Below are 144,179 nucleotides of genomic sequence, written 5' to 3'. Positions count from 1 at the left end.
AAAACTGTAGCAGAATTAACAAGGAAAAAGACCACCATAGACACATGCACACCTGCAATATGTAGTGGCAATGACTTCATGATTTCTTTCAATGACAAAATTGAAAATATCCAACAAAAAATTAAAACTACTACTTTAAGGCCAGACAATTTAACTAACCCTGTAGTAAACAATATAGCTGTATCAGGTCAGCAATTAGAATGTTTTACTCCCCTTAGAGAAATTGAACTAATTTAATTTATCTCCACATCAAAATCTTCAACTTGTGTACTTGATCCCTTACCTACATGACTCTTCAAACAGATAATACCAGAAGCAATTGAACCGCTTCTAAAAATAATAAATTCTTCCCTTAGAATTGGCTATGCACCCAAATCCTTTAAACTAGCAGTTATCTAACCCCTGATTAAAAAACCTGACCTTGATCCCTGTCAACTGTCCAATTATCGGCCAATATCAAACCTCCCCTTTATCGCCAAGATCCTAGAAAAAGCTGCGGCACAGCAGTTATGCTCATATCTACATAGGAATAATATCCATAAAATGTATCAGTCAGGATTTAGACCTCATCATAGCACAGAGACAGCACTGGTTAAAGTAGTAAATGACCTCCTGTTGGCATCTGATCAGGGCTGTGTCTCGCTGCTTGTGTTGCTTGACCTTAGTGTAGCTTTTGACATCACTGATCATTCCATTCTCCTGGATGGACTTGAAAATGTTGTGGGAGTTAAGGGAACAGCCCTCTCCTGGCTCAGGTGTTATTTAACTGAACATTATCAGTGTGTTGATGTAAATGGTGATTTTTCGAGATATACTGAGGTAAAGTTTGGTGTTCCACAAGGTTCTGTCTTAGGCCCACTGCTTTTTTTCTTTATATATGTTACCTCTGGGTGATAGTATTTGTAAGCATGGTATTAGCTTCCACTGTTATGTTAATGACACACCGTTGCATGTTTCTGCAAAGCCAGATGAGAGACACCAGCTTAATAGAATTGAGGAATGTGTAAAGGACATTTGACACTGGATGCTTATTAACTTCCTTCTGCTTAACTCTGACAAGACAGAAGTATTTGTACTCAGACCATATGCAGCTATAAGTAGGTTTTCTGATAACACAGTAACCCTGGATGGCCTTTGTTTCTTCGTGTGCAGCAGTAAAAGACCTCAGTGTGATCATTGACCCCAGTCTTTCGTTTGAAACTCATATCAATAACATTACCCGGATAGCTTTCTTTCATCTCAGAAATATTGCTAAGTTAAGAAATATAATCTGTCACTTCATGATGCAGAAAAACCAGGTCATGCTTTTGTTACCTCTTGGTTGGATTATTGTAATGCCTTCTTCTCTGGATGTTCCAATAAGTGCATAAACAAGCTCCAGTTAGTTCAAAATGCAGCAGCAAGAGTCCTTACTAGAACTAGAAAATATGACCACATCACCCCTGTCTTATCCACACTGCATTGGCTCCCAACCAAATTTTGTATTGATTATAAAATACTACTATTGACCTTTAAAGCACTGAATGGTCTTGTGCCACAGTACCTGAGTGAACTTCTGGTCCTTTATGACCCACCACACCTACTTAAATCAAAAGGTGCAAGCTATCTGCTGGTACTTCATATAATGAAGGCTACATCAGGGGGCAGAACCTTTTCTTACAAAGCACCACATTTATGGAACAGCCTTCCAAGTTGTGTTTGGGACTCCGACACAGTCTCAGCATTTAAGTCTAGGCTGAAAACATATATGTTTAGTCAAGCATTTTGTTAATAATTTTCTGAGTTAAAGGAGTAGATCTGGAGGGTTTTCAGGCATAGAGTGTTTTGGTAAACTGGGAGGTACAGTATTGATGATGTTGGCCCCCCACTCACTTGCTCACTCGAGTTTGTTGATGGAGTAGTGACTAGTTGTTTTATGTCCTAAGGTGCCCTCATGTCCGTATTACGTTCTGGCTCTCCCCTTTTAGTTATGCTGTCATAGTTAATTTTGCTGGAGTCCCTGCTTGCACTCAGTGCAAAAATGTATCTTTTTCTTACTCATTAGGTGACATTGGACATACCAAACAACCTATGTTTTCTCTCTCTCCCCCCTGCCTTCACTCTATCTGTCCCTCTGAGTTACATGTTCATCCTGAGACCTAGATGCTGACCTCTTCTGATCCTCAGACCTGTCTGATCCATGCTGATGCCCTACTGGAGTCTCATCACATTGCTCCTGTCGAGGACGGCCCCATACGGACAGTCAAAAGTTGCACTCGGAAGATGGCTCTGGACACTTACAGTAATTCATTTATGTCTGAAGACTACAGTCAACTTGCTAACTTTAGGACTGCAGTTGTCATGAACAGTTTTGCACTCAATTTTCCATCAATAAACAGTTTATAACGTCAACAAAACAGACTTTATTTTAAAACTATAACGAATTTCCTGGTTTCACAGTGATACTTTGTGACTATATAGGACACAGTCACAGAAGCAAGTTATTTATAATCACACTATCTGTTATCACCCAAATGAAGATGGGTTCCCTTTTGAGTCTGGTTCCTCTTGAGGTTTCTTCCTCATGTTGTCTGAGGGAGTTTTTCCTTGCCACCATCACCACAGGCTTGCTCATTGGAGATATCTCATCTCATTATCTGTAGCCACTTGATCCTGTTCTACAGGGTTGCAGGCAAGCTGGAGCCTATCCCAGCTGATTATGGGCGAAAGGCAGGGTACACCCTGGACAAGTCGCCAGGTCATCACAGGGCTGACACATAGACACAGACAACCATTCACACTCACATTCATACCTACGCTCAATTTAGAGTCACCAGTTAACCTAACCTGCATGTCTTTGGACTGTGGGGGAAACCGGAGCACCTGGAGGAAACCCATGCGGACACGGGGAGAACATGCAAACTCCGCACAGAAAGGCCCTCACCAGCCACGTGGCTTGAACCCAGACCTTCTTGCTGTGAGGCGATAGCACTAACCACTACACCACTGTGCGACCCTCATTGGAGATATATTAGGGATAAAATTAGCTCATGTTTTAAAGTCTTTAATTTTCTGTAAAGCTGCTTTGCGACAATGTCTATTGTTAAAAGCGCAATACAAATAAACTTGACTTGATTTTAGATACACGTTGTGAGTGAATGGTTAGTTATGGCCATGAATGAATGCACATGGTCAACAACAATACTTAAACTGGCTGGGGCATTCAAGTGATGATTGATTGGTATTAATGGGCCCAGAGTGTGACATGAAAACATTCACTACACTATTAAACCACCTTCACCAACATGTCCTTTTGACACAAAGCAGGTACGGTCCAAGGATTCATGCTGTCAGTGCCAAATTCTCACCATACCAATCATGTGTCTTGGCATAAATCGATTTTCTGGGCATGCCCCCCTGGAAAATTTTTTGAAAATAGATGCGCTCAGGTGCATTTTCAGGGTCTCTGAGAGCTTTTAGATACATGATTATAGGATAGATTTTACCAGTGTTTCAATGATTTCTGACCTAAATAGTATTAAATGTATACACATTTGAAATTTCACCTTAAAAGTTCAAGATGCAAGTTAAACTGTTTTGTTATAGATTACTTAGGTATATGATAGACTGAAAATCTACGCCAATACCTTAATTATCTATGATCAAGTAGTGTTGTAACAAAAATGTGCATGAAAATATGAACAGTGGTTTGCTCCATCTTATGCAATCCAATGAAGAGAATTGATCATCATGACCTCCTGTTGATCACAAAGGGATCTGAACCTAAGAACTGCCACCTTAAAATAAGTTGCTGTATTACTATAACTGTAATGATTTAGAATGTTTCTGATGCAGTTACCGTAATATATGTAGAACTAAGATACACTGAAAAGAAAAGTAAGTCAACTGCATATTATAAAGTTTAAATTTTAGCACTTTATCAAATGGACTAGATTAAGATTAAAACATATTTAAAGGAAAAGAAAACTTAATTCATACATTTAAGTTTGCAGGAAGATTATGTACTTATAAACATATTCATGAAGAGAATTTGTTAATAAGTGTCAAATAATAATGATAAGCATATTTGGCAGTGTGACGTCACTGTGACCCTTTCACAAAAGAATAATCTGGAGCCTTCTTTTGTTAAATGGATCCCAGTGACATCACACTGCCAAAAATGCTTATGATTATTATTTGAAATTATGCTATATTTGACACATTTGGAGGGCGGCACGGTGGTGTAGTGGTTAGCGCTGTTGCCTCACAGCAAGAAGGTCCGGGTTCGAGCCCCATGGCCAGCGAGGGTCTTTCTGTGCGGAGTTTGCATGTTCTCCCCATGTCTGCGTGGGGGTGCTCCGGTTTCCCCCACAGTCCAAAGACATGCAGGTTAGGTTAACTGGTGACTCTAAATTGACCGTAGATGTGAGTGTGAACAGTTGTCTATGTGTCAGCCCTGTGATGGCCTGGCGCCTTGTCCAGGGTGTACGGTACCCCGCCTTTTGCCCGTAGTCAGCTGGGATAGGCTCCAGCTTGCCTGCGACCCTGTAGAACAGGATAAAGTGGCTACAGATAATGGGATGAGATGACACATTTGGACAACTTCACTTCATGAGAGTGTTTATAAGTACATAATCTTTCTGCAAACCCAAACTAATGAATTAAGTTTTCTACTCCTTTAAAGCAGATTAATTCTCCTTGGCGTTTGCTTGGCCCAATGTTGGGCAACCCTCTCATAGTCCATCTTGCGGTCATCCATGCTGATGTGGATCAAATTGTCCAGCGAGTGCTTTTTGAGCCAGTCGCTGTGATCAAAATTTACGATGTTTTCGTTGTTGTGACAGTTGTCTGGTTTTGTGCACCATCACTCATGTGGGTTTGTTGACGTTTAGTCAACCAATCTTTGATCGAAGCCATAACTTTTGTGATTAAAATCAATCAGTCATCTTTTTCCATCTGGTGGAAGACAACATCGGCAGCCAATGAGATTGCTTATAATGAATCGGAAAATTCCGGGACATCTAATGTTTTCTGTCGATATTTTTATTGGACAGTTTGAACATGTGATCTTGACATAGCCAACAGATTACAGTTTGTTTACATCATACCACGGGGACATATTACTTTGAAAGAATCAACACAAACATTGGAAAAAAGACTGCTTGTTTAACACAAATATCATTCAATATGTAAATGGATCTGTTATTTGCTCTCCTATATATCTAGTTACGGGCGGCACGGTGGTGTAGTGGTTAGCGCTGTCGCCTCACAGCAAGAAGGTCCTGGGTTCGAGCCCCGGGGCCGGCGAGGGCCTTTCTGTGTGGAGTTTGCATGTTCTCCCCGTGTCTGCGTGGGTTTCCTCTGGGTGCTCTGGTTTCCCCCACAGTCCAAAGACATGCAGGTTAGGTTAACTGGTGACTCTAAAATTGACCGTAGGTGTGAATGTGAGTGTGAATGGTTGTCTGTGTCTATGTGTCAGCCCTGTGATGACCTGGCAACTTGTCCAGGGTGTACCCCGCCTTTCGCCCGTAGTCAGCTGGGATAGGCTCCAGCTTGCCTGCGACCCTGTAGAAGGATAAAGCGGCTAGAGATAATGAGATGAGATGAATCTAGTTACTTGTGGGTAGGAAATTTAACGTATCGGTATAAATCTAAGCATATCAGATTTTAACTAAAGCTACTAAGTGTATCGGCAGGCAGAGCAAGCGTATCGGGCCAGATATGCTCAAACGCTTTGGGGAAAACCATGCTATGTATTACCAATCTTCAACTTTACTGTTTTTGTGATGCTAGGCCCATTGCAGACTCAGGTTTGTGTTGTTGAGTGTTTACAAAATTGCAAGAATTATTTGGTAGACAGGTATACCTAATAGAATGTTCAGAGAGTGTGTATTGTAGAAACATCGAAGTATGGCACCATTCCTGCAAAGCTGTGATATGCTCATTATATACAGTGGTGTTTGAAAGTTTGTGAACCCTTTAGAATTTTCTATATATTTCTGCATAAATATGACCTAAAACATCATCAGATTTTCACACAAGTCCTAAAAATAGATAAAGAGAACCCAGTTAAACAAATGAGACAAAAATATTATACCTGATCATTTATTTATTGCGGAAAATGATCCAATATTTCATATCTGTGAGCAGCAAAAGTATGTGAACCTTTAGGATTAGCAGTTAATTTGAAGGTGAAACTAGAGTCAGGTGTTTTCAATCAATGGGATGATAATCAGGTGTGAGTGGGCACCCTGTTTTATTTAAAGAACAGAGATCTATCAAAGTCTGATCTTCACAACATATGTTTGTGGAAGTGTATCATGTCACAAACAAAGGAGGTTTCTGAGGACCTCAGAAAAAGCGTTGTTGATGCTCATCAGGCTGGAAAAGGTTACAAAACCATCTCTAAAGAGTTTGGACTCCACCAATCCACAGTCAGACAGATTATGTACAAATGGAGGAAATTCGAGACCATTGTTACCCTCTCCAGGAGTGGTCGACCAACAAAGATCACTTCAAGAACAAGGCATCTAATAGTCGGCGAGGTCACAAAGGACCCCAGGGTAACTTCAAAGCAACTGAAGGCCTCTCTCACATTGGCTAATGTTAGTGTTCATGAGTCCACCATCAGGAGAACACTGAACAACAACAACGGTGTGCATGGCAGGGTTGCAGGGAGAAAGCCACTGCTCTCCAAAAAGAACATTGCTGCTCGTCTGCAGTTTGCTAAAGATCACGTGGACAAGCCAGAAGGCTATTGGAAAAATGTTTTGTGGACTGATGAGACCAAAATAGAACTTTTTGGTTTAAATGAGAAGCATTATGTTTGGAAAAAGGAAAACACTGCATTCCAGCATAAGAACCTTATCCCATCTGTGAAACATGGTGGTGATATTATCATGGCTTGGGCCTGTTTTGCTGCATCTGGGCCAGGACGGCTTGCCATTATTGATGGAACAATGAATTCTGAATTATACCAGCAAATTCTAAAGGAAAATGTCAGGACATCTGTCCATGAACTGAATCTCAAGAGAAGGTGGGTCATGCAGCAAGACAACGACCCTAAGCACACAAGTCGTTCTACCAAAGAATGGTTAAAGAAGAATAAAGTTAATGTTTTGGAATGGCCAAGTCAAAGTCCTGACCTTAATCCAATCGAAATGTTGTGGAAGGACCTGAAGTGAGCAGTTCATGTGAGGAAAGCCACCAACATCCCAGAGTTGAAGCTGTTCTGTACGCAGAAATGGGCTAAAATTCTTCCAAGCTGGTGTGCAGAACTGATCAACAGTTACTGGAAATGTTTAATTGCAGTTATTGCTGCACAAGGGGGTCACACCAGATACTGAAAGCAAAGGTTCACATACTTTTGCCACTCACAGATATGTAATATTGGATCATTTTCCTCAATAAATAAATGACCAAGTATAATATTTTTGTCTTATTTGTTTAACTGGGTTCTCTTTATCTACTTTTAGGACTTGTGAAAATCTGGTGTTTTAGGCCATATTTATGCAAAAATATAGAAAATTCTAAAGGGTTCACAAACTTTCAAACACCACTATAGTTTCAGTTTATTTCCATTGATGTGCAGTGAAAAGGTGCCAAATATCATTTGCTTTAATATTTTCTTTGGGGCATTGCTGGGCAGTTGGGCACTTTGATGCAAATCAAGAGGTTCTGGGTTAAGTCCATTTGCCCACTGTCTGGCTCATACCTGCATTAAGGTACCATGAACTGTGTCATGATTATCACTGATTTTAATTGCTTGACCATGATTAAGTCCTTGAAAAGTACACCAGACACATGAAAAAGCTAACTTGTCTTGGAGGGTGTAGCTCAGAGCACTTGACTGCAGATAAAGAGGTCCCTGGCTCAAATCCGGGCACCTCCATCTCACTTAATTCAGAGTGGCTGTTAGGGTTTTGCTGGGGATCGAACCCGGGGTTGCTGGTGTAGTGATCCAGCAAACCCCCACTAGGCCACCAGGGGAATGACTCAAGTGCAGAGGAGTGAGGCGAAAGTATTGAGGTATTTCACCCATGTGACCAAGTCACGTGATGCAGCCATTTTGGACGGCACGCTTAAGTCCTTCAGTGCAAGGCGGTATGAGATGGTGGAGACCTTTGCACATTTTAACAAGAAAGTAAGCTGTGATTCGTGTTAAATTGGATCTGTCTTTTATCACAAACACTGTACCCAGCCTTGGTATGGAGCCCCGTTTATTTATTTCTGTGTCCCGTTTCTTTCTAGCCTTTGTTATTGCGTTTTATGTCTGATGTCTGCTACATGCAACCCTAGACAAATTAACACTGCCTTGTTTCACTGCTCAGATGGGTTAACAAACACTGACCCATTTACTTTTTGCTATATATTTTATCAAAATTGCGTTAACTGATAAACTAACCTGAAATGAAATGATCACTGCAAAGTCTGGAGTACTCTGTTGGCTCCCAATCCTGTCTCTTCACAGCTGCAATCCATTTGGCCCTCTTGTCTGGGTCAGTAGGAAACTGGTAGTGATGTGTCGGTCGCGAACGATCCGGTTCAAAGAGTCTGTGAGGCACCTGAGGAGGGGAAAATCAGCTGTGTATTTTATATTGGTAATATAACACAGTTTTGCATTATGTTTGTGAGAAAATAATTTATTAATTGGTAAGTAAGTTTTATTTCTATAGCTAGAACATTGTTACACTGCTATACTTTACAAAGCTTTACAATGGCTACAAAAACTAAAAAATAAAATGGAAAACATCCTATTGATAAAATATAAACAATAATGTAATTAACTAGTTAATTGCAGCAATTAAATCAAAAATAAAATCTCAGGAGCCGTTTGGGACCTGAAAGAGCCGGCTCCTTATAGTAAGAAGAGCCAAAAGAGCTGGCTCCCGAAAAAGAGCCGAAATTCCCATCACTAGAAACTGGTAAAAGGAGCGTCCTGCACGCTGTCCCTGTCTGTTGTGGCAGCCCACAGCACAACAAGCAAACACCATAGTTATTTATAGAGTGCTTACTGACAAATTAATCTATTCTAGGTGTCTGTAACTTTTTTTTCAAGCTGGTTCTCCCTCTCTGTCTGCAGCATTAGTATGTAGCTTGACATTCAAAATGGCAGGCACCGGGGCGTCACGTGACCCTGTGACGTCAGGTGAAATACCTCAATTGTAGAAAAACAGTTTATTTACAATATACAAAATCCCAGGCAAAAACAAAAAGTATAATCCAAACACTCAGAAGATATATGAGAAAAATAAAAAATCCAAAAGTTCAAAGTCAAAACAAAAAGCCAAAGATAAGAAAAGGCAAAAATCCCAACGCTCAGAAGATCCCAAAATGGTAAACACAAAGTCCAAAATGTCCACAAGAAAACAAAGTACAAAAGACCACAAAGACAAAGGCAAGGAACTTGGAACAGAGATCTCAGGTGATAACATAACAGCACAAAGACTCCGTGACTAGGGACCAAACTGAGGAAGTATTTATACACAAACTAAAATAGAACACAGGTGGCAATAATGAGGACTAGGCGGGGCACAAGGCACATGGAAAAACAAAACACAACACACAGAAATAATAGCGGCCTCTAGCAGTCAAAACAAACATGACAACAACAGAAAATAATAGCGGCCTCTAGAGGCCAAGATAGTCCAAGTCCTAACAGGACCCCCCCCCTCAAGGAGCGTCTCCTGACGTTCCCAGGACGCTCAGGATGGGCCAAATGGAAGTCCCGGCAAAGTTCTTTATCTAAAATGTCCCGGGTGGGGACCCAACAGCGTTCCTCAGGGCCATAGCCCTCCCAGTCCACAAGATATTGAAGCCCGCCATGGACCCGGTGGGAGTCCAGCAGACGGCGCACGGTGAACACAGTCTGACCCTGGAAGATGCGGGGGGCGGGGGATTCCTAGGGACAGGGGCATACGTGGATGACAGTATGGGCCGCAACAGGGAAACGTGGAATGTGGGGTTGATCCTTAGGGTCTGGAGCAACTGGAGCCGGTAGGCGACAGGGTTCACCCTGTGCACAACCTTGAAGGGGCCAATGTAGCGAGGAGCAAGCTTGCGGTTCTCCACCCGCAGCGGAAGGTCCTTGGCGGACAGCCAAACCTGCTGCCCAGGACGGAAAATGTGGGCAGGCCTTCTATGGCGGTTGGCCTGATTCTGGTTGGCCCTGGAAGTCTGGATGAGGGTCCTCCTGACCTTGTTCCAGGTCTTGCAACACCGTCTCACGTACTGGTTGATCGAGGGCACCCCAGCGTCCTCCTCCTGTTCTGGAAACAGAGGTGGCTGGAACCCGAACTGGCACTGGAATGGCGACAACCTGGTGGCAGATGACTGCAGGGTGTTGTGGGCATACTCTGCCCATGGCAGCCAGGTGCTCCAAGATGTCGGGTTATCCATCGCCAGGCCTCACAGGGTGGTTTCCAGGTCCTGGTTGAGCCTCTCGGTCTGGCTGTTGGACTGGGGGTGGAACCCAGAAGAGAGGCTGGCAGTGGCCCCGATGAGTTTGCAGAACCCCCGCCACACTCGGGAGGAAAACTGGGGCCCCCGGTCTGAGACGATGTCCTGCGGGAGACCAAAGACTTGGAAGACATGGGTAAAAATAATTTTGGCTGTTTCAAGAGCAGAAGGAAGTTTGCACAGTGGTATGGCAAGGCAAGGCAAGGCAAGTTTATTTATATAGCACATTTCATACACAGTAGCAGTTCAATGTGCTTTACAGAAGTAAAAGCAAAACAGTAAGCAATAGAAAATAAAATAAAAAAATAAAATAAATGGGGAAGAAAAATAATAAGAATTAAACAATAGTAGAAATAAAATAAAATGAAGTAAAAGTTCAATTAAAAAAACAGCAGAATAAAATAGAATAAAAGTTAAGTAAAATTTAAAACATGCAGAGACTGTAAAAGTAAAGAGTTTAAAACATGTAGAGATGACAATATTAATAATTTAGCAGAAAGCATCTGAAAACAGCTTGGTCTTTAACCTAGATTTGAAGCTGCCAACAGCAGGAGCATTTTTGATGTCCTCTGGCAGTTGGTTCCATAGCTGTACTGCATAGTAGCTAAAAGCTGCTTCACCACACTTTGTTTTAACAACAGGTTTTAACAGTAAATTTTTCTGCTGCAATCTGGTAGATCTGATTGAGTTAGGCCGCTGCAACATATCAGAGAGGTAATTGGGCCCTGAACCATTTAGAGATTTGTACACCAGCAGCAATGCTTTAAAGTCAATTCTGTAGCTTACTGGAAGCCAGTGAAGGGACCTTAGAATTGGAGTAATGTGCTCTGTTCTTTTTGTTCGTGTGAGAACCCTAGCTGCTGCATTTTGAACCAGCTGAAGTCATTTGATGGTCTTTTTTGGCAGGCCTGTGAAAAGGCCTCATTATCAACCCTACTAGAGATGAAGGCATGTATAATATTCACACACAATATGTTTGTATATTGTGTCTCTTTGTGTTTTCGTAACAGTTTGTATCAGATGTACTGTAAATGGCTCAGAACAATTTTCCGAAAGGACAAATAAATATCCTATCTATCTATCAGTTTTTCCAGATCATTTTTTGACATAAGTCCTCTTAGTTTGGAAATGTTTTTTAGGTGATAAAATGCTGTTTTAGTGATTGCTTTCATGTGACTGTCAAAGTTTAGCTCACTGTCAATGAAAACACCAAGATTTTTAACCATTTCTTTTGTTTTAATCCCCTTTGTGTCAAGAATACATCTTTTTTTCCAAATAGAATTACTTCTGTTTTATCTGTGTTCAGGTGAAGAAAATTTTGTGACATCCAGTTGTTGATTTGATCGATACACTGGTAGAGACATTCAAGGGGGGCATAATCATTAGGTGATAGAGCAAAATAAATTTGGGTGTCATCTGCATAGCAGTGATACAAAATTGAATTGTTCTTGATAATTTGCCCAAGTGGGAGCATATAAAGGTTGAATAGTAATGGTCCAAGAATCGACCCCTGGGGCACACCACAGGTCAAGGACATTGATGTTGAGGAACAATTTCCCATGGTAACAAAGAAGCTTCTATCTTTTAAGTATGATTTTAACCAATTGATAACTTTACCAGTCAACCCAACCCAGTGTTCAAGTTGATATAGCAGTATGTTGTGATCAACAGTATCAAAAGCTGCACTGAGGTCCAGTAATACCAGGACCGATGTTTTGCCTGCATCAGTATTAAGACATATGTCATTTATAACTTTAATCAACACTGTTTCAGAAGCAGCAGGCTTTGGAGAATCTGTCGACAATGACCAAAATGACAGTGTTACCTTATGAGTCGGGAAGACCCATGATGAAGTCGACCGCCACATGGGACCAGGGATGCCAGGGAATAGGCAGAGGATGCAGGAGGCCCTGGGGACGCTGTCGTGGGTTCTTGGTTCTGGTGCACACCTCACAGGACAGGACAAATGACCTTACTTCCTTCTCCATGCTTGGCCACCAGAAGCATCTTTTCAAGAAGTTCCAGGGTCCTCTGGGCTCCCGGGTGGGTGGTGAGAGGGGATGAATGACCCCACTGAAGAACCTTGGCCCGGGCTTGACGAGGGACGTACAGGAGGCCCAGTGGCCCCGTCCCAGGGCCGGGGTCCTGGCGTTGAGCTTGTCGGACGGCCTCCTCAACACCCCAGCGGACAGGGGCCACAATCCGAGACACAGGGATAATAGGCCCAACTTCACTCTCCCTGTTGTTGGGTGAGAATAGCCTGGAGAGCGCATCCGGTTTGTTGTTCTTAGAGCCAGGGCGGTACGATAGGGTGAAATTGAATCGGCTAAAGAACAAGGCCCACCTAGCCTGTCGTGGATTCTGTCTCTTGGCTTGCTGGAGGTACTCCAGGTTCTTGTGGTCCATCCAAACCAGGAATGGATGTTGTGCTCCCTCCAACCAGTGCCTCCACTCCTCAAGGGCCAGGTTGACTGCGAGCAGTTCCCGATCCCCCACATCATACCAGGACTCCGCAGGGCTCAGGCGGTGGGAGAAGTATGCGCAGGGGTGCAGCTTTCCCTCCAAACGTTGAGAGAGGACCGCGCCGACGCCACTGTCCGAGCCATCCACCTCGACGATGAATGGTTGCAATGTGTCTGGGAGGACCAGGATGGGTGCCATGCAGAAGCAGTGCTTGAGGTCCCTAAACACCTTTTCCGCCTGAGGAGATCAGACAAAAGATCCACCTGTCTTCTTGGTGAGGTCCGATATGGGCGCTGCTACAGAACTGAAGTTCCTGACAAACTTGCGGTAGAAGTTAGCAAACCCTAGGAACTGCTGAACTTTAATGGACTTGGGAATGGGCCAGACCCGGACGGCCAGGGTCTTGGCTGGATCCATCTGGAGTTGTCTCATTCGTACAATAAATCCCAGAAAGGAGACCTCGGGAACATGGAACTCACATTTCTGGGCTTTGGCAAACAGATTGTTCTGTAGCAGCCTCTTGAGAACCTGGCAGACATGGTGGCGGTGCTCCTGCACGGTTTTGGAAAATATTAGGATGTCATCGAGGTAGACGAAAACGTACTGATTGATCATATCCCTCAAGACGTTGTTGATAAGGGCCTGAAACACTGCTGGCGCATTGGTGAGTCCGAAGGGCATAACTTGGTACTCATAGTGCCCAGACGGGGTGTTAAAGGCAGTCTTCCACTCATTTCCCTGTCGGATGCGGATGAGGTGGTATGCATTCCGTAAGTCCAACTTGGTGAAGACAGTGGCGCCTTGGAGCAGATCGAACACTGTGGACATCAGCGGAAGGGGATAGTGGTTGCACACAGTGATCTTGTTCAGGCCCCTGTAATCAATACACGGCCAGAGCCCCCCATCCTTCTTGCCGACAAAGAAGCAGCCGGCACCAGTGGGTGAGGTGGAGGATCGAATGAACCCAGAGGCCAAGGCATCCTTGATGTACTCCTCCATGGCCTTGCGTTCTGGCTGAGAGAGTGAAAACAGTCTGCCACTAGGAGGGGTAGCCCCAGGGAGCAAGTCGATGGCACAGTCGTAGGCATGGTGCAGAGGAAGAATGGCGGCCCTGCTCTTGCTAAAAACTTCTTTCAGATCCCAGTACTCTGTGGGAACTTGAGAACTCTGTGAGATCAGGAGGCTCGGCAGGAGACACAGGAGGGCTAGAGAGCAGACAAGAGGCATAGCATGCAGGACCCCATTCCACAACCTGGCTTGTTACCCAGTCTATACGAGGGTTGTGGCGGGTAAGCCAAGGAAGGTCTAGAATCACCGGGAACTCTGGTGAATGAATCAGGTGCAGGGATATTTCTTCTCGGTGACCTTGAGACTGGAGAAAGACTGGAAAAGTAACTTGGGTGACTCTTCCATCACCTAAAGCTTGGCCATCCAGGGCAGACACAGACAGTGGGACTTCAAGAGGAGCAGTAGGGACATTGATTCTGCGGGTGAAGTGGACATCCATAAAGTTTCCAGCCGCCCCGGAGTCTAACAAGGCCTGACAAGAGTGGACGGACTCACCCCAGGAGATGGAGACCGGGATGTAGACTCCTTGGCCAGGAAGTTCAGGAGAGAGGGTAGGCCCCGTCACAACCCTCCCTCGGCTGGACGGGGTGGTCCTTTTCCTGAGAGCTTGGGACATGATGCTCGGAAGTGGCCAGGCTTGCCACAGTAGATGCAGCACTTGTCCCTCCTTCTGCGCTCCCTCTCAGATGCGGAGAGGCGAGTACAGCCCAATTGCATGGGCTCTGAACATTCACTGGAGGAGATAGACAGGCTCCATTTTGAGGCAGTGAGGCCGGGGAGGCTCAGGACTTGGCGGCGTTCTCTAATCCTGTTGTCAAGACAAATGGCATGTGAAATCAGAGTTTCGAGGTTACTTGGGCATCCGATAGAGGCCAGGCCGTCTTTGATGGGGTCAGACAAACCATGGTGGAAGGCTGAAACCAGGGCAGCTTCGTTCCATCCGCTGACTGCTGCGAGCGTCCGGAACGAGATGGCATAGTCTGCAACGCTTCCTCCTTGCCGGACGGACATGAGCTTCCTGGCTGCATCCTTACTGGTGTCTACCTGATCAAAGACACAAAGCATCTCCTCCATAAACAGCTTGAAATCAGAGCACTCTGATCCCTGTCTCTGCCAGATAGCTGTTGCCCAAGCTCATGCCTTACCAGCTAACAAGGTTATCACAAAGGCAATCTTGCGGCGATCCGTAGTGTAGGTGGTAGGCTGGAGCTCAAAGGTGAGTTGGCACTGGGTAAAGAACTCCCGGCACTCACCGTGCTTGCCGTCATACCTCTGTGGTGCAGGAAGGCAGGCTTCGCGAGGTGAAGAGGGCAGCGTGGCAGGAGGCACTGGAGCGGGAGCAGATGGTGGAGCAGGATCAGGAGGAGAAGATGGGGACAGAGGGGTCAGCTGTGCCAGGGCTTTCCCAATTTGCTGAAGCAGTGCCTAGTGGCGAGCAAGGGTCTCACGTTGGCTTGCAAGAGTCCATCCCTGAGTGTCCATGGTAGATCCGAGGCATGTTAACGCGGCCGTCATTCCCTGAAGGTTAGCCGGGTAGACAGTTGAAGAAGCCTCTGCTGAGTCTGTAGGAGCCATTCCCTTAGTTTATTTACTTACTATGTTTTAATGCCTGCATTTTTGTATTTGGTGAGTCTGTGCCCCCTACAGTTCGAAAGTGACTATAAATTGGGAGGCTACCTGGAGAAGGTGTGGCTGACTGGGAGCACAGAGCTTTTGACCATACCTGTTTGCTTGCTGTGACTCACTACTTTGAACATTGTGCCTTTAATTTACCCAGCCTGTCTTTATGTTCAAAACGGCTAAAGGAGCCTTGTTTGATTTGTATTTTTGAAAGAAACAGAAACAAGAAAGTAAACGCAAAACATTCTTTTTCAACTTCAAACGTTGTTTGTTTTGAATTTGGAATTTTGGGTCATACACACAAACACGAGTCAAAAAGATCATCAGTCACCACCAATAGGGATGAAACAAATGGACATTTTAAAATAGGAAAATTCGTCATTTCATTAGTCAAAAGCTCTCCTTTGGATATTGGAACTTGTGGATTATGCAGAGTATTGGACTCTGGAGCACCGAGAAGAACAAAGGATTGGAATGCCAACGACAAGTGCACCTGAAAATGCCGGTAGGCCGCATCTAATTGATTTGTTTGAACTGGAACGCATTCATGGAAAAGGCAAGGAGTGAATGAATTAGTTGGAGGAAAACCTTTTGATTTTCTGGCCTATTTTTTGAGACAAATTGAATGGACTTTTAAGTTTGATACATCAAGTTTGAAGAAACAAAGTTAGAAAACGCGAAGTTATTACACACATTTATTTCATGACATCCGTTTTTGCAATGATTTTTTGAATGGAAAAACAACATTTTTTGAAAATATAAAGACAAGAATTGCATAAAGACATTTAAGTTGTAAGAACATGGCTGATTCAGACGCTGATGCAGCTTTGCAAACTGATGTGGATGAACTTGCGGAGATAGAGAATGCTTCTCAAACAGAGGGTACTTTACGCAACAGAAGAAAGATAAAATTGGGGCAGCTTACACGTCGGATGAATGTTATAAAGAAATTAATAAAGGATGGATCAAGTGTTGATGAAGTTAAAATTACTATGCAGAAGTACAGAGAGTTGCTGAAAGAATTTGAGATTATTCAAGGCGAATATCAATATGCGCTTAATGAAGACGAACGTGAAACAGATCACGAGACGTGGTACGCACCAAAAAGAGAAAACCATCATGCATTTGTAAATTATGTGGATAAGTGGCTCGGTAAACATGAAGTGGCTGACATAGACCCGGGGGACAGCACGTCTAAATCCCTGCAGGATCAAAGGTTTCACGCACCTCTTCAGCTTTGAGGAGCGCTGCAGCAGAGAAAGCTGCGCTTGAGGTTAAATTGGCTGCGCTTAAAGAAAAACATTACATTGAATGAGAAGAAGAATTAAAGAAAAGGCAAGAAAAATTGAGGAAACAAAAGGAAATGTTAAGTTTGTCGTGTGAATTGGATGCAGCTAATGCAAAAGTTGCTGTATTATCTGGCACTAAAAGTGAAGCTGCAGCAGACGCAATGAATGAGTATAGGAAACTCATTGAAATTACAGGAAACTAAGGAACCCATTGAAAAGGAACTTGGTGTGTTGCAACCTGCAAAAGAAACAACAAATGGTGGTGCTAAACTAAAAGCTCACGCTACTTACCTTCCTTTTCTTTCCCTTAATGCAACAGAACAACAACCTTTACCTCCATCTTTGCAGCCTGATGCACAAAGGGGTCAACCCAGCCATTTGCCCCTGGCCCCAGCAAGGCAAACTCCTTCACAGCTACAAACTGTAAGTAATCAGCCCCATCCACGTGCACAGCCCTGTGCACTATCACGCCCTGCACAGCTCTCCCAACCAAGGCCGTGCCTTCAACCTGCCGCCCCAGCAGATGGTGCGCCATTAGGGCCTCCTCAAAGTGATGCTCAGCTGTATAATATTTTTCAAAGACAAAATGACATCACCACTTCGCTGATAAAACAACAGGACCAGTCAAATCTACCACGAAAGGAGATAAAGGTATTCAATGATGATCCAATTGAGTACATGTCATTCATCAGTTCATTTGAACATGTGATAGAAAGTAAAATTGAACATGCCAAGGATAAACTGTATCTTGAACAGTACACTTCAGGTCAGTCCAAGGAGCTGGTTAGAACATGCCTATTTTTAGATCCAGACATAGGGTTTGCAAAGGCAAAAGAACTGCTCCAGGAAAATTTTGGAAACGAATATCAAATCTCATGTGCATACATTACTAAAGCATTGTCATGGAACCCCATCAAGGTGGAAGAGTCCCAAAACCTGAAATCATATGCGCTCTATCTCAGAGGATGTTTGAATGCCATGAATGACATAGCTTACATGGATGAATTGGATCGGTCCTCTAATCTCAAGATGCTGGTCAGCAAATTACCTTACAGATTAAGAGAAAGATGGAGAGTCGAAGCATGCACTCTTCAAGAATCAACCAGGCGGAGAGCCACTTTCAAGAATTTAGTTGAATTTATTGAAAAACAAGTGAAAATCATTACAGACCCTGTATTTGGTGACATACAGACCTCTCCTCTCAGCAGCAGTCCCAGTAGGAGTACAAGGCCTACAGATGCAAGATCTGTGTCAAAAGCAAAGTTCACCAATGTTTCAACCATTGATGTTAAGTCTTCCTCCACAAAACAACAAAACAGCCCCTCAGCAATCCACACTAAGCCTTTCTGTGTATTTTGCTCAGGTGACCAGCTACTAGGCACCTGCTCTCGATTCAAAAGGAAAATGCATACTGAGAAAATCTCATTTTTAAAGGACAAAGGAATTTGTTTTGCTTGCCTTGTTATAGGCCACATGAGCAAAGACTGTACCCAACGCCAGTCATGCACGGTTTGTGGGAAGCTGCACCATACAGCACTGCACATAGGAAAAACTGAACCAAACAAAGGAACTGGAAAACAGGACGCAGTGGAGGTGCCAAGTATGCAGAACACCAAGCCAGCTCCCCTCTCCGCATGTGGTCACACAAACACGAGTCAAAAAGATCAGTCACCACCAACAGGGACAAAACAAATGGACATTTTAAAATATGAAAATTCATCATTTCAGAGTCAGTCATGATGCAGTCTTTCTGTTAGGGTTTTGCTGGGGATCGAACCCAGGTCGCTGGTATAGTGATCCAGCAAACCCCCACTAGGCCACCAGGGGAATGACTCAAGTGCAGAGGAGTGAGGCGAAAGTATAGTAGAAAAACAGTTTATTTACAATATACAAAATCCCAGGCAAAAACAAAAGTATAATCCAAACGCTCAGAAGATATACGAGAAAAATAAAAAATCCAAAAGTTCAAAGTCAAAACAAAACGCCAAAGATAAGAAAAGAAAAGGCAAAAATCCCAATGCTCAAAAGATCCCAAAATGATAAACACAAAGTCCAAAATGTCCACAAGAAAACAAAGTACAAAAGACCACAAAGACAAAGGCAAGGAACTTGGACCAGAGATCTCAGGTGATAACATAACAGCACAAAGACTCCATGACTAGGAACCAAACTGAGGAAGTATTTATACACAAACTAAAATAGAACACAGGTGGCAATAATGAGGACTAGGCGGGGCACAAGGCACATGGAAAAACAAAACACAACACACAGAAACAATAGCGGCCTCTAGCAGTCAAAACAAACATGAGAACAACAGAAAATAATAGCGGCCTCTAGAGGCCAAGATAGTCCAAGTCCTAACAGTGGTTTTAAGTGCTTTACACTCTAAACCATTAATATAACAAAGATGATAAAATCTCTGTATATTCTGTCCTTGCACCCGATGCTGTCCCTGGAAAGTGCAGGCTTTTGCTCTCAAAATGACTGTAGGATCCACACAGTATTGGAAACTTTCCTTTGAGATTCGCTTCCATGTTGACATGATTTTGTCATGCAAATCCTGCAGATTTTTCAGGGGCACTTTCATGCTGTGAATACCCCATTTTACCACATCACAAAGATTTACTATAGGATTCAGATCTGGTGACTGGGAAGGCCACTGAAGAACACTGAATTCATTGTCATGTCCATGAAACCAGTTGGAGATGACTTTTGCCTTGTGACATGGTGCACTATTGTGCTGGATTTTGCAATTAGGAGATGGGTTAATTTTGGACATGAAGGGATGCACATGGTCAGCAATGATACTCAAATTGGCTGGAGCATTCAAGTGATGATTAATTAGTATTAATGGGCCCAAAGTGTGCCAAGAAAACCTTCACCACACCATTAGACCACTTCCACCCACTTGTACGGTTGACACAAAGCAGGTAGGGTCCATGGATTCATGCTTTTGGTGCCAAATTCTGACTGCACCATCCATGTGTCTCAGCATAAATTGATTTTGATCAGAACAGGCTACATTTTTACCATTATTCAATTGTCCAGTTTTTGTGACACTGGGCCCATGCAGCCTCCAGTTTGTGCTCTTGGCTGTTTACATAATTGCAAGAATTATTTGGTGGACAGGTATACCGAATAGAATGTGCAGGGAGTGTATATCATAACATTGTTGAAGTATGGCACCATGCCTACAAAGCTGTGATATGTTCATTGTATAGTTTCAGCTGATTTGCATTGATGTGCAGTGAAAAGATTCAAATATTATTTGCTTTGGGGCAAATATTATATTTTCTTTGGGGCACTGCTGTGTGGTTAGGCACTTTGATGCAAATCAAGAGGTTCTGGGTTAAGTCCATAGTGTGAACCTGAATAGTGAACCTGAATAGTGTGAGTTGCAACTCTCAGTATCCTGTGATATACTTGAAAAAAATCTATGACTGAACAAACAAGAAGCTGCTAAAAATGTCCATAGTAAAAACCAGAGGTGAACAAAGTACCCAACTTCATTACTTAAGTCAAAGTACAGATCCCACTGGTCAAATGTTACTCCAATACAAGTGAAAGTTGTACAGTCAAATTTTTACTTAAGTTAAAGTACTGAAGTACTTGCTTTTAAAAATACTTAAGTATTAAAAGTACATTTTCTATCAATGCATTGTTGTATTACTGCCACAGCACTGACAAGACCTAGAGCTGTTACCAAAGACAGAAATGTGAATTCACAAAATGAACGCATGCTGTGCCATCATGGTGGTTTAACATTAAGCTAGCTAGTCAGTGAAGCTCTACCGGACATGCTAGCAAACTCTTTTCAAACTCTAAATCATATTGGGTAGCTAATGCTACTAGAAAAGAAATATTTCTACATTCTGTTTATTTGGCAAGATTATGAGAAAACGTTTGCAGTGTTATCGCTAGCTCTAAAAGCACAGACAACTTCGTTCCAAGCTTTCTCTTGGAATAAAACTTTTATATACCTCAATAGGCTTCCGCAGGTTGGATGGCAAGTTTTTTGTAGGCCGTGATATGGTTTGTTTTCAGCAAACAAAGCAAACATTTAAAACAAAACAAATCTTTAATCCGAACAGAAAACTGAAACATGGGTTCATGGGCCATGAATGTGTGCATGCTCCAGAAGATCCGCCTCCTTCCATTCTGCAATCAACTGATCCTGTTCAAATAACGCTGCTGAGAAATAATTGAACTTGATTTTATACAGTCTATGGACATGACGTGACCCTAGTGATTGCTGACAGGCTGTCTCAGTGTCACCTGGGGAAAAATAAACAAGCATGTTTTAGAAAAGAAAAAGCATCCACTTTCAATGCTTCTTCATCGTAAAGAGTAACGAGGACCTTGATAGAAATGTAGTGGAGTGAAAAGTACGATATTTGCCTTTCAAATGTAGTGAAGTTAAAGTCATAAGTTTCTAAAAAAAAACTCCTCAAGTAAAGTACAGATACTCAAAAAGTGTACTTAAAGCAGATACACAGAGCCTTTATTTTTAAATAAATTTCTGAGTGGATAATATCTCTATCCTTGACTCTTGTATGCTGCATAAATGGGAGTTAAAAAATATATTTTTGAGAATTAAAATCAACAGCAAAGTTAGCATTTGAGCTGCTCCGCTGAGCTAGCCAGTCCCGAGTGCATGACATCACTGCAGTAACCAGTTTTAAGAGCCATTCCACCGAATCAGTGTCATTTCCGTCCCTAGAAAATTATATGTATAAATGCACATAAAAATGTACTTTAAAATACATTTCCTTATTACGCAGAATGTCCTGCACATTGATCTGATTTCAAATTTAAGATATATAATTGTAAGGATTAATAAAAACTACCTAACACACTGAAAAATAGCATGTGTTACCTGTCCCCGCACTCTAACTTTATACTTAACTATGAAATATTATGATTAAAATCCTTCAGAAACAGTATTTCTTTTGCACTGTTGTGTGACTCCATATCCTATCCATGGTTTAAATATATTTTTTTCATAAGAAATCCACAATATCTTAGTTAAAATACACATTTTAGTCGTGTCCCTGGGTTTTCACTCAGTCCTGTTACCCAAACATATTACCCCATCTGACAAATTTGGAACATTCCATAAATCTCATGCTCAACAGGAAGTTACATCAGTTGTGTCTTCTGAAGGCCATGGGAAGACCAAAAGTTAGTTCTCTCATTTACTTTTCTGTATATTTGATTATTTTTTAACTTTGACTGATAAGGTCAATGTCAACATACTGTCCTGTTACTTAAATTATTTCTTAGATGATTTGTTTATTTTAAAAATACAGATTTTTGGTAAGTCACTAGAATGTGCTAAGTGTGGTCATGCTATTAGCGATGACGCCATGTGGCTTAATTCCATGTATTAGCTAATCCTAGGCTAAAAACTCAGTCCTGTTACTCATATAAAGAGTATGCAGCCATCTTTGACTTCCAAACCTTGTAAAAAAATAAATAATGTAGCCTGAGGTTGACCAATACACATTTTGAATAGTTAAATATGTGTGTTATTATAATCAGTGTTGAAAAGATAACAAATTAAGTTTAATTTGGGAGTGGTACAACAAGCAAATGGCACCCATTTGGTGGAATGTCCCTTAAGGCCGAGGCCTTTTACAACTAGAGCCCAAAGTCATATAAATAAAAATTTGTGCTGAAAGTAAGAAATACTGTGACCGACTTGCTCAACTAAGACTGATTTGACTTCATTGATTGTGGCTTGGCTCTCATTAAAACAGGATAGGTGTTATACTGTAACTTATGCAACATACATGTACATGCATGCATTTTCACTGATAAAACGTAAAACGCTAATTAAATAATCAGATGAACTGAGACAATCACATTCTAAAGCAAATTAAATAATCTTATACTGGTAACTTAAACACACAATACAAGTTACATATATTCATCTAAATGCAGGTAAACAACATTTTTTTGTTTTTTTTATCCAAATAAGAGTCAGAGCTTACCTGTCTGTGTTCTTGCTTCTTGAAGGCCGAGCTTGTGGCTGATTGTTTTGAAACAATCTGACTTTCAGTTGTTCGCTCAGTTCTCCGTTCATTCGCTTCTTCCATGTAAGGGTGAGATGGAAGCAATATCCAGTTTAGAAATAAGACGGCTGCTCCATTCATTCATTCTCTCCATACTGTGTATTCCGCCATTACTGCTCGGCTCAGGCAATTACTAAAACCCGGGACAGAACGGGACATCACCGGTTTTAACAACAAACGCGGGGAGGTCACTGCCCGAGCGATATGTCCCATCCCGTTCCGTCTCGGGTTTTACCAACAACCCTCCATGCTCCAGGAGGACTGGTGCAACTGAACTCACTTTTAAAAAAATAAAATACTTTCCTTTTCTTGTTTTATTTTTCTTTAATTGTTGGTACTGCACCCTCTTTCAATACGGGCTTATAGCCAATGCCCCTCAACAGATCAGAGGTCCTGTACGAGTCTTCAGTAAAATGTGCAGAGCAGAAGAGAGACCACTTCATAGGGTGCCCAATGTGCCCGTGAACTTCTCACAAAACTCGTCCAAATCTTTGCAGTTTGAACATTCTTGGGCCATGAATGCAACGTAAATCCACTTTCTGTCGTGGTGCTGCACTGGCCAAAAGCACATCTACATGGCATGGAAATAAATGAGCTCAAAATGGAGGATCAAAGTTGCAGTCAGCTCTGTGTTTTAGGGTAGTATCTCACTGGGCTGCGACAGCCCGCGACTAGTTGGAGACACAACAATTGCGATAAAATATGCGAATTAGCGACAATTTTCACTTGGAATCACGCGGAATTTATATTCACATATTTTACTGCAATTGTTGTGTCACCAACTAGTCGCAGGCTGTCGCAGCCCAGCTTTCCCTTGGCAGGCAGGGAAGTAGAGGAAGCCTCACGGAAACTGACTTGAGAAGGATTCGCGACGGCTTTGCGACACCAGTGATGCATTTGCGGACATTTTGAGAGAAATTTTGTCACATGAATTTTTTGAACATGTTCAAAATTTCAGCGACGAAGGAGCAACACTTTGTGACTCATGCAAGGAAACTGAGAAGCCACGTGAATGTTTCAAGACACTTTTGAAACTCTCTCACAAATGGCGTTCACAATTTGTCGCAAGCTGTCGCAGCCCAGTGAGATACTGGCTTTACTATAGTGGAAATGGCAATGAGACCGACAGACTTCCTGTTGTGACATTACAGATATCGTCATTCACTCACCTACCTATATAAATCACTTTTTAATCATAAAAATATTATATTAGATTTATTGTTAACGCTTAAAACTATTCCTGTGCCATTCTTGAGGTCTCAAGGCATTTATAAATGAAAGTGAGGCCATGGCTCTGCATATATGCTTTAAGAACAGTACTCAAATAAATGTACTTCATTACTGTCCACCTCTGGTAAAAACTAGATGTCAGGACAAAAAGGAAACAGAGAGACCATCAAATGACAACACCCAACCAGCACTGTCCACAAAACAGGAAATCTCATCTGCAAAATATCTGGATGAGAATGGGTGAAAAACCAGAAAGGGCCAGACAACATGGAAGCCATTTATTGCAGTTCAAAAAGGCATGGTTCTGCATTTACAAAAAGACACATCTAATATGTGCGAGGCAGACAGCAAGAATGCAATTAGCCTGCATCATGCCATGGCATACATTGTAGATTACAAAAAGAGGCCCCATGTGCTGTGCCTTAAGACTATAGTTTCCAGACTTTTCTACTTTCAGGCCTAGAGTGAAGTTGAGCAGAAAACATGGATTGTGATCATTAACTTCATTGCTGCCCATTTCTCTGTTCCTCCACTCACTTCTGCTTCACACAACATGGACACACACCACGCTCAGGTCCTACCATCGTTTCCCACCAATTTATCTCAAGATCAGCAGCTTGAGTACTACAAGTTCCGATTACAGATCCTTTCATGAGGATGGGATGGTACTTTACCTTGAGATTATGTGGTGCAGGAGGTGAAACGCTCACAATATGTGTGAAAATATTACTGGAGGTTGTTTTAGAAGATGATGCTGGAGAAGGCTGCAGCACCTCAAAATTAACATCCGTCTTCTACAAAGAGGATAACAATCTGCTGAAAAATATTGAATTTTATTGGTTACAAAAATAAACAAAGATCATTTAAATGATACAGTGATGGTTCTGATATAACATTATGCGTGTCAATACAATAGATTGTCATTACTACAAGATGGTGCCAATGTGAGTGGCAGCCTTTCCAGTAGCTCTGTCCATCCATCATGTTTGTTTTATTCATTTTTGCATGTTCTTCGACTTTTTTTTAACTATTTAATTCCATGGTTTGTGTAGTGTTTTACTCTATCCTATGGATATGATTTTTTTTCTCATCAATAGAATGGCAGCAGCAAGCTTGTTTATTCAAGAGATCAGCTGCTTGCACTGCAAAGAAATGGCAGCAGCATTTACCATATACCAGAGGAACTGAGGTGGAACTACTGAGGCTGCAAAGCCAGTGCTAAGGTGATAGCTAGGCACCTGGAGAAGCAGTGGAGGTACAAGCCCTCTATTCCATCAGTTGTGATGGGAAATGTGAACTTGCTGGCTCCCAAGACCAATGAGCTGGCTGCCCTGGTAAGGAACCTGGAGATTTACAGGGAATATAGCTTGTTATGCTTTACTGAAACATAGCTAACTAGCAACATCCTGAATGTTAACATGGATCTACCAGGATTTACTACCATAAGGGCAGACAGAGACACCAAACTATGTAGCAAGCGCAAGGGTGGGGGTCTTGCACTCTTCATCAACAACAGGTGGTGCAACCTGGGGCATGTCACAGTTAAGGAGGTTATATGTTGCAGAGACATTGAGCTGCTTGCAGTGAGTCTCCGGCTGTATTACATGCCGTGGGAGTTCTTGCATGCCATTGTTGTGTGTGTTTACATCCCCCCCATGAGCTCTTGCAGAAACTGTATGTGATGTCATCCACTCCACAACTGCGATGCTTGAAACTGATCATACAGCGGCTTTTATGGCAATCTCTAGTGATTTCAATCATGTCACACTGGATTCCACCCTCTCTGACTTTCATCAATTTGTGGACGGTCCCAACAGGAAAAACAGGACAATAGACCTTATGGATGTCAAAGTGATAGATGGGTACAATGCTACCCCTGCCCTTGCTGGGAAAATCAGACCATGACCTAATCTTTCTCCAGCCAAAGTACAAGCTACATGTGCAAAGGCTAGAGAGAAAAATCATGAGGAGCAAGAGAGGCTCTTGCTTGTACCCAGTATCCAAGTACACAAGGACTTCCTTGGATGAGCTTTGGAGACCTTCAAGGATTGAATTCTACAGTTCCTCCACTTGAAGGTTGGCTTCTGAATCCAGGTCTGCAATAGGGGGAAGATTGTCAAGCTTTTTGTGGCGGTCATTGTGTAGAGCTTGTCTAGTGTCAGTATTCCCAAGTAATGTAACATTGAGTTGAGAATTGGGTGGCTGCTCTCTTGCAGGTGGTCAGAGGACTCCTCAAAGGACAATCCAGACAAGCCTGTGATTGGTCAAAAACTCAGCCCTACACATGGCCTGTGTGCTCATAACATCACGGATGTCATGACGGCAAACAATAGTGTAGTACAAGAGGTGCCAGTTCTTGGACCGTAGGTGCATCCAGGTTGTTTTGAACTTGTCCAGAAGTTGAAACATTGTGTTGGTGATGCACAGTTCATGTTCTATGCAGAAGGACAGTAGATGGACACCATTTGCATTCATATTCCCAGTACCATGTTGACCTATGACTCCATCCCATACAGATTAATTTCTCTCAACTCGGGCATTGAAGTTTCCGAGCAGGGAGATCTTATTGGTCACAGGGATCTTGTGAACTGTGTCATCAAGGGAAGTATAGAAGTCATCCTTCTTCTCTTCCTCAGAGTTCAGGGTGGATGCATATGCACCGATTTTGCATATGCATATGCAAATGCACATCATGTATGAATCCTTAGCCAGTGGAATGCGTAGGGTCATCAGACATCAGCTAAACCCAATGGGAGATTCTGGAATTTTGGGTAGCAGTTCATTCTGGACTGCAAGTCCAACACCATGGATCTGCCATTCAGCTTGAGATAAACCCTTCCAAAAGAAGGTGTATCCAGCTGCGGCATTGGTGATGGATCCTTTGTCGGCAAGATGAGTTTCACCAAGGGCGCAGATGTCCACTGTGTAGTGCTGGAGCTCTGAGGATAAAAGAGCTGTTCTATGAGGGGGTCTGTCGGTGCCTGTTTTGTCCATTAGAGTTTGAACATTCCAGGAAACAAGAATGAGGGATTTGGGTTTGGGTTTTTGTTTTGAAGTTGAGACTGTTTTGGAAGTAGTAGGTTTTTGACTGTGGAAGTGGGAAGGGCTCTCCAGTTGCAGTATCCTGGACAAGCTAAAATGGGACAAGCTTTCTTTAGAACTCCTTTTATCACCCCTTCCCCGGATTGGGGTGGACAGTGGTATCCTTGAATAAGGCTGCCCAGACATGCTGGCAGGACAAGGACCAGGCACTTGTCCCAGGATGTGCTATGGAATAGCGGCCACAATACCAGCACCACCTCCATGCAGATTCTGAGCTGAAGGCTTCCACCACCATCCAGCAGCTGCCCCATCACACATTGTCCATCACCACAGGGTTTTCAAAGGGAAGAAGACAGAGACAGATGAAGGGGAGGGAAGACATAGCCTGCACAAGGATTTGTTGTTGATGGTGATGATGAGGGTGTGCAGTCCTTGTCCACACTGCTTTGCTCCCCACCAGGGATCCAGGTGGCAAGCAAGGGACCAGGCCAACCAGGGCCAACGTGGAGCTGCACCTCAATGATGGTTCCCAGGAGGATGGGGGTATGTGCCTGCATTGGCCACAGGAATCACCAGAGCATTTGGACCCCCTGGCTTTCAACCTGTGGTCACCCTTCCATCAGTGGTTCCAGGAATCACCCCCTTGCAGGTGTTGAGGTCACAGGACTCCAAATTCAGAAGGGCAACAGAAATGATACAATGAGCATATCACAGCTTTGCAGGCATGGTGCCATACTTCAACAATGCTACAATACGCACTCCCTGAACATCCTTTTAGGTATACCTGTTTCATTTTCCTGACTTTGTGACTGTGATTGAGATCAGCATTCAGTATGATCATGGCCCAGCTCACATAGTACGCTGCAGTCAGTAAGCTAAGAGGCTTTCCAGTACTTGTAATATACCGATGAGAGAAGTGAATTAGAAGTAGATGCTGAATCACAGGTTCATCCACTGTCCAAAATACTCTGAAGAAAGCTTGGATAGCCTGATCCATTGTGGCAGCAGGGGCGTGGCCAAGCATCAGTTTGTGAATGGAAGGCAGGGTCAGGGAATGTGAGTGGCAAAGTCAGTACACCTGTTGTCAATTAATGTTGTGTTTGTGTGTTTTGCGGTGAAAACAGAAGGTAGAAGAGGAGGGAGAGAGCGATGAGAGAGGAGCACTCCCAATGAGAACGTGTGTGTATATGTGCCAAGTAAAGCTGAAAAGCAAAGTAAAGAAAATAAAGTTGTGTGTGAACAGCATCTCTCATCTGCCGCGCTTCAGTATTCCACCCACGTCAGGGAAATACTACAGTGGTAGCAAAACCCAGGATACTGAAGAGAACCACCGATGGAGTCATTCCCATTTAAGGACTTGATCCATGCCCTCAATACCATCCAGCAGAACCAGCACCAAGTGCTGATCGCCCTCTGGAAAGAGCAGGAACAATGGTTTGAAGCCTTAATGCTGGCTCAGTAGGAAGATTGCCAGGCATTCCGGCACCTGCTCACATCAGCAGGGTCTTTGACCGCCACCACAACAGACCCTCCCCATGTCACCCTTATCAAGATGGGGCCGCACAATGATCCAGAAGCCTTCATCATGCTCTTTGAGCAAGCAGCCGAAGCATGGGGTGGTTGGTCGAGTAGCGCATGGTGCACCTGCTACCATTACCAACTGGGGAGGCACAGCTCACCATGCAGCAGCTCCCCGCTGACAGCCAACTCATCTACGAGAACCTGAAGTGAGCCATCCTGCAGCATGTCGGCTGCTCCCCAGAACAACATTGCCAGCGCTTCTGGACGCTGACTTTAGAGGAGGTTGGCCGGCCGTTTGCATTCTGCCAACAGCTCCAGGATGTCTGCCAGTGGTGGCTGAAGGCAGGTGGCCTTGGCACCAAGGGGATCATCAACCTGGTGACACTGGAGCAGTTCATCACATGGCTTCCAGAAGGAACAGTGGAGTGGGTCCAGTGTCACCGCCCAGTGTCACTGGATCAAGCCATCGAGCTGGTGGAGGACCATCTGGCAGTAGTTCCAGTGGCAGGTGGACATGTTGCCTCTTCTCTCTCTCTTTCTTTCCCCTTCTTGTCCCCACCCTGTTCCCCCACCGTGGAGGTGGGGGACGGCTCCTCCCCAGCTGGCCCCCACACCTGCAGTGTCTTCCTGTCTGTTCCTTCTCTGTCTGTGCCCCCCCCCCAGGTGGGTGATGCCCATAATGCCGGTGCAGAGGAGAAGCCTGGGCCAGTGTCCTGGCACTGCAGGGAACCCAGGCATCTCTAGGGTCAGTGTTCTGTAATGGAGGTGGGAGCGGTGGTCTGGAACTCCGACATGGCAGAGACTGCCCCCAATCAGGCTGGAGCATATCGTATGCCGGTGAGTGTCCAAGAGGATACGTATCATGCATTGGTGGATTCCAGCTGTAATCAGACTTCAATCCACTTAAGCCTGGCGCAAGGTGAGGCATTGGGAAGAGCACAAGTGGTGAAGGTTCTGTGTGTGCATGGGGATGTTCACAATTATCCACTAGTGTCCATCCAAATTCCATTTTGGGGAGAAAAGCATAGCATAAAGACAGCAGTTAGCTTGCATCTTACCCACCCACTGATCCTTGGGACTGATTTGCTGGGGTTTAGGGAATTAATGGAGCATATAGTAGGGTGTGGGTCCTGCGATAATATGTCACAGGGGATCCCGGTGTGGCATTGACTGGGGAAGCTGTCACAGAGCTGTCTACGTCAGCACTGCATCAGGGCAATGCGAGGAGTGAGACATAGCTCGCCCCTCCTCCCTCTCTCGGGGATTCCCTCGAGGACTTCCCATTAGAGTAGTCTAATGTACGCAGAGATTAGATTTTGATTTTGATGCAGAGATTAATGAAAGTAATTCAGTTTCTCAGGGGAGTAAAACATTCTAATTACTGATCTGATACAGTTAAATTGATAACTACAGGGTCAGTTACATTGACCTTAAATTAATAGTTTGAAATTTTTGTCGGATATTTTCAATTTTGTCATTAAAAAATTCATGAAGTCGTTACTACTACATACTGCAGGTGTGCATGTGTCTATAGTGGACTTATTCCTGGTTAATTTTGCTACAGATTAAATAGGAATCTAGGATTATTTTTGTTATTTTCCATTAGGGAGGAGAGATATGTTGATCTCGCAGCACTAAGAGCTTTTTTATGTTTCAGGAAGCTCTCCTTCCACACTACTTTGAATGCTACCAATTTTCTTTGACACCATTTACGTTCCAAATTTTGAGTGGTCTGTTTTAAAGTGCATATCCTTGACCTATTTCATTTTTTTGTAATATGAAAATATGTCCCTTTACACACTCATCCAGAAGGGTAATTTTGTGCAAGGCCATCTGTCCACAGCAGAAAAACATAAAATAACAAAATGCATCTTGAAAAATCCCAAGGGAGTCTGGAGCCAGATTCATGACATTACCTGCGGAAGCGCCAGTAGGCTGTGAGAGCTTGCACGGTTTCAGTGCACAGCCTGTGTAGACCAAGTGCTCCCATTTCTCTCTCATTGTCCAGTCTTTTGGAAAATGATGAGTACTAATCCCATCATGATTGGCATTGCTACACCCTCCTACGATACATCTGTTCACCATTTTAATAAATTACGTGATAACGTTGAAGAAATTTGCAGAAAACCACCAGGTCATTTTCTCATAAACAAACCAGAGCTGACGTAGGATTCAGAGGGAAGCATCCCGCACGTGACTTCACGAAAATCAATGTTTGTCGGGAAATCGAAATGCCAAGTTTTTTTAGAGGCGGACCAATTCACCTCCAATGGCTTGATTTCAACTGAATTTTTCTGGTATTGCGCAAGGTAAAAAAATTGCATAAAATGCAAAATGTGACAGATATTTGACCAAAGTTTAAGATAAAATAGGAGAATTACTTTGATCTTGCTCCTGAATTTACCTGTGATATGCACTTTAAAGTGCGAGTGTCATCATTATACCAGGGTGCTAATTTCTCTCTGATCATTTTCCTTTTAAGAGGAGCTACATTATCTAACATATAGCAGAACGTTGACTCTAAGCATTCAGTTGCCTGATCAAGTTCTGCAGGGGCTGACAGTGACCCAATCAAAGTTGATAACCCTGGGAGATCATGTATAAAGCTCTGTGCAGTCATTGACGTGAATGTATGTTTAATACAGTAGCGTGGTGAGGTGTGTATATTATTACTCAGACATATTTTGAATGAAATGAGATAATGATCTGAGAACTTCAGACTGTGGAAGTATGACTATATTTTCTACGTTTAACCCGAATGTTAGTATTAGATCGAGGGTGTGACCACCATTATGAGTCGGTCCTATAACATTCTGATTAACCCCTACTGAATCTAAAATGGACACAAATGCTGTTTTCAAAGGGTTTTCTGGGTTATTGAAGTGAATATTAAAATCTCCGACAACTTAAGCTTTGTCGAAGGAAATAACCAGGTCTGAGATAAAATCTGCAAATTCAGAAAGAAACTCTGAATATGGCCCCGGGGGCCTGTAAATAATAAGTAACAGAATTAACTGGGTAGACTTATTTTTCAAAGCTACATACATTATATTAGTATGAAGAACTTCAAATGTATTAAATTTATAACCAGCTTTTTGTGTTACACCTACATAATCATTATAAATAACCGCAACACCTCCTCTGCCAGTTAGACGAGGCTGGTGTATGTCACTGTATCCAGGAGGACTCGCTTCATTTAATGCTATATATTCATTTGGCTTAATCCATGTTTCAGTTAAACAAAGTACATTAAACTCCTGATCAGTAATAAGTTCATTAACTATTAGTGCTTTAGATGTAAGAGGTCTAATATTTAATTGCCCCACCTTTAGATCAAAGGTTCTGGCAGCAGCTGTACAGTTAGTATGACTTAATTTAATATTGATTAAGTTACTGGAACAAACTCTGAGTATTTCTTTAGCTCAGGGAACAGACACAGTCTCGATGTAGTGGACCCTGAGTGACGACTCTGTGCAGCTAGCAGACAATTGGTTTAGCCTGTTCATCTGCTCCCTGTCCTTGGCTCTGGATTGTTAGAAATTAACTAGACCTGTTCTGAGACTATGACCTATGCTGCAAGAAATGAGAGCAGCACCTTCCCAAGTGGGATGGATACCATCCCGCCCTAACAGGCCAGCCGTGCCCTCAAAATTAGCCCAATTATCTATAAAGCCCACACTGTTTTCAGAGCACTATCTGGACAACCAGCAGTTCTGCAACCATAACCTGCTGTAAGCTACATCACCACGCCGCATTGGGATGGGGCCAGAGCATACTACCGCATCAGACATCGCTTTCGCTAATTTAAACAACTCTACAAAGTTACTCTTAGTAACTTCAGACTGACAGTGTGTATATCATTAGCTCCTGCATGGATAACTATCTCTGAGAACCTGTGCTTGCCTAGGACCCTAAGATTACCTGCTATGTCTGGAGCTCTGGCTCCCAGTATATACCTGACTAAAGCTGCTGGTGTCCCTAAAGGCTGAGCTAATTTTACGTGCTGTATGATGGAGTCCCCTATAACCAGAGCTCTTTCAGGTTTCTCAGTGGGTGCATCACTAAGGAGAGCAAACCTGTTTGACACATGAAGTGGAGAGGAGTGGTGCTCCTGTGGGCAAGCCTCAGCAGTAGCTTTGGCTCAACGCTTATGCTGCTGAGTCATCACCCATTTGCCCTGCTGTGAGGGTTCTAATGCCGGAGGTGGGGGATTACTAACTCCACCTAGGGCGTCCAGACTTTCCCCTACAGAAACTACACTGTTCTCATTCTCACTGGCCTTCTCTACAGCTGGGATACAAGCTTCTAAAACTGCAATCTTCTTTGTCAGAGAGCTAACTAATCTGCACTTTTCACAAATAAAGCTGTCACTAGCGCCAGAGGAAGAATGACTAAACATCCTGCACTCAGCACACTGAACATACGTACGAGCAGCTTCAGAATCAGTGAAAATCAACTTGGCCCCATTGTATGTAATGCGAAGCCGGGCTGGGAAGAGAATCCCAAACCGAAATCCTGGGCGATCCTTCAGCATTCGTCTGACCTCGTTGAATGCCGCACGCGCTTTGGCCACTTGCTCAGTGAAATCCAGAAGGACAGAGATTATCTTGTCGCCAACCTGAATCTTCTGTTTGGTTCTTGCTAAGAGCAGGATATTGTTATAGCCCTTATAGTAGTGAAGGCATGCTATGACAGCCCTGGGTGGTTGCCCTTGTTGAGGAACTGGCTGTAGTGATCGATGCAATCTGTCAACCAGGGGTGCTTCATCCAAGTTGAATGCATCTTTGAGCAAATCTGAAATTGCTGATGTGGAACAACTGCCAGGGGATTCAGGTATCCCAACAATTCTAATGTTATTTCTTCGCGATCTTCCTTCTAAGTCTTCACATTTGTTTTGAAGAGATTCAGCCAGCTCTGTCAAGCACTTCACATCGCATTGTAATGTAATTACATCATCACTACATGTGGACAGGCTTTGCTCTGCGCTAGTTAGAGTGCTGCGCAACTCGGCTATGTCAGAGTTCGTCGTGTTTTTGAATTCTTCCAAACCTGATTTCAGAGCTAGAATTTCTGATTTAAAAAATCCCAGTTCACTCTCAAGTACAGATCTGACCTCCTTTTTCATAGCATCAACTAGATCCTTGCGTAATTCACATTTAAATCCATCAAAATCGAAAGGCATAGCTAAAGAGCTGTCTTCCTCCACATTTTTGGTCTGGCCCATTGTAGAAGGCTTCGATGTAGATATGGTTATTTGTCGTGTTTTGTTAGGTCTGGTCAACATCTCATTCATCTTAGCAGTTGCAAAAGGCAAAATGCCCTTGTTTAAGTTACTGTTTAAAAAGATTACCTCTGGAAATAATAATTTAACCGAGTAGTTTTCCCGCAGAGCTACAAACACACTTCTTACTCCATGCTTGCTCAGCAGTGCCCCCCCAGTACTTTAACTTAAGTAAAAATTTGACTGTACAACTTTCACTTGTATCGGAGTAACATTTGACCAGTGGGATCTGTACTTTGACTTAAGTAATGAAGTTGGGTACTTTGTCCACCTCTGATTAATGCCAACACTTGCAGAAAAAAGACTTGTCGCAAAAAACTCGGAAACCAGGAACACCTCAGGAACAGCTTTCTTAACGGTACAAAGCCTGAGATAGCAGCAGCAGTAAAATGCCAATGCATAACAAGGGACATTGGCACCATCAGCACTATTGAGAGATATGCTGTCCATGCAGAAAAATGTCTTTGAAAAGGAGAAAGAAGGAAGACAGAGAAAAGGGAGAAGGACTTACATACCGCGACTCTGACCATGTTCCACATCGATGCACAGTGCAGGGCAAGGCCAGAACAACCCTAGAGGCGGACCTGGTAGAGGAAGAGGCAGAGGAAGAGTTAAAAGATCTGATCTGGTGTGTTACAACTGTGGGAAGATAGGACACTTTGTGAGAGAGTGTATGGCAGAGCAACCATAAGCTGACTGATGGGCGGGGGAGAGGGACGGAGAGGTGGCTGAGAACAGAGGAGGTAACACACAACACAAAACCAATCAGGTAGTTTCACATTATACAGGAACATACACCCAAGCCTAATTGCACAGACAACATTAGGCAGATACATGACCTCCAAACGCAGCAAGGTGATGAAAATTAATCTTTCCTTAAATATGCAGCCTTCACATTTACTCAGCTTTTCATTTCATTTCATTTATTATACAGGAATTTTTAAAAGTAACAGACAGTTACAGTTTAAAGGGCCTGGCTCAGCTTCAGCTGGTTTTCAGCAGGTTCCTGTCCTGCAGCACATAAAACAACAGGAGTACAAGACACCAACACCAGACTGACAAGTATAAACACCACAATACAGTACAACAACAGCAACAAAAACATGGGACAAGGATAAAAGTAAACAAAAGAAAACAATATTACACAGACATAAATCAGTTAAGGTTTTGAATAATGTCAGTGTATGTAAGTATATATGATGTGTTAGTGGTTACAAGTATAACTATTCAGCAAAAGAAATATATAAGCCTTTTTAAAATGAGTAATAGATGGTATTATTCTGATGTGGTGTGGAATATCATTCCATGTTTTAGTGTAAGTGTGAAAGAATGATCGCTGGCCATAGGTGTTTCTAAAGGCTGGCACTGTAAGAAGTGCCCTAGTTACTGATCTTGTTGTCTGCCCCTGTTGCATGTTAGTTGTTGGAAGAAACACAGCAAGACTAGCTATGGGACAGTTTGATTGTAGCTGAAAGTAAAATGTCATAGCATGGGTGTTAATGTAGTTCTGAAAAGTGAGAGCATTTGAGTGGGTGAGTGCAGTACAGTGATGTGTCCAACTAGGAAGTTGATGGTGGATCTTAAATGCTCTATTGTATAATCTAGCAATTGGTTCTGTGATTTCTTTTGTAGTGAGAGACCAAATAGGAAGACAATAAGATAATGTTGAAAGAATAATTGCATGTAAATATGTGTGTGATACTGAGGGTGACAAATATGGTCTGATCTTACTATAAACATATAGCTTCTGATTAACTTTACTTGCTAACTTAATTGTGTGTTCTCTGTAAGTAAGATGTGAATCCAAGATCACACCAAGATATTTATAGGTTTTTGTGGTCACAAGGTTTTGATTTGAAAGGGTAATAGGGACAGAGATGGACAGGCTTTTTCTTTGAGAATAAAAATACATACATTCAGTCTTCTTGACGTTGATGGTTAAATGATTTGTTTCCAGCCAATCATGAAGATGCTGAAGGTCAGATAATAGTTTTAAATTAATAGTGTTAGGGTCAGAATCAGAAAGAAAAATAACAGTGTCATCGGCATACAACAAACAGTTTGAGAATTTACAAATGCAAGGAAGATCATTTATATACAACAGGAAAAGTAACGGACCAAGTATACTACCTTGGGGGACACCCATATTACACTCTAAAGAGTCAGATCTTTCATGACCAATCTTAACAACTTGTGACCTATTAGTGAGATATGAAGACAGCATTGAGATCACAGAAGAAGATAACTGAAATGAGATAAGTTTGTCCAACAGAATCTGATGGTTTACAGTATCAAAAGCTTTACGGAAATCAATAAAAATAGCACCAGTTATATGGCTGTGGCAGCGGGGGTGTGGTCAAGCGCCGGTCTGTGACGGGAGGGTGGAGCCAGGGAAGGTGAGTGGCAGAATCGCTACACCTGACGGTAATTAACCTGTGTTTTGTGTGTGTTTTCCCAGTAAACCGCTCCCTATTTAAGGAGGCTGAGAGAGAGCAAAGGGAGCGCGACCCGAGATTGGAGGCTGAGTGTGTGTCTGTGTGCGCTTACGATCGTATAACTGAAAAGTTGATTAATAAATACGCTGTCTCTACCTCCAAATGTTGTCCTGCCATCCTCTGTGCTCCACCCACACATTATCCGCGCTACAGTGGTGCTGAAACCCGGGAAAGGTGGAGCACCAGTTCTGCAGCTCCATGGAATCCTCCCCGTTCGCGGACTTGGTCCACGCCCTTGCCATGGCTCAGCAGAGCCAGCACCAGGCACTCATCATGCTCCGAAAGGAGCAGGAGCGCCGCTTCGAAGCCCTGGTGCTGGCCCAGCAGGAAGACTGAGAGGCGTTCCGGCGGCTCCTCGCGTCGGCGGGATCCACCAGCGCCCCGGCCGCGGGCCCGTCTCCCCTCACTTTGACCAAGATGGGCCCGCAGGATGACCCCGAGGCTTTCATCACCTTGTTCGAGCAGGTCGCCGAAGCCTCGGGGTGGCCGATGGAGCAGCGTGCGGCGCGCCTCCTCCCCCTCCTGACGGGAGAGGCGCAGCTGGCCGCATTACAGCTCCCTGCCGACCGCCGGCTGGCCTACGCTGACCTTCGCCGGGCCGTCCTCCAGCGCGTGGGGCGCACGCCGGAGCAGCAGCGCCAGCGCTTCCGCGCGCTGCGGATGGAGGAAGTCGGCAGCCCGTTCGCGTTCGGCCAGCAGCTCCGGGACGCCTGCTGGCGGTGGCTGAGGGCCGAAGATCGCGACACCGAGGGAATCATCGACCAGGTGGCGCTGGAACAGTTCATCGCCCGCTTACCAGCCAGAACCGCGGAGTGGGTCCAGTGCCACCGCCCGGCGTCGCTGGATCAGGCCGTAGGACTGGCGGAGGATCATCTGGTGGCTGTTCCAGCGGCAGGACAACGGATGACATCATCTTCTCTCTCCTCTTCTCTCTCTCTGTCTCCCCCCCTCCTCCCGTGTCCCGTCCTCGCCCCATTCCCCCACCATGGAGGCGGGGGCCGGCTCCACCCCAGCCGGCCTGCTGCACCTGTGGTGCCCTCCCGTTTCTCCCTTCTGTGTCTGTCTCTCCCCCCCCTCAGGTGAGTGAGCCCCAGAACACAGCTGCAGAGGGAAGGCCCGGGCCGGTTTGCTGGCGCTGCGGGGAACCGGGCCACCTGCAGCAACAATGTGCGGCGATGGAGGTGGGGGCGGTGGTGCAGATCCCCGACGCGCCAGAAGCTGCCCTCGATCGGGCCGGAGCGTATCACATACCGGTAAGTGTACAAGGGGCTACATATCAGGCGTTGGTGGATTCAGGCTGCAATCAGACCTCGATCCACCAAAGCCTGGTGCAAGACGAGGCATTGGGGGGAGCACAAGGGGTGAAGGTGTTGTGTGTGCACGGGGATATTCACAGCTACCCATTGGTGTCGGTCCACATATATTTTAGAGGGGAAAAATCGATAGTGAAGGCGGCGGTTAATCTTCGCCTTACCCACTCTTTGATCTTGGGGACTGATTGGCCGGGATTTCGGGGTTTAATGGCACGCCTAGTAAAGAGTGGGTCCTGCCGGTTGACGGGGGAAGGTCCCGGTGTCGCTTTGGCTGGAGCTGCGGTCACAGAGCCATCTACGTCATCTCCGCGACAGAGTGAGGAGCCGCCGGCCCCTCCCCTTTCTATTGGGGAATCCCTCACGGATTTCCCACTGGAACTATCGCGAGACGAGACTCTGCGACACGCATTTGACCAAGTGAGAGTAATCGATGGTCAAATGCTCCAGCCGAACGCCACCCCGTCCTTCCCCTATTTTTCCATTTTGAAGGATAGGTTATACCGAGTGACGCAGGACACTCAGACGAAAGAGCGAGTCACCCAGTTGTTAATTCCAAAGAGCCGCCGAGAATTGGTATTCCAGGCGGCTCACTTTAATCCCATGGCTGGACACCTCGGGCAGGATAAGACACTCACCCGGATAATGGCCCGATTCTATTGGCCGGGGATTCTCGGCGACGTCCGTAAGTGGTGTACGGCGTGCCACGAATGCCAGTTAGTAAATCCAGCGGCCATTCCAAAAGCGCCCTTGCGCCATCTACCATTAATCAAGACCCCGTTCAAAAGAATTGGGATGGATCTCGTCGGGCCATTAGATCGGTCAACACGAGGGTACCGCTTTATATTGGTTCTGGTGGACTATGCAACGCGATACCCGGAAGCGGTGCCTCTTCGCGATATCTCAGCACGCAGTATTGCAGAGGCCCTCTTCCACGTCATCTCCCAGGTTGGAATCCCGAAAGAGATTCTGACTGACCAAGGCACCTCGTTTATGTCACGAACACTGAGCGAACTGTATGGGCTACTGGGTATTAAGCCGATCCGCACCAGCGTTTATCACCCACAGATGGACGGTTTAGTTGAACGGTTCAATTGCACCCTCAAGAATATTATTAAAAAATTCATAAGTGAGGACGCACGTAACTGGGATAAGTGGCTCAAACCCTTGTTGTTTGCAGTGCGAGAGGTCCCCCAAGCCTCCACGGGGTTCTCCCCGTTTGAATTATTATATGGGCGTAAGCCGCGCGGCATCTTAGATGTACTGCGGGAAAATTGGGAGGAGGGACCTTCACAGAGCAAAAACGAAATTCAGTACGTTATGGATCTGCGCGCGAAACTCCACACGCTCACCCACCTAACTCAGGAGAATTTGCGGCAGGCCCAGGAATGGCAAGCCCGCCTGTACAACAAGGGTACGCGCCTTAGAGAGTTCACTCCGGGAGATAAGGTACTCGTCCTGTTGCCCACGTCGAGCTCCAAATTAATCGTCAAGTGGCAAGGACCCTTTGAGGTCACACGGTGAGTCGGGGACGTCGACTATGAGGTTAGGCGAACGTACAGGGAGGGGGCACTACAGATCTACCACCTCAATCTGCTGAAACTCTGGAACGAGGAGGTCCCCGTGGCGTTGGTGTCGGTAGTTCCGGAGAAGGCGGAGCTGGGGCCAGAGGTCCATAAAGGGTCATTGGCATCACGTACCTCTCCAGTCCCCTGTGGAGACCACCTCTCCCCGACCCAACTCACGGAGGTCGCCCAGTTGCAGGCCGAGTTTTCGGATGTGTTCTCACCCCTGCCCAGTCGCACTAACCTCATAGAACACCACATAGAGACGCCCCCGGGGGTGGTAGTGCGTAGCCGTCCTTATAGATTACCCGAACACAAAAAAAAGGTGGTTCGGGAAGAACTTCAGGCCATGCTCGAAATGGGCATCGTCGAGGAGTCCCACAGTGACTGGAGCAGCCCGGTGGTCTTGGTTCCCAAGGCCGACGGGTCGGTCCGGTTCTGTGTGGACTATAGAAAAGTCAACGCGGTGTCTAAATTCGACGCGTACCCAATGCCTCGTATTGATGAGCTGCTCGATCGACTAGGCACGGCTCACTTTTACTCGACACTGGATTTGACGAAGGGATATTGGCAGATCCCCTTGACTCCATTATCCCGAGAGAAAATGGCCTTTTCCACACCGTTTGGCTTACACCAGTTCGTCACACTTCCGTTTGGGCTGTTTGGGGTGCCCGCTACGTTTCAGCGGCTGATGGACCGGGTCCTCCGGCCGCACGCCACCTATGCGGCCGCGTACCTAGACGACATCATAATTTATAGTAATGACTGGCAGCGGCACCTGCAACACCTGAGGGCCGTCCTTAGGTCGCTGAGGCGGGCGGGACTCACTGCCAACCCGAAGAAGTGTGCGATTGGGCGGGTGGAAGTACGGTATCTGGGCTTCCACTTGGGCAACGGGCAGGTGCGTCCCCAAATTAATAAGACAGCAGCGATTGCGGCCTGCCCGAGGCCCAAGACCAAAAAGGGGGTGAGACAGTTCCTGGGGCTGGCTGGCTACTATCGTAGGTTTATACCTAATTATTCGGACGTCACCAGCCCGCTGACTGACCTCACTAAAAAGGGGGCGCCAGATCCGGTCCAGTGGACAGAGCAGTGCCAGCGGGCTTTCTCTGAGGTAAAGGCTGCACTGTGTGGGGGGCCACTCTTACACTCCCCTGACTTCTCACTCCCTTTTTTGTTACAGACGGATGCGTCGGACAGAGGGCTGGGGGCCGTTTTGTCCCAGCAGGTGGAGGGGGAGGACCGCCCGGTCCTATACATCAGCCGCAAGCTGTCAGTGCGTGAGGGGCGCTACAGCACCATTGAGAAAGAGTGCCTGGCGATCAAGTGGGCGGTCCTCGCCCTCCGTTACTACCTGCTGGGGCACTCTTTCACCCTCTGTTCGGACCACGCGCCCCTCCAGTGGCTCCACCGCATGAAGGATGCCAACGCGCGGATCATCCGTTGGTATCTGGCACTCCAACCCTTCAACTTCAAGGTGGTCCACAGGCCGGGGGCGCAGATGGTCGTGGCGGACTTCCTCTCCCGTCGGGGGGGGGGGAGTCGGCTGCGGGCCGGACGGGCGCCCGGCCTGAGTCGGGCGGTGGGGGTATGTGGCAGCGGGGGCATGGTCAAGCGCCGGTCTGTGACAGGAGGGTGGAGCCAGGGAAGGTGAGTGGCAGAATCGCTACACCTGACGGTAATTAACCTGTGTTTTGTGTGTGTTTTCCCAGTAAACCACTCCCTATTTAAGGAGGCTGAGAGAGAGCAAAGGGAGTGCGACCCGGGATTGGAGGCTGAGTGTGTGTCTGTGTGCGCTTACGATCGTATAACTGAAAAGTTGATTAATAAATACGCTGTCTCTACCTCCAAACGTTGTCCTGCCGTCCTCTGTGCTCCACCCACACATTATCCATGCTACAATGGCCTTTGTTTAAAGAGTGTCTAATGTGTTCTGTAAATAATAATAGTGCCGTCATAGTTGATCGCTTGGCACGAAAACCATGCTGGGAGTCATTGAGCCAGTTTCCATTTTCAAGGTAAAAACTTAGTTGATTACAGAGGATTTTTTCAAGTAATTTGGACATTACTGGAAGGATTGATATGGGTCTATAATTTGATATACTAGTGGGATCATCAGATTTAAAGATTGGAGTGATTTGGGCAGTTTTCCAATAAGAAGGAAAAGTAGAGAACCTAATACAGAGATTTATAAGATGATGGAACATAGGTATGAAAGTACTAACATGAGTAAACAGAAAGCTAGTATTTAAACCATATATATCACAAAAATGAGAGTTTTTCAAGGAATTCACTACTTTAAGCAGTTCATCCTGTGTGATCTCAACAAATGAGAACTGATCAGGTGTTAAAGAAGAAACACCAATATGATGAGAGGAAGTTACAAAATTAGATGCAAGTTCTTTCACAGATGTAACAAAATAATCATTAAAAGCTCTTGCAATCTTTTCTGAATCAGAGATAAGTGTACCATTAAAAGAAATCTGAAAATGTGTATTCTTATTCTTTACATTGTCTCCTGTAATAGTTTTAAGTGTCCGCCATAGTGCTTTAGGATTAGAGGCAGCTTGAGTTACTTGATCTTTAAAGTAGGCCACCTTTGCCTTACGCAATTCAGCGGAACACTTATTTCTTATCAGTATGAAATCATTTTTACTTTCAGCTGTTTTGTTTAATCTATAAGTTTTTAAAGAAGCAGCTTTTTGCTTAAGAAGCTGTACTAGTTCTAAATTAACCCATGGTAGTTTCCTCTGTCGAACATGCAATTTAACAACAGTGGTGAACTTTTCACGTACTGTCTCAATTTTAGTGTGAAATTGGGATAGAATTTGGTCAGGGTTATCCAAGGATAACTCATAATCCCAGTTGATGTTACTAATTTCATCATTAAACTGGGACATGCTTCCAAGCATGTCATTAACAATACAGGGAAAGAAGTTTAATTTCCTGGTAGATTCAGGAACTACCCATTCAATCATAAAACAGGGAGAATTGCATTTACCATTTGAACTAAGTTCTTGATCAATTTGCACAATTGGGGCAACAGGCCATTCAGTCGTAGAAAGGGTCTCAAAACCTGTGTCATGTCAGGATGAAGATGAACAGGAGGTGGAGCACTCATTGCTGATCTTCTCTTCCTGCCCAGTTAATTTACTAGAGCAAGATTGAATGTGCAAGTTTGGCTTGGTTCTTACATCGTTCCCAGAGGGCATTACAGTGACAAATACCACTTTGATGTGTGTTTTACATGAACAAATGCTCCCTGTTTATGTATATGAGTGGAAGATCTGTCCAGACACTTTAACTAATGTAACTCAATACCTCGTACAGCAAGCACATGACAGAGTTGTAGCACATGATGTTGACTATATGGAGCATATGGACCTTCACTGCACTGCCCACGGGCAAGATGGAAAGAATGCTGCATATGAGAGAGTATGGTTTAAAGGCACCTGCGAGCAAGAACATATTTGCCTTAGAGATTTATACTGGTCAAAAGAATATTGTGCATGTTCTGTTGAATTACAGCACTGCACAGACATTTGTGCCTGGATTCACTCGGAGTGCATAACCAAATTCCCTAGGTGCTGCCAAAAGGAGCTGTTTGATGTTCCATCGTCCATGCCACACATTTCTTTAGCCAAACCAGAGGCAGTCCCATGGAAGGAGGTGGGACGTTGGCTTCGAGGGCGTGTGAGTAAGAAAGCCTCTGATTGGGTTAGTACAACGGATTCTTCTGTATTTTATAATCCAGAAAAGGATGTCTTTAAACAATCTATCTATGCTAGTGCATGTACAGCACAGTGTAGAGCTCTCCATGTGCTCAGTGGGGGCTTTTGCAAGCGTTCCAAGAGACATCTCCCCAGCCCAAGTCAATCCTAGGCTGGTAGAGATGCCACCAGAGCTGTGGGCCACAGGTAAACAATGATGTGGGTTTCATGAAGCATGTTGAACTGGTTGTGATAACTCCCAAGTCAGATTTTAGACCTAGTCAGACAAAATACCCACTAAAGCCAGAGGCCATAGAAGGCATTAGGCCTGTCTTTGAGTCTCTGTTGCAGGCAGGAGTAATTGTCCCTTACCTGGACTCACCAGTGCATACTCCTATATTTCCTGTAAAGAAAGCCAGAAAAGCTCCTGAACCTGATGAATGGCATTTTGTACAAGACTTACAAGCAGTGAATGCAGCTGTCAGACAGTGTGCACCAGATGTTCCGAACCCCTACACCATTCTAAGTCAAGTGCCACCTGATAGTAGATGGTTCTTAGTCGTGGACCTAGCAAATGCATTCTTCAGCATTCCAGTACACAAAGACAGTCAATACTGGTTTGCATTTACATTTGATGGCAAGCCTTACTTACACCTTCACATGTCTGTGCCAAGAGTATTATGAGTCACCCACCATTTACAACCAAATACTCAAACAGAGCCTGGACTCATTTGTACTCACTCCAGGCTCTGCCCTCCTTCAGCCTCCATGCTTCTGCTAGAACAGAAAACTTCACACTTGTCAACACAACGGTGGCTAAGATATAACACAGTCCTGCTTGACATGCTGAACATAACAGTAAAACGTTGTACTGTCCTTAACCCCGCTACTTTGCTCCCTACAGAGGAGGATGGTGAACCACATGACTGTGTGGCACTTACTAACTAGTTATGTTCCCCCAGGTTGAACCTCAAGGATGAACCATTCATGAATCCAGACATGATTCTGTATGTGGATGGGTCAGCATCATGACACCCAGAAACAGGTAAAATCAAGTGGGCTGTGCTGTAGTTTCAGAAAAAGAATTAATCACAGTGGGAGCATTACCTGGTCATTTGTCAGCTCAAGCAACAGAGCTATATGCCTTGACAGAAGCATGTCATCATGCAACAGGTAAATTGGCCACTGTCTATACAGACAGCAGATATGCCTTTGGTGTACAATACTTTGGCACAATCTGGAAACATAAAAACTTCCTGACCAGCTCAGGCACACACATAGCCCACCACAAGCTTGTTTCTGACCTGCTGGATGCTGTCCTACTCCCATCTGCTCTTGTTATATGCAAGTGTGATGCATATAATTACTCTCAAAATTTTTGTCAAAAATGTCTTGTTTGTGTGCAACACAATGTAGGATGAGTGCTAAAATTAGAGCAGACCATGCACCCAACCTCAAATAGCCCCTTTGACCATCTACAAATTGACTTCATTGAATTCTCACCTAGTGAGGGGAAAAGGTATTGCCTGTTGATTGTTGATATGTTCTCCAAGTGGATAGAAGTTTTCCCTACAGCAAAACAGGACTCAGACACAGTGGCCAATAAGGCCCTCCTACAAGATATAATTCCCCAGTGAGGCATTCCAAGGAAGATTTCCAGTGATAATGGCATGCCATTTATAAATCAGGTGTTAAAACAATTGGGTAACTATCTGGGAATAGACTTAAGACAACATTGTGCATACCACCCTGCCAGTGGAGGAGTGGTAGAAAGGGAGAATGGGACATTTAAGAATAAACTAAACAAATGCTGTGCTGAAACAGGACTAGGGTGGACAAAGGTCCTACCCATAGTATTAATACAGATGAGAATGAGAGAAAGACCAAAGCATGGTTTGAGCCCCTTTGAGATATTGTTTCAAAGGCCCCCAAACACAGGGATAGGTCCCATTACACCAGGATGCCCTGACATGTCCTTATGTGATGATGTGATGTTGAATTACTCTGCAACCCTCTCTTCTGCTCTGGGTAATATTCACAAACAGGTGAGGGCAGCCTTTCCAGTTTCAGTGCTGGGACCACTGCATGACCTGAAACCTGGTGACTGGGTGGTGATAAAGGACTTCAGAAGGACAAAGTGGAACAATCCCAGGTGGACGGGACCATCCCAAGTGCTGCTCACCACACAGTCAGCTGTAAAGGTGGACAACAGAGCCATGTGGGTACACGCCAGCCACTGCAGAAGAGTACCTGAACCAACGGACAAGCAGCACAAGGAAGGCCTGGTACAGGAAGGAAATTAAGACAGCATTCAAGAAGCCCTCAGGGGGCCTCATTGCACTGTGACTGGACCCTTTGCTATCAAGAGGCCCTTAGAGGGACCAGCGAACACAAGCAATGACACATCCACACACACAGCCACATGACAGACTGTGCATTCCAACACATTCTTCATTCTGTACCTAATTGTGAACCTCAAACATGGTATACTGTATGTAGCATTTGGTAGCTTGTCCAGTGACAGAGATTAATACATGTATTACAAGAGCAGTGTCTGACACCACAGGTAATCCAGGTGGCAGACTTCTCAGCTGGAAAGATAATATAGAATGAGATCAAACTGTTAACTGGGTTCATGACATATTGACTGATTATACCAATCACATGGTGGTAGCTGAAAGAATACATTCTGACTACACATACACTAGCGTACGATACCTAACTGATACTCTACGCCTAAGGCACTTAGTCCTGTCACCTAAATCAGAATCAGAAAGTAATTCTGATTTAGGTGCCAAGACTAAGTGCCTTAGGCATAGAGACTTCTATCGAAAACACCCAATACCACATAGTTCGTAGACTGACTATTGCCACAGACTGGACAGTAACCAGTAGGTGAACCCTATATGACAGTATTATAGATTTAATATTGTGTTATCATTTACATGATAAAAGGATGAATTGTTGAGTAAATTTTAGTGTCATACTGTTTTGTAATTTTCCTTTTCACTGAGTGTTGCCTCTTCAAGGACTAATGACTTTGAACATTCTGTCCCAAAACATGTTCATCTTATCATGCTCATTACGTGTGTAGCAGACGTGCATAGCAGATGTGTGTGCAAGCCCGTGATTAGAGAAGAACCAATCAGGACGAGAACTGGTCACACTCCCAGAGCGTGATCAGGGCATGTAATGCAACAGATGTAATGCAATAGATGTCTCCTTTTTATCTAATAAAGAGTATGTATAGATTTGAGAACAAAGGGACAGTATGAGTGGTGTGCCGAACCCTCATCACTATGTGTCCGTTTCTGCAATAAACCTTCTTTAACTTGCAAAGGATGAGACTGGTGTTGGTGTTTGCCATTTTTCCACGACAGTGCACAGGTTTAATTCATTTTGGGTTTTCTGAAGTCAACTGCTGAACCTGATTCAGGCTTCAGCCAAGCCATGTTTGGTTGACTTGGCCAGAATTGTAGCATTTTAGTTTCTTTCTGTGCACTCATACACACCTATGGTCAATTTAGAGTAGCCAGTTAACCTAACTGTATGTCTTTGGAGGAAACCAGAGCACCCGGAGGAGACCCACCCAGACAGAACATACAAACTCCACACAGAAAGGCCCCTCCCACCAGCTAATGGGCTTGAACCCAGAACCTTCTTGCTGTGAGGCAACAGCACTAGCCACCACACCACCAAACTGCCTTACAATTACACCTACAGGATAATAAATATACCTCCAGCATACCTAATATTTGATTAAATATCACCTTGGACAGACACTTTTTATAGACATCACCAAGAGTTTGACAGAAAGCTGATCAGGCAGGGGCTCCTCAATGGTGTGACAGAAAAGCATTCACCCTGTCATTTGGAGATTGTGAGTTTAAAGTGCATATCACGGGTAAATTCAGGAACAAGATCAATGTAATTCTATTTTATATTAAACTTTGGTCAAATATCTGTAACATTTTGCATTTTGTGCAATTTTTTTACCTTGTGCAATACCAGAAAAATTCAGTTGAAATCAAGCCATTTGAGGCAAATTGGTCCGCCTCTGAAAAAACTTGGCATTTGGATTTCCTGGCAAACATTGATTTTCATGACGTCACGTGCGGGACGCCTCCTTCTGAATTCTACGTCAGTGCTGGTTTGTTTATGAGAAAACGACCTGGTGGTTTTCTGCAAATTTCTTCAATGTTATCACGTAATTATTAAAATGGTTAACAGATGTATCGTAGGAGGGTGTAGCAACACCAATCTTGATGGGATTAGTACTCATCTTTTTCCAAAAGACTGGACAATGAGAGAGAAATGGGAGTGTTTCATGTGAGGCTCCCAGAAGCCGAGGACCAAAGCAGAGCCAAGGAAAAGACCAAGAAAATCGGCGATTCACAAGTTGACTGTTGCCAGGGTAAGAAATAAGAGAGACTGTACTCTAAATTAGGTGTTCCTGTGTTTGTGTGGTACACGGATAATGTTATTTATTGACACACAAAAGTAAACAACATGAAAGCGCTGGGCGATAATACACTTACTTCACATGTATCAAGGGATATGCGTGTCAGGGCTTGTGATCTTGGAACCTGTCAAACACATTAAACGTATATACAACCCTGCTTAGCCGATTCCATGTGTGTAGCTTATGAAATCTTTCTCCTACAGTAGCCAGTACTCTTTTAAATGAAGATATATATAAATACATAATAGTCATTAGAAAAAATAGGATTTATGTAACAATAGATAGATGAGCATTGATACATGAATCCATGGGCTTAGAAGCTCAGGTGACAATTCCATATTTCAATGCAAAATCGCTAGCTGCTAAACTTGGTCTACACAGACTGTGCACTGAATCCATGCAAGCTCTCACAGCCTGCTGACAGTTCCGCACGTGACGTCACGAATCTGGCTCCAGATTTTCCAGACTTGTTTTGTTATTTTATTTTTTTCTGCTGTAGACAGATGGCCTTGTGCAAAATTACCCTTCTGGATGAGTGTGTAAAGGGACATACTTTCATATAAAAAAACACGAAATTGGTCCAGAATATGCACTATCCTGATGTTGTCAAAACCCAAAAATCAGGAAGGGAGGGGTGTCAATCACAAGTAACACTAGTCAAAAGTCTGTGAGTTCATACATATGGAAGTCAGTAGACAGCAGGTGTGTTATGCTGCATGAGCAGCAGTTCAAATATATGCAGTCAGCTGGCTTTACCGGTATGTGCCTCAGAGGAGTCATCTTGATTATTCCACCCAATTTGTGCTATGCACCAGTTCCACTGGAAGCAAACTAGCCCCAGAGAATTTTAGCCTCTAACGGCAAAAAAAAAAAAAGCACTGACATGATCAGAACAACCAAATGGGACCAGGCATGTAACATTAATCCATACATCCATTATGTGTAGCCACTTATCCTGTACAGGGTCACAGGCAAGCTGGAGCTTATCCCAGCTGACTATGGGCAAGAGGCAGGTTACACCCTGGACAAGTTGCCAGGTCATCGTAGGGCTAACATATCGGGACAAACAGCCATTCACATCTATGGTCAATTTAGAGCCATCAATTAGCCTAACCTGCATGTCTTTGGACTGTGGGGGAAACCAGAGCACCCAGAGGAAACCCACACAGATATGGGGAGAACATGCAAACTCCACACAGAAAGGCTCCCGTCAGCCACTGTGCTCAAACCCAGGCCCTTCTTGCTGTGAGGCGACATTGCTAACCATTACACCACCATGCTGTCCAGGTAATATTACACTTTTTTAAAATGACATTTTAATTACCTCACCCATGACGGAGTAAGTGGGGTGAGGTAATCAGTGCAGTTTGTTTGTTTGTGTGTCTGTCTGTTAACAATCTAGTGTCTAAACGGTTGCACCAAATGACTTCAAATTTTCAGGGTAGGTGGGCAATGGTCTGTAGATTACCTGAATAAATTTTGGGGGTAATTGGGTCAAAGTGAAAGTTAAGGTCACCGGAAAGGTCAACCTTTTGGTCAAAATAACATATTTTCCATTATAACTCAAAAACGGTTGCCGATAGACAGATGTTTTCTATTATGAGCATATAGGAACTCCCATATGGCCTTTCATTTGGCACCATGATCTCTGACCTTGAGTGACCCTGAAATGTCAAACTCAAGGTCAAGGATTTTCAGAGGGCTGTAACTTGAAAATGGTTGACGGTAGACAGATGTTTACCATTATCAACTTACAGGAAGTGCCATATGGGCTTTCATTTGGCAGCATGATATTTGACCTTGAGTGATCTTCAAAGGTCAAACTGAAGGTCATGGGTTTTCAAAGGGCTATAACTTTAAAATGGTTCATGATAGCCAGATGTTTACCATTATCAACATATAAGAAGTCCCATATGGGCTTTCAGTTGCTGCCATGACCTTTGACCTTGAATGACTTTGAAATGTCAAACTCAAAGTCATGGATTTTCATAGGACTATAACCTGACAGCTGGTGATTAAGAAATATTACCATTATCAACATATTAGTATAAAATAAGTGCTGCTGGGCAAGGTTTGTTTTGCCTGGCAACACTTCTTCTTCTTTAAGGTTTTATGGCAGTTGGCAAACCAACTTAAAGGTGTATTACTGCCACCTACTGGGCTGGAGTGTGGAACAGCTGATATTATGGAGGAAAAAACTAAAAACAAACAACCCCCCCTTATATTCTTTTAGCTAATTCTGACTCTTTCAGAAATTTGATAATGTAACAATACATCTGACTTGATGCTCTCTCTAATAAACCAGGTAAAGTGAAATTGTGATGATTAACCATTCTGAGAGATTGATAAAACTCATTTCTCTCACTTTCATATTTCTTACAGTGAAGTATTACATGCTCTACTGATTCCAGATGGCTACAGTATTCACAGTTTCTGGTTGGGTGTTTGCCTATTTTGTTAAGAGAATAGTTGAGTCCTGTATGCCCAGTTCTTAAAAAGGTGATCATGATGTCTTCTCTCTGACTCCTGCCCCTATCCTTCCAGTATTCACCTGTTTTTCAATGTAGTATAGATGTCTTCCTGTTTCACTGCCATCCCACTACTCCTGCCAGACTGACTTTGCATAGGACTTGATGTAAATCTTAGCCTGTGCCTTACTAATTGTGATTTGCAATTCTATTTCTGTATTATTTAGTGATTGCTTAGCCAGCTTGTCAACCTGTTCATTTCCCTCCATGCCAACATGCATAGGTACCCAAAGAAAACTAGCTATAAAGCCCTTGGAATCTATTTTACACAAAGTTATAAAGATTTAATTGATTATATCTGTTCTAAATGATTTACCTGATTGAATACTTTCCAATGCTGAATAACTATCTGAGATTATGACTGTTTTGTTTATTGCATTTTCATTAACCCATTCCAGGGCCAGGAATATTGCCACCAATTCTGTTATATACACCGTCACATTGTTGGTCACTCTTTCCTTAATACTTACTACTTTCTTTGGGATATACACTGCTGATCCAGCACATCCTTTTTTGGGGGGTCTTTAGAACCATTTGTAAATATACATGTATATTTAGAAAAATAAAAATCCAAATAATTTTGTACAATTTCCCCTCACTGATATATCCTTTGGTTTCTTTCTTATTACCTGATGAATATTTAAATCTACAACTGGTAATGGGAATAACCATGGTGGGACTGGTGATAATGGGACTGTTGGGCAGTACTGTAGCTGATGTAGACCAATATTCTCTGCTTTAGTATCACTTATCCATCCAAAACTTAGGAAATTAGATTCATGATGTTCCCAACAATCTTTTGTTATACTTTTGGCAGGATGGTTGTCATAATGCCCCTGAAGATTGACCCAATATGCCATCATCAATCGTAGCCTTCTGATCCTTAATGGCATTTCCCTCATTTCCACCTGCATTGAAGGCCTGGCAACACTTATTAGCCGTAGGAGTGTGTGAGGGTTAGGGTGAGGCAGGGGCGATTCTCGCATCTGATCTTTGGGGGTGCTTAGCCCACAGAGCTGACAGAGGCACCTGGCTTGAACGACAGTGTTTCCACGTTTATTCTGCATTTAGACTAGACTTAACTAGACAAGAAGACTAGACTAGACAAGACTAGACTTATGCAATGTTTTAACAGAAGCTGACCCAATAAACTATGATATCTACACATTTACAACCACAAAGTATCTCGATATGGATGATAAATGTCGTTTTTATCATTCTGTTCATAGACCAGGGAACATCAATATTGCATTATGCATATTATTGTGTTGTGTTTAACAATTGTAACTCCAGTCCGTACCTTCACATCTCGCTATGCCAGTAATACTCAGGTGCTACTTCGAGTTCCTCATCGGCGTGGAATCCAGTTAAAAAAAACACCATGTCGTAGCAAGCACTCGCGCGGACAGGCAACCCAATCAGAGGGGACGCAAGGAGGAGAGGGATTTTACTGCTCATAGAACTATCACGTAACAGGTGAATTCAAGAACACACACACGCCCGCGCACACATTCATTGAGCAGTGTGCAAGGGCACTTATTTCTGAAAATTACGCCCAAAAGCAGTGTTTTTGAGGGTGATGAGCTAGGGGGTGCTGAGCTCGTTTTTGGGGGTGCTTGAGCACCCCTAAAAATAGGCTAAACACGCCCCTGGGGTGAGGTTGGGAAAGGTGTCTTCCACCCTGAAACTCCACTCCAGTCCAGGCGGTGGCAGTAACGCGTTCAGGACCTGCTTCTCCAACCGCCAGTAAACACTGGAGAAGAAGTTGACGCTCGGCTGGGCAGCTTCAGCGCCTCGATTTCTAAAAATAAAAGCAGGTTATTGTGTCTCGCTTTGAAGAGTTAAAACCTCGAGGTAAGTTAAACTGAAGGTGTGTGGTCGAATCCCAAACACATCTCCACTTCACTGTTTAAGTGAACTCCTGTTTTCAGCTCGTTAGCAACATGGCAGGAGCCAAGCTGCATCGGCTCTCCATTGAGAGAGTTGTTTTCTTGTTTCACAGTGCTTAGTATTTGTTTTGGTCAATCAAAGGCGATTTATAACATTTATACAGGCATAACCCCTCCAACTACTGACCCAGACCGCCACTGGCGTCTCAGCCGCTCATTTGGAGGAGAAACCGAGAGCCGCAGCGACAGAGCTGAGCGCGTTTTCACCATCAGAGTCCAGATTGCAGGAGCGAGTCCGAGCCCGAACTAATGCTTTATTTATTTTATAAAGTTCAGTCTGGCGTGTTTGTGGTAAAGTGTAATCTCATCAGCGCGAGACCGGCCCAAAGAAAACAGCGCTGTTCTGATGATAAGGGTTGTGATAAACCTCCATTCGGCGCTGAGACACTCCCAGCAAATCAAAGGTGGATTTTCATGGTTTTAAAAAAACAAAACAAACTTTGTTGCTTGCTGCACTCAACCAATATGATGTACGGTCGTTTTCTGACAATTCTCCTGCTAGTTATAGTCAATCTATTGGCTTTATATACAAAAATATCAGCTGAAACGCGTTACAAGATTTATAGAGTCTAAAGAGAAGACCTGGAGAGAAGATGCTGACCGATCTGTTGCTTTATCCTGGATGAAAAAGTGGTTGGTAGGAACGCTATTTACAGCCGGAAGTGACCTTCGCCCTGGCCCTCGCTCTAACTGTAAACAAAAAGGGTGGAAACGAACTGTTAAACCTGGACACCCTGTTTGTTTAAACTCCTGATCCTCATGTCGGGAGATGTCCAGATACAATCAGGTCCACCAAAGGTAACTGATAAACCTGCTTATCGGTGTGAATTTAATGTCAGGAGTAATCAAGCTGTTCTTCAGTGCGACAGTTGTGACACCAGGTCCCATCGCAAATGTCTGAACATGTCCTTGACAGAATATCGCCGTCTTGGGAACTGTGACGACCAGTGGTTCTGCAATAGCTGTATTCTATCTCAGTTCACTGGTTCTTTTTTGTCACTACAAGACAACAGCAGCCAAGCAGCAGGTCATGTTGACCTCCCTCGAAGTGATGATGCAGTGAGGCTAAACGACATGCAGCAGTCTGGATATCTGCGATCTAAGGGAGCCAACCTCATTCACCTGAATGCACGTAGTCTTCTGAAACTAGACAAGATCCAATCCCTGGCCATCCACAGCAGGGTAGCTGTGATTGGAATAACTGAGACTTGGCTCGACTCAACTGTGTTGGACTCTGAAATGGAAACACCAGGATACCTCATAGTTCGCAAGGACCGAAATCGTGAAGATGGATGCGTTTGTCTGTACATCAGAAATGACATTGCTTTTAATCCTAGGAAAGACATTGGGGACAACCTTGAAACAGTATGGGTCGATTTTACATCTCCCTATAAACAAACCTATCTTAGTTGGGGTTTGTTACCATCCACCTAAACAGCTTGATTTTTTTTCAATACTCTAGAACAATCCCTGCATGAACTGTAACTCATTCACATAGTATGAATGTATTTTGATGGGTGACTTCAATGTAGATACTAGTAATAACAATATGAAAGCTCATGACTTACAATCTTCTCAGACATTTATCAATGTATTGACTCGCCCACTAAAATCACTTCCACCTCCTCAAGTATGCTCGAGCTCATAACTGTATCTGATCCTGTCAAAATCTCCAACTTGGGTGAATCTAACTTCTCAGTAAGTGATCATCAACTAGTATATTGTACAGGTAGTCGTCAACTTACGACCGATGCGACTTATCGACCGACTTTACGACCGTCTGGTTATGACTGGCGAGTGTTTCCTGGCTGAGCATACGGCAGTTTCCGCCCGAGCTCCCGGCAGCGCCTCTCGCCGCGTACGACAGTTTTCGCCCCAGCTCCAGGCACATGCACAATCTCTCTCTCTCTCTCTCGCGCGCACTCTGTCATACAGTTTCCGCCCCAGCTCCAGGCACATGCGCAATCTCTCTCGCGCTCCATCATACAGTTTCCTCCCCAGCTCCTGGTTTATGAAGCGAGCAAATCCTCACGCCAGCCCGAGCGCTGCAACAGCTGATGATGTAGACGACCCACAGCCAAGCACCAGTGATGCTAGCGGTCGCTAAGTTTTGTATTTTGCTATGTTTTACATTTGTATTTTGGTATGTTTCAAACTGTTTTCTATTTTTCACACCTGTATTTCGTATTTTTTGTTTTGCACATATTAAATGAATTGTACTGTACGCAGTGTAGTATGCAGTGTTTGACTTAAACCAAATAATGAGCCAAGGTAATGAAATAAGAAAATGTTGATTAAAATAAGACTTGTGTAATGATATTGTAATCATCTTAATCACAATATACTTGCGTTCATTTAACATAAGCCGACTTACGACCAGATCAGTTTACGACCGGTCAGTCGTAACCAAACGCAGTCGTAAGTCGACGACTACCTGTACTTGAAAATGTAGGAAAAAAAAATCTTGTTCACAAGCATCATGGTATAAATATAAGATCACTGAAAAATTAACAAAACTGCTTTTAAACATTTACTATCTGAGGTGGACTGGCAGGAGGTAAAAAACTGTTACGTGGTCGAACAGGCATGGTATGTGTTCCAAACCAAGTTCCTTTCAGTCATAGACCAAATAGCAAATAGCCCCACTCAAGTACATTTGTGTTAAACAACGTACAGATCCCTGGACGACAGGAGAAATTCTTCATCTCGTTCCAGATAAAATTTCGCCCTCACACAGTGAGGTAAAAGAGCTGGTAAAACAGATGCCTGTTTTTAACTTGGAGATCTGTGACGCAGTGTTTTCGGACCATATGCCGGTACTGTTTGATGTTGTTGCTAGTAACACAGTTAAACCTCGCGCTGTTGCTGCCCGGTGTTGTCGCGTCATTAACCCTTCCACTGCTGGTCAGTTCTCGGCCGTTTTTAATCAGAGCTGTGTCGTTCCTGAATCAGTGTGTAACGACACGGATGAGCTTAGTTCATGGTTTCACTCCTCCTGCCAAATTGTTTGACACTGTGGCTCCATTAAAAATTAGGCAGCCTAAAACTAAGTGTGAACCCTGGCTAAATGACACTACTCGTGCTGTCAGACGCCAGTGTCGTAGAGCTGAGTGCAAGTGGAAGAGAGACAAACTGCAAGTGTCTTTTCAACTGTTAAGAGAGCGCTGGCGTAACTATCAGACAACTGTGAAAGCTGCTAAAACTAAACATTTCTCTGATATTATTCTGTCAAACTGTCCTAAGCCTCGTGTTCTGTTTAAGACTATCGACTCTGTTCTTAACGCTCCGCAGACCGTCGGTATTGAGGCTTCGCCTGCTGTTTATGAAGACTTTCTTCACTTTTTTATTGACAAGGTTGCTGGCACTAGAGCTTTAATCTTACCTTCTGCATATGACCCTTCAGTCTTTGTCCCCTGCTCAGCTGTCCTTGATAGGTTTGAATCTGTGACTGTCAGATTTACAGGATACTGTTGGTCATTTAAAGCCCTCAGGCTCTCCTAATGATGCTGTCCCCTCTCGACTATTTAAAGAGGTTTTTCCTACTGTGGGTCCATCCGTGCTTGCAGTTATTAACAGCACTTTGTCCTCAGGTGTAGTCCCTAAAACCTTTACACATGCAGTAGTGCAACCTTTTTAATTAAAAAAACAGGTCTAGATTCTGCAGTTCTGGCTAATTATAGGCCTATTTCCAAACTGCCCTTCCTTTCAAAACTCCTCAAAAAGGCAATCTACAAGCAATTAATGTCCTTTCTGGAGGAGCATAATATTTTTGAGGTTTTCCAATCTGGTTTTAAATCACTGCACAGTGCAGAATCGGCTCTTTTAAGAGTTTTTAAGAGTGACTTTTTCTAAGAACAGCCCAAAAAGAGCATATTCAGGAAACTCACCATCTCAGAATTTAATTACAATTTGTTATTATAGAGTCTAGGGATAGGACTAGAAAATTTTACTAACCTTGACCAGATTAACCCCTTCCCGGCCGCATGGGCCACGCCCAAAATTTGGAGGTCCGACCACGGGTATGACATTCATGTTGGTTTAAATTGAATATTCTCAAAGATCCCATGATTCTGATTGCTTTTTCTGAGAGAGCATATGGGTGATCTATAAATTGCTTCCAAAAAATTTGTGGGGGTGCGAAGCGTATCCACACTAGCGCCACCTACATTTTGGCACGGATGACTATCTGGCTACCTAGAATTAAGGCTCCAAATAAAATATGCAACTATATCCCAAGGATTTTTTTTGTTGTTTTCTACTGCTGCATATGTAAGTAAGCTAAATCAAATGAGAAAACAATGGGACTAGTGAGAATAATTTAGAAAATCTAATAAAAAATGAAAATCCTTGCCGACACCCTACTTCGGGCCACGCCCACAAAAATATTCTCACTATCCCATACAACAACTAGTTCTAAAAGTTGAACCAAAAGGTAGTCTATCTATTCCAAATAGAAAATTTGTGGGTAACATTGTTGGTAGGCTAATATTAACACATTTATAAGCTTGATTTTCCATCTTCGCCCATGGCATTTTGACCCCTAAACTGTACCTAGATGTGGATAAAATGATCTATGATACTAGAAGTTTTATTGGAATTGTATTTTCTGACTTCTTTTCTGCTATTTATAAAATATTTTAGATGTTATTGTACTTCACAAAAATACATACACTTACTGAAAGTGTAATGATATTTAAATTTTCACCGACTAGGTATCTTGTAACACAGCAACATTGAGGCCTTATCAAAGTGACAATTTTCTGCTTCTCAGCTTGAAAAAGATCACTTCATGGTCACTGAAATTTTAGCCAATTTATCATTGAAAGAGGTCTTAAAATGGGTTAGAGCCATATTATAGATCTCATGCACACTGCTATATATGTTGGTATCCTAGACAAAGGAATAGCATTGTAGTGCTCCAAATGACGTTACAACATAGTCTTGCCTACGTTACGCAGTTTGCAGACTAGAAGAACACTGGTATTTTGCATTGTGTAAGCCCAAGTAGCTGTGTGGGTAAGTTTTCTCTTTACACTTCAATTTGGTTTCATAATAATTGATGGAAAATTGATTTATGCCTGTCATCAATTTGTTTTCTTCTGTCTCTCTCTTTTAAACTTTCAAAAAAAATCATTGACAAAATATCAAAAACAATACATCAAAACCTACCATTCAGATTAGTGTTCAGAAGTTGCATCCTTTTCTAGGGTTAAAATGGAAAGGTGCATCTTCCATGATGGCAAATTTGGAAAATGCAGTTTATCGTCAACAAAGCCAAAGGATGTTCCAACTGAAGTTTGTAACATGGCTTACTCTGTTGCACCTCATGGGTCTAACTTAAAAATAGACTTAGAAGGGACAACTGAAGTTGAACTGATAATGAACAGAGCCCGTCAAATAAGCTATAAAGATGATGACATAATTTGTCCAAAACACAGACTTTAGCTTGGAATTTATTGGAAACCTGGAAAAGCATGTCAACATCCAAACCATCCTTCAAATAAAAAAGTTAAGTCATCTTCACTCCGTTCTGGAACTGTGTCCATTTGTAATCAGTTAGACATTCCAATTGGCTCACCAATATGTACTTCTTGTTGCAAGGACCCTCATCAGTGCAAAAAAGTTCTGAAAACTCCTGAAAATCAACTACGACCTAAACCAAAACAGACAAGTACTCCTGTAAATGAGTCTGTGCATGATATCGATGACATTCCACTTGCTATATCCATTAGTGCAATGGGATCAAATAGCGATGTTGACTCTGACATTTCAGATTTGGATGCATCCTACCGTTTTGAGGCCAGTGACTCTTTGAATGACATTTTACCAGTTATAAACTCAAACTTAACACCAGTAAAATCTCAAGGAATAATGCCTCTAGAACAAATGGGAGATCGTTGTAGAAATGTGCACTACAATGCTATTCCTTTCTCTAGGATACCAACATGTATAGTAGTGTGCATGAGATCTATAATATGACTCTAACCCATTTTAAGACCTCTTTCAATGATAAATTGGCTAAAATTTCAGTGACCATGAAGTGATCTTTTTCAAGCTGAGAAGCAGAAAATTTTTGTCACTTTGATAAGGCCTCAATGTTGCTGTGTTACAAGATACCTAGTCGGTGAAAATTTAAATATCATTACACTTTCAGTAAGTGTATGTATTTTTGTGAAGTACAATAACATCTAAAATATTTTATAAATAGCAGAAAAGAAGTCAGAAAATACAATTCCAATAAAACTTCTAGTATCATAGATCATTTTATCCACATCTAGGTACAGTTTAGGGGCCAAAATGCCATGGGCGAAGATGGAAAATCAAGCTTATAAATGTTAATATTAGCCTACCAACAATGTTACCCACAAATTTTCTATTTGGAATAGACAGACTACCTTTTGGTTCAACTTTTAGAACTAGTTGTTTGTATGGGATAGTGAGAATATTTTTGTGGGCGTGGCCCGAAGTAGGGTGTCGGCAAGGATTTTCATTATTTTTTTTTATTAGATTTTCTAAATTATTCTCACTAGTCCCATTGTTTTCTCATTTGATTTAGCTTGCTTACATATGCAGCAGTAGAAAACAACAAAAAAATCCTTGGGATATAGTTGCATATTTTATTTGGAGCCTTAATTCTAGGTAGCCAGATAGTCGTCCGTGCCAAATGTAGGTGGCGCTAGTGTGGATACGCTTCGCACCCCCACAAATTTTTTGGAAGCAATTTATAGATCACCCATATGCTCTCTCAGAAAAAGCAATCAGAATCATGGGATCTTTGAGAATATTCAATTTAAACCAACATGAATGTCATACCCGTGGTCGGACCTCCAAATTTTGGGCGTGGCCCATCCGGCCGGGAAGGGGTTAATCTGGTCAAGGTTAGTAAAATTTTCTAGTCCTATCCCTAGACTCTATAATAACAAATTGTGATTAAATTCTGAGATGGTGAGTTTCCTGAAGTGAGCTGTTCTTAAAGTCACTCTTAATGATCTTTTAACTTGTGATTCTGGTGAATGTGCTGTTCTTGTACTTTTAGACCTAACTGCTGCATTTGACACTGTAGACCATGACATTTTAATTTCAAGTTTGGAGCAGTGGGTGGGCATCAGTGGCATAGCACTGGAGTGGTTCAGGTCGTACTTGGCAGATCGAACTTTGTGTGAGCCTTGGTGACTCTATATCTTCCTCTGCTCCTCTGTCATGTGGTGTCCCGCAGGGCTCAGTCTTGGGCCCTCTTTTCTTTGTACCTGCTCCCGCTTGGTTCCGTATTTAGGAAGCATGGTATTTCATTTCATTGTTATGCGGATGACACTCAGGTCTATATGCCTCTTAAAAAGAATCAAGCATTTTCTGTAAGACCCTTACTTGAATGTCTTGACGACATAAAGGCCTGGATGGCTCTAAATTTTTTAAATTTTAATGAAAAGAAGACAGAAGTGATTGTTTTTGGTGGCAGCTCTGAGACCCTCTGTCTAGATCTAGGTTCCTTGGCTCAATACCTAAAATCCAACATCACTAAGTTGGGAGTTAAGGTGGACTCTGACCTCAGACTTGACAATCAGATCAAGACAGTTGTGAAGTCAAGTTTTTACCAACTGAGGCAGCTAGCCAAAATAAAGCCAATTCTTTCAAAGCAGCACTTTGAGACAGTAATCCATGCCTTTGTCACCACACGGCTGGATTACTGCAATGCACTTTGTGGCGGTTAGTGGGTCCTCCATCAACCGTCTCCAGATGGTACAAAATGCTGCTGCACGTCTTTTAACCGGCACACGCAAACATGACCACGTTTCCCCCATTTTAGCCTCACTCCACTGGTTGCCCATACATTTTAGGATTCATTTTAAAATTATTTTATTTGCTTTTAAATCTCTCAATGGTCTCGCCCCTCCCTACCTCTCTGAATTGCTGCACCCATATTCACCCACCCGCTCTCTCAGGTCCGCTGATCAGCTCCTCCTGAGGGTGCCAAAAACTAAGCGCAAGCTCAGAGGGGACCGTGCTTTCGCTGTGGCAGCCCTTAAAATGTGGAACGATCTGCCTCTGCACATTAGACAGGCGTCTTCCTTGTCCGTTTTTAAATCCCTTCTTAAAACCCATCTCTTTTCCATGGCCTTTGTCACCCCGTAAGATGTTGATTTTGTTTTATCTTATTTTATTGTTTTGTCTTATTACATATGTTTTTATTGATGTTTTTGTCTTTTAATTTATTTTGTATTTATTGTATCATGTACAGCAGTGGTCACCAACCTTTTTTATGCCCGAGATCCCTAACCTCTGCCTAGATGGCAAGCAAGATCTACCCCTTGAAGCGTTGACAGAAAAAGAAATCCAGACTAGACTGTTTCAAGTTGAGGCTTTTTATTTAGCCTAATTTTAACTGAATAAGATTTAAGACCCTGGTCCAACTTTTTAATTTCTTGTGAGAGCTGACTAAATGACTTAATTTCAGTACAACATACAATGGAAATTAACTATACACAAAAATATATAGGCCTGTATCTGTAGTGAGCAGAATGAATGAACCACCAATGACTCAGATTGTTATTAATATCAACTAATAATATTGTAATGAGAAAGCTGAACTGTTAACATCAGTTGCACTGTCTTGTTTGTATTGTGACACTAAATTAATTAATTTCACAGCAACATAAAATGGAAATTGTCAACTGAAATTACAACACAACAGTGATGTATCACAAATTGTAACTTAAGTGACAAAATGACAACTTCAATTCAACATGAACTGATTTTCTTTAACCATACCTACACAATAAAGACAAATATGAACTTGCAGTGATGCTACTACCAATGACTGCTGTCATGCTACAGAGGTTACAGTTCATCACGCAACTCAAGTCAATGTGATTGCTGTGACTGAACACGGTCAGTGAGTGCCTTATAGTTAGGTTCATATCACGTATCATATTACGGCAGGAACAAGCAGTAGGAACATCCATGACCTTACGCTTAAAGCTCAACAAAGGAAAAACTTGACAGCAATTTGTTAGCATTTGTTAGCGGCTACAGTCGGTACTCGGCACGTTAAAAGTGGGTCAGCGTTGTAACGACATAACGTTACTGTACAAGCAATGCTTATTTAACAGTAACAAACTTGAGCCCTATATGTTGAAATTCCTCTCTTATTCGTTCGTTAATTTATCACACAGTCTTACCTCAGTCAACTTCTTCCCTCCTTCTGTGAAAATTCAACGTCTCAGACGCGGACACGAGTGGGCAGGGGATGCGTTTGATTAAGTCTCCTGATTGGCTGGTGATAGATTGGTGGGCGGGGGATGCATTTGATTAAGTCTCCTGATTGGCTGGTGATAGATTGGTGTCATTATAGCGCGTCGGAGCGGTTCATGTGAGGCCAGGCCTGGCGCCAGGAACAGTTTACTAAGGGGGCAATTAGAAATCGCAAGGGGGCACATATTTTTCGTATAGTGTGTAGTAGTGATGGCGGTCTGACAACGTGTTTCAAACAATTAACTGTGCCAACCACAAAACTGCGGCCCCAAAGGTTGCTTTAGTCCGGGAAAATCATGTGACATATTACCAGGGCAGTTGCGCTTTATCAACCCCCGTGCCCACCTGTTAACCCTCCCCTCCAATTTTCTCACAGACACGCATCACAACCGGAAAGATGCCAAACATAAAACAACACACACAAACCTACAGGCAAGTCCTTTACATTTAAAATACATACAAATAGCTCCGCGGCATGAAAACAAAATGTCAATGCAAGTCTAAGGTACTTGGCTCGGCTGCCAAAATCATAATTTAAAAAAAATCAACAGACCCCGCGGCTGCACCAGTAATGGCCTTCCTGACTCGCACCGAGTCAACGCTAACCACTTAATCCGCGATCCCAGTTTAGGCGTGTAGGGGACAAAACACTCTGAAGTGATGAATTTTCACCCCCGCTGCATGGGGGGGTGACGTCAACGACACATTCTTATACTATTTGCGCACAAAGCAAATTATTAATACGTCTATAATACATTATATTTTCATAAGAAAACAATTAAGTGATCTGAGTCTCCATTGAGGGGGCAGGGCTGTAGCCATGAGGGGGCGACGCCCCCTTTCACCCCCCCACGGCGCCGGGCCTGTGCGAGGCTCGAGTCCGATTCACCACTCCGCGGAAACACTTCAAGAGCTACAGTAACACTGACAGCCAGGTTATATCCTCACGGTTTTATAGTATCATGCTTCCTTTTGTAAAGGGGCGGCAGAAATTAAACGGGGGCGGGAATCACAGAAAGGGGGGCGGCCCGCACCTCTAAAACCCCTCGTGGAGAACCCTGAACTGTATTGCGAGGCTATCACCATGGTGACGACGCTCAGAGACGTAAGCAGCAGGAGTTTAAAAAAAAAAAAACCTGCGACACAGAGGGGGAAAGCTGTAGTGGGCCTATCGGAAGACGTAATATGAACGCCAATCAGATATACTGCAGTGTATTTCTGTATAATCTTACAATTTCTTTCCTCATCCCCCAAGATCGACTGGGAAAGCCTCCGAGATCGACCAGTCGATCGCGATCGACGGGTTGGTGACCCCTGATGTACAGCACTTTGGTACCTTCTGGTTGTTTTTAAAGTGCTTTATAAATAAAGCTGGATTGGATTGGATTCATGAAAGGGATCAAGCACTTGGCACATTCAAAAACTCAAAAGACCACAGTTGGTATGAGAAGTACATCTTTCTACAAAATCAAGTTCAGTACAAAAAGAAAATAGCCCCATCTAAGTGTTTGCGGAACACAGTTGATGACCTCAAGAACAAGCCTAAAAAAACTGTGGCAAACTCTCAGATGTCTCCGCACGCCATTGTAATGTTGTACAAAACCAGGAAACATGGGTCTGAATATTGAAGGAACTATAACATTTGACAACTCAAAAGTAGCTGAGCATTTCAATACATTTCACTACCATTGCCTCTAGTCTGGTGAATTAACTTCCTCCGGCTACTGGTAACTATGGGTTGAACCACATTACAGTTTTGCAGATCTTTAAATGCACCTAGTGATGGTTTTAAAGTGTATATAATGCCTTATTGTTATGCTTTAAAATGAATGTACATCATTAATGACCAAAATTAATTAATAAAGCAGGGAGAAAAAAATATATAAATTATTAATTTTATTATTGAGCACAAAACTCTTGATAAATAGCGGCTTCCGGATCCCAGAGAAAGGCAGCCTTGCCCCAGGGCTAATCTCACATGACGTCAAGCGTGGAACCCCACGCTATCTGGGTCATTTAGGTTCATCTGACTCTCTGCTTGTTTACTTGCTGAAATTGGATATTGTTGTTGGAATCTTACAAAAACAATGATGGGAAAGTGCTGCGTTGTTTTGAATGTTCAAATTCATATACAACAGGACATTCAGTTCATGAATTTCCGAGAAATTACACTAATCTAAAGCGACAGTGGGCGAAGTTTGTACAAATGAAGTGGGCAGATTTTGTGTCGTCTACTAATATAATAAATCCAATTCATCAAGTGTTCATTACCACCAGAACGATCACATGGGAATTATTGGAGCAAAAAAGAAACACGTTAATTTAATAAATGACATTTGATCTGACATTTGGACTGTTTGTCGATTCTCTTATTGCCCACTTCATATTTTCTTTCAATGATTACACAGAATAAGTGTATGTTTTAAAGATTATATTTCTGCATTTATTGAGGTATATGTAAATACCTTCCCTATATTTTGCAGTGGCCAGCTTAGAATAAAAAATCCACAAACCAATCTGTGTTTCCAATTCTCTCTCGCTGGTGGTGCGCTATATCGGCAGTGAGTTGGGACTGTTGTGAACTGAGTGAACTGGCAGTTTGTACGCTCGGGGGCTTGAAAAGATAACCATTTACTCTGAAATATCCTTGATAATATTCTGCCACTTCATCAGACATATAAGAATCCCAATCACTATCAGAATTCTCTCCAAAATGTGATTCCATATCGAGACTGGTCTAACCACTGCTGTGCATGGGAACAACATTGATACCTGGATCTTTGTTACACGTGTGACGTCACGCACCCCTTCGGGATCTTCCAGTTCAGTCTCGGCAGGTTCCTTGAAAATCGGCTGATCCTACTGGCTTTACGTTAATTTATGGCCTTTTGGATCAGCCATGGTTTGAAAACACATGGTCAATCAACATAATGATTGTTGCTTTGTACAAGGAAAAAGTGTGGTCTAGGGACATTAAACTTTCAGAGGTGTCTGAGGATGTGGTGCTTAAGATAATTTCTGACTTAAGTTCGAGCAAGGCTACTGGTTTAGACCTATTGTCACCCGATTTTATTAAAGATGGTGCCAAGCTCATAGTGTCTCCACTTACACATATTCTAAACCTTTCTAACTTCTGGCATTACTCCTGATTATTTTAAAATGGCTCGGGTGATGCCAGTTCATAAGAAAAATAAGTTAGATGAAGACAACTATTGACCAGTTTCAATTCTGAGTACATTTTCAAAATTCCTTGAGAGGATTGTTCGCGTACAATTAGACGGCTATGTCTGAGCCCTTAAGCTCCTGTCTGAATATCAATCAGGTTTCAGATCCACATATTCTGCTGAAATGTGTTTGGCCAATTTAACTGACAATATCAAACTGGAGCAAGACAAAGGCCAGTATATAGGCATGTTACTCCTCAATTTACAGAGAGCTTTTGATATGGTAGACCATAGGATCCACAGAAACTTTTTTTTTTTTTTATAATTAGTTTTTGTTTTTTCCCATTGACAGCATAACCAACATTAAAGCAATCTGGGCCAACAAAAAAAAGACACTACAAAAGTACATACAGTGGTGCTTGAAAGTTTGTGAACCCTTTAGAATTTTCTATATTTCTGCATAAATATGACCTAAAACATCATCAGATCTTCATACAAGTCCTAAAAGTAGATAAAGAGAACCCAGTTAAACAAATGAGACAAAAATATTATACCTGGTCATTTATTTATTGAGGAAAATGATCCAATATTACATATCTGTGAGTGGCAAAAGTATATGAACCTCTAGGATTAGCAGTTAATTTGAAGGTGAAATTAGAGTCAGGTATTTTCAATCAATGGGATGACAATCAGGTGTGAGTGGGCACCCTGTTTTATTTAAAGAACAGGGATCTATCAAAGTCTGATCTTCACAACACATGTTTGTGGAAGTGTATCATGGCACAAACAAAGGAGATTTCTGAGGACCTCAGAAAAAGCATTGCTGATGCTCATCAGGCTGGAAAAGGTTACAAAACCATCTCTAAAGAGTTTGGACTCCACCAATCAACAGTCAGATTGTGTACAAATGGAGGAAATTCAAGACCATTGTTGCCCTCTCCAGGAGTGGTCGACCAATAAAAATCACTCCAAGAGCAAGGTGTGCAATAGTCGGTGAGGTCACAAAGAACCCCAGGGTAACTTCTAAACAACGGAAGGCCTCTCTCACATTGGTTAATGTTCATGAGTCCACCATCAGGAGAACACTGAACAACAATGGTGTGCATGGCAGGGTTGCAAGGAGAAAGCTACTGCTCTCCAAAAAGAACATTGCTGCTCGTCTGCAGTTTGCTAAAGATCACGTGGACAAGCCAGAAGGCTATTGGAAAAATGTTTTGTGGACACATGAGACCAAAATAGAACTTTTTGGTTTAAATGAGTAGCATTATGTTTGGAGAAAGGAAAACACTGCATTCCAGCATAAGAACCTTATCCCATCTGTGAAACATGGTGGTGGTGGTGGTGGTAGTATCATAGTTTGGGCTTGTTTTGCTGCATCTGGGCCAAGACAGCTTGTCATCATTGATGGAACAATGAATTCTGAATTATACCAGCGAATTCTCAAGGAAAATGTCAGGACATCTGTCCATGAACTGAATCTCAAGAGAAGGTGGGTCATGCAGCAAGACAACGACCCTAAGCACAAGTCGTTCTACCAAAGAATGGTTAAAGAAAAATAAAGTTAATGTTTTGGAATGGCCAAGTCAAAGTCCTGACCTTAATCCAATCAAAATGTTGTGGAAGGACCTGAAATGAGCAGTTCATGTGAGGAAACCCACCAACATCCCAGAGTTGAAGGTGTTCTGTACGGAGGAACGGGCTAAAATTCCTCTAAGCCGGTGTGCAGGACTGATCAAAAGTTACCAGAAATGTTTAGTTGCAGTAACTGCTGCACAAGGGGGTCACACCAGATACTGAAAGCAAAGGTTCACATACAACCCCGATTCCAAAAAAGTTGGGACAAAGTACAAATTGTAAATAAAAACGGAATGTAATGATGTGGAAGTTTCAAAATTCCATATTTTATTCAGAATAGAACATAGATGACATATCAAATGTTTAATCTGAGAAAATGTATCATTTAAAGAGAAAAATTAGGTGATTTTAAATTTCATGACAACAACACATCTCAAAAAAGTTGGGACAAGGCCATGTTTCCCACTGTGAGACATCCCCTTTTCTCTTTACAACAGTCTGTAAACGTCTGGGGACTGAGGAGACAAGTTGCTCAAGTTTAGGGATAGGAATGTTAACCCATTCTTGTCTAACGTAGGATTCTAGTTGCTCAACTGTCTTAGGTCTTTTTTGTTGTATCTTCTGTTTTATGATGCGCCAAATGTTTTTTCTATGGGTGAAAGATCTGGACTGCAGGCTGGCCAGTTCAGTACCCGGACCCTTCTTCTACGCAGCCATGATGCTGTAATTGATGCAGTATGTGGTTTGGCATTGTCATGTTGGAAAATGCAAGGTCTTCCCTGAAAGAGACGTCATCTGGATGGGAGCATATGCTGCTCTAGAACCTGGATATACCTTTCAGCATTGATGGTGTCTTTCCAGATGTGTAAGCTGCCCATGCCACACGCACTAATGCAACCCCATACCATCAGAGATGCAGGCTTCTGAACTGAGTGCTGATAACAACTTGGGTCATCCTTCTCCTCTTTAGTCCGAATGACACGGCGTCCCTGATTTCCATAAAGAACTTCACATTTTGATTCGTCTGACCACAGAACAGTTTTCCACTTTGCCACAGTCCATTTTAAATGAGCCTTGGCCCAGAGAAGACGTCTGCGCTTCTGGATCATGTTTAGATACGGCTTCTTCTTTGAACTATAGAGTTTTAGCTGGCAACGGCGGATGGCACGGTGAATTGTGTTCACAGATAATGTTCTCTGAAAATATTCCTGAGCCCATTTTGTTATTTCCAATACAGAAGCATGCCTGTATGTGATGCAGTGCTGTCTAAGGGCCCGAAGATCATGGGCACCCAGTATGGTTTTCCAGCCTTGACCCTTACGCACAGAGATTCTTCCAGATTCTCTGAATCTTTTGATGATATTATGCACTGTAGATAATGATATGTTCAAACTCTTTGGAACTTTACACTGTCGAACTCCTTTCTGATATTGCTCCACTATTTGTCGGTGCAGAATTAGGGTGATTGGTGATCCTCTTCCCATCTTTACTTCTGAGAGCCGCTGCCACTCCAAGATGCTCTTTTTATACCCAGGCATGTTAATGACCTATTGCCAATTGACCTAATGAGTTGCAATTTGGTCCTCCAGCTGTTCCTTTTTTGTACCTTTAACTTTTCCAGCCTCTTACTGCCCCGTCCCAACTTTTTTGAGATGTGTTGCTGTCATGAAATTTCAAATGAGCCAATATTTGGCATGAAATTTCAAAATGTCTCACTTACGACATTTGATATGTTGTCTATGTTCTATTGTGAATACAATATCCGTTTTTGAGATTTGTAAATTATTGCATTCCATTTTTATTTACAATTTGAACTTTGTCCCAACTTTTTTGGAATTGGGGTTGTACTTTTGCCACTCACAGATATGTAATATTGGATCATTTTCCTCAATAAATAAATGGCCAAGTATAATATTTTTGTCTCATTTGTTTAACTGGTTTCTATTTATCGACTTTTAGGACTTGTGTGAAAATCTGATGATGTTTTAGGTCATATTGATGTAAAAATACAGAAAATTCTGAAGGGTTCACAAACTTTCAAGCACCACTGTACATACAATACTTTTAAAGAAAATGATGATAAAAAGGAAATAAAATACAAATAATAATAAAAAAGGAAAAGAGGAAATATGTTGGGTGGTATTTTATATCATCAGAAACTATTTAGTCTACCTATGAGCCATTAGACTGTTGAAACTGTATAAAGTGTAAGAAATGAGACCAAACTTTATGAACTTTACCCCGACCATTATTCAGTCTGGCAATGAGCTCCTCAAAGGAGGCTGTATCTGTCATTAACTTCAACCGGTCTGTGAAACCAGGCCTCGCTTGGCTTTTCCAGTGTCATTCATACGTTTCCAACACTGATTGTCGTTCATCAATCCCATTTTATGGAGCTTAACAGGTGTATAATAATATCTATGGATAACCTTAGTGTGTAAATTTACTAACTGCATCCCTTACAGGCCAACCTGCATTGCAGACCATCTCTTCCCATAATTTCTCATCTATATTTGAATTAAAGGCCCGGTCACACAGCGCTTTACGGCTTTATCATGGCCAAAACCCGTCCAAAAGTGCTCTCCCGTGAAGCAGACGATGTTGTTCGTGTTGATGTCGAAGTTAAGACGTGTTACAGTCGATATACAGACGTGACAGGACGCAGGGGAAAATCGGAACGGCGTCGGACGCGGCAAAAAGTTTTGGACTGCTCAAAACTTTAGACCGCGGACAACCACGGCCGGCACACGTGGTAAAGACGTGCAACACAGGTGAAAAACACGTGATAATCAGTGTCCCGGCCGTTATTAAAACTTGGGGAGACGTGGTAAGACGCGAAAGTTTGGCGGTCTATCACGGGCAGAGCACGGTCATCGGACGGGTGTTACGCGTTGGTATCACAGGATATAGCGTGTGTTTAGCGGCTTATCACTGAGAAATGGATTTTTCCGCGTACATAGCACTGTCTAAGCCCGTTAAACGACGTCTCAAACAAGTTCTAAATTCGATTGATCACTGTCTAATCACTTCTGCATCACTTCTGATTTGCGGCATGTAAATACCGTAATTTTCTGAGACCTTGGCACTTGCAGTCTAGATGTCAAGGGGTAGGGTATTAGGCAGAAAAAGAAATTTACCAGTCAAAAATAATATTTTATATAATCCTGATAAGTGCCGCAGGTGCGAAGACGAGCGCCGCAGGCGCGAAGTCCCTCTAGGGGGGTCTGGGGGCATGCCCCCCCAGAAAATTTTTGAAATTTAGACTTCATTTCCTGCATTCTAGGACATTTTCAGGGTGAAATGGCGTGTAATTTTTGATCAGAAATATTGCATATTTTTACTTTGTATTTTTTTCAGTTTCACTCCTGAATGTATCAGATGTATGTATGGTGTTTGATTTGGTAACAAAAGTGAAAAGAAAATAAACAACAATGAATTGTATATAATCTTTTGATCTAGTTACAGTATTTAATAAAAAAAAAACCCAACAGTATTCTATTTTACCATACCCCAATGAACCCCCCTTGTTAATCAATGTATCACACATACCTTTTCTGTCTTTTTGTGGAAAAACGAATCAGTTTTTGTCACATTCAATTTGGGGCGTTTGTTGGGATTCATCTTGATCCAGAAGAGTGAGTCAGCAAAAAAAAATGCGCTTCTCCCGCCAAGAAAGAGGAAACTACAACGCAGGGTGTTTGGCAATTTTCGACCAATCAGAATTCGCGATTTATTCAGTCCGCATGTTACAAGATTCAGTGCGGGCCAAAATGGCGGAAACGATGAAATATTCTGATTTTTCATTTCAAGTTTTCAGTATTTTTCGTATTAAACTGTGTTTCTTACGATTTGTAAATGATGGCGGAACCACACACGGACTGGCCATCGGGAGTAGCAGGAGTTTTCCCAGTGGGCCGGTGGTTCAGTGTGGGCCAGCGGAGAAAAAAAAAAAAAAAAAAAAACAGTTGCGCGCTGGCCTTTAATATGATAAGCAATGTTAACAGTTTCTTTAACAAACTGTTAACATTGCTTATCATATTAAAGGCCAGCGCGCAACTGTAATAAGCAATGTTAACAGTTTGTTAAAGAAACTGTTAACATTGCTTATCATATTAAAGGCCAGCGCGCAACTGTTTTTTTTTTTTTCTCCGCCGGCCCACGCTGAACCACCAGCCCACCGGGAAAACTCCCGCTACTCCCGATGGCCAGTCCGTGTGTGGGCGGAACATAACTGGATTTATCGGATGACGTGGGAGTATTCATGTGCGAAAATTTTCGGCATTATCGTCCGTTTCAGTATCCGTCTGTGTGTATACTTGCCCGTTGAAATCGGCAATCGCCCGTCAAATTTACGGGTGGACGGGTCTCTGCCTAATACCTTATCAAGGGGTGAACATGAACCCTCAACGCTGTGATGTCCTCATCTTAATGCTCCAGCACCAACAGAACCAACTGATACAGGCTCAACATATCCTACCGCTTTTATATGCGCAGCAAGCCGCTCTTCCAACGACGCTGAGCCGCGGTTACCCGTGATTTGGCAGTGCTGCAGCAGTGAAACAGCCGCCGACGGCCATACCCCGTACAAAGCACGGCAAAGCCAAAATTGACCAAAAATTACCACTTACGACCACGTCCACCAGATTTTTGTATCTTTTTGTACGTGATATAGACGCGGAGTGCTGTGTGACCGGGCCTTTAGATCCCTCTCCCAGATTTGCCTTAAGTTTTGGCAGCTACCATACATGCTGTCTGCCATGATTTTATAAAAGGCAGATGCACTATGCACAAGCCCAGGCATCATAAAATAGCAGATCAGTTTATTTGTATTATCAGGTGAAATCTTCAAGCCTGTTATGCAGCTCCTCAGTTGTAAATACTTCCAGAAGTCTGCTTTATCCACTAAATTAAATTTTTGTTTTAACTCTTCAAATGACTGAAACAAACCGTCCGCATACAGGTCACTGATTTCTATTAATGTTTTTGTTTAGCCAGGTGGTCCATACAAAAGATTCCCTCCCAACCCTAATAGAGGGGTTATTCCAAATGGAGGAGTACATTTGCTTATACTGGGATATATGCAATAACTTGTGTACTTTTGCCCAGGTCTCTCTGAAGCGCTGCAGAATTGGGTCTGCCTGATTCTTTTTCTGAAGAGTTTGTGACAGAGCTTCAATTGGCCCAAATGGAAATATCAATTCCCTCTCCATCCATCCATCCCAGACTTGAACTTCCATCACACCAGTGTTTGGAGAGTTTAAACACTTCAAAAGATATTTTGTATAACTCCACATTAGGTAAACCCAATCCCCCTTTGCTTCTAGTAGTAAACAATTTATCAAGTTTTAAACGGGGTTTCTTTCCATTCCAAAGAAAAATCTCTAATTATTTGATTATACTGTTTAAAGAAAGAATCTGGAACAGTTAATGGCACCATCATAGATAAATAATTTGCCTGTGGCGCAACCATCATTTTAACAGTAACTTTTCCCCATAGGCTAAGATTAATCAGTTTCCACTTTTCCAAGTTAGTCTTTATACGCTGAAGCAATGGGAAAAAATTTGTTTGCACCATATCTTTAACGTCTGGGGGATCCACAGAAACTTGAAGCTCTAGGATGTCATGATTCAGCCATAGATAGTTTACACTAGGGGTGGGCGATATGGCAAAAATGTCATCATGATTTTTTAACATAAAATCTCGATTTCGATTTTTTTATCACGATCTTCCATCGAAAAAAAAAAACAACAAAAACAGGCATTTTGGGGCTACAAACCTTTCTGAACAGATTTTAATGAATAGTAGCAATTTTGCATGTACAAACATTGTAAACACACTAACACTGATAAAGTGCACTATTGGTTGTGAAGACAACAACACTAAGTAAACATCACTCTGATAAAGTGAACATCCTCACTCTCTGATAAAGTAAACATCACTCTGATAAAGTGCATTCTTAGAATATAAAAGAAAGTAAAATATGAAATGTTGAATAACACGCAGTCTTTGGTTATTTTAAAATGATTTAAGTATCAAAACACCAAATAGCTTTTTGAAAATGGTCCAGAGCAAACTGAGGTAACTGTGGGCCTGTATTAGTGCAACAATTTTTAACAATGAAATATCAAACTGCTCCTTTTAAAAGGAGACATTGACAGTACCCCATCACAGATTTTTTAGCCAGAAAAACCAATTTGTCCACCTTATCTGGCTTGAGAGTAGCCCTTTGGCAAGTTACTATGTTGCCACCTGTGCTGAAGACTTGTTCTGAGGGAGCGCTTGTTGCTGGAATGCACAGATACTTCTGAGCTAGTTGGCTAACTCGTGGAAAGTTTCCCTCGTGGACTTTCCACCATTCCAGAGGATCTATCTCACTGTCTGCATGTGGGGTGGAAAGATGGGCCTTCATTTCCCCCTCTATTTGCCTCTCTTAGAGATGGGATGGAAGCTGTTGTGCCAGCTGCAGATACAGCACCTGAGATTTTCAAAAGGCTGGCTAATGTTTTCTTCTTTGCTTTCTTTGGTGGGGATTCGTATTCTGCCACAGGATCACTCTGTGAAGTGGAGGGGGGCAGTGAATGCTGTGCTGTGCTCAACAAGGACTCCAGCTCAGACACAGCTCTGGCTTGTACTTCCTCTGTCTTGTCACTGTCAATGTACTGGCTCTTGAACCTTGGATCCAAAAGCGAAGCCATGTCGAGCAGGGCATCAGTGGTGGGATCCTGGTACTTTTCAGTGAGATAGTTGAGGATTGTTGTCCTCATTGTGTTGGTGAGCTCAATATCTTCATTTATTATATATTCATATAATATTACCTCGATATCTTGCCATGATGGTGCCAACTGCCTTGTCTTCTTGTCAGCTCTCAGGACCTGTGAGATGGCATTTTCTTGCTCCAACACACTCTCAATCATGGCAAGTCTGGAACCCCATCTGGTTGGTGACTCCGTTTTTTTTTTTTTTTTGTGGGAGTTTCAGCTCTGTTTGAGCTTGAGCAAAATCCCTCCTCTTCTTCCAGCTGAAGGAGAATGCACTGACCACTTTTTTGCATACGATGTCACGCGAACAACTCGATGGTCTTTGGCACTGTTTTCTATAAAAGAGCATGGTATATTTCATTAGCTAGATGCAATGACAGAAATAAACCAACATCAACAAAATGTACATTTTAATCTGTCATTAATTGTGTAGGTGGAATTGGGATTAATTAAATTATAAATTATGTGATAATTGATAATTAAATTAATCAATTTATAAATAAAGATCAGTCTCATAAAATCTTAAATTATTAATCTTAACACTCACCGTGAATGGTTACATTCAAGATTAATGGTAGCTCTGTATTAGATGGGAAACCCAGTTGTATACAAAAGCTAAATTCTGAAGGAAAAAGGAGTTCTAAATAGTTGACCTTGTGAATAAACAACAGGAACAAGTAAAATGCAATTCAATTTTATTAGCTTTTATTTGTCTACTACTCACTAATAATAATAAACTCAAAATACATTCAATGTCAGCAAAGGTAATAACAAGACAAAACAATGGAACAATTACACCTGGACTATAAATTTGAGGGAAAGAGAGAGAGAAAGAGATAGAAGGAAAAAGAAAAGAATCCCTTGTGTGTGCGTGTGTGAGGCTAGGGCAAGCCGATGCGTGTGTGTGTGTGACCTAGCTTGTCGTTAGCTAAAACAAAGGAATGTTAGCTAAAACAAAGGAATGTTAGCTAAATAGAACAAAGGATTAGCTCTGTGGCTAATGTGTGCTTTGTGTAGGTATCTGTGGGCAGATGCTAATGACTAGCCACTCTGGCAATGCTTAAACAAAATGGCGGTCAGTGCCTAGGTGTCGTATCACAGGTAACTCAATGAGGAAGGTATCAAAATGGCGTCGGAAAAATGGCGCCTGCAGGCCTAGTCGAGAACACAAGCCTACCAGCTAGCGTATCACCCTGAGGTAGCTAGCAATAAGTTGCTAAGGAGAATCTGACCACGCTACAGCTGGATCCAAACACTGCACTTAACAACAATTTCCAACAGACTATCTAGGCAAAGAACTCAACGCGAGAGAGAGAGAGAGAGAAAGAGTGTGAGAGAGTGTGTATATGTGTTGGATGGAGAGAACTAGGCCTTGTAGCGGTCTAGCCTCGGAGCTTAAAATAACAAACTTGTCGCTGCGCTGCTAATCAGATAGGGAAGCTAGCAATGGAGTTAAGGAAAGATATCATGCAAGATACCCTGTCTAACAAGTTCAAAGAAAAAAACAGAACCAAAACAAACAATAAAAACAAACAAACAATAAAAACAAACAAACACCTTCCGTGTCTGAGCGGGTATGCTAAATAGCTCAAAGCTTAAACATGACCCTAACAACCATCTGAATAAGCTACAAATTAAAAATTTGCCCAAGTGCCTACTCAATGCGATGGAAGTTCTTTCTCCGATGTCCGCGCTGAGGGTCGCAGTCCGAGGAGAGGAGGTTAGCGGCGCGTTGCGTCCAACCGCGGCTAACGAAGCAGGGAGATGAAGGCCTAGCTGGCCCACGGTGCTTCAGGAGAAACCTCCGGTGATGCGTCGACGAGAAAAAGGCTGAGAGGAGCGAAGCTGTCCGCAAATGCCTCTTAGCGTGGAAAACTACTTAACTGTAGTTAAACTTTGCAAAGGTTTAGAATCGAAACCACTATATCGCTGAAACTTAGCGGGTCGTTCAAAAGTTCGGCCGAAACTAATTTGAACAGGCTGTTCTCAGACAATAGAGGTTAGTCTCAACACTGTAGGCGAGCGTGCCTACAGTCCGTCCGACCACTCCAGTAGTCAGAACATGAGAGAGCGAATCGAGGCGCTCTCGATACAGTTAAAGCAGTTCCACTTCACGTCACATCCGGGTGGAGCGCGCAAGGAAATTGTGGGATCGTTATAGGGGGCGCTGGCGAGTTACCAACATTCCCCCCTTGGCCATAGGCGCTGAAAGGAGTGATACCCTATGGGCACATGGTGTTTAGTCTGCGGCCCACGGTCCCTAGTAATCCACAATGAGGTAGTTCCACAATGAGGTAGTTCCAAGGGTCCTTTCTGTGAAAAGTCTTTCAGACACAGTTCAACAGTTCAATTCATTTCATACAGTCCATAAGATGCATAGGCACTTGGGCATGAAAGCATAGGCACTTGGACATGAAAACAATTACACTATGGCTACTTAACTACCTTCTACATACAATATTTCACACAGCAAACAAAAATAATCAAAACTCCATAAAGGAAAATGGAAAAGAGGGGTTAGTTAGCGTGTTAGCAAGCCTACTCTTCAAGAAAGTTAGTGGAGGCCTTAGGCCTGATGGAGAATCGGACAATGCCACGATCTAATTTCTCAGGTGCGTAGATCATTTTGTCCAGTTTGCGGTGTAGTGTCAGTATGTACCTATGTAGAGTGATGGCTATGAAGACTGTGATAACCCAACCGCTAGCTAGAAATCCCAGCGCAATTCGGCTTATTAAAGATCCTTGATCGGACGAAGGGTTTGCGCGGTTATTCAAGAAAGTGGTAGCGATGCCAGTGGGCTTAAGATCGAATTGCACGGTTTTGGTCCCTTCCAGCAGTAGTTGTGCTTGGAGGGTGGAGTTTATCTCAAGTTCGTGACCTGGGAAGGCATCGGGCATTTCTATCTCGGTCTCATACTGGTCAGCGCTAAGGTGATGGAGGGTGATGTCACCCACGTGAACAGTGGCTCCTAGTGGGACACTTAGGAGAGAGGTTTCGTTAGGGATCTTCATTCTAGTGGCAGTGTTATGTTGATCATATGATACCAGAATCTCAGTTTGGGGAGTGTTGATTAGCCACCGATTACCAGCTCTTTCTACTCTAGTTCCTATTCCTTCATCTTTAATAGACAATTTGCCTGCACACTTCTGCTCGGGGACTTTTGTCAATCCACAGAGACGGTCTGTGGTGTCTCGGATAAAGGGATTGCTGGGGCAGACCCAGTGGATATCTTTGGTAGAGATGCACATGTCTAAGTTAGGGACGAGGTAGATAGAGGGGTTGTCATCGTGATAGGCTATGGTGGGAGGTGTCTGCAAACGTACGTGTACGTCGTTGTTCCAGAAACCTACATTAAGGACAGATTTGATTCTGTATATGTTTTGCCGTTCAATAACGGGGAGATTGAGGATGAAGCCTATTTCTAGGTTTTGAGGGTTCACAAAAATGGGGATAGCACTGCCAAGACTATAAGCCAGATGAATCTGTGATGAGTAAACGTTAGTCGTGGTAGTAGATCGGAGTATGCTGTCAACCATGCTGAGGGGTATCAAATATGGTGGGATTTTACGTCCACTCAGGGTGCTGAGAGAGCTACTTACTTCTCTCATCAGGTCCTGCATTAGGTCTCGGATTACTCGGACGTACTTGACTTCGCTTCTCATGATTGCTGCTAGCCTGTCTACGGCATGTACTGTGTTCTTGATTAATGTAGAATGCATGTTAACGGTTAGTATGGTTCCCTGCAGGGTTTTGCCTAGGCCCTGCAGCTCCTCCTGTTGAGTTAGTAGTCTACCCTGGATTTCTGCAACATACAGGAGTTTGTTATTCCGATTTGAGTGGTAACAAGGGTGGTTACTTATAGATGCACGCTTATGGATTGAGAGGCATGCAACTAAGTTGGGCAGGCTATAACTTATTGTTTGTCCACCCCCCTATGGAGTGTGGACTGCTCAAAAAGCTTTATTTGGTTGCTATGGACCCATCTATACGAAGGCGCCTGGCTGGGCTTCGAAGTTTTGATGCGGTAGGCGACGGGGGACAGTTTACCGACGATTTCGAAAGGACCGGACCAACGGGGTAAGAATTTTCTGGCTACTCCTACCGGTTTGGTGAAATTGAAGTATAGGACTCTGTCGCCTACTTCGTACTCACGGTGTGTCGCCTTTCTGTCGTAGTAAGCTTTCTGTCCTTTCGCACTCTTTTCGAGGTGTTCCTGGGCCCACGCAAATGTGGCCTGCAAGTGGCGTTGCAAGTCGGTGACGTACTGGTGTGCAGTGTACGCGGTGGCAACGCTTAGGTCCTCTGGTCGGTAGAGGAGGTGTAAGGGAAGAACCATTTCACGGCCAGTCATCATTTCGAACGGGGTGACTCCGGTGGTGCGGTGAGGAGTGGACCGAATGGCCATCAGCACCAGAGGGAGTTTGATGTCCCAATCTTTGCCATGGTGACTCACATACTTGCGAAGCATGCTCATGATGGTTTGGTTGGCGCGTTCGACCTGACCAGAAGACTGAGGATGATACGCGATGTGGAATTTTGCCTCGACTCCGAGCATCTCCCACAACACTCTCATGACCTCTGCGGTGAAATGAGTACCTCGGTCGGAATCAATGGATAGGGGCAAGCCCCAACGGCTGAACACATGGTTCATAAGAAGGAGAGCGGTGGTCTCTGCGGTTTCGTTTGGGGCGGGCAAGCATTCCACCCACTTCGTGAACGCGCAAGTGACGGTCAGGAGGTACTTATTACCTCGAGCTGATTTCGGCACCGGTCCGACCCAGTCTATCTGGAGATTAGACCAGGGGAATGAGATGCCTTTGCTTTGCAGTGGGGCGCGGTTCAACGGTTGGGCTGGTCGGAATTGGCAGCAAATCAAGCACCCTTTAACATACTCGGTAACGTCCTGAATCATGAAGGGCCAATAGACAATCTGTTGGAGTGTCTGGTAGGTCGCCTGAGCGTTCCTATGGCCCCCGCACGGGCTGTCGTGAGCGTACTGCAACATGACCCCCCTATGATCTGTGGGCACGACCCACCGGGGAGGTCCCTGGTTGCGTGGTGTGTACACCAGGAGTCCTTTCTCGAGTTTTAAGCAGTTTTTGAGATTGTGAAGGTGATTTAAGTCTCGGGACTGTTGCAACTCTTGTGGGGAAATTGGGGACGCCACGGGGTCCGCAAGGAACTTACGGATTTGGTGGATCACGGGATCCCTTTCCTGCATAGACACCAGGTCGGCGTCCTGGGGCAGTCGGCCGAGTTGCACGGTTCCTGCTTGGGGTACTGCGTCAGTTTGACCTGCTCTAGCCTGTCGGCGAGTAATCGCGGTTACGTTATGGTGTGGCGTCTCGGGAAGCCAGGACGGCTGGAATTCCCAAAGGGGGCCGTCTACGGCTCCCGCTTTGGCGAGGCCATCTGCCTCATCGTTACCGACTTTGTCAGGTCCTGGGACTTGACAATGTCCCTTCACCTTCTTCCAATAGACGCACATTCCCTGTTCGGTTACGAGTCGATCGCATGCTAGGAAGAGTTCGGAGTGTTTCACTTCCTTGCCCCTTGCGTTTTTCATGTCCCGCACCTTCCACGAGGGAAAGTGTGAGACGAAGCTATGCCTGGCATAATTTGAATCAGAGCAGAGGACTAACCGCTTGATGTTCTCACGGGCAGCTTGTTGCAGGACGATGAGCACGGCTGCTACCTCCGCATATTGGCTAGTCTTAGCCCCAAGTCGGTGTTGGTATTTCCCTTGTATAGGGCCGTTCGCCCATACGATACCGACACCGGCTTGCACTTTGCATTCATGATGGAATGAGCATCCATCTATGTAAGCGGTGGGGAGGTCTTTGCAGACGTTCTCGTCATAGTAGTGGTGGTCGGAGGGGAGAGCAGGTACGGTTGTTAGTTCGGTTTGATCTGGACTATTCTCGCAGTCGCAATGCTGGCATTCCGCCAGCCCTCGGCCAAGCACCATCTTGTGGTTCTGGGCGTACTTCACCTCGACGTCGTAGCCCTGTAGTGCCATCATCCAAGCTGCGATGCGACTGTTCGAAACTCTTCCCTCTCTCAGCCTCTGGCTGTTCAAGAACGAGACCGGTTGATGATTGGTCTCTATCACCACCTTCTGGCCACCAATGTAACTGCGAAAGTGTTCAACGGCCCAGACCGTGGCCAGCAGGGCTTTTTCGCAGTCTGAAAATTTAAACTCCACAGCACTGAGGGGCCGACTGGCGTATGCTACGACACGGCGATCTTTGTCATGCTGCTGTGACAGTGCAGCGCTCAGGCAGTGGGTGGAGAAACTAGCCTCCAAGAAGAACGGTTTGTCTTTGTCGGGATACGCGAGGCAGGGAGCAGAGCAGAGCTTCTGCTTCATGCTCTTGAACGTGAGTTCTTGAGGCTCACTCCACTGGAAGGGTTTATCCTTCCGGAGGAGCTCGGTGAGCGGTCGTGCTATCTCCGCGTAGTCCTCGATGAACTGTCGGGAGTAGTTGCAGACCCCTAAGAAGCTCCTGAGTTCGGGTACGTTGGATGGGGCTTTGATATCTTGGATAGCCCGCACCCTCCCTGACTGGGGTTCAATGCCATCTGGCCCGACGCACAGTCCAACGTATTCAACTTTGGTGCGACACCACTGCCCTTTGGTGACAGAGAGCTTCGCTCCTGCTCTGGACAGCTGGGACAGAACATGGCGTATCTCTTCGAGGTGTGCATCAAAAGTCTGTGACCTAATGAGGATGTCATCGACATAGATCAAGTTGCCACGAGCTGCGGCATCGCTCATTGCCTTATGCAAGAAGATGTTGAATTCAGCGGGGGAGTTCGCGTAGCCGAACGGACATCGGTTGAAAGTTAGCTGGCGGTTCCCAAAGGAAAAGGCCAGCTTGTGCTGGTCAGCTGGATCCACGCGCATGGTCCAGAATCCACTCGCCACGTCGGCGGTGGAGAAGAACTTTGCACCCTTCACCTTGGCAAGTTCTTGATCCAGATGGATCATGGGCCATCTTGACAAGGGCACTTGCTTGTTCAGCTGCCTATAGTCAATGGTGAGACGCCACTTGCCGTTCGGTTTCAGCACCGGCCACAAGGGGGAGTTGTAAGTCGAGTTACACTCACGAATGATCTGCTTTTCCAGCAGAGTGTCCAGTGTTTCTTGTATTGAGTCGTATGCGGCTAACGGGATTTTGTATTGCCGCACGAACGTCGGTGGAGCGTTCGGATCTGTTGGGATTCGGACGGTGTGGATGTCCGTGACTCCGCAGTCATTAGAATCTCGCGCCCAGATCGCCTTGAAGTCGTAGAACAGTTCACGGAGCTGTCGTCTCTGGGTGTCCGTGGTCAGGCTGTCAGCTTTCACCAGCTGTTGTTGAACTTCTCGTTCGAAGCCTGGGTACGGTTCACCTAGAGCTGAATCGACGACCTCAGTTGCAGGGGTGTCGTTGCTCGATTGCGTGGCAAGAGCGTACACCAGCATGTGTTTCGGGGTGTCAGTTCTGGTCATGACTATGCGCTCGTCGCGAAGCATGTCGTGAGGTTCGACGTGGATCATGTGGAAAGGAAGAGTGATCCAGGGAGGTTCCACTGGATCGGAATGAGTGTCCGGCGTTGGCAGCTCACCAATGACTGGAATGGTGAGTTCAAAGTCATGGAATGCCTGGTCTATCAGAAGGCCTAAAGGCCGACGGGCGGGGATCGTGATGGCGTCCCGCGTGGAGTTTTGAACCAGGAGGTAAGCGGAACGATGACTCACTTCAAGCAGCGGAGTCCCACACACGGCTAAATCGAGCTCCATGAAGAATCTGAGAGGCTGGAAGAACGCCTGGGAGCTACGAAACTGTTGGTCTTTCATGATGACCAGCTTAAGAGGGGAACCAGCAGTCCTAGCGGGAATGACAATGTCAAATTCGCTAGTGACATGGCAGGCTTGGGGAATCGTTTGTCCTGACCGCATTTGTTCCGGGTCAGCTTGGAACGGGTGCTTAGCAGCGTCGGCTTGGGTCCAGATGACCCGGTTGACTAGGTCCAGTTGGGCTCCCAGTCTGACCAAGATGTCTGCCCCAATGACCAGTGGGTCAGGAAGTCCGGGGACGACACTCAAGAAATGAAGGAATTCTCTCTGACCGATGGCGAGCGACACGGCGCAGACGCCTGTGGCTTTGATGGGGCTCTGGGGTTGTTCGGCTGACAGTAGCCGGTGGCTCTTCTGCACAAAGACAGGGGAAGGAGTGCTCTGACGCACTATGTCGAACCACGTTTGGCTGATGGCTGACTTCTCTGACCAAAGCGCTAACCTGACGCCAGGTGCCGTGACGCCGTTGACAATAATGTTGCCAGATATCCAGGGGTAGTACCTGGTTGGGGCAGATTCGCCAAGAAAGCAAAGGAAAGACGGGTGGCCATCAAGCGCGTTGCGGTTGAGAAGAGTGTCGGTTGAGTTTGGTGCGTCTTGACTCGGCTCAGGGTGGAGCGGAGTGGTCTCGAGGTTCTCGGGGACCTGCCCTGACTCAGCTATCGGTGGAGTAGCCTCCACGCTAACTTCATCGCAACAGGCTCGATCGTGACGACGAGGATCTGGGGTCTGTGGGGACGCGACCTGGGCCCACAGTTGCCCACGACGACAGTCAATGAGGGGCGCTAGCCTATCTAGTAGGTCTTGGCCAATGAGGAACGGTTCTACCCCAACAGAGCAGATGTAAGTGGGGTGAGTGATGGACATGCCCTGGAAGGTGAGTTCTAACCATGCAATGGTTGTTACTGGGGCTTGATTCTGGGTGAAGCTAACCAAGTTGACGTCACAACGTTCGGTTCTGATGGGTCTACCTTGCGCGCGCCGCGCATCAGAAACCTCTGCGAAGACTTTGGAACACATCAGGGTGATTTCTGACCCGGTATCCAAGAGAGCTTGGAGGGAAACGTTGCCTTCTACCACCACTGGGGTATAGATACGCTTGGCGTTGCCTTTCCTAACCAAATCTCCAAGAAACTGCGTCAGGGGTGCATCCTGCGGGTCAGGCTTCACTAACGGAGGGGGTGGTTTCAACTCATCGCTGCCTATTGGGCAGGGGTCCTTTCCCCACCCCACGAGGTAGACACGCGGTGGTGGTGGGGATGGGTCCCGGCCTAGTCATGCTGACGGTTCGTCCCTGTCCTTGCTCGGCTTACCCTTCCTGTTCTTATTGCTCAGCAGTTGTTTAACCCGTGCTAATTCGGTCCTCAATTCTGCCATCCCAAGTGGCTCTTGGTTGGCTTGTTTAGCGGTAGCTAGCTTAGGGCTCCGCTCCCTTCGAGAGGAGTTGCGATGGGGCCTTGACTGTCCGCTATTCTGAGATTTAGGGCCGTGACTGCCAGGTTTGCGGTTACCTTGTCCTTTGGCGTTGGAGCCCTGTTCCCCCTTGGCTCCAGCTTGTCGAACTTTCCAGTTACCTTTGGGTTGACTCGACGTCTGGTGGCCGGGGTTTGGGTTCGCCCAAGGGGGCCCGCGGTTTGGGGCTTCACCCCCTTCTAGGCCTAAGGACTGATCTTCCTGCTCATATAGGCTGAGGACTCTGGGATCGTCCTCGTGGCGGTCTGTGGGTCGGACGAACGTCTCCCACGTTAGTTGTGCGGTGCGACGCATTTCTCTCATAGTATGGGGGCGCTGGCGACACGCGAGTGTTACTTGGTTACGGATGCACGGGTGAAGGTTATGGAGGAAGAGGGACTTGAAGTTGCGATCTTCCTCTAGCCCGGGCTCGCTTCTGCCCTGAAAGTACGCTGCACGGAGCCGACGGTAGTACTCGCGAGGGTGTTCGCTTCGTTTCTGTCTGATCAGAATGGCACCCATCGTCGCAGCAGTCTCGTCCTCGTACAACGAGTATTCCTCTTTCAAGTACTTGCGTATCTTCTTGTAGTTGTCGAGGACTGACTGCGGTAAGGTCTCAACGAATGCTCGTACGCCACTACCTAAAGTTTTCCAGACTAGTCTGGCCTTTTCATGCGACGTAGCCTCTGGCAGGTCCAGGAGGCTACGCTCGATTTCCCGGAAATAATCATTAACGCTTCGGTGTCTATGATTTTCCGGCTCAAAACGCTCTATGTCTTTCGCAAGGACGTCGATTTGGCGGATCCTAGTTTTGCGTTCTGCGACGAGGCGTTTTGATTTTGACCCGTAGGGGTCCTCGCTGTCTTCGCTATTTGAGCTGCTCTCATATCGCCTATGTCTGCGTTTCGGCTTGTAGGCGGCCTCTCCGTCAGAGGAGTCTGAGGGTACGTAGCGCGGCGTTTTCTGCGGGCTAGAGGCTGCAGCGATATTGAAGCACGAGGGGGTGTAGTGGGGAGTAAAGTAAAAACTCCCAGCGCCACGAGGTGGCGATCGTGCGACTTTCACGCGAGTTGAGCTTGAGTGCGGTGTCTGATCTACCGTTCTAAGCTCAGGTTCTTCCTCCTCCAGAGCGGAACTCTGTTCTTGGGAGGGTTTGGCCGATCCCTCATCTGAGCGACGTGCTTGCGTCACTTCTTCTCTGAGGTATTCTATTTCGCGCTTTAGTTCATCTTGTGTGGCTCTCAGGCCCACGAGGCTACTCTCCGCGCTTTCTGCTCTCCTTTGAGCTTCGGCCAGTTGTCGTTTTAGTGTTCTTTTCTCTTGTTCGAGGGTCATACACACATGTTCCATTTCCTTATAGTAGATCATGAACAATTTGGGTAGCCCTTCTGGAAGAGTCATAGTACGCTCCTTAAGTTCCCTAACGGCTATGTGTATTTCATCAAAGCGAGCCTTTTGGTCCAGATCACAGAAGTAATTTCTCCTATCCTCCAGGACTTGGCCTAAATCGCCTACAACGTCGAAGAGAGAGAGGAGGGGCACTTCTGACTCCCTTGATGGGGAACGCGACATTTTGTTCGAAATGTATTAATTAACTTAAAGGAAATTAATACTAGGTGTTGATTAGGTTAGAATTTAATTTAATCCAAGTTGCTAAATAATTGATGTGGTTTCTTAGCTACTTTGTTTTCACTAATGTTTCACTTGTATTAATTAGCTCAATTAATAATTAGTTAACAATAATGATTATTATTATTAATAATATTAATTAAGTACTTGGATTAGATATTACTCTAATGTACTAATCAATTAAACCAGTTTATCAGCTAACTGTGGTTGGCAGCTGAATTTCAGTTCTGTGATTAACACACTGTTAATGATTCACCATTAAAGTCATCTGTGTTATACCTTGGCAGTTGATTTTGGGTATACAGCAGTTTACAAGTTATTGTTGAGAAATTCACAAGGTCATTAAACTATTCCTCACACGGGGCACCACTTTAATGTAGGTGGAATTGGGATTAATTAAATTATAAATTATGTGATAATTGATAATTAAATTAATCAATTTATAAATAAAGATCAGTCTCATAAAATCTTAAATTATTAATCTTAACACTCACCGTGAATGGTTACATTCAAGATTAATGGTAGCTCTGTATTAGATGGGAAACCCAGTTGTATACAAAAGCTAAATTCTGAAGGAAAAAGGAGTTCTAAATAGTTGACCTTGTGAATAAACAACAGGAACAAGTAAAATGCAATTCAATTTTATTAGCTTTTATTTGTCTACTACTCACTAATAATAATAAACTCAAAATACATTCAATGTCAGCAAAGGTAATAACAAGACAAAACAATGGAACAATTACACCTGGACTATAAATTTGAGGGAAAGAGAGAGAGAAAGAGATAGAAGGAAAAAGAAAAGAATCCCTTGTGTGTGCGTGTGTGAGGCTAGGGCAAGCCGATGCGTGTGTGTGTGTGACCTAGCTTGTCGTTAGCTAAAACAAAGGAATGTTAGCTAAAACAAAGGAATGTTAGCTAAATAGAACAAAGGATTAGCTCTGTGGCTAATGTGTGCTTTGTGTAGGTATCTGTGGGCAGATGCTAATGACTAGCCACTCTGGCAATGCTTAAACAAAATGGCGGTCAGTGCCTAGGTGTCGTATCACAGGTAACTCAATGAGGAAGGTATCAAAATGGCGTCGGAAAAATGGCGCCTGCAGGCCTAGTCGAGAACACAAGCCTACCAGCTAGCGTATCACCCTGAGGTAGCTAGCAATAAGTTGCTAAGGAGAATCTGACCACGCTACAGCTGGATCCAAACACTGCACTTAACAACAATTTCCAACAGACTATCTAGGCAAAGAACTCAACGCGAGAGAGAGAGAGAGAGAAAGAGTGTGAGAGAGTGTGTATATGTGTTGGATGGAGAGAACTAGGCCTTGTAGCGGTCTAGCCTCGGAGCTTAAAATAACAAACTTGTCGCTGCGCTGCTAATCAGATAGGGAAGCTAGCAATGGAGTTAAGGAAAGATATCATGCAAGATACCCTGTCTAACAAGTTCAAAGAAAAAAACAGAACCAAAACAAACAATAAAAACAAACAAACAAACAATAAAAACAAACAAACACCTTCCGTGTCTGAGCGGGTATGCTAAATAGCTCAAAGCTTAAACATGACCCTAACAACCATCTGAATAAGCTACAAATTAAAAATTTGCCCAAGTGCCTACTCAATGCGATGGAAGTTCTTTCTCCGATGTCCGCGCTGAGGGTCGCAGTCCGAGGAGAGGAGGTTAGCGGCGCGTTGCGTCCAACCGCGGCTAACGAAGCAGGGAGATGAAGGCCTAGCTGGCCCACGGTGCTTCAGGAGAAACCTCCGGTGATGCGTCGACGAGAAAAAGGCTGAGAGGAGCGAAGCTGTCTGCAAATGCCTCTTAGCGTGGAAAACTACTTAACTGTAGTTAAACTTTGCAAAGGTTTAGAATCGAAACCACTATATCGCTGAAACTTAGCGGGTCGTTCAAAAGTTCGGCCGAAACTAATTTGAACAGGCTGTTCTCAGACAATAGAGGTTAGTCTCAACACTGTAGGCGAGCGTGCCTACAGTCCGTCCGACCACTCCAGTAGTCAGAACATGAGAGAGCGAATCGAGGCGCTCTCGATACAGTTAAAGCAGTTCCACTTCACGTCACATCCGGGTGGAGCGCGCAAGGAAATTGTGGGATCGTTATAGGGGGCGCTGGCGAGTTACCAACAATTGTTAACATTACAAGTGTTACAATGCTACATTTGTTCATTATTATTATTATTATTATTATTATTATTATTATGAAACATTATTTAATAATAATAGACTCCATCACTGTTTTTTTTTTTTTTTTTTTTTTAATAATCTGTTCCAGATTAGTTAAACCTCCAAACCATCTTTACAGAAATGCATTATATTAATTTATAAAGTTTACTCACCAATGGCTAGGTGCAGCCTATGCCCAAAGCAGGGCAGATGAGTCCAGTTGTTTAGTTCGAGGGCCTTCACCATGTTCGTTCCACTGTCTGTGGTCATGCAGGTCATGTTTTCCTCTTTGAGTCCCCAACTTTCAAGTGCGTCTCTCAGCCCTTGCGCTATGATCTCCCTCGTGTGATCATCTGGGAAGTATGTTGCTTGCAGAGTCGCACTGCAGAGCTTCCAGTTATCAATATAATGGATGGTCAGGCTTAAATACGGCTCTGATGTGCGACTAGACCACAGATCACTAGTAGTTGCAAAAAACTGCACTTTCTGAATTTGGCGTTCCAGCTTCTCTCTGCATTCGGTGTAGAGACGTGGCATTGCAGTGTTTGAAAATTTTCTGTTGGGTAGCTCGTACCGGGGGTCAACTACTTTCAGTAGGCGTTTTAACCCCTCGTCTTCCACTGCCTTGAAAGGAATCATGTCTTTAGCGAGATAATAAGTAACAGCATCCGTTACCTCTCTCCACCGCTTACTGGACTTCTCATATGGGGTGCCTCTTTCAAATGCCTGGGCTACCGTTGTTTGCTTCTGCTTTGCCCCCGAAGCCACTGGTGGTTGTGATGTGGCTGCCCGTATAGTTTTGCTTTCGGCATACTCCTTGGGATGCCTTCGTCTCAAGTGGTTGGACAAGTTTGTAGTATTGCCATCCGACGCTTTCACAGGTTCTGTGCACACTTTGCATATTGCTGATGTTTGGGCTTCGTCAGTAGGAGAAAAGCCAAACCAATTCCAGATAACGGAGGTGCATTTTTTTTCTTTTTTTTTTTTCTCTTCTTCGTGACCAACTCCTCGGCTTGGCTGTCAGCCATGGCTCTCCACACTGCTTTTTCCACACATAACATGGAGGCGTGTAAGAAAGTGTGTCACTACCCACATTTCGCTATGATTGGTCGGTCAGGTTAAGGACGTCTTACGTCTGCCGTGTCGGCGGGAACCAGCATAGAACGTCAAGTTATTGTACCCAAAGGGAAAAAAAGTTATTGCGCTCATTGGCCAAGGCGATCTATGCGATTTCTCCACTTTGGCAGATCATCTGCGATCTTCTACTCGTTCTTATTCTTCACGATTTTATATCGTCAGATCGCACACCCCTAGTTTACGCTCTGTCAAATAGGACCGAAACCAGTCAGTTGCGATTAGAGGCACATATATTTTATCAAGCTGTGGTGGCTGGTATTCTCTTTTATGCTACTGTGTGTTGGGGGTGTAGTCTGATGGACAAAAACACCAAGCGGCTGGACAAGCTGGTGAAAAAAGCCTGCTTGGTAGGAGGCTGGACTCACTTAGAACTGTGGTGGAGAGGGGTATGTTGAACAAACTGAAAGCTATAATGGACAACAGCAGACACCCTCTCCACAGCCTCCTTGTTGGACAGAGGAGCAGCAGTGGCAGGTGGCTCCTCTCATCTAAGATCTGCAGATCTAAGCGGTTTAGGAGGTCCTTTGTCCCCAGTGCAATAAGACTTTTTTTTAATGTCCTCTAACCCCCCCCGCACTTTCTATTTGTTAGGGCCTGAGCACCAAGGTGCAGAGCAGTATTGTTTCGGCATGTTTCTTCTTCTTTTCTCTCTGCAGAAAAACTCGTTTTGAGGCACTTGCAATGCTCGAAAGCTCACGAATTTTGGCACACTTATCAAATGTGCGTAAAATCACAGTTACACTGAGCAAGGGACTGGGCATGGTCCCGCAGCTCTAGAGAACTAAACCTGAGAACAAGCTATGGTTGAGATGAAGTTGCTCAGATCGGCACGAGATTTGGTGTGATCGATACTCGTGTGATACAGGACAAAGTTCACTTAGTTGTATTTGACTCCGCCCAACAGGAAATCAGCCATGTTGCATGGAATGTGGGATTTTGAAATTTTCCTATGCTGATTTGAGGGGCTTACGATGGCTTAAAAACTCATGAAATTTTGCACATACATTTGGGTGATGATACAATATGAGGCGATATGGTAAATTAGTCTAGGTGGGCTTCGTTAACTGCATAGTGCCACCTAGTTAAAAAAAAATACAGATGACCCCTTGTACATACTCAAACTCATGAAATTTAGTGCACACGTCAGTCATGTGCACCAAAACTCATCCATGGGGCTTGACCGCAGGTGTGTCCGGGGGACTCCATAGCGCCCCATATGTTATGGAGACTCCTGCCCGGTATATAGTTTCACCTATCCAAGTCAAATTTGGTAGGTGTGTGGAGTGCCCCAAGATGAACAAAATTGCCTATACATTGTGTCAGCTGTACTGAACAGCCTTTGAGATTTTTGGTTTTGTATGTTTTGACACGTTATGTTTTAACAAACTCCTCCTAGGCGGTTTGTTGGATCCATGCCATATTTGGTATATATCATGTCAAGATGTTGCTGGTGATAAATTGTGAAGGGATTTGTGATATGTTACAAGATGTTGAAATGGCGAACCAATAAATTTATACGTTACGCCATGCAAACAGGAAGTGAGTCGTAAATTCACCATGCATTGCCTGATACAGCTCAAAGTTCACAGGTTATAGGAGATCATGGTTTTGAAGATATCCACATGCCCAAAGACACCCTCTGGTATAACACCAACATGTGGACATGGACAGAACAAGCTATGGTTTAGATGCAGTAGCTTGTATTGGGACAAGATTTGGTTTGATCAATACAATTGTGATACAGGTCAAAGTTCACTTACAGTAGTTGTATTTGACTCTGCCCAACAGGAAATGAGCCATGTTGGATGGGATGTGGGCTTTTGAAATTTTCCCATGCTGTTTTGAGGGGCTTACAATGGCTAAAAACTCATGAAACTTTGCACATATATTTGCCCTCTGATATAATTTGAGTTTCTATGGTAAATCAGTCTAGATGGGCTTCAGTAACTCCATAGCATCACTTAGTCCAAAAATACAGATTTGACACCTTGGAAATATTCGGAAACTCATGAAATTTGGTAGACATGTCAGTTATGCGCACTGCTACTCAGTGATAGGGTCCTGACCCCAGGTGTTTCTGGGGGACTCCATAGCGCTCCCATAAGTCATTAAGACTCCTGCCTGGTATATAAATTTGACACCTATCCATGTCAAATTTGGTAGGTGTGTGGAGTGCCCCGAGATGAACAAAACTGCATTATACTTTGCATCAGTCATACTCAACAGGAAGTGAGATATTTTTGGTTTTGTGTGTTTTGACACCTGCTACGTTTTAATGAACTCCTCCTAGGTGGTTTGTTGGATCCATGCCATATTTGGTAGACATCATTTCAAGATGTTGCTGCTGTTAATGTGCAAAGGGATATGTTGCAAGATGTTGAAATGGCAGTCTTCTGGATTTCTTGAATGTCATTTCTTCGGGGAATTTTGGTGATTTTATTTATCCCATACCCTTTTTCACAAGCCCTAGGACTCCTATTACAACTGGTGAAGTCTCAGTTACCATCCCCCACATCAAATTTCTATCTATCTCCAGGTCTTTATATTTTGATAGCTTTTCAGTGACTTTTGTAGAGGTATTTTGATCTGAGTGTACTGCCATGTCAGTTATTAAACATTTCTTCTCTTGTCTTTGACGATAATATCAGGTGTATTTGCTTTTTCATGATCTGTGTGGATGGGCATATCCCAGAGGACGATGACATCTTCATTACCTGTGACAGTTTTTGGCTGATGTTCGTACCACTTATCAGGTGTTCCAATTCCATACTTCTTGCATATATTCCAATGCAAAAATGCAGCTGCCTTACTGCTACTCAGGGACAGAGGCTTGGCCTTGAGTGAGAGGGGCCTTTATCGCCGCTAGTTGATATATAAAATTAATTTTTTTTTTCTCTGTTGGAAAAACTCATTTTTGAGGCACTTGCAATGCTGAAAAATTGATGAATTTTGGCACACTGATCAAGTGTGTGTAAAAGCACAAAGTTACACTGAGCAAGGGACTGAGCGTGGTCCCAGAGTTCTATAGTGCCTCCGAGAACAAGCTATGGTTGAGATGCAGTTGCTCGGATCAGCACGATTTGGTGTGATCGATATTGTGATATAGGACAAAGTTCACTTGGTTGTATTTGACTCCGCCCAACAGGAAGTCAGCCATGCTGGATGGAATGTGGGCTTTTGAAATTTTTCCATGTTGTTTTGAGGGATTTACCATGGCTAAAAACTCATGAAATTTTGCACATACATTTGTCCTATGATCCAGTTTGAGTTGATATGGTAAATCAGTCTAGGTGGGCTTCAGTAACTCTGTAGCATCACCTAGTTCAAGAATACAGACTTGACACCTTGTACACATTTGAAAACTCATGAAATTTGGTAGACATGTCAGTTATGCGCACTGCTACTCAGTGATGGGGTCTTGACCCCAGGTGTTTCTGGGGGACTCCATACCGCTCCCATATGTCATTGAGCATGGATTAAAGTTTTCCGTCGCTACGACGGATTTTCGTCAACTGGGAGCGCTAAAGGTCAATAATGAGATTGATGCAGATCCCAGGAAAAAAAAGGGGGGTAGGCCCATAGGTCTGACACCGATGTGATTTAGGTGGTGTTTACATTAGATCGTATCCATCTCATTTTCGTCGCGGATGCACTGTCCATTCACATTAAAACGCCGGGAAACGACTCCACAGGCGGAACAACTTGAATCCGCCAGGGCCCACGTATTCAATCCATTACATATCTGATCCGGTGCTGTGTAAACATTGAGGAACGAGGATATGCTGTGCTGAGCTCTAGCTGACGTCGTCATTGGACAACGTCACTGTGACATCCACCTTCCTGATTCGCTGGCGTTGGTCATGCCACGTTGGTCATGTGACGCGACTGCTGAAAAATGGTGCGGACTTTCACTTCCTGCTATTTGTCCTGAATCACTGCTCGTGCGCTTCACTCACGCGCTCTGTGAGCTGCGCAGGGCCGGAGTGCGCACCCTCCAGAGGGCACTCGCTGTTCAGGGCGGAGCGATTTGGAGCGCAGGATGCCTGCAGAACCGAGCGTATCCGTGTATTGGCGTTGCTGTGTGCACGCGAATCATTTTAAAAACGTTAATCTGATGATCCGCTGATACGGTCTAATGTAAACACCACCTTAGAACTTCACCAAGCTGCTGTGATTGCCTGTTGTTGAACCCTTTCTTGTGCTATGTTTGAGTATATGTAAAGGAATAAGTTGTTGCGCTAGATAGGCCTAAATAAATAAATACAGCCTCCGCTACTGTCTAGTCCCGGGGAGGCTCGGCGTAGGCAGCGAGCCGCGGTGCTCGGCTTGAGTTTCGTTTCTATCGGCGGCTCCAGCCCGACTTTGCACGCTCGTAACTCGGCCAGGGGAGGTCCCAGCCTCTCCAAACTTGGCAGCCAGCAATCTCTGCCCTCTCCCCAACGAACCAGCACTGCCAGGGCGGGCCAGCCCCGCGCCTCGGGACATGATTCACCCCGAGGCGAGCCGCAGCGCTCCGCATCAGTTTCCTTTTAATGGCGGCTCCACTGATGAAACAATCTGGCTGTCCTACTACTAGGCAACTACTTGCCTACTACTAATACTAGGCCTATTGTAGTAGTAATAATATTTGCCTATTGAAAGGCAATCAGGTGAAAAATCTAAACAGCCCTGTTGAAGCCGCAGCGAGATCTATGCTATTAAGCCTTTTGTAGGTTAAACAGGCTTCGGCAGACAATGTTCTGGAAAGGCTGTGTTTTTCTTTGGTTTGATTAGCCTACGATTTAATCTTTAAACATTATGGTTTCAGCAGTTTGCTTAAACATTGGAGGCTGCAGAGTCGGGCTGCAAGATTTCCCGACACTTGTTTAAGATGCCAAACTTCATCGTAAGGAGAAAATAATTCCACAGTATTTAGTGCCTCGTCAGTCTCAAAAATTAATAGTGAAGGACCAACGCGAATTAAGTCCCAAAAAAACATCTCGTAGGCCTATATTTTATATTTTCAAAAAAGTCCAGAATTGGAAGTCGGTCAATGGAGTGTAACGAAGTGTCTCATTCACTAAGCACAAAAGGTCAGAAAACAGTGGAGAAAACGGCTATTGCTTAAATAGGCTACTAATGGTTTACATTAGTAATTTAATGTATGTGACAAATTCATTGATTGATTAAATAGATAAAGAAGCGAATACTCCAAAGCTAAAAAATCAGGAAAGTGGCTCCGGTGTCGCTAGTGCTCAAGAACAGTTATTTGAAAGTTAACCTAATGAATTTGTGCGTGCACGTGTGATTTCATGAAGAACCGGGATAATTGGCATTCGGTGAAAGATTCACACCTATTACTCATTATATTCGCGCGCGCCCTCTCGCCCACTGTTGCTTCGTTTTCCCGATTTACACGAGTGTCTGAAGATGGAGTTTTCAGAAATCTCCACTCTGCCCAGAGTTTGCCAAAGGAGCTGTTTTCATTGACTGAAACCTCCATATAGGTGTGAATGAGAGGTGCAACCGAATAAATAAATATGCGTCTTTTTTATCTGGCTACATGTAGGCTATCACTGCGCAAAGCCTCTAATGTTGAAATGGTAGTAATATTTGTTAAAATAATAGTAGGCTAATTTCCACATTTAATTGGTAAAATGGCCCAAGGGATGTGATGGGAGGATGGCCGTTTTATAAGGGGGATGATTTTGAGATTTTTATTTCAGAAGGGGGATGCCTCCCCCCACATCCCCCCTCAACTCGAGTACTGGGTATAAGGCCATATTTCACCGGACACAGGCCCTTCGATTTCCATCACTAGAGCGCGTCAAATTACTTTCGGTTTTGCTAGCATGGACGCGCTTCTTTTAAATGAAGGCACAGATGTGTCAGACATCGACAAAACGGTAAAGAATAAGTGGAGATGGGCTTGGCGAAATGAAATGGGCGATAATGGCAAGCTCCTGCTGCTGTGCCAAGGAAAAAGAAACAAAAACAGGCATCAGGTGTTGCCAAACTAGATGCCTTTGGCTTCACTGCAAAGAAGCAGAAAAAGTGAACTTTACTTTTCTTGTTTCCTGGCTTTATTTCAACAGATTTTATTTTTCTTTCTGTTCCACTCTTCTGAAAGCATGGTTCAAGTTCGACTGCACTTGCACTTTTCTCTTAATCACTGTTGTGCATTACTAAAGTATTGTTGAAATAAATTTGCACTTTGTGCTGAAAACTTGATGTTTCATCATGAATAGCCAGTAATGACAATGGTCAAGTCTTGCCTTAGCTTTAGTCATTGTTAAAATTATGTAAATGTACTATAAGTAGGGGCCGAGGAGATAATGGACAACACGGCGTTTAAAATTTGACGCATCGCTGACGTGGTAGGGGCCAACGACATGGAGCTTTTTTTTTTCAGTCAGATGAGATATATATATATATATATATATATATATATATATATATATATATAAACTCCTCACCCCCGGGGGGGGGGGGTATCCATGTCATCCTCAAGCTCGGGTCCTCTACCAGAGGCCTGGGAGTTTGAGGGTTCTGCGCAGTATCTTCGATGTTCCTAGGACTGCGCTCTTCTGGACTGAGGCTTCAGATGTTGTTCCTGGGATTTGCTGGAGCCACTCTCCCAGTTTGGGGGTTACTGCCCCAAGTGCCCCCACTACCACGGGGACCACGCAACCCTTGACCTTCCACATCCGTTCCAGCTGCTCTTTCAACCCTTGATACTTCTCAATTTTCTCATGTTCCTTCTTCCTGATGTTGGCGTCAGCTGGGATCGCCACATCTATCACCACCACCCTCTTCTGCTCTTTGTCCACCACAACTATGTCCGGTTGGTTAGCCAGGATCTGTTTGTCAGTCTGGAAGCTGAAGTCCCACAGAACCTTGGCCCTGTTGTTCTCAGCCACCTTCTGTGGTATGGCCCATTGGGACTTGGGTACTTCTATTCCATACTGGTTGCAGATGTTCCTGTATACTATCCCAGCCACTTGGTTGTGCCTCTCCATGTACGCTGATCCAGCTAGCATCTTACACCCTGCTACTATGTGCTGGACTGTTTCAGGGGCTTCTTTGCACAGTCTGCATCTTGGGTCTGATCTACTCTGGTAGATCCTGGCCTCTATGGCTCTTGTGCTTATGGCCTGTTCTTGTGCTGCCATGATTAGTGCCTCTGTGCTGTCTGTCAGTCCTGCATTATCCAGCCACTGGTAGGATTTCTTGATATCAGCCACTTCCTCTATCTGACGGTGGTACATGCCATGTAGGGGTTTGTCTCTCTAGGTTGTCTGTTCCTCCTCCTCCTCTGCACTCTCATCAGGGTTCTGCTGCCTGAGACATTCACTTAGCAGTTCATCCTTTGGGGCCATCTTTCTGATGTATTCTCGGATTTTCGATGTTTCATCCTGGACCGTGGTCTTGACGCTCACTAGCCCTCGGCCTCCCTCTTTCCGCTTAGTGTATAGTCTCAGGGTGCTGGACTTGGGGTGGAACCCTCCATGCATGGTGAGGAGCTTTCTAGTCTTGATATCTGTGGCTTCTATCTCCTCCTTTGGCCAGTTTATGATACCAGCGGGGTATCTGATGACTGGTAGTGCGTACATGTTGATGGCTCGGACCTTGTTCTTACCATTCAGCTGACTTTTCAGGACCTGCCTTACTCTCTGGAGGTATTTGGCTGTGGTTGACTTCCTTGTGGCTTCTTCATTGTTTCCATTAGCCTGTGGGATGCCAAGGTACTTGTAGCTGTCTTGGATATCACCTATGTTGCCCTCTGGTAGGTCAATCCCCTCAGTCTGGATCATCTTGCCTCTCTTTGAGACCATCCGGCCACACTTGTCCAATCCGAATGACATCCCTATGTCATCGCTGTAGATCCGGGTGGTGTGGATCAGCGAGTCTATTTCTCGCTCGTTCCTGGCATACAGCTTGATGTCATCCATGTAGAGCAGGTGGCTGATTGTTGCCCCACTACGGAATCGGTACCCGTAGCCGCTCTTCGTGATGATCTGACTGAGGGGGTTCAGGCCTATGCAGAACAGCAGTGGTGATAGCGCATCTCCTTGGTATATGCCGCACTTGATGTTGACTTGGGCAATGGGTTTTGAGTTGGCCTCTAGGGTTGTCTTCCACATTTCCATTGAGTTCTGGATGAAGGTCCTTAGGTTCCTGTTGATCTTATACAGTTCCAGACATTCCAGTATCCATGTGTGTGGCATTGAGTCGTAGGCTTTCTTGTAGTCAATCCAGGCAGTGCACAGATTGGTCTGTCTCTTCTTACAGTCTCGGGCGACTGTTCTATCAACCAGTAGCTGGTGCTTGGCTCCTCTGGTGTTACTGCCAATCCCTTTCTGTGCCTCGCTCATGTATTGAGCCACATGCTTACTCATTTTTGCCGCAATGATGCCTGACAGGGCCTTCCATGTTGTGCAGAGACAGGTAATTGGCCGGTAGTTGGATGGGATGGGTCCCTTCTGGGGGTCCTTCATGATTAGGAGTGTCCTGCCTTGGGTTAGCCATTCTGGGTGGGTTCCATCCCTCAGCAGCTGGTTCATCTGTGCTGCTAGGCGTTCATGGAGTGCAGTTAGCTTCTTCAGCCAGTACGTATGGATCATATCGGGGCCTGGTGCTGTCCAGCTCTTCATCTTTGACACTCTTTTTCTTGGATGTCTGCCATTGAGATGGTTACTGGTTCTTGTTCTGGGAGGTTGCTGTGGTCAGCTCTTAGGTCCACTAAACATTGGGCATCGGTGTTGTGTGATGCTGTTCTTTCCCATATGTCTTTCCAGTATTTTTCCACCTCAGCTCTTGGTGGGTCTGACCGGTTGTTGTTCCCCTGCCACTGAGAGTACACCTTGGCTGGTTCAGTGGAGAACAGCTTGTTTATTCTCCTGGCCTCTCCCTCCTTGGTGTATCTCTTCAACCAGATGGCCAGAGCTGTTAGTCGCTGTTTGGCAGTTTCGAGTGCCTCTGGTATGGAGAGTGAGTTGTACTTTCTGGGTGCTCCTTTATTCACCATGTTCCCTTTCTGTAGTTCAGCTAGCTGGCTAACTTCTCTCCATGCTGCCTTTATCTTGGCCTCTAATCGTCTCTTCCATGGTGGATACTGTTTATGTCCCAAGCCCACCTTGAGTCCAAGCATCTCCATGATTACTGTTGCTGTACTGTGTATCAGCTTGTTGGTCTCAGTGATGGTTCTTGTGGAGATTGTCTTCAGAGCAGCATTCACATCTACTAGTAGATCTTCTGAAGGTACTTGGCAACTCAGCTTCAGTATTCGTCGGGGGCTCCAGGTTTCCAGTTGGGTCACGATCTTCCTTCTCAGGTCAGCAGCTCTTGTGTTGAGGCTGTTAGGTGTTGGGGCTTGGTACCCAATCTCTGGTTGTGGGGATGATGACATCTCCCCGCTGACCTGTCTTCCTGGCTCCCCCTTGCCGTAGCATCGTTGTTGTATTTCATCTAGTTGTGATAGTAGATTTCGGATGTTGGAACACTGGGCTAATAGCTGTTTCTTTGTTAGCCTTGATTGTGGGTTTCGAAGTATCCAATGATCCCACATTCGCTGCATGTATCCCCTCTCTCTGGGACTGCTTATATAGTAGCATTCCAGCAACTCCGTATTTTCTGTCCTTGTCCATCGATGTCATGTTCCAGTAGCCCATTTCTCATCAGTTTGCCCTGGTTCCCTAGCAACTGACGCAGACCTTGTTGACCCGGGCGACGTCTGAGCCGGTATGACTCTATCAGTTATGTCTTCACTCATTCCTGAGGTAGGCCGATATATCATGAGGGGTCTTGCCTAAGGACCCTTACTGGATGATGTTTTGCCCCGACCGGGATTCAAACCCCGATCTCCTGCGTCGTAGTCAGTGAGCATTACCACTGTACTATCCAGCTGATATATATATATATATATATATATATATATATATATATATATATTTATTATTATTTTTTTTTATAATTATTATTTATTTATTTTTTTTGCTTTAATCCATGCATTGAGACTCCTACCTGGTATATAGTTTCACCTGTCCGTGTCAGATTTGGTAGGTGTGTGGAGTGCCCTGAGATGAACAAAATTGCCTGTACATTGCATCAGCCATACTCAACAGGATGTGAGAGATTTTTGGTTTTGTGAGTTTTGATGTGTTAGGTTTTAACAAACTCCTCCTAGGCAGTTTGTTGGATCCATGCCATATTTGGTATACGTCATGTTAGGATGTTGCTGATTTTAAATTGCGAAGGTATTGGGCCATATTGTTTTTGGCAAGTAGTTGTAATTATTATACAATTACAGATTTGATACCTTGGAAATATTCAAAAACTCAATAAATTTTGTGCACTCATGAAAATGGGGCAAAAGTTTATTATTCTTAGGTTATTTGCCTTGGATGAGGCTAGAAGACCCCATAGCACCCCCTAAAATGTTAGATTCAAATTTATAACTTTGGATGCCACATTGAAACTCATGCCCAGTATACCGGTACAGTTTGACCTGTCCGTGTCAGATTTGCTAGGTGTGTGGAGTGCCCCAGCCAAAAAAAAATTGCATATAAATTGCATCAGCCATACTCAACAGGAAGTGAGATGTTTGATTTTGTGCATTTTGTAATGCAGTGTTTATTGAATTTTGAAAACTTGGAAAAATGCACAGCACCATGTAATACAACAATAAATCCCCCCATCCCACCCAGTCCCTGACCAACACATTGCCTTCAAACAGCTAAATATCAGATGTCAGCTGAGAGGCACAGCATACGGTTTACAATGTGTAAAAATAATGATAAAATTATAACAAAGAAAAGGAAAATAAGTATACACATCTATTTGCAGAGTAACTCCTTCATTTCTGTTCCACTTAACCTGTTGTTGACAGTTGCTGCCTTAGCATGGTTTATTCTTGCTGAGGATAATTCTAGATATAAAATGTCTAGCAGTGTATATAACCTGTGTTTAATTGAAAGGTCATGAGGTGGAAGCCATCTCTGGACCACCAATTTCTTGGCAGCAGTGATGCCTGCTAACCACAGATTACGTGTTTTCTCTGTGATGGGGAACCTTGAGTCATCAAGCAAAAGATTTCCATTGGGAAATCAATGTTTGTCAAGGTCGATATTGTATCTACTACTTTAGTCCGGAAAGAGAAAATGTCCAGACAGCTCCACACAGAATGCATAAAAGTCCCCACATTACCAAATGGGCAATAAGCACGATAGGAATGGGGGGCTAACCCCATCAAATATTGCTTATGGGGGGTCAGATAGGTGTGATAACATATATATTCAAGTGAATAAACTGATGATTGGGATTTTTTTGACAAGCCTGTAACATTGTCCAATATTGCTTCCCAATCTAGATCTTCCTGTGGGTTTCCAATGTCTCTTTTCCATTCTTTATTGAGGCTGCCTGAATGTTTTGAATGTGCACACAGAAATGAGTAAAGAAATTATACTATTCTTCTAGGGGCTTTTTGAATCGTTTCCACAATTGGGTGCGGTTTTAAGTTTGAACCACATTGAATATTATGACACTTAAGAGCTGACCGTAACTTAAGATAATGAGTGTGTGTGTTTAGGAACATCGTATTGTACAATAAGGTCACAGAAACTCCGAGAACACACTGTTTACATCGCTCAAATCATATATGCCCTTATGGACCTGGAGTAAATGGTGTATTTCCTGACAGTAAACCATGATTAAGCCATAGGGGAGAGTTTTTGTGCCATTTCATGTCCACACCTAGGTATTGTTCCACTACTCTGAATGTTGTCAACAAATAGGATATAATTGGACCACATCGTAAAGAGGATTGTCTAGTTGAAGCACCTGAAAATAAGTAATCCTGCAGTCTCGCTGGCGCCACAAGACCCCTTTCAATGTCAGTCCCGGAGGTCTGTGCCTCCAGGTCCAACCAGTATCTTATGTGTTGTAGTGTAAAAGACCAATGGTATAGTTTGAAATTAGGGAGAGCCCAACCACCTTGTGATTTGGGTAGTTGTAACGCTGACTATTTTATTCGTGGACGCCTCTTATTGCATATAAAGGATTTGAGCAAAGAGTCCACCTTTTTCCAATAATCAACAGGAGGAGAGAGAGGTAGCATTGAGCTAATTAAATTAATTTGGGGAAGAACATTCATTTTAACAACTGAAATTCGGGCTGGTACAGATGATGGAAGGGGCATCCATCTATTAATATCATTTTCTATTTTCTTTAATATAAAGCTATAATTAATTTTGGCAATAACAGACACAGATGATGTTATCTGAACACCTAGATAGGTCACCTAGCTAGCTTCAACAATGTCTGTTGTGAGAGCCAGCTCACTTTCGTCCACATTGAGGAGCATGAGAGCAGACTTCTTTAAGTTGGTTTTGAATCCTGATAGTTTACCAAAATTGCTCAAAATATGCATGATCTCTTGTAATGAGGATTGAATATTGGATATGTAAATCAATGCATCAGCATGCAGGGATATATAATGTTCGGAGGAACCTATTGATATTGGAGTTAGAATATTATTTTGACGTATACACTGGGCCAAAGGTTCTATAGAGAGATTGAAAAGAAGGGGGGAAGTGGACACCCCGGTATATCCCAAATGGGTCAGAGGAAATTCTTCCAGTGAAAACTCTAGCTGATGGGTTACTGTAAAGGATTTGTACCATTCTAATAAAATTTGGGCCAAATTTGAATTCCTTTAGAACTCTCCATAAATATCTCCACTCTAATCGATCAAATGCATTTTGTGCATCTAGGAAAAAACGTCCATTAGGCGCGCCACTCCTTTCTGCGCCATCAATGATATGAAGAAGCCGCCTTATATTGTCAGATGATAGGCGTCCCTTCATGAAACCTGTCTGATCCAAGTGGATCAATTTATTAACCACTTTCTCAAGACCCAAAGCTAGTGCTTTGGCATATATTTTTAGATCTGCATTAATTAATGAGATGGGACAATAATTGGCACACTCCAAGTGGTCTTTGCCTGGTTTTGGCAACACAGTTATGAGTGCAGTATTAAGGTCCCTAAGTAGGCTACCATTGTCTAGTGCAAAGTTAAGTGCACCAAGCAATAATGGACCCAACGTTTCCCAAAAATTCAAATATAGCTCAGCTGGGAGCCCATCAATACCTGGAGAGCGACCCTTATTAGTGAGCTTTAAAGCAAGACGGAGCTCCTCCAATGTAATTGGAGAGTCTAGCACTTCAATGTCATCGGGAGTGAGGCCTGGGAGTTTAACATTTTGGAAGAAAGAGTCCAGTTGGTTTGGAGTAGGAAAACATTCACAGGTATATAGGTTAGTGAAAATTTTTTTAAAGGTATTCTTTATGTCTGGTGTCGTTGTCACTATCCCTGCATGAGGATCACGAACAGTAGAAATAGTCATGTTTTTCTCTTGTTTTTTAAGTGTCAATGCAAGGAGTCTGCTTGGCTTGCTACTTTCAGAATAGTATTTGTGCTTAGTTATGTGCATTAAGTATTCGACTCTCTGCTTAACCAGATCATTCAGTTCTGACTGTTTAAGTTTGAGATTGATATCTTTTTCTCCAGAGTAGTTAGAATTCAACTCCTGTTCAAGGTTATGACACTAATTCCAATCCCTTAATTTGTTTTTCTTTCAATTTTTTTAGATGAGTACAAAAACAGATGGTGTTATTCCTTAAGAAACCTTTGACTGCAGCCCATACAAACATAGGGTTAGAAACGCTATTGATATTTGTCAATGAATTCTTTCAGTTTTAACTTAATTGAGCAACATATTCTTCATTTTGAAGGAGTGTGGTGTTGAATCTCCATCTTGTTGGTTTGCTATGCATGGGGAAAAGGTCAAATGTTAAAATAATTGGATTATGGTTAGATAGGTATCGTGGAAGAATATTGATTGATTTTAACACAATGGGCTATTTTAGCAGATGAGAGGAAATGATCTATTCTAGAGGACAGTTTGTGCAGCAGAGAAATGGGTAAAATCCTTGGTAGTAGGGTTATTTATCCTCCAAATGTCTATTAAATTCGGGCTTTTCAAAAAGTGATCTAAAGCCTTAGATGCAGCACCCTGGATTGTTGATACTAAACCATGTGACCTGTCCATGTGTCTATCAAAAAAGCTATTCATACTTTGACTTATACTTGCGCCTTGACCCGAAGCGGGTAGGACACATTTAAAACTACAATACCATACACAAAAAGGCATATGATAGAGTAACAGCAACAAAAAACAGTAATGATTACGGAGGGAAAACTACTCTAGTGGTGCTACAGTTTTCTTTCTTCTCTTTTCCTTCTTTCTCTTGTAAGTACTGACTCTTCTCTCATTGACTTTGTCACATGTATGACGAATGAGCTTTCTCCACTGTGGTCGGTCTACAACCTTGGACTTCCATTGGTCAAGAACTTCTCCACACTTCAGAGAACTCTTGCAGGTGTCTTTGAACCTAAGCTTAGGATGTCCAGTGGGACGTGTTCCTTCCACAAGTTCACTGTATAATAAGGCTTTTACTGGCCTCTCATCCCCCATTCTGGAAACATGACCCAGCCATCTTAAGCGACTTCGGACTAATTTTATTTCTATATCTTCTACACCAGCCACAGAGAGGACCTGTTCGTTGCTGACATATTCATTCCATTTTATTTTCAATATTCTTCTAAGATGGCGTTGCTGAACAGTACGAAGTTGTCTGATTTGATGCTGGTACAAAGTCCAGGTTTCACAGCCATAAAGTAGTAAAGGCATCAGGCACTGGTCGTAGACTTTAACTTTGGTGGAGGGAGTTAAGTCATGTGAGTCAAAAACACGGCTACGTAATCGTCCATACGCACAGGACACTGCCTGGATGCGAGCTGTTAATTCCTCGTGCAGTGAGCCATCTTCAGTCACATAGCTACCCAGATATTTAAAGCGTGTAACGTTCTTCAATTTCTCACTATTTCTCACCAATGCACATAGTTTCAGTCTTTGGTATGTTGATGGACAGGCCCATCCTTTTGGCCATTTCGTTGTAAGCTGTTAAGAGGATTTGCAACCCATAGGAACTGTCACTGAAGATCGCAATATCATCAGCGTATTGAGCCTCTCTGACGTATTCTGTGAAGACTTTAGATTTACTCTTTAATCTTCTAAGGTCAAACAGGTCACCATTGTAGCGGAAACTGATTTTCATACTATACTGGTGGTCTATGTTTTTGTAGGCAAGCCATAGAAGAACTGCCGCATAGATACCGTAAAGAGTCGGTGCTAGTTTGCAACCTTGTTTCACTCCGCTGTTGTATTCAAAGGGATCTGTTAGTTCTCCATCTACAATGAGCCTTGTATGTACATTAGAGTACAGTTTCTTGATTAATCGAGTGAATTTTGGCGGACAACCAAGTCTACCCAAGATCTTGAAGAGAAGGTCTCGATTTACTGTGTTGAAAGCCTTAGTGAAATCGACAAAGGCGATATACATATTCCTCCGTTGTTCTTTTGTTTTTTTCCATCAGTTGTCTTAGAGTAAAAATACCATCGATGGTACTCCTCCCATCTCGATATCCAGATTGTGATTGAGGATATAACTTTTCAGCCAGTCTCTTGAGTCTTTGTAGAAATATATCAGCCAACACTTTTCCAACAACACTGAGGAGGGATATACCTCTGTAGTTGCCGCATTCACTTCGGTTGCCCTTTTTGAAAAGTTTCGAAATATTGGGATCAGTCAAATCAGACGGGATCTCTTCAGACTCCCAGACAATAGACATTAATGCGAATAAGAATGTATTTAATCGATTACCCCCGTGAACAAGGATTTCAGGTAGAACTCCATCAGGTCCAGGACTTTTTCCAAGTTTGGTGTTTTTGATTGCCTGATCTAGCTCCTCCCTCTTGATTGGTTCATCTAGCGATTCATCTATTGGAAGCTGTTCGATATCTTCAAGGATGTTCATATCTACTTCCGATGGTTGGTTGAGAAGTTCAATAAAATGTTCCACCCACCTCGCCTTGATGTCTTCCAATGATGTGAGAAGAGCACCATCTTTTGCTCTTATTGGGTGTGTATTCTTTGTTCTAGGACCATAAACTTCATTCATGATAGCATAAAAATTCCGATTGTTCTTGAGCAAACTGTTCTGCTGCTTCTGCTTTTTTCTGAAACCAACTGTTTTTCATCGTTCTGATGCGATTTCTGATCGCAATCTTATTGAGTTTCTTATCCCTTAACAGCTCTTGGATTTCAGCGTCTTGATCATCAAACCAGTCATTGGACACCTTTTTTCCAAACGTGTGTGTAGCTGCCTCTTGAAGTAGTTTAAATTCTTCCCAATCTTTGCTGCATTCTGGAAGTCTTTCATTAAGAAACCGTTCAAGCTTTACTTTTCGCTCGTTGTTAATTGTAGTATCTAGCTTCTTTGGAGGTTTCACGCCCTTCTTTGGTTTAAGAGTGAAATTACACTTGCACATAAGTAACTTGTGGTCTGTAAAGCAATCGGCTGTCATATTGACTTTTGTTACAGAGATATGCATCTTTGCATTTCCGTTAGCTAGTACATGATCAATTTGATGTCAGTGTTTCGACCGTAAATGTTGCCACGTGTTTTTGTACCTATTTTTCAATTTAAACATCGTTCCCATAACTGATAATTGGAACCTGGTACAGAATTCTAAAAGCATGAGTCCATTTGAATTCATTTTTCCAACTCCTTGTTTGCCAATCACTGATGGCCAGGACATCCAGTCTTTTCCAACTCGTGCGTTAAAGTCACCCAGGGCAGTGATATTGTCATCCTTTGCATTATCCAAACAATTTCCCAGCTTTTCGTAGAAAAGTTCTTTTTCTTCCTCTGATCTTTGCATCGTGGGACCATATACGCTAATGAGTGTCACATAGTGACCATTCTTGAGTTGAAACCGTATACTCATGAGTCTGTCATTGATTGGCTTTGGATTCAATCCTTGAGCGACTAATTTGTTGCTGATAGCAAAGCCTACAGCTGCTTCTGCTTTTTCGCCCCCACTCCAGAAAATTGTGTGGCTTCTCTCAACTATGTTACCAGAACCCGGCCGACGAACTTCGCTTAATGCGCAGATATCAATATGTGCCTTTTCAAGTTCTCTGCAGATGATTGCTGTAGCTCGTTCAGGTCTAAAAGAGTCAGCACGATCATTTGTTGTACGTACATTCCAAGCACCAAGAATTAGCGATGTTGATTTGTACGGATTTTGCATATTTCCCACCACTGCCGTACCATGTGGCGCATCGGCTGCCCCGTATGCGGTAGTATGATCTGAAGCAATTTGACTGTGTACTTCCATTTTAAATGAGAGGCTGCACCAAAAGATGACACTAACCGGTGCTCAGACAGTGTCCCTTGGCAGGAGGCTCTGTAGTTCAATGGCACAGCATAGCTGAGACGATTGCAGAAGACTTCCTGTTGCAAGATGCCAGAACTGCTGCCGAGTTGACTAACAGAACTGCCGATGCCGGAAACAGTGACAGATTGACACCATAACCGCCAAGCCTTTGCCTGAAGAGGCATACCCTGCAAGGCAGCAGGGGAATTTGGATTCGGAGTTCCCTTCTCTTAGCCTTTGTCTGAAAAGACATACCCTACAAGGCAGCAGGGGGATTTTCTATTCAGAGTTACCTTCTCTTATCCGGAATGCTGGCTAGGCTTATGGCTGGACCGGACGCGGGCCATACAACTACTAAGGAGGACCAGGACTACCAGAAGGGGCATGTTCCTTAGCCAGAGGGCCCTTGCTGGGGTAAGGTACTACCTCTCTTAGCAGTTGCGGTTGCAGTTTGTCATACCCAGGACAGGTATTCATATCGGCCCCAATAACTAATAGATGGTCAGTCAAGGAAAGTAGCTCTTTTGCTAAAACTGGAAAAAACATTTTGCTTCATGTATTGTTGGTGCATGTACAGTTACAAATGCCACCTTTTGCCCCTGGTATAACAATAGGCTAACCTCCCTGATTTATCAGTGCTAATCCTCTCAATCTGAAGGGCTATGTTCCTTTTCATCAAGATCATCACCCCTTTGCTGTGGGAACCATCTCCTGAGGCTACAATTAGTTTGTAATGTCTGTTTTGCATTCTAGTTACATCTGCTGGTCTCAAATGGGTCTCCTGCAGAAGTGCTATGTCTATTTTATGTCTGTGCAAAAAATCTAGAATACTGGTGCGGTTGACAGGAGAATTCAGGCCCTTTACATTGAGGGTTAATATGGTGTGGCTACCCATAATTAATGAAAATAAAACAAGACAAAAGGAATACACTCCTAGCTAATACATTGTATAAAGAAACATCCTGATTAGAAACAAAAATTACGCGTTCAGTGAACTGACATCAAAGAAAATTACAAGTGTTGGTTCATGTGTGGTCACTGCCACACCCCCACCCCTCCCTTGACCCCCTTTATAGCTAACGTCTGTGACATTCATGAAGCAAAGTCTATTAACAATGAACTTATGCCTATCTTCCCTTCCTTGAACAAAACACACAAAACTGACCAAGTGTATTCTAATTGTACCACAAAATAAAAAGGCCTGGCGGGGATTAAGAGCCTGCTGCTTTAACAAAACATAAAACCATCGATCCAAAGACGTTTTGTTTCACTTCAAAATTAAATGTACGCCAGGCATTTCAATTCGATACTAAACAGAAAATGATCTCTTATTAATATGCAAATACCTCAAAATATTCACTATGACCAATTGTAAAGTTTAGTTACACTATATTCGCCGTTCAGCGTGCAAACTGAACATGCACATAAGATGCATCAAACCTTAGCTCTCCATTTCGGCAGATGATGTTACTCTATCAACCGTTGGTTCATAGTTGGACAGAAATCGTTCCGCTTCTTCAGGGGAGTTGAATGATTTGTTTGTTCCGTGGACTTCGATCTGCAGAGTTGCCGGGTACATCAAAAAGGTGTCATTTCCCCGCTGGTGAAAGCGGGCTCATATGCCTTTTGAAGGTGTTTTTCCTCCGGGTTGTGCCTCCGCTGTAGTCGGCGTAAAATTCCAAGCGTGTGCCATCTGGGAGCGATGGTTTGGCCTTCCTTGCGCCTTGTAAGATTGCTTGACGGTCAGGATACCGAAGAAGTCGGAAAATCATCGTGCTGGCTTGGGAGGACTTTGCAATGTACACCTGATTGGCTCTATCTATCTCCAAGGGCATCATGGCGCCCGTCTCCAGCCCAGGGATCCACCTCGGCAGCATGGCTTTCAGGTACCCAACGGCATCCTCTTTCTCAGCACCCACAGGAAGGTTGACTATTCGGATGTTGTTTCACCTCCCTCTGTTTTCTAGTTTGTCAGTCTTTAATTGCAGTTTGTCCAGCTCATCAATGCAGTTGTTAGCATCTTTTTTTTTAACTTGACGCACTGACCCCTGAAGAGTGTCCACTTTAGTAGATAGTGCTTCAACTTTAGTAGCCTGACTGTTAATATTGTCTTGCAAAGAGTGAAGTAAAGCTCCGTTTTCGGACACACAGGTGCTGAGACGGGGCTCGAAATTCATATATTTTTTTTCAGCAGCCAGCCGGACTAGTTACCTTCCAAAGTAACTAGCCAAACAGAAAATCAACTCGCCAAAATTTTTCATGTATGAATTTTACTTCTGTCAAAAATAACACAAGAGAGTAGTTACCATTGTTCATGACTAATGTGCGTTTATTTCAAGACCCGAGGATTTTGATACTCATCTCATCTCATTATCTCTAGCCGCTTTATCCTTCTACAGGGTCGCAGGCAAGCTGGAGCCTATCCCAGCTGACTATGGGCGAAAGGCGGGGTACACCCTGGACAAGTCGCCAGGTCATCACAGGGCCGACACATAGACACAGACAACCATTCACACTCACATTCACACCTACGGTCAATTTAGAGTCACCAGTTAACCTAACCTGCATGTCTTTGGACTGTGGGGGAAACCGGAGCACCCGGAGGAAACCCACGTGGACACGGGGAGAACATGCAAACTCCACACAGAAAGGCCCTCGCCGGCCCCGGGGCTCGAACCCGGACCTTCTTGCTGTGAGGCGACAGCGCTAACCACTACACCACCGTGCCGCCCTGGATTTTGATACTGTTTTTTTTTGTTTGTTTGTTTGTTTTTTTGCACGCTTTACAAACTGGCATTTGCTGTTCCACGTCCTCCTCACGATATCCAAAAAAAATGCCGGATGACTGACCCCTTACTAGTTCTTTTAGGAACCAATTCGTCCGCTTCCATTTTTAATTTGTCGCTGAAATTGACTGACTGAGCTTACACGGTAGCCTATGCAGCACCAGTGATTGCACGAACTGAGTCAGCGCTGTAAACAGAAACCAGTGTTGCCAGATACTGCTGACTTTTTTCCAGCCCAAAATGCACTTAAAACCGCGTAAAATGTACTTGATGCCTATCTTGTAAAGTAAAAATATGCAGCTAAAGACCAGTATACTATTTGTAAATCGAACAACAATGCAAATAACTTCTAAATGGCAACATCAGTGCTAGAGGTGAAGAATCTGCTGTCTGGTACTAGGCTACGTATGGTTGAATCAGATTATAACTTTGCAATCATCTGCTGTGTTCTGAATCCTACATGCACCAGTAGGTGACGCGCACACAATATTCTGTAGGCTATGTTAGGCTACGATGCATATCTAACATCTGCATTGCTGAGGTTATTTATTTTTTATTTGTCTTTTATTTATTTATCTTTTTATTTATCCTGTTTGCTTTATTAATTTTATAGGCCTAGTTATTCTGCTTAATTTATTTTTGTCTACATCCATGTATTTTCTTCATCTGTTATCCTGATTTTTGTGGATTTGTTAGATTGTGCCTGTTTTATATACTTCAATTAAAAAAAAAAGTTAGGCTCCGATGCATGGCTGACTGTAACATGAGAAGAGAAAATGGAGAATGGATTGCGTCATTCTTATTTACTAGTTTAGGAGTTCAGTTTCTGCACTACATTACACACACTCATATTAGTCTTACAGTTACATCGACTTTTTTTTGTTTAAATAATACTTAATGAGATGAATGTTTATTGTTAATGATTAATTTAGGCCAATGCTCGATTTTGGTTGTTTAAAATACCTAAGGGGTGCTGGGTAAACTAGGTCTATGTCTTGCCTCAGTTGACCAAAGAGAGCTGTTTTTCCTGATTTCCTTCGCATATTCAAGAACATCATTTGGCTTAGGTGTTTACATTCTCTCCCATCTCTGCTTTCTAGTGGTAGTGAAACTATGGCTACATCCACACGACAACGGCAACGAGATGTTATTTAAAAATATATCGCGTCCAAATGGGCAACAATCAGTAAAATATCAGGTCCATATGGCAACGCAACGCTTGCTGAAAACGATGCAATACACATGCCACACCTCTAGGGGCGCTGTAAGACGGTCCCTTCAGAGACACCAGAACAATAGAAGAAGTAACGACGCATGCGCATAAACTATTATGCGCGAGACTTCATATTAGCCACAAAGTCAGGAAAATCTGTTCGTAAAATTACATTATAATAACCAAATACAATGAAAAGTATTTTTCCAGTCTCACCTGTGAAAGGTAATCCCATGTGATCTCGTTTGGACAGAAAACCTGTTGGTACAGTTAAACGTAGCTAATCTTTATTCTCCGCTTTGACCTATCCAATATGGCAGCGAGGATGACGTATGATTCTACGCGGAAGGCGGCGTCTTTAATGGTCTGGAATAAATTGGATTAATTTGCTCCTCTACGCCCTTTTTGAGGAATGTATTGTCGGACTTAAATCAACATCTGAAGAGGCGAGATCGCTCCTTTTTTCCCCTATTTTTGCTGGCGGGATTGCACCATTACACAATAAATATTCACAGTGAAAATATTTTGTAAGCGCGTTTCATGAACCAGGTTATAGGATTTGTTGACAACTCACATCGCAATGAGAAGATCATTGGCACTACTGGTGTTAAGAATCAGACCATTTCATAAATGAATATTTTGCTGTAGAGCTGCAGTGTTTGTACAATTGCATGTTTTTGCTTCACTACTACTGTCACTATTCTGCTTCTTGCATTACTACTGTGAACTAACACTGAACATAATAATAATAATAATAATAATAATAATATCCAAGCTTGTGTTTCACTCTCACTAGTGCTCTGTAAGGCTTTTTCCTGGTGATATTCGTTACACTTCTACCCGGCGTGAAGCACTCACAGTCATGTGGTTGTGACGTCATCGTAAACACATCCGTTCTACTCATCCAGACGACTTCACAACGGCAACGTTGCCAGATCTTTCCACTCTGGAACCCGTTCTCAAAAAGATTGCGTTTTGGGCACCCAAAACGCCGGTGCCGTGTGGACGCCAGGCCTAAACGATAAGCAATTGTATCGGAGTCACCTGAATCCGTTGCCGTGTGGACAGGGCCTTAGTGTGTGTGCTCACCCGCTACAGGCCTGGAGGGTATTGTGGTGATAAATACCTGGCCAGGAAAGGACCAGGTGTGGCTGATTGGAGACAACGGCTTCTTATGTCTGTCTCCTGCTGTGCTCCAGTTTACCCTCTTGTAATGGTATTCGTAACGGACCGTTTTGGTACACGACTTTCGGTACAGTGCAGATGTGTACCAAATGCAATCTTTAACAGTAATTAACATAATTTAACTGTAATGCATAACATGAATTCAATACATTTGAAGTTCTTCATACTAACTGCCCAGGTTTTTGTGTTATGCCGAGATAATCATTACAAATAACTGCGACACCGCCTCTTCTACCAGTTAGGTGAGGCTGGTGTGTATATAACTGTAACCAGGAGGAGTAGTTTCATTTAATGCTACACTCATTTGGCTTAATCCATGTTTCTGTTTAAACACAATACATTAAACTCCTGATCAGTAATAAGTTCATTCACAGTTAGTGCTTCAGATGTAAGAGATTGAATATTTAAGAGTCCTACCTTTTAGAGCAAAGGCGCGTTCAGTGGCTGGGCAGTCAGTATGATCCAATTTTATATTAATTGGATTATGAGAACAAACTCGGGGAACAGATGCAGTCTTGATATAGTGGAACTTGAGCGATGACTCTCTGCAGCTAGCAGACAGCCAGTTTAGCCTGTTCGTCTGCTCCCTGGCCTTGGCTCTGGATTGTCACAGATTAACTAGGCCTGTTCTGAAACTATGAGCTATGCTTTGAGAAATGAGAGCAGCACCTTCCCGAGTGTGATGGATACCGTCCCACCCTAACAGACTTGTTGTTTGATCTTTAGCTGTGCGAAGACATGAAAACGGAGACCTCAACGGATGGAGGGACGTCAGAAGTCCGTGTGAAGAAAGAGGAGACACTGGAGCTGAAAATCTACAACCATGGAGACGACCTCGACAACCCACCTGAAGGTCTCTTTGTTAAAGTGGAAGATCCTGACAATAAAGACTATCTCTGTAAGACATCAGGCCACTCTGGTGCTCAGTAACACTCACTGCTTATTCTGCCCGACACACTATCTGGTGCACTAAAAGTGCAATACAGTACATTTGGGATGTAGCTTCAGTCTCTAATAATTTAATCAACAAATTGATATTTTTATTGATAAAGTAGGAACTTTGTTTACCAAGAGTGTAATATGGTAGCAAGGAGTGAGAGAAACTTTATTTCCTTAAAATACATTAGTTGTTATAAAAATATGTTAACCTGAACCAAATTGGTATGGAATATCACATGATGGGTCATGGTGTTGTATAAAAATCTGTGCCGGGTGATTTATTTTCATATAACAGCATGGCTCAAAGTGCATCATTTCCCTCATACCACAGTGATTTGCCTACAATTACAATTTTTAACTTATTAATGAATAATGCATTGCATGTTTTATTTGTTTGTTTACATTTAATGTTACAGAATGTCTGTCATTCTCTCCAGCCACTCCTGTGTTTTATTCTGAGACAAAAACAAATGCAGGTTGTTGTTGTGACCTGAGAAACCAGAAAGCACAAAGTCTTCTGTCCTGAAGACTCTTCCATCTTGGGAAGCTTACTGACTGATACCTGGGTCTCCTTCCGTAAATGTTAAATAAACATGTCAAGTCAAGTTTATTTGTATAGCGCTTTTAACAATAAACATTGTCGCAAAGCAGCTTTACAGAATTTGAACGGCTTAAAACATGAGCTAATTTTATCCCTAATCTATCCCCGATGAGCAAGCCTGTGGCGACGGTGGCAAGGAAAAACTCCCTCAGACGACATGAGGAAGAAACCTCGAGGGGAACCCATCCTCATTTGGGCAACAACCGACAAACATGTCCTATAAACATGTCCTAACGTCTTCACCACATTAGAAGATTAGGCCAAAAAAAAAATATGTGTTTCCGGTTACCCGACCGACCCTAATCCGTACCGCCTGACCCTAAACTTTTTTTTCTTTTTTTTCCCAGTCGCGACTTTTACATATAACCCAACCGCGTGAACCGGAAGTTTTTGTCACTCACTGGGAAAATCAGGGCTTTCCACAAGCACCGGCTGCCGCCATACAGCCGACTACACAATTAAGTCCAGCCGGCTACTTTCATGACTTATTTTTGTAGCCCACAGGCTCTAAATATTAATTTTCGATTTTAATAAAATTAAATGTTTATCTAACGGACTGACAATGTCAAACTGAACCGCACTCATTTAAGTTGTGATTCGCGCTGTTTGTACCGATAATAACCACAAATTCCCCGCAGACTTCGTTGATCAGGGGAGAGTAACTCATCCGCGGCCCTGACATGTGGTGTGTGCGCGCACTCGGCGGAGGCAGTAGTGTGTCGGGGCCGTCGGAGGGAACAGAAGCAGAGATAATGCTTATTTTGTCTTTCACCTAGAGACATGATTCAAACTTTAAAACGGAGACAAAATTCTCCTGTGTGGATCTGGCATTCAACTTTTTTGCTAGGTTCTATACTTTTTGATCAGTCACAGATCAAACACCATGAGCACATCTGGAGAAATTCAGGCTTTATAATGGGTGTCTATGGCGTTACACACCAGTGGGGCTCAGGAGTTTAGAGTGGAGGCAGCTTGAAAAAAAAAGCTCTAACTTTCCCATTTAAACTGTTTTCTCAGCCACAATTTTCACTCTACACACAATTTTCTCAAACATTGTAGTCACACATTGTGTGAATCAAAAAAAGTGTCTACCTGAGCGATAGGATTTACAGTTTTTGAATGAGAAGCCTGAAAGTAAGGAGAGGACAGCCGCGCTGCCCCATAGACTCACATTATAAACGTGGCAGCGCTTTTACTGCAAAATCAGAAAAGTCACTTGTTTTTAACTCGCTCTAGTGGCCTCATTTTTTACACTAGGGATAAAAAAAATTACATTAATGTGTTCATGAGAGCCTTGTAGCACTCAATGTGAAAGAATTTTGTGAATAGCTCCTTTCGTTTCCGTGTAAATCAGCGTTGTTCGAGGAGAGGGAACTCTGAGAAAAAGCGCTCTTTGCTTGTTATATTGTGTCTTTTCCCTGCACCTGAGCGCCGTTACCAAGGCGACGAGCTCCACTCAGGGAGCAGAGAGGGGCGGGGCTGCACTCAAGGAGCAGAGAGGGGCGGGGCTGCTCTCATGGTGTATTGAGCTGTTATATTTACAGGAAAATTCATGTTAAAAGGTGTCTCATGCTGCATCAGATTCATCAGAAGGTGGTAACTCAGGTGACCTGCAAAGAAATTCATTATATTTTGTGAAATTATTCCTGTCTAAATATAGGTTATGGCAGCCATCTTGAAAAAAAAAATGCCTGCCTACCGACCCTAGTTTTGAAATCTACGTAACCGGAAAAAAACACACCTTTTTTTTTTTTTGCCTTACACTTTTTTTTTTTGGGCCTTATAGTTTTTTTTTGTTTGTTTGTTTTTGTTTGTCCCCACCCAATGTGGTCACCTGCTAGTATCCACCCACCAGCCAGGTCTCTTTAACCATATGAGTGAAGGCGTGTGCTTCCTCCAAGACATGTAAAGCCATCAACCTCCTCTTTTCCAAATGCAGCTCATGCTGTGTCACAGGATGGCAAAACCTGGAGGAAAGTGCTATGTGCTCTCTTCCCCACATGCATGAGCTCTCCGAAGACCCCAACCAGCTGTGATTTTTAATAGGGGACAGAGAGTATGCCCCTCAGTATGCCCGGAATGGGATGTTCAATAAGCACGAGTGTGAGACAAGAGTCCAAATATCTGTGTACGGATTTAGGGGCGTCACAGTGGCGCAGCTCCAGGGTCCTGGATTCGATTCTAAGCTCAGGTTGCTGTCTGTGTGAAGTTTTGCAAGTTCTCCCCCTCTGGCTCTACTGGTTTCTTCTTCAGCAAATTGGTTATGCTTAAATTGCCACTAGGTGTGAATTTTAATTAAAAAAAAAAAAGATTCCTAGATCTAGAAATGCCAGAATTGTCAGCAAGCTCAAATAGAGATGTGCATTGGACTATCTATTTATTTACTTACTTACTGTGTGGACAGTTAATTTTGTTTGTACCTGCATGTGATTTTCATAAAAATTTGGGATATTCAGTTTCCCAAAAGATGAGCAAACAAGTAGCTGAATTTAAAATGACCCTGACCAGGCAGGTCCTAAGAATGCTGTAAATACATCACACAGTGTCACACACTTGTGTTAATGAACATTGTTTTATTTTGCCCTGCAAGTTTCATATCTGACCACTTGTTTACTCCCACAAGGAAGTAAAAAAATTCGTAGTCATGTACCTTGTGTTTTGTGAGATCTCAGTCCTGATGGATAACTCTAGTCTCAACCAGATGCTCAGTGAACCTTACTGGCAAGCTTTCTTAGACTAATCTTTATACAGTACTATGGTCTTAGATAGACACACAGATTGCACACACATCTGGGCCTCATTTCTTCCTGTTGTGTTTTCTCTACTCCCAGACTGTGAAGTTTGCAAATCCTTCTTCCTCAACAAATGTGAGGTTCATGGACCACCTGTCTTCATCCCAGATACTCCTGTTCCCATGGGAGTCCCTGACCGAGCCAGACAAACTCTTCCTCCTGGGCTAGAAATCCAGAAGTCCAGTATTCCTGATGCAGGCCTGGGAGTGTTTAATAAGGGGGAGATTATTCCAGTAGGTGCACACTTCGGACCCTGCCAGGGAGAGCTGGGAAACAGAGAGGAAGTCAGGAACAGTGGTGATTCCTTGGTTGTGAGTTTGTCATCAATTTATTATAAAGATTGTATATTTTTAAGTAACAAAATATGATGATTAGATGAAGGTAACTCCAATTAATCAGTTTCTTCTTGCCAGTGATGCGTGGAGTAGTGGTGTAACTCACAAGTTTGATCACAGTGCGATCCGACATCGATTCTTGTAGCCAGTGTGGTGGAAATTCACCTGTTAATAATAGAAATGCTAGTAACACCTGAATAATGCTCAAGCAAATATTTCTTTATTGTATAATTTAATGAAAGTCCCATAAAATCACAAGCCCAGGTTGTCACTAACATGGGTTCTCCCATAGCTACTTCTAAGCATTGGTCAGCTTCCTGTCTTTCCAAGAGATTATTTATCATCATAGTTTCCATCATTTCATAATGATCTGTTTTCCCAAATGCTGCTGAGAAAAACTGTACGGTACCAAGTTTTCCTTGTGTCTGCTGTATCCACAACACTGGTAGCTTCTCTCTCTCACACACACACACACACACACACACACACACACACACACACACACAAAAAAAAAAAAAACAGCTGTCAAGGCTAAACAGAGAAGCATGACACTACAGGATTTGAACAGATACTATTCAGTATAATTAATGCTAAAGTTAATATAAAATTTGTTACCACACCAACGATTCAGTGCCGCAAAATTTGATGCCACAAACTTTGCCGTGATGCGAGTTGGTTTGATGCTGGGGTATCCAGTTGGTATGACATTTTGCACAATCTGTTTCATTTCCATGAATTCACAAATGCAAACAAAATATAATTTGAACATCAGTTCGGTGAGGGTTGATTTTAGATATGTACAGTATATACCTGGTGTGCTGTGAGACAAAGTGAAGTATGCTGTGGAATTTTGAGCAACCCCGTGTGTTGTTTTTTTTTTTTTTTTTAGTTTTTATACAGGCTCATGAAATGGTATTTATTTAAATAAATAAATACAACTGTGACTCTGCTTTTTAATTAAAAACGTTTGTAGGGAGTTATTTATTTGGAACTTTTTTTTAAACTAAATGGCCTTTAATCCCATTCTCAGTTTGATTTTGAAAATAAATTTAGGTCCAGGGAGGAGGATTATTGTTGCCGCGACCAGAAAAGGCAGTCACTCTAGTTCCACGGAGCCTTGCCAGAGTGCAAAGGCTCATATGGCTGTTAATGTTAAAGCTTGGAGAGCATTGGGGGCTAAATAGCAGTGAACCACCTTGACTAAGACTCCTGCAGTAATTGATCATCTCTGGCCAGTATTTCTGATGGTCATGCATCCTGGAGTAAAATAAAACATCTTTTAGAGCCATGTCAGGCCTTTCAATTACATGAAACCTGCGACAGATAAAGTTGTAGGTACCCAAATTAAGGTCAAGTGCCCAAAATATGCGACCAAAAGTTAAAAAAACAAAAACGAAATGTTGATTAAATAAACTTGGTTGCATAAAACCCAGTGTCCTTGACTTCCTTCGTTAAAAACACAGAAATTAGTGAGAATTAGCATATATTTCTCGTAACTGACATGAAATCTGCACCATTCCCATGTTGTTCCGGGTTTGTCGAGCTAGCCGTAAGCCTCGCGCAGAGCACGAATTCTCCATCAGTGACAATCGGCATGCCATGATTTCGTGGAGGAGTGAGACTCGTGTACCAATGACCAGAGTGGGATTTCCACATTAGGTAAAGTTTCTTCCATGTTTTATGGCAGTTGGCAAACAGCTTTTAGGTGCATTACCGCCACCTTCTGGACTGGAGTGTGAACCAGAATGTTTACTACCCTATTGTGCTAAATTCTCCTAATAATTCCTGTATCATTTAAAAACATAAAAATGGCCCTATGTCCCACATTATCTGACCTCAACTGCAATATCTCTCTGATACCGAGTGTCATATGATTTAAATCGGGTAAAAGACTGAATAAAAGAGAGCTATTCAGGACACAACTGTGTGTATTTAAGATACAGCTTGCATCATAAATACACACAGTTGTGTAAGTGTGGGTGGAATCAGTGACTTGGAGCTTGGTCCTCTTGTTGATGATAGTCTTCGACACTGGCCTTTCATTTAAGCTAAGGTCTTTTACCTGACTACAGACTGTGAATTGAACTGCCAATTGTTGTGATGTGACGAAAAACCTTTTGTGTCACAGGTCTGCTACAGGTTTGTCTCTTTGATGGCAACAGTGCAGAACTTGCTTTTTCATTCCCAGGCTCCTTTCCTCCAGGCTTTCCTCAGGGCCCAACACATCTTTTAAATACTAACTGTATTCTAATTATTTTCATCATGTACATCAAGAGGGATTAATGCTGTAGACATTTTGCAATAAAGGTAAAAATAACATTCATAGATTTCTTTATTTATTCATAACTTTGTAGCTAAAAAAGCAGCAGCAGGTTTAAACACAGAGCCCTGGGAAAACAGCACTTTGCGTGTGCAGAAAAGCCCAAATTACCCTGTATCTCAATGGAAAAAGCCCAAATTCAGAAATAAAGGGTGTAGCCCAAATTATGTAATTGAAAGGCCTGCATGTTGTGTACAGACGACAGGATATCACATGAGAAGTCAACCAGTCCCAATCCCAGTCCACCATCCCACCCTGCCTGAAGTCCTCTCCCATAGTTCCAGTGCCAAAAAAAGACCATCAGCAGCAGCCTGAATGACCACTGTCCAGTGGCACTTACTCCTGTCATCATGAAGTGTTTTGAGAAACTGGTCCGGACTCACGTCATCGCAAGCCTCCCACTCATGTTAGACACCAGTATGCTTACAGAGCTAACAGGTCCAGAGGATGCCATAGCCACAACTCTCCACACTGCCCTCACTCACCTTGAGCAGCAGGAGAGCTACACTAGTCTGTTCTTTGTGAACTTTAGCTCAGCATTCAACACCATTCTCCCTCACAGACTGGTGTCCAAACTGACAGACCTGGGACTGTCTCAATCCATCTGCCTCTGGATAAAGGACTTCCTGTCTGATTGCACCCAGAGGGTGAGAGTAGGCCCCCCACATTAGAGGTCTGCGCGGGTCGGATTTTTCAGTCCCGCTCCCGCTCGCGCCCGCATTGTGCAGTCCCACTCCTGCCCGCGCCTGCAAAGAATTATGATTTTCAGTCCCGCTCCCGCCCGCGCCCACAAAAAAAATTGATTTTCAGTCCCGCTCCCGCCCGCGCCCACAAAAAATTGATTTTCAGTCCCGCTCCCGCCTGCGCCTGCCATATTTTGTCCCGCTCCCGCCCGCAAATCCCACATGATGCAGACGTTCGCGTTATTTCTCAAAGTTCTTGTCTTGACACAGCGTGATGGTGCCCCGCCCCCTACTTTGAGTGGATTTGAGCATAAATATCTACAGCTCACATTCACGTTTGTTATTGTTTACCTTGTTTCTGAATTCAGCATGTAGTGTCTCTAATAATAATAATTAGTGCTGTCAAGCGATTAAAATATTTAATCGCCAATCGCACATTTTTATCACATGAGAAACCATTGTAATTCTCTGATCAGCATAAAAAAGCGAATGGGCTTGCTTTGTACCAATGGGGTTTTATTTATTTATTTATTTATTTTTTTATTGCAAAGCAGAGCTAGTAAGAGAAGTGAATTGATTTACTGCTTGAGTTAGTCTACAACTCTAATCAGAGAGACAGGTTACACAGTGACAGTAGGCTTGACTCAATGCTATCCCAGAAATCCTTCCTGTAATATGCAAATTTGGCCGCCTCTGATTGGACAGCCAAATTTGCATATTACAGGAAGGATTTCTGGGATAGCATTGAGTCAAGCCTACCGTCACTGTGTAACCTGTCTCTCTGATTAAAGTTGTAGACTAACGCAAGCAGTAAATCACTTCACTCATGGTTCTCTTGCTAGCTGGGTGTGAACTGCGAGTCATTAGAGTGATCAAAGGCTTTCCCGTTAGGGTGATCAATGGCAAGTTTAAGATGCCATTTCTCACTCAATCTGGCAATCTGACTCTCTCTGCAAATTTAGGCATCTTAAAATGTTTTTATTAATGCCAAATAAAATATCCAGCACAAATTATATATGATAGACATAAATTAATAATTTATAAATTTTATTTCAAGCACATTTTTAGTTAGCGGGACTGCAGCTTGTCACCGCTCCCACCCGCGCCGCATATGTGCACTTCCGGTCCCGCCCGCGCCCGCAATGAGCTTTCAAAATTTGTCCCGCGCCGCACTGGTTTGCGGCAGGTCCCGCGGGACTCCCGCGGGAGTGCAGGGCTCTACCCCACATCTCCTCAGCTTCAGCACTGGCTCCCCACAGGGCTGTGTGCTGAGCCCCCTTCACCTGCTACACTTAGGATTGCACCCTGCCTACTCCAGTAATGGCATCGTCAAATTTGCGAATAACGCTATTGGATGATTGGATGCCCTCTCCCCTTCCTGGAAGAGCTTTTACAGTTCCTGCTGCCTCAAAAGAACCCAGGGTGTATATTAAAAGATCCATCCCACCCCAGACATTCTCTGTTTGAACTGCTGCCCTTGGGCAGACAGTTCAGTTCAAATCGGAGATGGACAAATAGACCTCTTGCACATGGCGTCACGTGATAATTTCACCTGGGGGTCAAACAAACACACCGTCTTTCATGTAAGCAAGACTTAACCTGTCTTCAATATGGTTCATTTTTGCTTTGTTTTTGGTTGTTCCAGTCTTTCAAGTACAGAATGAGATAAAAGGTACTACTGTCTCTCTGCTATTGACAAAAATGTTAACAAAGAGAAGCAAATGCTTCAAGAACAATGAAGTGAGTGGTTAAAGAGAATATGACAATAAGGCTGAAAACTCCAGAGAAATTTGTGATTTGTATTTAAAAAAAAAAGAGAGAGACTATATAAATCAGAAGTGAGTATGAAAGAGTTTGCTTAAAGGGATAGTTCGGGATTTTTGACATGAATCTGTATGGCATCCCCATCAATAGTGTCGTGCAAACACACTGACTTACCCCTGACAGCATCCTGTGAGTCCAGTTCTTGTCCAGTTTTGGTCCAGACGAAAGTAGTCCGGCAAGTTTGTTGGGGTCACGAAAGTAAAACGTTTTTCGTCTCAAAACAGTATGTGTTCAAAAGAGTGATATATTTGCATCACAAAACCGTTGTCAAATAAAAAGTCAGACCTCGAAATCGCTTGGCACTATTTTCTCTCCCTTCTTATCACTGCGCGCTGCCGGCTTCATCCAGCTTCAAGGATAAGCTGGAGCCGCATAAGTAGGAGTCCCGGCGGGTGGTTTGTATTCGATTCGTTTATATCCCGACCTTGTTAGCTGTCAGATTTATGTTCTTGGACCCGGCAAGCTGGTAAATAATATTTATTATTATTTTTTTTCTTTACCAAATTCTAACAGAAAACGAGAGCGCCCGAAAGGGAAAGCTGAGCCGAGCCGCCTCACGGCTGTAATGCAAATTGCTTTCCTCCTCAGTATACAAGTGCGCTTCCATGTCAGGGAAAAAGAAACTACCACTGCTGCCTATGTAGTGCCCTATTTATACAAATAGGAGTCATTCAGGATTCAGCCATGTTTTTGCTCCGTGTCATGGCTGAATCCTGAATGACTCCTATTTGTATAAATAGGGCACTACATAGGCAGCAGTGGTAGTTTCTTTTTCCCTGACATGGAAGCGCACTTGTATACTGAGGAGGAAAGCAATTTGCATTACAGCCGTGAGGCGGCTCGGCTCAGCTTTCCCTTTCGGGCGCTCTCGTTTTCTGTTAGAATTTGGTAAAGAAAAAAAATAATAATAAATATTATTTACCAGCTTGCCGGGTCCATGAACATAAATCTGACAGCTAACAAGGTCGGGATATAATCGAATACAAACCACCCGCCGGGACTCCTACTTATGCGGCTCCAGCTTATCCTTGAAGCTGGAGCCGCAGCTGGATGAAGCCGGCAGCGCGCAGTGATAAGAAGGGAGAGAAAATAGTGCCAAGCGATTTCGAGGTCTGACTTTTTATTTGACAACGGTTTTGTGATGCAAATGTATCACTCTTTTGAACACATACTGTTTTGAGACGAAAAACGTTTTACTTTCGTGACCCCAACAAACTTGCCGGACTACTTTCGTCTGGACAAGAACTGGACTCACAGGATGCTGTCAGGGGTAAGTCAGTGTATTTGCACGACACTATTGATGGGGATGCCATACAGATTCATGTCAAAAATCCCGAACTATCCCTTTAAGAATCTCATTTAATTTTTTTTTTGCTTACATTCGAGTTGGCTTCTTCATGGAAGTGTTTGATTTTCTTACAGGTGAAGCAGCTTCCTTATTTGACATGGAAAAACCAGATTGGGCATCAAACAAACAACGTGGACGTAATTCAGTAAAAAAAAATCCAACAAGGAGCGACGTGCACGATATATCCTGAAAGAACAGGTTAAGAGCAGAGAGAACTGAAGCTTTGCTTCTGTTATCAAAGAAACCCAGTCTTGTGCAAAATGTCAACATGGAGGGCCGAGTGTTGGAATGAACCTACAGTTCGAGAGAGTTTTACATACGCGCACAGAGACAGACTGAACTTTACAATAGCTGCATGCATGTGAAATGGAAATAAATCGACTAAGGAAGGAAAAACTATTCAGGATAAAATTGTTACTGTCCGTTACACACTTATCAACCTGTGTGACTGACTCAGTTGTGCCTTTTGAATGGAGAATAAATGAAGAGGGAACTGAACATTAACTGTTTATTGAAATTATTATTATTATTATTATTACTACAAGGGTGATTATAGTTACTATATGAATATAGCTACAACTGAAATGTGCTGATTCTGTTAGTGTTGTAATTATTGTACCATCCACTATTAGATAAAATTAAAATAAAATGTTACAATATTGTATGAAAATCTAGAGCAAGATATTTTATTTTACAAATAACACTTCAGATATTGTTTTAACAATAACTATCAATGTGTAAATGATGGCGTGCAAATGGGTAGCTCTATACCTAGATGTCCTTTGGCTTGTTGAGACATGGAGGGCCGGGAACACCATCTCTAGCCCACAGTTCAGGTAGAAGTCCTTTGAGAGTCAGTGCTTTTGGCTTTCGCAACATTCTGTTCCCAAAAGCTGATTTCGGGAAAAAATTCTTTACACAAAGAAGGATTTCTTGCTTTTGTAGTTTTTATAACCGTTCTTCCATGTTGGGACTTTTCGGGAAAAAGAAAGCATGTTCCAACATGCAGGTAATGCTAGGCCACAAATCTACACCGTTAACAGTTGTTTCTAGGAATTTTGTAAGGATCATAACCACTGATAAACTCTTCGCTTCTTTTTGACCAAGATTATCCAAGTAAGCCGGGCCGGTAGTTAAGGGTTTTTTTTTTTTTTTTTTTGCTGTAGTTTTCTTTGGACATCAGCAACAGATGCTGGACATCTTCACTTGGTTTCAGTATGTGAATAGTATGTAAACGAAGTTCGCTTGTCCCCCAGGTATAGGGTAGTGATGGCTGCTAGCGTAAATGTGACATCAGTGCAAGGGGTCTATAGACTGAAAAACTGCTTTTACCCAAGAGCCAGAACTGCACTAAATGCTTCTTGTTTTAAAGGGACTGTACAATGCAGGGTGTGTGAAGGTCTTGTGTTCGTGTGTATGCCTTTTTTTTTTTTTTTTTTTTTTTTTTTTAAGAGAAGTTATGAACATAAAATTTTAAGAACAAAATAACTATACTATGAGATCCAGAAACACTAACCATTAAATATACACAGATCAGTACTCTGCAGTTCAGTAACAAATATCACAAAAAGTAACATTATCATAAAATTTATGACTTGATGAGAGATCACTAGTTTGGACAAGAGAAACAAATAACAATGCTACAAATAAAAACAACTGATAACAAAATTGATTAATACTGTAAATCACTGATTATTATACACTGAAATCTAGTTATCAAATGACAAGATAATATATCTTATGAAAACCTCCACACCCCTACTGACTCACAGATGAATGGATACAAATAAAGTTTCTCTTCATCTATCAACCCTTGAGTTCTGCTCCATCAATTGGACTCCATCAATCATTAATTTATTTATGAGAAATTGAAAACCAGAAAATTAAAATTATATTTTCATTTTTAAATTATTAATTTTGAATATACATCCTCCACTGATTAATTGTTGTTGTCTAATTATTCAGTGTGGCTCCTGTATGGTATTTAATGGTAAAAAAAAAAAAGATAATAATTTCAAATAATCCATAATTATATCTAAATTATAGAGCCCTATGTTTCAAATCCCTAAACCCCCATTACTAATTAGTTAATTAATACAGCCGGTAACCTAATTAGCAGCCATTTGACAGCTTGGTATTTCATAGATAACTTTCCCCACTCCTCCCTCACTCCGTCAATCCACACGCATGCAGGCGCACATTCCCCGCCACACACGCTCGGCTATATAATGAACACCATCAACAACAATTCAAAGATTTGGAAATTACCACACACTCAACGTAAATATACAGTTGAATAATGATCCCGCCAACAGAAATGTCAACAAATCCACGTGTATGAGACAGTTAAAACCAATCATAAACGACCGTTTACTTTTCAGCTCAAATACACGAAGCGGCATTGGCCGGTTTTGCAAGTGGAATATTGCGCATGCGCACATCACTCTTTCCAAATAGAAACATCCGGTGATTCATCAAAACAATATGTCAAGTGAGATGCTTCGGAAATCATGTGAATAAACTGATTAAATTTGATATGTAACCCAAATATCGGCGTATTTTGGCACTTGTCTGATCGGACAAGTAACTGAGATGATGAACTTGTCCAACATTAAGTATCACTTGTCCCGGACAAGCGGACAACCGTTAATGTCGAGCCCTGCTTGGTCATTTATTTATTGAGGAAAATAATCCAATATTACATATCTGTGAGTGGCAAAAGTATGTGAACCTCTAGGATTAGCAGTTAATTTGAAAGTGAAATTAGAGTCAGGTGTTTTCAATCAATGCGACAACAATCAGGTGTGAGTGGGCACCCTGTTTTATTTAAAGAACAGGGATCTGTCAGAGTCTGATCTTACACTTCCACAAACGTGTTGTGATCATGGCACGAACAAAGGAGATTTCTGAGGACCTCAGAAAAAATGTTCTAGATGCTCATCAGGCTGGAAAAGGTTACAAAACCATCTCTAAAGAGTTTGGACTCCACCAATCAACAGTCAGACAGATCGTGTACAAATGGAGGAAATTCAAGACCATTGTTACCCTCCCCAAAAGTGGTCAACCAACAAAGATCACTCCAAGAGCAAGGCATGTAATAGTCAGCGAGGTCACAAAGGACCCCAGGGTAACTTCTAAGCAACTGAAGGCCTCTCTCACATTGGTTAATGTTCATGAGTCCACCATCAGAAGAACACTGAACAACAACAGTGTGCATGGCAGGGTTGCAAGGAGAAAGCCACTGCTCTCCAAAAAGAACATTGCTGCTCATCTGCAGTTTGCTAAAAATCACGTGGACAAGCCAGAAGGCTATTGGAAAAATATTTTGTGGACGGATGAGACCAAAATAGAACTTTTTGGTTTAAATGAGAAGCGTTATGTTTGGAGAAAGGAAAATACTGCATTCCAGCATAAGAACCTTATCCCATCTGTGAAACATGGTGGTGATAATATCATGGTTTGGGCCTGTTTTGCTGCATCTGGGCCAGGACGGCTTGCCATCATTGATGGAACAATGAATTCTGAATTATACCAGCAAATTCTAAAGGAAAATGTCAAGACATCTGTCCATGAACTGAATCTCAAGAGAATGTGGGTCATGCAGCAAGACAGCGACCCTTAGCACCCAAGTCATTCTACCAAAGAATGGTTAAAGAAGAATAAAGTTAATGTTTTGGAATGGCCAAGTCAAAGTCCTGACCTTAATCCAATTGAAATGCTGTGGAAGGACTTGAAGCGAGCAGTTCATGTCCACCAACATCCCAGAGCTGAAGCTGTTCTTTACGGAGGAATAGGCTAAAATTCCTCCAAGCCGGTGTGCAGGACTGATCAACAGTTACCCCAAACGTTTAATTGCAATTATTGCTGCACAAGGGGGTCACCCCAGATACTGAAAGCAAAGGTTCACATACTTTTGCCACTCACAGATATGTAATATTGGCTCACTTTGCTCAATAAATAAATGACCAAGTATAATATTTGTCTCATTTGTTTAACTGGGTTGTCTTTATCTACTTTTAGGACTTGTGTGAAAATCTGATTTGTTTTAGGTCGTCATTTATGCAGAAATATAGAAAATTCTAAAGGGTTCACAAACTTTCAAGCACCACTGTACAACCACCTGAAGGAGGCACTTGCCTTGGAAATACGATTTGAGAGCTCACTATCTAATTGCCCATCCTCGGAGAGGACACTCCCAAGATATGTAAAGGTATCAGTGTGTTTCAGCTTACAATCCTCTACAAAGACACTTGGGGCAGTACCCTGCTGGCATGGAGGTATTTGACACATTACTTCTGTTTTCTTGGTGTTTATGGTAAGACCAAAGGTCTTCGCTGCAGAAATAAAATGACTCCGTAGTCTTTGCAGATGGTTCTCAGTGTGCACAAAGACACCACAGTCATCGGCAAAAAGCAGATCACACACAAGCTGAAGATTAACTTTGGTTTTGGCTTGATGTCACCTGACATTGAAGATACCACCATCTGTTCTAAAATGAATGAGAATCCCTTCATCCAAGTTTGCAAAAGCGTCATCTAACATTGCTGCAAAAAACAGTGTAAAAATATAGAGGCAATTGCGCATCCTTGTTTAACACCAGTAGTTACACAGAAGCGCTTGGAAAAATTCTCACTGATGCACACACGGGCATGCATACCTGTCTGTAGTTGCTTTAAGATGTTTATGAACTTGGATGGTATGCCTTGCTTTGCAAGGATGTTCCACAGAGCATCCCTTGGTACACTATCAAAGGCCTTTTGTTAAATTGATAGAAGCAGCAGACAGCCCAATGTTTTGCTCAATGCACTTCTCTTGCAATTGACGACCAGAGAATATCATATCGGTAGTACCATGATTGCTCCTGAAGCCACACTGAGACTCAGATACCATACTTACAATGTTTGTGACTAGGTGGAACTGCATAACTTTTGCAAGGATTTTGCCAGTAGTGGAAAGTAGAGATATGCCATGATAATTACTGCAGTCATTCTGGTTCCCTTTTCCTTTGTATGTATAAGGTCACTATTTGAGCATCTTTAAGCTGGTCTGGTATACCTTCGACTCTCCAAATGTGCATCAACAGGCTATGTAGTCTATCAAGCAGCAGTTGACCTCTGTGCTTTAGAATCTCAATAGGAATGCCATCTTCGCCAGTAGCTTTTCCATTTTGAAGAGCGTTTACTGCTTTTTGGACTTCCTCCTTGGTAGGTGGAGTAGAAAGGCTATTGAAAGTAGGTTTTTGAGCAATGGATTCTATGCTATCAACACTAGCTGTAGATGGGCAATTCAATAACACACTGAAGTGTTCTAACCAGCGTTTGAGGATGTCTTCATGACTGGTAACCAGGGTTTGGCCATCAGAAGATAGCAAAGGTGCTGCACCGTGACTGGAGGGGCCATAAAGCTCATTTATTGCATGATAGAAATTTCTCAAGTCCTTCCCTTCAGCATAGGACTGGATTTGATGTGCTTTGTTTATCAGCCAGTCATTTTTGAGCTGCTGTGTCTTTCTTTGAAGTGAAGATCATGAAGATGCGGGCTCTGAAATGGTAGCCCCAGTGTTTCAGCTTAGCATCTTACGAAGTGCTGTGTTTTTGTGATCTATAAGGTGCTGTAGCCCTTCGATGGTTTCCACAAACCAGTCAGGTTGCTTCCTGTTTGCGGGTCCAAGGATGTTGTAAGCTGTGTTGAACACTGTAGCTTGCAGAGAAGACCATTCTTCATTTACTTCTTCAGGCACTTGTTCACTCTCGAGAGCCTCATTCATAGCGTGTGCAAGTGCCTCTCTTTGAGCTGTTTTTTTTTTTTTTTTTTTTAAGCTTTCCTATGTCAAGTTTTTGGCAGGCTTAAAGCTTTTTCTAATAGGTGGTTTTATTTTAAGCTTCAAGAAAGTGCGAACTAATCAATAATCAGTGCTGCACTCTGCACCTCTCATTACTCTTGTCAGGGTGACATCACTGCTTCTGGCAATTACGTGATCGATCTGGTGCCAATGTTTGCTACGAGGGTGCATCCAGGTCATTTTATATTTGTCTGGTAATTGGAAGAGAGTGTTAGAGATGGTAAGATTGTTTGTGGCATAAGGAGAGCAAGAGCATGGTGTTTTGAATTGCATTTTCCAACTCCATGCCAACCAATAGTATTCGGCCAGGCTAGATAATGAGTTCCAACGCGTGCATTGAAATCATCTAAGTCTACTAGCTTGTCTTCAACTGGTGTTTTGATGATTTAAATTGCTAAGATTTGCATAAAACTGTTTTGTTGCCACATTGTCATAGTTGGCGCATATGCCCCAGTCAAGGTGAGGAAGCGCTTATTTTCCAGAGGCAAACGAAATGTGATCAAACACTCATTTACAGCTTGTGGTAGAGATGGAAGGTTACAGGCAATGGATGTCTTTATAGCGATGGACGCTCCATGGAGCTGCTTCATACTAGCTGGAAGACCACTCCAAAAGAACGTATAGCCTGAGGTATCCTCTGTTAGTTGACCACGTTTCACAAAGCACAGCAAGATCTATGGAGTCGCACTGGAGTTCCAAGCCTACCAAGGCTGTGTGATGGATTGGTGTCTGTGTATTATCAAGTGTGTGTACATTCCAAGTCGTAAGTGTAAGATTGGTTTGACCGCAAATTGGGATAACCCATTAACTGCAGTATGCTGACTGGGTTTAATGGGAGCAACCAATTTTTTAGGGTACCTTTTCTAGCCCCTTCCCCAGACTGGGGAGAGCAGTGACCTCTCTAAACAGAGCTGGTCTGAGACCTGGAGTGCTGCTGAATTGCCACGTTGCTCCATATGGTGTGGACAAAGCGACCAATATTCCAGACCGCCAGTGTTCAGGCTTATGACTGACTCCCAGGATTATCCGATGTCTGTCGCTTTGCCAAATTACCCATCGCCACTGGGCTTTCAAGCCACAAAACTCCTGTGCACAGGCTTGTTTTAATGGTGATGTAGCTGTTGCGCACCAGCTAATGCACCCTCTCTTCTTCCCCACCTGGATCCAGTGGCAAGCAGTGCAAGACAACTGGAGGTGAGTCAGACGCAGTGGAAAAATACCATATCCTTGACTGACTGACTGACTGCAAATGGGACCCAGTGTTCCACATGTGTTATGTACTTTCATACCATCTGGATGGCAAGATGGTGGGTTTGTATTTTGGGGTTCCCTCCCCTAGATCCACCATGTTCTCTGATGGTAACAGGGGCACCATGGTCGATCTTCACCATGGAGAGGCTGGTGTGGTCAGCTCATGAGTGACTATGTATTGTGCTTCACAAGGTGCTGGATGTGGGGAGACCAGTCTAGGACACCTATTAAGGCCACTAGGAAAGGTGCTACTCCTCCAGTGATCCTTTACCGCTATATATAATGTGTGTGAAAGGAATCTGCCAGTAACCTTTAAGTAATCTTTCGATTACGTTCATTATGTCTTATATTATATATAGTTAGTTTTTTTTTTTTTTCTTTTTTATCAGATGTCTGATAAAAAAGAAAAAAAAAAAAACTAACCTTTAAGTAAGTCCAGTTTTGTGACAAATTTGGCTGAGCCTACTTGGTCTGTACAATCCTCTATCCTAGGGAGTGGAAAGGAGCCAGGTTTAGTGATGGCATCAATTTGGCGATAGTCTTTACATAAACAAGGAGTATTGTCGGGCTTTGGGACCAGCACACAGGGGGAGCTCCATAGACAGCTACTGGGGAGACACTGGGAACAGCTAAGCCATGTTCCATGAGGTAACTCGCCTCTTGTTGCATCATGGCCCGTTTGGTTGGATTCACCCGATTTGGATTTTGTTTCACTGCTGCATACAGCTTTAGCTAACATGGTTGTGATTTAACCAGTGAGAACACGTACACGGCATGCTGTCAAGTTTATTTGTATAGCGCTTTTAACAATAAACATTGTCGCAAAGCAGCTTTACAGAATTTGAACGACTTAAAACATGAGCTAATTTTGCCCCTAATCTATCCCCAATGAACAAGCCTGTGGCGATGGTGGCAAGGAAAAACTCCCTCAGACGACATGAGGAAGAAACCTCGAGAGGAACCAGACTCAAAAGGGAACCCATCCTCATTTGGGCAAGAACAGACAGCATGACTATAACATTAACAGTTTTCACATGAAGACAGTTTCATTGATGTAACTCTTCATTGATGGAAACTTGAGTGCAAAACTGTTCATGACAACTGCAGTCCTAAAGTTAGCAAGTCAACTGTAGTCCTCAGCCATAAAAGCATTACTGTAAGTCCAGAGCATCCTCCAGGTGTAACCCTCAACTGTCCTCATGGGGCCGTCCTTCACAGGAGCGATGTGATAAAACTCCGACCAGACACAGGGCACCAGGATGGATCAAGCAGGTCAGAGGGGCAGAAGAGGCCAGCATCTCAATCCCAGGACCAACATGTAACTCAGAGGAACAGATTGGGGGGAGGGAGGGAGAGAGAGAAAATGCCGGTTGTTAGGTATGCCCTAAAAATGACACGAGTATTAAATCTGTGTGGTAGGCTCGCAGAGACGAGAGTCTTGACATCAGGCATAATACACAACAATGGCATGTTAATATGGTTAAAAAATATCATGACCTGTTCTGGCTGGATGCTTGATTGGGTGATGGGAGCACACTCCTCAGCAATGATGAGATGCAGATGGGACCCTTAGGGCTGGCCAAGACAATTCAGTTACATTTCACTGGGTCTGGGACATGCGACAGAATGTCATGTGAACCTGAAATGACAGGCCCACATCTGGCAATACCCCTGCTGTAACAGCCCAATAACCTTAAAAATTATGACAAACATTTGACTAGAATTAGACTAAAATTAAAATTTAGTTCCTCTGATTAAATCTTGGCAAAAAAAAAAGATTAAAACGTAACTACAATTTTCAGTATATGTCTAAGACTAAAAGTAAATTTAAAATTCGTCTCATCATCTTCTGCTTTATCCGGGACCAGGTCGCAGAGGCAGCAGTCTAAGCAGGGAAGCCCAAACTTCCCTTTCCCCAGACACCTCGGCCAGCTCCTCGGGAAGGACACCGAGGCATTCCCAGGCCAGCCGAGAGACATAGTCCCTCCAGCGTGTCCTGGGTCTTCCCCGGGGCCTCCTGCCAGGGGGACATGCCTGGAACACCTCCCCAGGGAGGCGTCCAGGAGGCATCCGAAAAAGATGCCCTAGCCACCTCAGCTGATTCCTCTCGATGTGGAGGAGCAGCGGCTCTACTCCGAGCTCCTCCGGAGTGACTGTGCTTCTCACCCTATCTCTAAGGGAGCGCCCAGCCACCCTGCAAAGGAAACTCATTTCTGCCGCTTGTATCCGCGATCTTGTTCTTTGTCATTACCCAAAGCTCATGACCAGAGGTGAGAGTCGGAATGTAGATCGATCGGTAAATTGAGAGCTTCGCCTTTTGGCTCAGCTCCTTCTTCACCACGACAGACCGGTAAAGCAACCGCATCACTGCGGAGGCTGCACCGATCCACCTGTCGATCTCGCACTCCATCCTTCCCTCACTCGTGAACAAGATCCCGAGATACTGAAACTCCTCCACTTGAGGCAGGACTTCTCCACCAACCTGGAGAGGGCAAGCCACCCTTTTCCGGTCGAGAACCATGGCCTCGGACTTGGAGGTGCTGATTCTCATCCCAGCCGCTTCACACTCGACTGCAAACCACCCCAGTGCATGCTGAAGGTCCTGGTTTGAAGAAACCAACAGGACATCATCATCCGCAAAAAGCAGAGATGAAATCCTGTGGTTCCCAAACAGGATTCCTTCTGGCCCCTGGCTGCACCTAGAAATTCTGTCCATAAAAATTATGAACAGAACCGGTGACAAAGGGCAGCCCTGCCGGAGTCCAACATGCACTGGGAACAGGTCTGACTTACTGCTGGCAATGCGAACTAGACTCCTGCTCCGTTCGTACAGGGACCGGACAGCCCTTAGCAAAGAGCCCCGAACCCCATACTCCCGAAGCACCCCCCACAGAATACCACAGGGGACATGGTCGAATGCCTTCTCCAGATCCACAAAGCACATGTGGACTGGTTGGGCAAACTCCCATGAACCCTCGAGCACCCTATGAAGGGTATAGAGCTGGTCCAGTGTTCCGCGATCAGGATGAAAACCGCATTGTTCCTCCTGGATCCAAGGTTCGACTATTGGCCAAATTCTCCTCTCCAGTACCCTGGAGTAAACCTTCCCTGGGAGGCTGAGAAGTGCGATTCCCCTATAATTGGAGCATGTTCTCGGTCCCCTTTCTTAAAAAGAGGGACCACCACCCCAGTGTGCCACTCCAGAGGCACTGTCCCCGACCGTCACGCGATGTTGCAGAGGCGTGTCAACCAAGACAGCCCCACAACATCCAGAGACTTGAGATACTCAGAGCGGATCTCTTCCACCCCCGGTGCCTTGCCACCGAGGAGCTTGCAAACCACCTCAGTGACTTCGGCTTGGGTAATGGACAAGTCCACCTCTGAGTCATCAGCCTCAGTGTCCTCAATGGAAGACATGACGGTGGGATTGAGGAGATCCTCAAAGTATTCCTTCCACCGCCCGACAATGTCCCCAGTCGAGGTCAATACCTCCCCACCCGCACTGTAAACAGTGCTGGCAGAGTACTGCTTCCCCCTCCTGAGGCGCCGGATGGTTTGCCAGAATTTCTTCGAGGTCGACCGATAGTCCTTCTCCATGGCCTCCCCGAACTCCTCCCAGTTCCGAGTTTTTGCCTCCGCAACTGCCCAAGCTGCAGCACACCTGGCCTGCTGATACCCGTCAGCTGCCTCAGAAGTCCTGGAGGTCAACATGGCCCGATAAGACTCCTTCAGCTTGACGGCATCCCTTACTTCCGGTGTCCACCACCGGGTTCGGGGATTGCCGCCACGACAGGCACCGGAGACCTTGAGGCCACAGCTGCGTCCACAATGGAGGTAGAGAACATGGTCCACTCAGACTCAATGTCCCCCGCCTCCCTCGGAAGCTGGGAAAAGCTCTCCCGGAGGTGGGAGTTAAAGACCTCCCCAACAGAGTGCTCGGCCAGACGTTCCCAGTAGACCCTCACCATACGTTTGGGCCTGCCAGGTCTGTCCAGCTTCCTCCTCTGCCAGCGGATCCAACTCACCACCAGGTGGTGATCAGTTGACAGCTCAGCTCCTCTCTTCACCCGAGTGTCCAAGACATAGGGCTGGAGATCAGATGAAACGACAACAAAGTCTATCATCGACCTCCGACCTAAGGTGTCCTGGTGCCACGTACACTTATGGACACCCCTATGCTCGAACATGGTGCTCGTTATGGACAAACCGTGACTAGCACAGAAGTCCAATAACAAAACACCACTCGGGTTCAGATCGGGGAGGCCGTTCCTCCCAACCACGCCCCTCCAGGTGTCACTGTCGTCGCCCACATGAGCATTGAAGTCCCCCAGTAGCACAATGGAGTCCCCAGTCTGAGCACCCCTCAGCACCTCTCCCAGGGACTCCAAGAAGGCCGGATACTCTATACTGCTATTTGGGCCGTAGGCACAAACAACAGCAAGAGCCTTCTCCCCAATCCGAAGGCGCAGAGAGGCGACCCTCTCGTTCACTGGGGTAAACTCCAACACATGGCGGCTGAGCTGGGGAGCTATAAGCAAGCCCACACCAGCCCGCCGCCGCTCACCATGGGCGACTCCAGAGAAGTGGAGAGTCCAGCCCCTCTCGAGGAGCTGGGTTCCAGAGCCCAAGCTGTGCGTGGAGGTGAGCCCGACTATCTCTAGCTGGTACCTCTCAACCTTCCGCACAAGCTCAGGCTCTTTCCCCCCCCAGCGAAGTGACATTCCATGTCCCAACAGCCAGCCGCTGTGTCCGGGGATCAGGTTGTCGAGGCCCCTGCCTTTGACTGCCACCCAATCCACACTGCACCAGTCCCCTACTGCTACCTCTGTGGGTGGTGAACCCACAGGAGGTCGGGCCCACGTCAGCTCTTCGGGCTGAGCCCGGCCAGGCCCCATGGGCAAAGGCCCAAGCGCTCGCATACGAGCCCCAACCCCGGGCCTGGCTCCAGGGTGGGGTCCCGGCTGTGTCATACCGGGCGACGTCACGGTCCTCGGTTTTTTTCTCCATAGGGGTTTTGGTGAACTGCTCTTAGTCTGGCCTGTCACCTAGGACCTGTCTGCCTTGGGAAACCCTGACAGGGGCATAATGCCCCTGACAACATAGCTGCTTGGATCATTCAAGCACACAAACCCCTCCACCACAATAAGGTGGCAGTAATTTATTTAAATTAACAAGAAATACTGCTACACTGAACTAAACCAACATTTAGCTCCCAAACATTTATGGCAAATATTACTTGTACAAATCCAAAATATTTTATATAAAATCAGTTTAGGGACAGGAGTGACTTTGAAGTTGTGCATTTTTGTAGCTGTCTGTTTAGAGACCAAAACATAAGGGACAGATATTTATCAGAGAGGTCTGATTCACAGCATAGCTTTGCCATGTCAGACATAAAGCCTTTTATGAGAAACCTTTCCCTTGCCTAAATTCTGATAAAGCCTTGCCTGCATTTTCCGATAGATAAGAAGACCACGTAAAATTACTAAATTCGTCTTGGAGCTTGTCGTCTATTTTGTGAATCTTAGTCAAGAACCTTTAATTCCGGGTTCCATCAGTATTTTTCCGTTTCTGGTTGAGAGTATGCTGTGCGCATTCTGGCTGCCGGTTCTCACCGGAGCGTTTTAATTTTTTTTTATTTTCCCTTTTGTTTTTCTTTGTTTGTGTAGTTTGTTTTTGTTTCAGTGTTTTGTCTGCCAGTTGTGGTGTACCTCCGAACCCAGTTTTAGGCGTTGGTTCCCTCCAGGCCTTGGTTTGCCGTGGGTGATGCCTGTGTTCCTCGCTATGGACTGCAGTGAGCTCATTGTTCTTTTTAACAACAGCGTTGTCCAGCGCTGTGTGGCGGTGCTTTTATGCTTGGCGTGGTGTTCCTAGCGATGTTGCTCAGTGCCATCGCAGCGACTGTGCGAGACATACCACCACTCTGCGTAGCGGTGCTTCTGTGCTCGCTTTGTGGATCTATGGTGCGGTGTTCCGGGTGGTGTTGCCTGGCAACTGTGCAGGCGGTATGGGACTTGTTTTCATGCACCTTTTGGTGGGACTGTGGCTGCTACACCATTGGAACGACATCCTGACCACCTTTTGGTGGACCCCCCCCCCCCCCCTCCCCCCCCAAAAAAAAAAAAATTGTAAAGCGACCTTGGGTATGAGAAAGGGCGCAATATAAATGTATTATTATTATTATTATTAATTCAGCCTTCATGAGGCTTAATATAATATTGGCATGAGCCATCATTCTCATTTCTGTACACCTTATTTTAAGGCATAGATTGATTTTAGTGAAGAAAATGTAAATGTGGTATTTTTCTACAGGTATACAGGAGCATGCAGTGTGAAGAATACATTGACGCCAAAAGAGAGATGCATGTGAATTGGATGAGGTGAGGAATGTACCAGTTGTTGGGTCATTTTAATGATTTGGTTTTACAGCTTTTCATTTGTTGGAAGAACTTTTATCTTCATGTCACTGATATCTCTGCCTTGCTTTCTCCAAGTCTGTGAGACTGATCTGATTTTTACCTTTTCTGGAACGTTGCCTCACTCTCTTTTAGGTATGTGAATTGTGCCCGTAATGATGATGAACAGAATCTTGTGGCATTTCGGTATCAAGGGGGAATTCTGTATCTTTGCTGTCGACCCATTAACCCAGGACAGGAGCTCTTGGTGTGGTATGAAGAGGAGTACACCAAAGAACTCAGTCCTGCACCTACAGGAACATCCAGACAGCAAGGTGTTACTTTTGTCTCAGAGGTTATAGAGGTTATTTTCTGCATCATCTTGTGACACATTTCTGAGCCTAACACTGTTTCTGGGATGAAAGCTGTTGTACAGTGCAGTCTGCAATAACCAGAACACACTTCCAGAGAATTCATTTTGGCCCGTTCCACCAACCAGATAGGTCTTCTGTCTTCTCTATCATATGACAGTGACCAACAAGAGAGGGTGAAGTCTATTGGCTTCCTTTGAGACACGTGGAGTCAGCCCACTGCATCTCTTGCTATTGCGAAACTGACTCTATCGTAAACCCCAAAATATTTGTTGTAGTTTTATTCATCATGCCCAATTTAACCAGAAGTAGTGTAAAATGCATGGCCTATGGATCCCAAGTGTCACAGCAGAAAAGTGTTTTCCCCATCATCCAGATATTACCGCTTTTAAATTCTGATGATGCCACAGTCATCTGTGGTTGGGAGCTCAAGAGATCAAAATTGTCTGGGCTCTCTGGGAGGGAGAGATGGCATGCTCTCTCTTCCCTGTCCTGTCACTTACACCAGCCAGTCATGGGTGTGTGAGAGCACATTAATAAAAAGTGAGTGGATTGGACTTTCCTCCGAGTGTGCTTTGCCGCTCCCTGACATTGTATGAGTAAAAGATGTCGTCAGCTGGTGTTACTTGTCTCGGAGGAAGCACGTGATTGCCCTTTCTGGTTGGTAGCTGTTTTGTGATAGTGGAGAGCAGTCTGATGGGTGGGAATTGGCCATGGCTAAATTAGGGAGAAAACTGGGGAGAAATCGGGGGGTGAAACATATGCTCTGTCACATTTAAACACACAATGTCAGATAATGCTGTTAGACCTCATTATATTACAGAAACATGGGGGGGGGGATGCAACCATCTGATTGGAGAGAAGTTAGTTGAAAACACGCATGCAGTGTGCCTGAACCAAGTGAAGTTGTTAATTGGCAAAGACAGATGTCAGTCAAACCCATTAACCATTATACAAGTCAATTGGAACACATTTGCTTTATTTCAGGAGCACATGTGATGGTTATTATCCAGCAATTTAACAAGCAATAACATTTTAGTATTTATGGAATTCAATAATTCCACAAATCATGCCATGGAGAAATAATCTTTTTAATTATATTTATTTTTAACTCCTTAAACTCTTGCAGCTGAAGAACTTCAACATGTTAAGGAACAAATAGCGTCTGATGAATTAATCATTAAAAACATGGAGGTTTGGTTTGCTTTAGTACGACAAACCACACCATGACATTCTTCAAATACTACAGTAAGGAAATTCCTATACTGCTGCAGACCTACTTGAATGCCATCTGAACTGTTGCGGTGTGTCCCTTTTTGATACGCCTACATTTTTTAAAATTAAATGACCATTCTTATGTCTTAATTTATGGATGTTGGCTTTCTTTCTTTCATCAGTTGCATTAATAGAAATCAACTGGGTTTCACAAAATCCCACAAAACTTAATTTCATTAAATTTGTGTATACTTGGAATTAAGTGTTTTAAACTTGACAACCTAAGCCATATATAAAATCCATATAGGAAAAAAAAATACAGACTTGTTTGTGGAAATGCTACTAGAAACTATTTGCAAATATCTGTTCCTGTCCAGTTTGATGAATAAGGCCCATTGTTGTATCTTTCAGAACCTTGAATGCTAGGGCTGAGTTTCCTTCTCAATCCTGGACGAGATGTAAATAAGGCTAGGCTTACCATTACATAGAGTTGACATGATGTCCAACAGGAACCAACAACTCCCTTTTGGTTGCTTAGACCCATGGGACTGTGCGTAGCTGCTATTCCAGCACCTCATTGAATCTCCCAGTATTCCAAGCTAGAGGCTGCTATATCTTAGTCCTCAAACTTTTTTTTTTTGGTCTGTCTTCATGCATGTAGAATCTTGAATGTTTGAGGTTCAGTAAAAACACTCCTTACATTGGGTTAGTATTGTTACATTTTATAATCTTGTTGCATTTTATTTCAGTTTGATATTTTTGTCCTTTCATTTCTCCAGAAGTAAAGAACGCTCTGCTTCAAGTCTTTTCCTGCTCTACATGTCCTCGTTCCTGTGCATCTCAGATTTACCTCAACAAACAGATCCAGAGATGCCACAATGAAGAGTATGTGAGACTTTGGGAATCAGGAGATATTAAATATGAGCTTCAGATCCCCTCCAAATGCTCCATTCATCAGCCAACATCAACTGATACTCTCAGTTCTGACACTTCTCATGATCTACAGAAGGAAATTCACCACTGCTCAGACTGTGGAAAGAGTTTTGGTCATCAGAATGCACTCAAGACACACCAGCACATTCACACAGGAGGAAAGCCACATCACTGCTCACAGTGTGGGAAGAATTTTACTAAACAGAGTGCTCTACGACGACACTGGCGCATTCACACAGGGGAGAAGCCGTATCGCTGCTCACAGTGTGGGAAGAGTTTTACTCAACAGAGTGCTCTCCAACGACACCAGCGCATTCACACAGGAGAGAAGCCGTATCACTGCTTACAGTGTGGGAAGAGTTTTACTGAACAGAGTACTCTCCAACGACACAACCGCATTCACACAGGAGAGAAGCCGTATCACTGCTCACAGTGTGGGAAGAGTTTTACTCATCAGAGTACTCTCCAACGACACAAGCACATTCACACAGGAGAGAAGCCGTATCACTACTCACAGTGTGAGAAGAGTTTTACTCATCGGAGTCACCTCCAACGACACCAGGGCATTCACACAGGAGAGAAGCCGTATCACTGCTCACAGTGTGGGAAGAGTTTTACTGAACAGAGTGCTCTCCAAAGACACCAGCGCATTCACACAGGAGAGAAGCCGTATCACTGCTCACACTGTGGAAAGAGTTTTACTCAACAGAGTACGCTCCAAATACACCAGCGCACTCACACAGGAGAGAAGCCGTATCAGTGCTCACAGTGTGGGAAGAGTTTTACTCATCGGAGTCCTCTCCAGCGACATCAGCGCATTCACACAGGAGAGAAGCCGTATCAGTGCTCACAGTGTGGAAAGAGTTTTACTCATCGGAGTCATCTCCAACGACACCAGCGCATTCACACAGGAGAGAAGCCATATTACTGCTCACAGTGTGGGAAGAGTTTTACTCAGCAGAGTGATCTCCAAAAGCACCAGCGTGTTCACACAGGAGAGAAGCCGTATCACTGCTTACAGTGTGGGAAGAGTTTTACTCAACAGAGTACTGTCCAAATACACCAGCGCATTCATACAGGAGAGAAGCCGTATCATTGCTCACAGTGTGGGAAGAGTTTTACTCAGCAGAGTCATCTCCAACGACACCAGTGTGTTCACACAGGAGAGAAGCTGTATCGCTGATCAGTGTGGGAAGATCTTTACTTATTCAGTTACATTTAAGACCTACAAGTGCACTAACTCGGAGACATTGCATGATTTTAAAGTTGTCAAATATGGTAGTTATTACAGTTTTGGCTAAACATGACCTGTACTTTGAGCTTTATTGGTCATGTTATATGACTGTTTTAAAATATGTATCCTTATAGTGATGTTTGAAACAAGATGATTAATTTTTTTCTTTTGATCTTAAGTAGTCATTAATTACCACCATACAAGTAACGATTTACAGTGGATATAAAAAGGGTACACGCCCAGTTAAAATGATGGAGCTTTCTGATGTAAAAATAAAAAAAAAAGTGACCACAATAAATAATTTCAAAACTTTTCCCACTTTTGATGTGACCTATAACCTGTACAATTCAATTGAAAATCAAACAAATCTGTAAGAGGGAAAAACAAAGAATAAACATAAGCTGGTTGCATAAGTGTGTACACCCTTAAACTAATACTTTGTTGAAGCACCTTTTGATTTAATTACAGCATTCAATCTTTGGGTTCACACCTGCCATCAATTAAAAGTACTCTGATTAACCCTAAATAAAGTTCAGACATTTACTCAGTTGCATCCTCCTGCAAAAGCCATGGTTCACAGAGAGCTTACAAAGCATCAAAGGTATCAATCAGAAGAAGGGTACAAAAACATTTCCACGGCATTAGATATATCATGGAGCACAGTGAAGACAGTCATCAAGAAGTGGAGAAAATATAGGACAACAGTGACATTACCGAGAACTGGATGTCCCTCCAAAATCGATGGAAAAGACAAGACGAAAACTGGTCAGAGAAGCTGCCAAGAGGCCTACAGCAACACTGAAGGAGCTGCAGGAATTTCTGACAAGTACTGGTTGTGTACTACATGTGATAAAAATCTCCTGTATTCTCCATATGTCTGGACTATGAGGTAGGGTCAAAGAAAAACATCCAGGCCGGGCTAAATTTTTCAAAAAAAAAAAGTAACCCTCTCCCAAAAGCATGTGGGGGAAAATGTGTTATGGTTTGATGAAACCAAGGTTTAACTTCTCATCTTCATCCGCTTATCTGGAACCGGGTCGCGGAGGCAGCAGTCTGAGCATGGAAGCCCAAACTTCCCTCTCCCCAGACACCTTGGCCAGCTCCTTGGGAAGAACACCGAGGCGTTCCCAGGCCAGCCGAGAGACATAGTCCCTCCAGCGTGTCCTGGGTCTTCCCCAGGGCCTCCTCCCGGGGGGACATGCCTGGAACACCTCCCCAGGGAGGTGTTCAGGAGGCATCCGAAAGAGCTGCCCGAGCCGCTTCAGTTGATTCCTCTCAATGTGGAGGAGCAGCGGCTCTACTCCGAGCTCCTCCCGAGTGACTGTGCTTCTCACCCTATCTCTAAGGGAGCACCCAGCCACCCTGTGAAGGAAACTCATTTTGGCCGCTTGTATCTGCGATCTTGTTCTTTCGGTCATTACCCAAAGCTCATTACCATAGGTGAGAGTCGTAACGTAGATCAACCGGTAAATCAAGAGCTTCGCCTTTTGGCTTCACCACGACAGACCGGTAAAGCAACTGCATCACTGCGGAGGCTGCACTGATCTGCCTGTCGATCTCACACTCCATCCATCCCTCACTCGTGAACAAGAGCCCGAGATACTGAAACTCCTCCACTTGAGGCAGGACTTCTCCACCAACCTGGAGAGGGCAAGCCACCCTTTTCCGGTCGAGAACCATGGCCTCGGACTTGGAGGTGCTGATTCTCATCCCAGCCGCTTCACACTCGACTGCAAACCACCCCAGTGCATGCTGAAGGTCCTGGTTTGAAGAAGCCAACAGAACAATATCATCCGCAAAAAGCAGAGATGAAATCCTGTGGTTCCCAAACAGGACTCCTTCCGGCCCCTGGCTGTGCCTAGAAATTCTGTCCATAAAAATTATGAACAGAACCGGTGACAAAGGGCGGCCCTGCTGGAGTCCAACATGCACTGGGAACGGGTCTGACTTACTGCCGGCAATGCGGACCAGACTCCTGCTCCGTTCGTACAGGGACCGGACAGCCCTTAGCAAAGAGCCCCGAACCCCATACTCCCGAAGCACCCCCCCACAGAATACCATGAGGGACACGGTCGAATGCCTTCTCCAGATCCACAAAGCACATGTGGACTGGTTGGGTGAACTCCCATAAACCCTCGATCACCCTATGAAGAGTATAGAGCTGGTCCAGTGTTCCACGACCAGGACGAAAACCGCATTGTTCTTCCTGGATCCGAGGTTCAACTATTGGCCGGATTCTCCTCTCCAGTACCCTGGAGTAAACCTTCCCGGGGAGGCTGAGAAGTGTGATTTCCCCTATAATTGGTGCACACACTCCGGTCCCCTTTCTTAAAAAGAGGGACCACCACCCCAGTCTGCCACTCCAGAGGCACTGTCCCCAACCGCCATGCAATGTTGCAGAGGTGCGTCAGCCAAGATAGCCCCACAACATCCAGAGACTTGAGATACTCAGGGCGGATCTCATCCACCCCTGGTGCCTTGCCACCGAGGAGCTTGCAAACCACCTCAGTGACTTTGGCTTGGGTAATGGATGAGTTCACCTCCGAGTCATCAGCCTCCGCTTCCTCAATGGAAGATGTGACAGTGGGATTGAGGAGATCTTCAAAGTATTCCTTCCACTGCCTGACAGTATCCCCAGTTGAGGTCAACAGCTCCCCACCCGCACTGTAAACAGTGTTGGCAGAGTACTGCTTCCCCCCTCCTGAGGCGCCGGACAGTTTGCCAGAATTTCTTCGAGGCCGACCGATAGTCCTATTCCGTGGCCTCACCGAACTTCTCCCAGTTCCGAGTTTTTGCCTCAGCAACTGCCCGAGCTGTGGCATGCCTGGCCTTCTGATACCTGTCAGCTGCCTCAGGAGTACCAGAGGCCAACATGGTCCAATAGGACTCCAGCTTGACGGCATCCCTTACTTCCGGTGTCCACCACCGGGTTTGGGGATTGCTGCCACGACAGGCACCGGAGACCTTGCGGCCACAGCTCCGAACAGCCGCGTCAGCAATGGAGGCGGAGAACATGGTCCACTCAGACTCAATGTCCCCCGCCTCCCTCAGGAGCTGGGAGAAGCTGTCCCGGAGGTGAGAGTTAAAGACCTCCCTGACCGAGTGCTCGGCCAGACGTTCCCAGCAGACCCTCACCATACGTTTGGGTCTGCCAGGTCTGTCCAGCTTCCTCCTCCACCAGCGGATCCAACTCACCACCAGGTGGTGATCAGTTGACAGCTCAGCCCCTCTCTTCACCCGAGTGTCCAAGACATAGGGCTGGAGATCAGATGAAACGACAACAAAGTCGATCATCGACCTCCAACCTAAAGTGTACTGGTGCCACATGCACTTATGGACACCCCTATGCTCGAACATGGTGTTCGTTATGGACAAACCATGACTAGCACAGAAGTCCAATAACAAAACACCACTCGGGTTCAGATCAGGGAGGCCGTTCCTCCAAATCACGCTCCTCCAGGTGTCACTGTCGTCACCCACGTGAGCGTTGAAGTCCCCCAGTAGAACAATGGAGTACCCAGTCTCGTTCACTGGGGTAAACTCCAACACATGGCGGCTAAGCTGTGGAGCTATAAGCAAGCACACACCAGCCCGCCGCCGCTCACCGTGGGCAATTCCAGAGAAGTGGAGAGTCCAGCCCCTCTCTGAGTTGGGTTCCGGAGCCCAAGCTGTGCGTGGAGGTGAGCCCGACTATCTCTAGCCAGTACCTCTCAACCTCCTGCACAAGCTCAGGCTCCCCCCCCCCCCCCCCCCCCCAATGAATTGACATTCCATGTCCCAACAGCTAGCTGCTGTGTTTGGGGATCAGGTCGTTGAGGCCCCTGCCTTCGACTGCCGTCCAATCCACATTGCTCTGGCCCCCTACTACTACCTCTGTGGGTGGTGAACCCACAGGAGGTTGGACCCACGTCACCGCTTCGGGCTGAGCCCTGCCAGACCCCGTGGGCAAAGGTCCGGCCACCAGGTGCTCGCATATAAGCCCCGGGCCTGGCTCCAGGGTGGGGTCCCGGCTGTGCCATACCGGGCGACGTCACAGTCCTTGTTTTGTTAATTTCCATAAGGGGTTTGGTGAACTGCTTTTGGTCTGGCCTGTCACCTCGGAACTGTTTGCCTTGGGAGACCCTAACAGGGGCGTAATGCCCCGACAACATAGCTCCTAGGATCATTCAAGCACACAAACCCCTCCACCACAATAAGGTGGCAGTACTAGGAGGGGAAGGTCCTAAGGTGAGCTCGGGGAGGACAGAAACCTCCCGTGGAGCAGAAGGTTTAACTTTCTGGCCACAATTCCAAAAGGCATGTTTGGTGCAAAAACAACACTGCGCATCACCAAAAGAACACCATACCCACAGTGAAGCATGGTGGTGACAGCATTATGTTTTGGGATTGTTTTTCTTCAGCTGGAACAGGGGCTTTAGTCAAGGTGGAGGGAATTATAAACCGTTCTAAATACCACTCAATTTTGGCCCAAAATCTTCAGGTGTCTGCTAGAAAGCTGAAGATGAAGAGGAATTTCATCTTTCAGCATGACCATGACCCCAAAAAAGTTTTTGAATGGCCCAGCCAGAGCCCAGACCTAAATCCAATTGAAACTCTGTGGAGTGACCTGAAGTGGGCTGTGCACAAGAGATGCCCCTGCAATCTGATAAATTTGGAGCGCTTTTGCAAGAAAGAGTGGGCAAATATTGCCAAGTCTAGATGTGGCAGGCTGATGGACTCCTTCCCAAAAAGACTGAATGCTGTAATTAAAAGGTGCTTCAACAAAGTATGTTTAAGGGTGTGCACACTTATGCAGCCAGCTTATTGTACGTATTTTTATTTTTCCCGCCTAACAGATTTGTTTTTCAATTGAATTTTACAGATTATAGGTCACATTAAAGGCGGGAAAATTTTTGAAATTATTTGTCGTCTCAGGTTTTTCTGATGTGGTAAAAAAAAAAATCATTTTAACGGGGTGGGTACACTTTATTTAGTTTTATATCCATTGTAACGGCAGCACTATCAGTGTAGTACTGCAGCATGAGACTTATTGTTAATGGAATTATTACTGATCATGAATAATCTCCAACAACACCAGCACATTCACACAGGAGGGAAGCCGTATCACTGCTCACAGTGTGGGAAGAGTTTTACTGAACAGAGTGATCTTCAACAATACCAGCGCATTCACACAGGAGAGAAGCTGCATCACTGATCACTTATTCAGTTGCATTTAAGACCTACAAGTGCACGAACTTGGAGTTGTTGCATGATTTAAAGTTGTCAAATTAAACATGGTTATTAATGTTTTTGCTGAAAATTACCTGTACTTTGATCCTTATTGTTCATATTATATGACTACATATTTTAAAACAATCTTATAGTGGTGATTAAAACAAGACTCTTCATGTTTTCTTGCAGTTAGGTTAACCTGGGGCAGCCATAGCCTAAGATTGGACTGAAATGCCCTTGAGCAAGGGCACCTAACCCACAACTGCTCCCAGGGCTCTGTAGCATAGCTGCCCACTGCTCTGGGTATGTGTGTGCACTCCTTGCTCACCTGTGTGTGCCTGTGTGTGTTCACTGCTTCACATGGGTTAAATGCAGAGGTTAAATTTCACTGTGTGCTTGAGTCTATGTATAACAAATAAAGGCTTCTTGGTTTAGCTTCTTATGTAGTTATTAAGTAGTCATGAATTACCACTATTCAAATAATGATTTAACTGCAACACTATCAGTGTAATACTGCAGCATGAGACTAATTGTGAATGGAATTATTACTGATCAGGAGTTTAATGTACTTTGTTGAACAGAAATGTGGATCAAACCAAATGAGTCTGGAGCGTTTAAATGAAGCTCATCCAGCTCTTTGCATCAGCCTTGTCTAACTGGTAGAGGAGAAGGCATCACAGTTCTCTATAATGATGATCTAGGAATCGTACAAAAACCTGAACAAAAATTCAGTATTTTTGAAGTTCTTTATACCATAACATATGTAGCCAAAAATTTAAGTCTACCCAGTTGATTCAGCTAATTATTATTTACAGACCTGTGGTCTATATTCTGAATTTGCAGATTTCATCTCAAACCTGGCTGTTTCTTCAGACAAAGAATTAATTGTTGGAGACATTATTATTCATTTTGATCACCTGGTAGACTCCGAGAACAGCAAATGTGTTTATTTTAGATTCAGTAGGGGTTAATCAGAATGTCATAGGACCTAACCCTACTTTTGTTCAGGTTTTTGTGGGGAGTGGTCACACTCTTGATCTAAAAGTTACATTTGTATTAAATATAGAAAATATAGTCACAATTCCACAGTCTGAAGCTCCCTCAGATCATTATTTTCTCTCTTTTGAAATGTCTTTGCAATACTATATGCACCTTGCCATGTCATCACATCAAAGTACATTCACATCAACTACTGCATAAAGTTTTATCAGTCATCTCCCAGAGTTATCAACTTTGACTGGATCACCGTCTGACCCCACAGAACGTGATCAGCCAACTGACAGCTTAGAGTCAATATTCTGCTTTACTTTAGATAACGTAACGCCACTTAAAAGAAAACAATTCAGGAGAAAAAA

At 43.8% G+C, this 144,179-nt stretch overlaps 1 protein-coding gene across 3 annotated transcripts; it reads left to right on the top strand.

Annotated features, from left to right (window-relative positions):
- Positions 1-51,846: 51,846 nt before the first annotated feature.
- LOC132871004 (gastrula zinc finger protein XlCGF26.1-like) lies at positions 51,847-141,357 on the top strand. Of its 3 annotated transcripts, XM_060905146.1 has the most exons (6): positions 51,847-51,949; positions 110,257-110,428; positions 113,902-114,173; positions 133,778-133,845; positions 134,017-134,195; positions 136,226-141,357. In XM_060905146.1, exons 2-6 carry the CDS (start codon positions 110,269-110,271, stop codon positions 137,560-137,562), a joined length of 2,016 nt encoding a protein of 671 aa, XP_060761129.1. In that variant the 5' UTR covers positions 51,847-51,949; positions 110,257-110,268; the 3' UTR covers positions 137,563-141,357. The 3 variants fall into 3 exon arrangements, with proteins under 3 accessions (XP_060761129.1, XP_060761132.1, XP_060761130.1); XM_060905149.1 differs by lacking the exons at positions 110,257-110,428; positions 113,902-114,173; XM_060905147.1 differs by lacking the exons at positions 51,847-51,949; positions 113,902-114,173 and having other exon boundaries at positions 110,266-110,428.
- The last annotated feature ends 2,822 nt before the right edge of the window (positions 141,358-144,179 follow it).

Source organism: Neoarius graeffei, chromosome 22 (assembly GCF_027579695.1).
Source record: "Neoarius graeffei isolate fNeoGra1 chromosome 22, fNeoGra1.pri, whole genome shotgun sequence".
Lineage (NCBI taxonomy): Eukaryota > Metazoa > Chordata > Actinopteri > Siluriformes > Ariidae > Neoarius > Neoarius graeffei.
The sequence above is the reverse complement of the archived record's forward strand: the minus strand, read 5'-3'. Positions and strand labels throughout refer to the sequence as shown.

What these genes read in the sequence shown, in the direction of transcription:
- LOC132871004 (XM_060905146.1), top strand. Translation starts at nt 110,269, where the DNA reads ATGAAAACGGAGACCTCAACGGATGGAGGGACGTCAGAAGTCCGTGTG. An exon ending in TGACAATAAAGACTATCTCT is followed by an intron (nt 110,429 to 113,901) that starts GTAAGACATCAG and finishes CTCTACTCCCAG; the next exon opens with ACTGTGAAGTTTGCAAATCC. An exon ending in AGGAACATCCAGACAGCAAG is followed by an intron (nt 134,196 to 136,225) that starts GTGTTACTTTTG and finishes TCATTTCTCCAG; the next exon opens with AAGTAAAGAACGCTCTGCTT.